Source organism: Ostrea edulis, chromosome 1 (genome assembly GCF_947568905.1).
Source record: "Ostrea edulis chromosome 1, xbOstEdul1.1, whole genome shotgun sequence".
Taxonomy (NCBI): Eukaryota; Metazoa; Mollusca; class Bivalvia; order Ostreida; family Ostreidae; genus Ostrea; species Ostrea edulis.
The window spans coordinates 82,322,686-82,458,477 of NC_079164.1; the positions used below are offsets into that span (position 1 = coordinate 82,322,686).

General features: G+C 35.1%; 4 protein-coding genes across 50 annotated transcripts; 2 read left to right on the forward strand and 2 right to left on the reverse strand.

The window, feature by feature from the left end:
* Nucleotides 1-1,207: 1,207 nt before the first annotated feature.
* Nucleotides 1,208-29,481, forward strand: LOC125678644 (CD109 antigen-like). Of its 2 annotated transcripts, none has more exons than XM_048917244.2 (37): nucleotides 1,208-1,264; nucleotides 1,432-1,458; nucleotides 6,540-6,676; nucleotides 6,852-7,038; nucleotides 8,648-8,810; nucleotides 8,982-9,052; nucleotides 9,153-9,207; nucleotides 9,359-9,432; nucleotides 9,623-9,662; nucleotides 9,895-9,979; nucleotides 10,187-10,343; nucleotides 10,577-10,822; nucleotides 11,126-11,308; nucleotides 12,571-12,744; nucleotides 13,327-13,518; nucleotides 14,168-14,317; nucleotides 14,838-14,972; nucleotides 15,225-15,279; nucleotides 15,732-15,860; nucleotides 18,548-18,662; nucleotides 19,026-19,143; nucleotides 19,396-19,515; nucleotides 21,678-21,794; nucleotides 22,051-22,182; nucleotides 22,427-22,598; nucleotides 22,735-22,923; nucleotides 24,186-24,264; nucleotides 24,616-24,793; nucleotides 25,025-25,129; nucleotides 25,284-25,455; nucleotides 25,647-25,915; nucleotides 26,049-26,210; nucleotides 26,435-26,497; nucleotides 26,702-26,841; nucleotides 26,995-27,172; nucleotides 27,691-27,796; nucleotides 27,945-29,481. In XM_048917244.2, the coding sequence occupies exons 3-37, from the start codon at nucleotides 6,570-6,572 to the stop codon at nucleotides 28,130-28,132; spliced, it is 4,806 nt and encodes a 1,601-aa protein (XP_048773201.1). In that variant the 5' UTR covers nucleotides 1,208-1,264; nucleotides 1,432-1,458; nucleotides 6,540-6,569; the 3' UTR covers nucleotides 28,133-29,481. The 2 variants fall into 2 exon arrangements, with proteins under 2 accessions (XP_048773201.1, XP_056018998.1); XM_056163023.1 differs by having other exon boundaries at nucleotides 1,214-1,264; nucleotides 1,432-1,453.
* Nucleotides 29,482-32,083: 2,602 nt separating this feature from the next.
* Nucleotides 32,084-41,001, forward strand: LOC125678621 (uncharacterized). Its single transcript, XM_048917201.2, has 3 exons — nucleotides 32,084-32,539; nucleotides 33,983-34,339; nucleotides 40,332-41,001. Exons 1-3 carry the CDS (start codon nucleotides 32,476-32,478, stop codon nucleotides 40,817-40,819), a joined length of 909 nt encoding a protein of 302 aa, XP_048773158.2. The 5' UTR covers nucleotides 32,084-32,475; the 3' UTR covers nucleotides 40,820-41,001.
* Nucleotides 41,002-44,724: 3,723 nt separating this feature from the next.
* LOC125678520 (myosin heavy chain, skeletal muscle-like) lies at nucleotides 44,725-120,019 on the reverse strand. Of its 46 annotated transcripts, none has more exons than XM_056163128.1 (57): nucleotides 119,483-119,760; nucleotides 114,266-114,415; nucleotides 95,777-95,860; nucleotides 91,818-91,949; nucleotides 88,938-89,011; nucleotides 88,498-88,609; nucleotides 87,980-88,099; nucleotides 87,546-87,692; nucleotides 86,654-86,737; nucleotides 86,433-86,450; nucleotides 84,474-84,557; nucleotides 83,906-84,064; nucleotides 83,318-83,380; nucleotides 82,671-82,754; nucleotides 81,836-81,919; nucleotides 77,576-77,650; nucleotides 75,868-75,891; nucleotides 75,108-75,254; nucleotides 73,648-73,890; nucleotides 73,256-73,402; nucleotides 72,218-72,376; nucleotides 72,042-72,125; nucleotides 71,720-71,782; nucleotides 71,429-71,596; nucleotides 71,071-71,154; nucleotides 70,458-70,637; nucleotides 70,286-70,369; nucleotides 69,753-69,920; nucleotides 69,289-69,372; nucleotides 69,095-69,199; nucleotides 68,946-69,008; nucleotides 67,008-67,019; nucleotides 66,091-66,333; nucleotides 65,440-65,901; nucleotides 65,110-65,193; nucleotides 64,653-64,820; nucleotides 63,999-64,241; nucleotides 59,972-60,055; nucleotides 59,711-59,794; nucleotides 57,603-57,938; nucleotides 57,037-57,204; nucleotides 55,452-55,619; nucleotides 54,675-54,758; nucleotides 54,330-54,497; nucleotides 54,133-54,216; nucleotides 53,830-53,997; nucleotides 53,485-53,657; nucleotides 53,239-53,271; nucleotides 52,909-52,950; nucleotides 52,548-52,641; nucleotides 52,316-52,386; nucleotides 52,077-52,179; nucleotides 51,753-51,941; nucleotides 51,046-51,090; nucleotides 49,823-49,912; nucleotides 46,083-46,109; nucleotides 45,569-45,709 (listed from the first exon to the last, which is right to left on the reverse strand). In XM_056163128.1, the coding sequence occupies exons 1-56, from the start codon at nucleotides 119,615-119,617 to the stop codon at nucleotides 46,089-46,091; spliced, it is 6,825 nt and encodes a 2,274-aa protein (XP_056019103.1). In that variant the 5' UTR covers nucleotides 119,618-119,760; the 3' UTR covers nucleotides 45,569-45,709; nucleotides 46,083-46,088. The 46 variants fall into 46 exon arrangements, with proteins under 46 accessions (XP_048773042.2, XP_048773034.2, XP_056019089.1 ...); XM_048917140.2 differs by lacking the exon at nucleotides 51,046-51,090 and adding an exon at nucleotides 51,466-51,516; XM_048917085.2 differs by lacking the exon at nucleotides 46,083-46,109 and having other exon boundaries at nucleotides 44,725-45,709.
* A 5,253-nt stretch (nucleotides 120,020-125,272) lies between these two features.
* LOC125678510 (endoplasmic reticulum resident protein 29-like) lies at nucleotides 125,273-130,760 on the reverse strand. The gene is made up of 4 exons (XM_048917019.2): nucleotides 130,518-130,760; nucleotides 128,186-128,324; nucleotides 126,788-126,952; nucleotides 125,273-126,010 (listed from the first exon to the last, which is right to left on the reverse strand). The coding sequence occupies exons 1-4, from the start codon at nucleotides 130,632-130,634 to the stop codon at nucleotides 125,682-125,684; spliced, it is 750 nt and encodes a 249-aa protein (XP_048772976.1). The 5' UTR covers nucleotides 130,635-130,760; the 3' UTR covers nucleotides 125,273-125,681.
* Between the last annotated feature and the right edge of the window lie 5,032 nt (nucleotides 130,761-135,792).

Here is a 135,792-nt window from a genome sequence, read left to right on the forward strand (position 1 = left end):
TAGCCATAAATTTCTCATTGAAACTGACAGGTTTTTAAGTATTGATAGGTCTGAACGAATATGTACTCTTTGTAACAAACAAGAATTAGGTGATGAATTCCATTATCTGTTTAATTGTACTTATTTTATTCCAGAAAGGTGTAGATTCTTGCTACACAAAACAAAAAACCAACAAAAAATGCTTCACTGTCCAAATACTTAGTTGTATCTTCGTTCCACACTTTTAGGAAATTTCCAGCTGGTTTGTCGTATTTACCCAAGTATCTTATATGATTCGATCATACCCCCCTTATACGTCTGAGTGTTGGAAGATTTACCCATCCACCCCCGCAGTCGCTCGGGGTATGATAAATTTGCAAATCATGGAATTTTCTTGTTGCTCTTTGAATGCCTTCGAGTTGCTCCGACAATGTGCTTAAATTTGAACGGGGTCCACACAGATTGAACTGGTACAATCTAAGTGAGTTCTTTCTAAGAATTTGTATGGTGGAAGAAAGGTATAGAGTCCAATTGTTTGGGTTCTTTAAACGTTCGACAAAAGATGCAGAACTTAGGGCTGGCCTTCTTTACCTTTTCACTAACATGCTTATTGAAACTCAAATGAGATCTACATCTTCTTCTGATACAATGTCAAGGTTGTTTTCTCTCTCTCTCTCTCTCTCTCTCTCTCTCTCTCTCTCTCTCTCTCTCTCTCCGATGAAACCTGTTTAGTGAGGACGTTCTCACAATGTCTAGAAGAGAATTTTGTCCTCACAACTTCTTTCAAATGGTTAAAAATTGTCCTCATTATATACTCTCTCTCTCTCTCTCTCTCTCTCTCTCTCTCTCTCTCCCGATGAAACCTGTTTAGTGAGGACGTTCTCACAATGTCTAGAAGAGAATTTTGTCCTCACAACTTCTTTCAAATGGTTAAAAATTGTCCTCATTATATAATCTCTCTCTCTCTCTCTCTCTCTCTCTCTCTCTCTCTCTCTCTCTCTCTTGTTTGTTGCTTTGTCACTTTGTAAATGTGTCTGTTTCGGACTAGATGTATCCTAAACTTTGCTTCTTTGCGAGCCAAAATTAGTTGAATAAAGTGCCCCCCCCCCCCCCCGCGAGAGAGAGAGAGAGAGAGAGAGAGAGAGAGAGAGAGAGAGAGAGAGTACTCTCCTTACAGTGGAAAAAGTAAGGGTACTTGGGGATTTTGTGTAAAGTCGGGCTTGGAAATTCGAAAATTGATATACGTAGGAAGTGACCGTGACCTAATAAACGAGTCATATCACAGGTATGTTGATATTTGCAATTAAGGTGTATAACCCAATTTTTTTTAATATGCGTTTTGCTATTTAGTAACAATGTTTTTAGTAAGTGTTTTGTTAGTGAATTTAATTTCTAAAATCATTTTCTTTAAATCTGCATAGTACTTACACACACCTTGTATTCAAATTTCAGAGCCGCCATTTTTTTCACCTGTGTAAGGTAAGCTTGAATTACTTGTCTTATATGTGTTGATTTTCTTGGTTTGTGATTACATGGAATTTAAAAAATATAGTTTACTTAGATTTTATAAATACTCTTTCATTTTCTGTGTTGACAATTTTTCCAAGCTGAATGGGACCTCGAGAATAGATCTATGAATCATTTTTTATTGTTTTCACTTCCGCTATTTTGTTTACACTTAGAAAAAAGAGATAAGTCTGAAATTTTTATATTTAATTCACTTGATTGACTCAGTCATAATATTTTGGCATCCGTAAAAGACCATCGTACGATTGTTGCATTTTATGCCCAGACTTCAAATGTAAATTTAATATGTACCTGTGTTATTGGCAAGTCAGTCTAAGTGAGTTTCCAGGTAAAATAAATCTAGTCTGGCAATAAATACTATAATGACACTGTCTATACAATGCTAATAACAGGAGTATATATATATAGAGAGAGAGAGATGGTGTTTCAAACATTTTCATACCAACACAGACACACACACACCAATATAATTTATGTCAGTTGAGTTTTTGAAACAATGTCTCTCTATTTGTGTATACACCTGTTGTTAGAATCTCTAATTATTAGTTTTTGGCTATTCTCTACCTTCATAAAAGACATATTCATTCTGACAGCCCCCAAAAGATCCAAGCCCCGCTTTTTTTCTGATCAGTTTCCCAAAGAAACTCTTTCCCAGGAAATTATCACAATGCTAATGTAATTCATTAGCATATCGATGCTAACAACAGGAGTATTATCTAGAGGTGCGCGGTATTACCGGTATACCGGTGTACCGGTATTTTTCTGGTACCGGTATGTACCGCGGTACACGAGGCGAAATACCGGTATATTCAAGTCTGATAACTCTTAACAAAAATAGAAAATTGAAACAAGAAAAAATAATTAAAGAAATTTGTGTACGCAGTGACTCACTTTATTTACATCGTTCCCTCGTTGTGATGCAATGAAAGGTAAGTCTAATAACTGTACACAATCGGTAAAACATACGAAGTATAAATTGCGATGATTTGATTATTAATGATATGAAAACAAATCAAAATTAAAGAAAAAAATAATAGAAAACATTTCATTAAGTTATTATTTTAATATATAAGGTAGATTATAAAAATTGTTTTTATGTTGTTTGGTTTATGCTGGTCGAATACCATTTCCGCCTCTTAGGCAAACCCCAAGTATAAAATAAAATGGCAGATGCAGACTTGTGCGTTCGAAACCACCGTTCGTCCGTTCGTCGCGCGAGTACAAATTCCTGTCGATTCTGAACGCCGAGTTAATGGGTTTGAGGTGCAAGAATGTAGGAATTGTGGTCGAAGAACAAGAACACGTTCGTGCGCACATGTTCTCGTTATTCTCTTTAGAGAAGTGGACAGGCGTATTCTACATGTAGAAGTTCTCGTCATTCGCGACTCTAAGAACTTCTAGACTTTGAGATCGTGTCAAATAAAATCCACAGGTTTCCCCCTATTAATTATTTTAATAGTCGTTCCAGTCAGTAGTCTAGTCACAGTCGATTCTAGTCATGATACAGAAACACTGCTATATTGTATGTACGGTATACTTTTATGTTTGGATTAAACTTTTGTTCTGTTAACTGGTTTAAGATTTAAATAAGATATTTTCCTTATCATTTATATTTGAATAAATTAAATGCAATTTACAATCAATAAACTAATAACAGCTCATTATATACAATAAATCACAACTAAAATCCACTAAAACTGAATCATACAATTAAAAGATTAAATCTGCGGTATACCGTGGTATGTACTGCGGTATTTTGCAAATACCACGGTACACTGCGGTACCTTTATTTTCTGCGGTACCCAACTCTAGTATTATCATAGAGAGGCTATGTTTACCCACCCAATATGATTTGTATAAGCTGCATGAGTTTTTGAAACATTGTTTCTGTATATATACTACTGTTTTGGCCATTCTCTAGTTTCATAAAATATTAATGAAATTTTCTGAATAGCCCACCAAAGAAACCTTTTCCCAGGAATACTTCCCTTTGTGGAGTTTATATACATGTACATCATTTATGAAACATTGTTTCTCTCTATATATATATTCCTGTTGTTGGCATGGCACTGCTAATCATTATTAGCATCGCTATGCTAACATCAGGAGTATATATACAGAGAGATGATATTTCAAACATTTGAATACTGACACCTGGCACCCTATATAATTCATACAAGTTGAGTTTTTGAAACATCGTCTCTCTCTGTATATACGCCTGTTATTTGCATTGCGATGCTAATTAGTTTTGCTTTTGAAGATCTCCAGAACTATGAATGTGATATTTTAATCATTGTCCTTAAATGTTTGAAGTGGGAATATATATCAAATTTATGAGGATCTAAGCTATTTTGCTATACTTACAATTGCATGGCATGTAAATTAAAAAATATAGATTAAACTTAATATGTTTTATTTCATAATGTATCATCAGATTAATAGTATAAGGAAATAATATTGTCAAGATGCTGATGGAAATCTTGATTTTTGGGGGGGGAGTATTTTATTTATTTTTGTTTCATACAAACAAACATTGAAGTCAGTATAAATAGCATTTTTTTAAACACACACACTTCACTCTCTCTCACTCTCTACATCTAAACACTTTCAAAGAGTGTACATACAGCACACACAAAAAGGACTGATTTAGTTAAGTGGTTACTTGCATTTTTTAAAACAAAGTCCATATACTATATGAGAAGAAAGAAATAATAGCCGAATTAATCAATAAATGAAATACTAGTAACAGCTAGCTACTCAATCAAAAATATTTTGAAACCAGGGATTGAAATTAACTTTTTTCATTACTAGCAAATTTTAGCTAGTGGATTATTTTCCAACTAGCAAAATTGAGCTTTCACTAGCATTTTCCAATCGATTGCTGTTTTACAGGAATTTAAGAAAACAAGCATGTCTCTGTATCAAAATATAGGGAAAATCTTCTTTAAAGTGCAATAATAAAAATAAGATCGAAAATTCTTTCATTTAAAATTTAATGAATTATCAGACAACATACATGGTGTACTCATTGTCCAGAGATCTACTACCTATTTACAATATCATGTGGTTTGAAATCTTGAAGACTGTTTGCGCCATTTCAAACTGTATCTTCAAAACTTTTGGAAGTTTCATCTAAAAAATTCTAGTTGAAAAAAACCCCCGCAAGCTCAAAGTGTTTGACTATAGAGTATAGAAGGACACTGCGTGAAACAGTGACACTAACACTGTCATGTGTTGTTTCATGTAGACACGGACAAAATCAACATGCTTGCTATTTAAATCAGACGTCACTGAGACGCCCGAAGTGTGCTTGAAGTAGGACTTACTGAGATGACCTTGGCCTTAGTTATTTATTCGATCCACGTTTTCTTTTTCAATACTTGTATATTTATTCTGTAAAGCGTTTTTTTGCACAAGACAAAATTATTGTAAATTTCAAAATACGGCCTTTAAACCGAGGAAATCTGGAAAAAGGATCGGTTTTGGGGTTTTTTTTCACTCGCAAAAAGTTACGACCACTTGTGATTTTTTACTCACAGTTTCAATATTTTACTCGCATTTAGTGAGTATTTCCCCTTAATTTTGTTGCCTGGAAACAATGACCACTGCTTTCACTGCTCTTCAAAACTATTCAATCTAAAATTTGATGGAAATCTAAATTGGCTTGACACCCCCCACCCCCTTATCCTCCTTAATGTTGAATACCCTCCGAAGCCCCTGGATGGTATGATATATGACAGAAATTTTAGAAGTTTTTCTCTTTCCCAACTCGGAAAAGGGACCCCAAAGTACTGGCAAGCTTGATCGACTTTGCTGTGTCAGAAAGCTCACAATCGCACGACCCACCAGGAACACCACATGGTCAACTCTCATCAAAGTTGAATGACACAATAAATCTGTAGGTTCTTGAAATATTCATGTTTCAATATAGGGAATAATAATGTCTGCAATTCTTAGACTAGGATTTCATGACAGTTTGCCCCTTCCCCCCAGGTCGTTGGCTGGTATTACCTATATCCTTAAAGTTCACATCAACTCACCAGTTCTAGCTTGTGAACTGAGGTACATGTATCACCTGTTTCTGGAAATTTTATTAAAGCTCTTGTAAATATAGAATATAAAAATCTGTCATGGTTTTAATTTCTTCCACTTGTCAATGAATGGCCTTGCAAGAAACTGGAAAGATTGGGTATACATAAAAAGGCCCAAAAATTTCTCTTTTTATAAATGGGTCTTGAATCAAGCTTCATCTGTGTTTTGATTAAGTTAAATATATGCCAAGTAAACTATCTCAACTTAAATTAAAGTTATTTCTTATTTGATAGCATTATTTCATCATGAATAAGAGTTTTTCCCACCTTTTTTTCTAAAAGAGCTTGATATTTCATCCAGATCATTGCTTTAAGCATAGGGAAAGATGTGCCCATCTGCCAAGCAAAATGAAATTAATATATATTGCTTATACGTTATTAATACCTACCTACCTATCCTCTTCGCTCCAGTCGGAGCATAAGGTCAAATTGCTTATTAATAGAAGATGAAAAATGTATTTGAATATGAATTTGCTCAATGCATGAGCTGTATGTTTTCTGAAAGGAAAACCCCCTGAATTTATGATTATTTTTTTATCATTGATTTTGGCATTTTTGGCAACTTCACATTCCTGTCATACAACACAAAGCAGGTTTGGATCAAATTAAAATCAAATTTGGATTTGCTTATATATTCCTTATTTGAATGCCATATTTTGGGACTCCTACTGAAATAATCTATTTTCTGGGCCAGATGACTGTAGAAACTTTGCCTAATTCTTCATAGGACTATCAAAATGTAAAGGCTTGTATAAAATGCGGTAAATATGGTGTTCCAGCAGAAAGTCAGCTATTGAGTTACATTTAATTGTTTGAATTCTGAAGTCAAGTTTTGTAGGAAAAAAATATGATATACAAAATGATTTTTTAGTTAAGATCTGTTTAATTAATTGATATATGTTTTTGCAGTCCATGATTATGATTGTTTGAGATTATCTGTAGATTTTAGGCCACACAGATGCAGTCCTAGAAATGTGGCTGTTAGCAATAACCATGGCTGTCCTGTGGACGTCTGTCAACACACAGGACAGGAAAACCATCATAGAGAACACCAGTGGGTACAAAATGGAGAGGGCACCGTACGTAAAATTATCATTCCTTACATGTTGCATCATTTTGATAAAAGATACAGAGAAATGAAATTTGCAATTTGAAATGAAATAAGTATTAGAAAACTAAAGTGAGGCTTTGATGCTTGATTTTGTTTGTCTAGTCGTGATTTTCAAATAATATTTAGAGTTTCCTATTTTACAGAATTTATATGGTCATGACACCAAATGTCGTAAGACCTAATGAAGTTATCCAGGTATTTGCAACAATATTAAGAATGAATGATTATCCCTACCTTGATGTGAAAGTATCAATAGTACAGGACAAGGTGGCTTATGCAGAAATTACAACAAAGTTTGAGAGGCCCGGCAGTCGGCTCATGCAGATGAAGGTTGGTACTGGTTTTAACCTGTAAAATGGATCTATCAAAATGTTATCATGTAGAATTAATTTATTTCATTAGATCAACTGGATAATGCGCTATAAATAACATTTTGACAGGCCATCATAATGTGTGGTTTTGCGAATCTATTGAAGAAAATTCATATGATAAATGTATATATGACATCCTGTTCATATGTGTAAACCCAAATAAGGCCACACCAATTTGTGAAATAGTTATTCGAATTTTCAAACAAAAAAAGTGAGGTGAGAGGGCGAAATTATTTTATTAATATTATTTTTCATTTTGGAGGTAAAAATTATGAAGCGAGCGAATACAAGAAATATAGATATTTTTAATTGAATTAAGTGTGATTTTAAAAAGCGAGCGCTTAAAAACAAAGATATAAAATCATCAGATATCATTTGTTTACCTTATGAACTTAATATTTTTCAACTTTGTTGATATAGTTTACAATAATTAAGAAGTATTTCAGGTTTCAAATACTTTATTTTCTTCATATCTAATGCATGTACTTTGCAACTTTAACTGATAAGGTCTTTTTGAACAATTTCATTTTAGTTTCATTTCTACACTTTTTCAATTCAGATCTATTGATATTGTTAGGGACATGTCCGCTTTTGAAATCTCCATTGCATTGCTTTTAGCATTTTCTTGAATTTTGATAGAACACACATAATCAAAAAGCATCAAACCTATTGTGAATTTTTCGTTAACTGTCTGTCCGGTTTAGAATAGTTCTCAGTACCTCTTGCTTGTCGTAATCTTGAGGCGAATAAATGGGACTGTGCTTCGGATGAGATCGCCAAGACTAAGACTCGTGACACAGCAGGTGTGACACGATAGAGATCCCTCTTTGCTCAAAGGCCGTAAGTGCCGAGCATGTGCCTAAATTTTACAGCCCTTCACCAGCAATGGTGACGTCTCTATATGAGTGAAATATTCTCAAGAGAGACTTTAAACTATATATAACAATCAATCAATCGTACGCTGACGATGTTCTCTAAATAGTGACATCGAATAGTGCTTCAAAAGTTTCATCGGCTTCCAGTTCGATTGCAGTATATAAGGAACAACTTCAAATCCAGTGTTATGAAGTATCGTACATATTAAGATAGACATAATGTATAACGTAGAACACTGTATTACACTGTTAGGAAATTTCTCAAGAGCCTGCGCTTCTGTCATTTGTCAGTCAAGTGCATCTAGGTCGTCTGTGTGCTTGTTGAAAAAAGTCAAAAATATTTTATGCAGATATTTTTGGACACGTGGGCGGATATTATTATTTAATAATATTATAATTTGGATTTATTACAATTAGAAGCAGCGAATCTGGCGAACTAGATTACAAATTGGCATGGCCTAATTCAAAACATGTTTCTACAAACTTAGTTGACCCCATTCTGGTATAAATATGTACAGGGCGCACAGTTCTGATTTTTATGTATATGAAAGTCCAAAATCAGAAGTATGGTGTCTGTTATTGTAGTCTAAGCAATAAAAATATGTACAAAAATGTTTTAAAACAGAGAAGTGTATGAGCACATGGGAAACACAAGATAATTATTGATTACATATGTATTTAATATTTCCATAGATGCCTTCAAACTCGCAGAAAGGTCACTATCGACTCCGAGTGGAGGGCAAAGTGGGGGATTCAGGCAATGTGTTCTTCAATGAAAGTGACATTGGGTTTGATTCCAAGCAAGCGTCTGTGTTTATACAACTTAGTAAACCAATCTACAGACAGGGACAGAACGGTAAGCACAGAAACAATGGAAGGCTTTACTCGCAGATTTATTACTGTTACTGAGATGCAGGAACCTCAGATTTAAAAAAAAAAATCATGCTTCATGCCAAGAATTATCTGTATCATGCATTTATTTAAGTCTCAAAATGAATGTTTCACTTGCTGTTTTTTTTTTTCCTAGTGTCATTCCGAGTTCTCCCCATTAAGCAGAACATGATGCCAAAGTATGGCAGTATGACTATATATGTCAAGGTTGGTTTTATGTTCATTCATAAAAAGGGGAATTTTTGAGATGTCATTTTGAGGAACCTGGTATATATACATAAACAATACTTTTACTCTATTCTGACAGGACCCCACAGGTTACCCAGTGAGAAGGTGGTTGGCCGTACAAACTAATGCTGGAGGTTTGTGTTTTGGTCGTCAATAAATTTTGTGTTTTACTGTAACATTTGGATAATTTCATAGCATAGATTTAAATTGTTAAACCTTTTACAAATCAGTATGATTTTGGCACATATATATCGTTTGTGTCCATGTTTTACTTTGTTCTTACAGGTATCGTCAGTCAGAGTTTCATGCTCTCGGATCAGCCAAATTATGGGAACTGGTCCATACAAGTTGATGGATATGTAAGTTCATAATTTCTAACAGCCATATCATTAGTATTTGGTATCCAAAGAATTTTATGGAAATGGAGGTATTGGAAATTTTTTGATATTGTGAAAATGAATATATGTACATGATACTGCTCTGAGACTGGAAGTTTTTACTTTGAAATCTGTTTCTACATGTGTAAATTGATATCTTATCTTTTAACAGGGCTTTACATATTACAAGTATTTTCAAGTAGAAGAATTTTGTAAGTGATTTTTGCAGTTGTATGTTACAGTGAATAAATTTCATTGAAGGATTTGGTTTAATTTTCCCAGTTCTTAAATTTTTTCCTGTAAGAAAAGAAAATGTATAATTCATTATAGAAATTATGAGTCATTTTTTTTTTTATAAAACATTAATTTTGCAGAAATGTTTAGAATAAAATCAGGATCCATTTTGTCTGGAGATACTGAGTTTTTAATGCTTCAATTTTACAGGGGATCCTAGATTTGATGTCAACGTAACTGTGAAATCGTACATGATGGAAAATGTCAAAACTGTGGGCGGAATCATTATGGCCAAGTAGGAAAGATTACTCTAGTCATTGCTGTAGCCTAAAATATAACAGCTCTGAATCATTGTATTATTTGATTATATAATTATTTACATTCGTCAAATTGATATTGTAAAAAAGTTTTAATTAGAGAAAATGCAATGTACCAGAGAATTTAATTGAGAAATGCAAGTGTCATCCATTGCTCACACTTGATTGAGATGTGTAATTTTCAGCATGACAACTGGTAAACCAATAGAAGGAAATGCATCAGTTCTACTGACTGTGACGGAACCGACCCCACAGCAGACCGATGTCTTCGGTAACAACAACAATGTATTTGTGAATAACTTTGTTCCCAGGACCTTTACCATACAGAAAGCATTTGGATATGTAAGTGGAATAGTGAGAGAGAAAACTGAACTAAGAAATAATTTAATAGTATTGGAAGGATTTTGAATGGGTCATTTTTTATTTTAAGAGATATCTTTATAACCAGATAATTCAAGAATTCTTTATGAATTATGAAATTGTATATGATTCATTTTATTATGGTATCTGTAATCTATGATAGATATTGATGGAGGTTTGTATTTAGTGTTTTTTATAAGTCATCAAAATTATAGGTGAATGGGCCGATCAACTTTGACTTTAATATGGATGAAATAAGGACAAGGTTGCGCAGTGAGTTTGGACTGTACAATGGATACGATGGTGTGGAACTGCGTTTCAATGCCACTGTGTATGACTGGTTCTTCAGAATGACGAGGTCGGGATATGCAAGCACAATATTATTTAAATCAGGGGTCAAGCTGCAGTGGGTGGGGGACCGAGTTCGTACATTTAAACCAGACAGTGTTCTGACCGTTCAGGTAGGTTTTTTATGTGTTGGTGTAATGATATGTAGGTTTGTAATATTTTTTTCGTGACTTGAAATTGTGAAGAAAAAATTGCATTATATGTATGTTATGCTGATAAACTACCTACATTTTAAAATGTTGAAAAATTATTGATCCAATTGAAATAAGAAGCTATTTTCTGATGATGGTTGAAGAAAAATACAATCTAATTAAAATTAGATGTTAGATCTGCTCGCGAACTCGCTGTGTGATTGAGAAAAATATAGAGATGAACCTGACTTTTTGAAAAATAATATAAATTTTGCCGTATTTCAGGTTGCTGTTATGAAATATGATGGCACCCCTGTTTCCAGCAGCAGCAAAGTGAGGCTGTCTTTGAGTCCCACGTACGTAACGTCAGGTTCTTTTCCTTACTCAGCCTCCGCCAAATCCCCCAGCGGAGGAATTGCTGAATTCCAGATCACAATGGATAATGCTCTAAAGAGTTTAACGATTCAAGTAAGTTACATTTCTAATGCATTTACGTGTATCAAAAGGAGCTAACTTGCAGTGTTGGAATACTAGATGTACTTATTTTCATGGGATCAAAATTTCATTGATTTCAGTTTTGACTTGTACGAAATTCTGCAAATTTGTACACCGGCATGAAACCTAACACTTTGCATTTAATAAGGAAAGGGGGGGGGGGGAATATGCATTCCTGGATGTTTGAATTCAGTGACATGATAAGCATTATCTGTAGATCCCAAGAGTTGATGTTTTAATTTCTTTACTGGTAAAGTAGTTCATTTATTGTGGAGTAATAATAGTTATTTTTACATTGGCTGCATAATGTTTTCTTGAAAATACAGAGTCTTTATCAGACCAGCCCTGTGTAAATTCAGGCCAACATTGGTTCTCTTTTCTCACTATGTATATATTGAAATCATTTTGAGTCAGACATTGCACTAGTCCTTGTGACTCGGGGGCCCCAGTAACTGATGACTGCTTGGCATTACTGGTACATGGCCAAATGACAAAGAAAACACAAATGGAATATTTTAGTAGGCGCATATAATGTGCATTCTCATAAAAGTACTAATGAATTCAAGGAATTAAGGAATTTTCGAATGATGCTTAATGGTGTAGGTATAATGGATTTGTTATTAGTATGACAATAGAGTTCACTTTGTTTGATATATCCTCAATATGCTATGTGAAGTAGAAGTTTTCCAATGAAAAGAGTGAACATAAAGTATGCTGGTACAAAATTCTGCTTATTTCTTGTGACTGCAGACTTTGCGTAAATTTGTATTGCATGGAAAAGGTTTTGTCTACAGTACTTTCATAATTTAATCTTTATTGCTCAAAGGTATTATATACTATATTGAAATAGTGTTTAAAATTTTTAGGAGCATGTAAAGGTCAATATGTCTATTTGAACATATATTTGAAGTATCTGAGTACTTTAAACGTGGAAATTTCTGCAAATAGTTGATTTGCTGGATGAGCCTTACATTATGGTGTTATTTCTATGATTTGATTGTGCAATACAAACTATAATTCAACTGGTACACTGGGGAAATTCTTCATGGCAAATTCAGTGTGAAAAACCACAGCAAGTTATTTTCACATTTTCAGTACTGCAAGTTAAAGATGAAATTGATATCAAAGACTTTAGATACATGATTACCCAGTGAAGATGGGGAATTGATGAAAAGGTGTACCAAATCAAAATGTTTCTAACAAAAGTGCATGTCTGAGTTTTCTCTGCTTTCCAGGCCACTTGGGAGGGAGATGCCACCACCCCTATGATCGATATGATGGCCTATCGATTTTACTCACCAAGCAATAGATACATCACATTGTCAACATCTACAAAGAACCCCAAAGTCAATACGTACATGCTATTCCACGTCAAAACGAGCTTGTATGTTCCCAGGATTTATTACCAGGTCAGTACTGATACATAAAATAAAACGTTACAATGTAATGCTGTACTTTTTAGACGTTCTGACACGTTCATGGCAACCGAACCAAGGAAACCAGCTTTGTAGTATATGTACTACTTGTTAGGCCAATTAAAATTAATTGATAGATTATCATCCCCACCTGCCTCTCAAAAAAGGGGCCCACCTGTATTTTTTTTTATTTTCACAAAAATTACGATTTCAAACAAACTTGCTTCCCAGTGACATGAGTGAATGATTAAAATCACAGAATGTTGGTTTTATATCTTCTACCAAGGATTCTTTGAATGTTAATTTGATTAGCACTTTGTGTGATGCTTTTGTCATTAATTTTTTTTTCTTGGGAAATAAAAATTAGAAAAGTGAAATCCTTCCACCCACCCCATATTTTTTGTGACCTTGGATGATAATTTACTAATTAAGTTGAATTGGCCCTAGATAAATAAAATATTCAATAGATTTATACTCTGATTATCTCCTCTTTGATCTGAAACTTTTCAACTCAAAATTTTATGAGGTGACATCTAATTATAAGATTCATGAAAATGTATGTATACACACATGTAGGTTGTTGGAGGAGGCAATATTCTGGTGGGAGAGGAGCTGGAAATGATCTCGCGTAGGAAGTCCTTTGCTATAGCTCTTTCTCGAGACATGGTGCCCACAGCTCGAGTGGTAGTGTACTATCTATCAGGACAGCCGGAGGAAATTGTCGTTGATTCGTTAACTTTCTTCGTAGATGGTACTGGTAACAACAAGGTGTGTTGGTTGTATTCATTTTAGATTTCATTGACCTTTTATTTAAAGTCTTTGACCACTCTACTTTTAGGATGATATTTCTATGCTGAAATTCTTATTGTCTGATGAATGTACATATAATTGAAAGGATTGGATCATGTCCAAATTAATGATATGGAAATCACATACACTGTACATCCAGAAAATATCAAGAGAATGGGGGAATACTATACAATTAATGACTTCTTATTGGGTGTATTCTTGATTGCACGTACATGTATATGGACCTCAGGTCGGGTATTGGTTGGCCAAAGTCAACCCAATGTCTGACAAGGTCCATTTTGTCACAGGTAGACTGAAATAAGAAGTCAATGACTGATGATTGCTACATGTATATTAGAATTTCATTTATTTTTTTAATTATTTTTTTTTTGGTCTCACTATTTGATTTATTTCATAATTACCACAGAAAAAATTGTTTTGACAATCAGAGAAAACTAAATTTTTGTTTACCATACAATGAAGCTATGAAAAATGATATGTCTGATTTTCTATAAACTATGAATTACAATAATTCAGGATTCGAAAAATTAGTGTAAACATGAAAATTTCAGTTTTTAGGATTTGGAAAGTATTGTTGAACTAAAGATGCAAAAACAAACTTTTCCAGGTTGGAGCAACTGTAAATCGTGGAAAAGACTTTACACGAGATACAGTGGAAATCTTAGCCACGGCTGACAAAGGTGCTTACATAGCGTTCGCAGCTATCCCTCTGGATCTGTACAAACGAGGACTCAATGATGGGCTTAACCACTGGACAGTAAGTTTGGGTTTTTTTGGAGGGGGGGGGGGGGTTTGCTTTGATGAATTTGTACATAAAGATAGGATTTTAATTCTTGAAAATTCCTGAAACAGTTTATTTGAGATTTGAGCCTCTTTAAAATGCAAAGCAATAATCGGTAATCAAGTATGCATGATTTTTATTTTTCAAATCATTCTACATAATATGCAAAACAAAACAAAAAACCACAATGTCGATCTTCATTGTATTTATAACAAAAAGAAGCAAACATTCTGTTGAGTTACAAGTAGGTACATATGTAGATTAAGACAAAAGATTGATTTGAGAAATATGTATACATGTGAGCATTAGCAATAATAAAATCCCATCCCTGTATTTTTAGTAGATAATTGATGATAATCCCGTCCCTGTATTTTTAGTAGATAATTGATGATAATTTCGCTAAATATGTATAACTCTTTATTAATTTATTTTTTTTATAAATACTTGACGAGCTAAAGTAAACATCTATAATTCTTGGTATGTTTACTTCTCGTAGATAATCGACGAGCTAAATACCTATGATTCTGGACGAAAGAGTTGGCAGCACCTGTGGAGAATGAGTGAAGTAGAATACCAGTACAAATTCTACACTGCCAGTGGCCATGGCATTGATGCCAACACAACATTCAGGGTAAAAATAGCCATTATCAATATTGAAAATATTTTGCTCAGCAAAGAACTTTCAATAAACATGATAAAGATTTATGTGTGATTAACCTTGTAAAAATTTGTTTTCATCATGAGTATTTTGAATTAATAAATTTTTATTAAAGATGTCATAATAAGATTCAGTTTATCTATTTTCTGATGAGTATTATTTTGAATGAAAGTAAGGCTGTGCTATGTAAGGAGTTGACTCTAATTGAGTGGGTTTCCTTTACAGGATGCAGGGCTGTTGGTCATGTCTGATCTTACAGTCAATCGAGTCCCTGTAACTAGTAAGCAGCAATCACTTCTTAACAATTTTTATTCCCCAAAGATCTTTTTGTCCATCTGTTAAACCTTGGTGATACCTTTATATAAGACTTTACTTTTGGTGAGACCGAAATTTTGAGCTTAAAAGATGAAATTCAAGGGCAGTCATCATGTTTGCCACAATTAAACTTGGTCAAGTCAGTGACAATGTTTAACAAAACCAACTTGGGTTTTTTTTTTCTGGCCTTATGTTTTATATTTAAAAGTTTGCTTTTTTGATAATTACTCAAAGTGTACTTAAATGAGCGCTACTTTATGATATAAAAATTTTTCACCTGTGTCTCTTTGCTTGAAATGCATTTATTTTTTCAAATGTTCTAATTACACAGTCAGAAATGAGAAAACAATACTCACCTACATTATTTTCTGTTTGGTTATCTTTAAACTTATCTTTTACTACTATATCTTAATTTAGGCACTGAATTAAAATGCCTGGAAGACCCTGAGTATTTACCTTGTTTCACCGGAACATCATGTTACCACATCAATGACACCTGTAACATGATTAAAACATGTACACAAGATTGGGCCGATGAACAAAACTGTAAGTTATATCAATACACTTTAATAGGTGTGTTAATCCTTCATAATCACTTTATTTTATAATTAGCTGTGTTAATCCTTCATAATCACTTTATTTTATAATTAGCTGTGTTAATCCTTCATAATCACTTTATTTTATAATTAGCTGTGTTAATCCTTCATAATCACTGTATTTTATAATTAGCTGTGTTAATCCTTCATAATCACTTTATTTTATAATTAGCTGTGTTAATCCTTCATAATCACTTTATTTTATAATTAGCTGTGTTAATCCTTCATAATCACTGTATTTTATAATTAGCTGTGTTAATCCTTCATAATCACTGTATTTTATAATTAGCTGTGTTAATCCTTCATAATCACTGTATTTTATAATTAGCTGTGTTAATCCTTCATAATCACTGTATTTTATAATTAGCTGTGTTAATCCTTCATAATCACTTTATTTTATAATTAGCTGTGTTAATCCTTCATAATCACTTTATTTTATAATTAGCTGTGTTAATCCTTCATAATCACTTTATTTTATAATTAGCTGTGTTAATCCTTCATAATCACTGTATTTTATAATTAGCTGTGTTAATCCTTCATAATCACTTTATTTTATAATTAGCTGTGTTAATCCTTCATAATCACTTTATTTTATAATTAGCTGTGTTAATCCTTCATAATCACTTTATTTTATAATTAGCTGTGTTAATCCTTCATAATCACTTTATTTTATAATTAGCTGTGTTCATCCTTCATAATCACTGTATTTTATAATTAGCTGTGTTAATCCTTCATAATCACTGTATTTTATAATTAGCTGTGTTAATCCTTCATAATCACTTAATTTTATAATTAGCTGTGTTAATCCTTCATAATCACTTTATTTTATAATTAGCTGTGTTAATCCTTCATAATCACTTTATTTTATAATTAGCTGTGTTAATCCTTCATAATCACTTTATTTTATAATTAGCTGTGTTAATCCTTCATAATCACTTTATTTTATAATTAGCTGTGTTAATCCTTCATAATCACTTTATTTTATAATTAGCTGTGTTAATCCTTCATAATCACTGTATTTTATAATTAGCTGTGTTAATCCTTCATAATCACTTTATTTTATAATTAGCTGTGTTAATCCTTCATAATCACTTTATTTTATAATTAGCTGTGTTAATCCTTCATAATCACTGTATTTTATAATTAGCTGTGTTAATCCTTCATAATCACTTTATTTTATAATTAGCTGTGTTAATCCTTCATAATCACTTTATTTTATAATTAGCTGTGTTAATCCTTCATAATCACTTTATTTTATAATTAGCTGTGTTAATCCTTCATAATCACTGTATTTTATAATTAGCTGTGTTAATCCTTCATAATCACTGTATTTTATAATTAGCTGTGTTCATCCTTCATAATCACTGTATTTTATAATTAGCTGTGTTCATCCTTCATAATCACTTTATTTTATAATTAGCTGTGTTCATCCTTCATAATCACTTTATTTTATAATTAGCTGTGTTCATCCTTCATAATCACTTTATTTTATAATTAGCTGTGTTCATCCTTCATAATCACTGTATTTTATAATTAGCTGTGTTCATCCTTCATAATCACTGTATTTTATAATTAGCTGTGTTCATCCTTCATAATCACTGTATTTTATAATTAGCTGTGTTAATCCTTCATAATCACTTTATTTTATAATTAGCTGTGTTAATCCTTCATAATCACTGTATTTTATAATTAGCTGTGTTAATCCTTCATAATCACTGTATTTTATAATTAGCTGTGTTAATCCTTCATAATCACTGTATTTTATAATTAGCTGTGTTAATCCTTCATAATCACTTTATTTTATAATTAGCTGTGTTAATCCTTCATAATCACTTTATTTTATAATTAGCTGTGTTAATCCTTCATAATCACTTAATTTTATAATTAGCTGTGTTAATCCTTCATAATCACTTAATTTTATAATTAGCTGTGTTAATCCTTCATAATCACTTTATTTTATAATTAGCTGTGTTAATCCTTCATAATCACTGTATTTTATAATTAGCTGTGTTAATCCTTCATAATCACTGTATTTTATAATTAGCTGTGTTAATCCTTCATAATCACTGTATTTTATAATTAGCTGTGTTAATCCTTCATAATCACTGTATTTTATAATTAGCTGTGTTAATCCTTCATAATCACTTTATTTTATAATTAGCTGTGTTAATCCTTCATAATCACTTTATTTTCTACTTAAGTGTGTTTATCCTTCATAATCACTTTATTTTATAATTAGCTGTGTTAATCCTTCATAATCACTTTATTTTATAATTAGCTGTGTTAATCCTTCATAATCACTTTATTTTATAATTAGCTGTGTTCATCCTTCATAATCACTTAATTTTCTACTTAAGTGAGTTTATCCTTCATAATCACTTAATTTTATACTTATGTGTGTTCCTCCTTCATAATCAATTAATTTCAGAAAGATAAAATAAAAAAGATATTTTATGTTCAAGACATTTTATTAAGCACTACAATATACTATTTTCAGAGATATTGAAATAAATTCACTTTCTAAATACCTGTAACAGCAAGAAATTCATATTAGCCAGTATGCACTGCATTGTGTGTTACATATGAGCCTTTGCGGACAGGCTTGACTCTGAATTCTTTTCTGTATGTACACTTTAGGTCCTATGGAGGATCCACGTCACAATAACTTGACCCTGAACATGATCAACAGAGTCAGTCGGGTGCTGAGGTTTTATGAAGACAGTTCTTGGGCATGGAAAGAAACTTTTACAAAGTAAGAGCTGCAACTTTCTTAGAGTCTTTATTTGTCCACAGATAATGATAAATGATACTTTATATCACACCAGATACCACAGCAATAAATGAAATATTCAAATTCAAATGATTAATAAATGTTAATGTAGAATCCTAAACTAATAATTGTGTAAACAAGTGTATTCAAATATCTTGTTTGGGATGTATTGCTGAATGATTCCTTTTAGTGACTGGTGTACCTGTATAAATATCTTGTTTGGGATGTATTGCTGAATGATTCCTTTTAGTGACTGTTGTACCTGTATAAATATCTTGTTTCGGATATATTACTGAGTGATTCCTTTTTGTGACTGGTGTACCTGTATAAATGTTTTAATAACAGGCCTGATGGTGAAGTGGACTTCAGAGTAACGGTACCCAAATATCCTCTTACGTGGGTCATTCACGGAGCATCCATGAGTCGGGACACAGGTCTCGGGATCCAACCAAAGCCTATACAGGTAATTCACTGTAATTGTCATAATGTAGTGCTCTCCTGTCTCAACCATTTTATGATACCCTAAAGTTAGACTTAATGATGATAAAATACAGTTTCATGCTTCATTCATATTTTTTCTCAGATTATTAGTGAAAGTTAGAACATGTGCAGGATATACATTAAGGGCACTTGTTTCAAGAAGTATTGTCTGAAAATTTGAGGATTTTTTTCCTTTTCTAATTTCTTACGCAAGTTTTTTCTCTTTCCTGTGTAGTATGATGCGACTCGGTACATGTACATCATCGTGGAGTGTCCAGAGCACATCATCCGAGGAGAACAAGTGGGCGTGAGAGTCACGGTGTTTAACTACTGGTTCGGGGATGAGTTCATAGAGGCAAGTTCTCTTTACAAAAACAAATTTCCACAAAACAATGGATTGGTAACAGAATTCTCACCATGACAATGTTTGCTTGATGATTTCCTCGTGGCACGTCGTGTTAAACAAATTTGAAATCTTTCATTTATAATGTCAAAGTTTCAAATTTTTTTAATCAGAAATATTGAAAAGACCATATCCATTAAATTAAAATCAGGTATTCATTATTTTTTTTAATCAATAAAGCATTTTTCATCATGATTTGACAGTGTATGATTGTATGTGGTTTGCATCACAGACAGATTTACCCATGGCAAAAGTTATCTATCCTGATGTTTTGTTTATATGATTTCTTATTGCATTATTGATAATAATGGAACATCACTATGATCATATATATCATCATTCATTGTATACATTCATCAGAAATATTGATGGAAACAAAGTACATGTGTCTGCATTGAGAATTTTAATTTTTAACTACATGTAGGTGATTCCGACATTGTAGATCTGTAAATTTCACAAAAACCTTAGCAAATGATTCACATCGTATAATTATATGTCATCTATTTTGAGGAGTAAGCATAGACAAAACTGTAGGTCATCAGGATCATTTGATAAACCAGAGCATGTCTATCTCAAAAGCACTATCAGTTTTTTAAACACATGATATATTCCAGGTTCACAGAAAGGTCATAAAGTTAATGAAAATTCTGAATTTCTTAATTTTTTGGCCAAACATTTCAAATTTGGAGCATATATTGCTTTAGAAAGTATAGACACAATCTTGCCTACCTCTCAAACTTGCATATTTGCACACCATTACATTTTTTCATCTGAAAGTTTGGTTTAAGATTAGTGCCAACTGACGTAAGAAAATGTGTTCTCCATGTTTTCCAAAGCAAAATGTTTGTGAAATTTAAAAAGAAATTATGACATTTTCTGCTGAAACCCTAAATTAGCTCAAATCCCTTAAATTCATGATTATGATTGTATATTTCTAAACTAATGCATTATCTTCAAAAAGGTTTTTACTACATTTCAGTTTTAAGTCTACCTGGTATATGTATTTTGAAATTTTTAAAGTGAAACAGGGCCATCATTCTGCCTTGCTCTTTAAACAAATGAAGATATTCTAAAACTAATAGACAAAATATAATGATTCTGTAAACAAACATTTTTACCAGTGGTATCCATGTACATATTCCTGCTAAGTCCACAGTAACATAGAATCCACGTAATTTCATACTAGCAGACACAAAGTATGGAAACTATTTTTATGTAAACCATATGTAACTCAGCGAAATCACATACCCACAGAAAAATTAAAAAATTTAATCCATGACATTAATACTCCATATCATTGAATACATCTGCAGTAAGTAACTTCTCTTGGACCCCATAAAAATTCAAAGCTTTTAAGAAAAACAAAATTTTATATTTGAATTTGCAAAAAAGATCATGTCCAGAACAGTTAAATTTCTCATAATTTGTCTCTAACATTTACAGTTATTTATAGTAAATAGCATCTTAAGTCTTGTCAAACATTCTGGTAAATTATAACATATGTACCATATGTGCATGGGTTTTTTTTACATGGAGGTTGTGAAACAAAAATACTCTTTCTTACTTACAGTTGTAACATTTGATGCCAACTTTAACTATAGTGGACAATAGTTTTAGAAAAATTTACAGTGAATTGAAAAATTTGAAAGTGTTCATTTTTGTCTCCAGTAGAACAGAATCGCAGCAAGAAAAAGTTTTTAAAACTGGGAATTAGTTGTAGCTTACAAAAGTAATAGTTATTGTAAATTTGTGTGCTATTTCAAACTCACTACCACAATCTCTCAGGTTTAGTTACCTGTAAGTGAATGTAAGGCACAGCTTTGGACAAACAAAATTATTCTGTCACCAAGTGTACTGGAAAGAAAATTTACAGCTTTTAAATGTTAAGTTTATTTTATGGAAGGAAAACTGCATGAAAAATAGCAGTGTCAACTTTATGTCATATAAATTCCAAATGTTGGTGTCAATCTAAGCAAATATCACCTTTAATACTTCTAGTCTTTTTACAGGGCTTGTACTCTCACAGAATGATGGACAAATTAAGTCTCACGAATTTAAAAGGATGAACAGTACTTTTGTAAGAGGACTGTAACTTTTATCATTGTTTATAACAGGTGTTGGTGACTATGGAGGGCTCACCTGACTATGACTCTGTCCTAGTTGGAGATGAGGGCTTTGTACAGTCATATGCGCCCAGAAGGCACAATGGGGACCACCAAACTATCGTTTTTGTAAGTTGACTGCATTTATAAACATTCCTTATTGCTAAAATTTGTAACATACAATATGCATGAATTGCATGAGATTTCTCTTATTCTTTATAAAAAAAATTCTAAATTTATTGAATTTTTATAGCCTTAATAGTATACATATGTACATGTATACTCTTTTTTTAATTTAAGAGTAGGAAAATGATGAAATTCCCCATTCTGATAGAAACTAGATCTTTTGTGATTTAATCATATCTGAATTTTCTAATTTGGTCAGCTGGAACCTGGGGAATCAAAGGATATCTTTATGCCAATTGTCCCCAATATGGTGCAGGGCAATTTAACCTTCACAGTTAGTGCATGGTGTTTCCTGGAGCGAGACATTGTCAGCAAGACCATTTACATTACGGTGAGCAGTGAATGTTGAAAGAAAAGTTTATCCTGTGTCAGGTTTATTCACAATCCTGATCATGTGTAGTGGTACATAACTTGCAGTCTTGAAGTGCATTTCTTGAATTAAATTCTGATTTTAATGAATTCCATTTTAGAAAATAATTCATCAATTTGCATTTCTATTTAAGTCATGAAATTATCCGTACAGACACTGTACGTGAAGACAACAGTAAAGTGATGATCTCCTTTTCTTTCTACAGTCTGACGGAGTAGAAAACTTTTATCATACTCCTTACCTGATAGACATGATTACATCAGGCTCCATGATTATCCCCGATCTGAAAGTGAACGTCTCGGATCAGTTCATTGTTCCCGAGCAGCGTTACCACCAATATGTTCCTGGGTCGCCCAAAGGGCAGGTCACTGTGTTTGGTAAGAATTTCATTCACCTGTAGTCGGTGTTAGTCTCAACTGTTGATAGAACGAGTCTTGTTTCATATTGTGTGAGCAGGCCAGGAGGACTGTGTGGTAGTGTGAATTTTAAAATGTGGTGAATTTTTTTTATTAGGCGACGTAGTGACCCCTGGTTTCTTTAGAGAATTCCCCACAGCAGAGGACATCTTGTACAGACCTTATGGATCTGCAGAAATGAACATGTTTAATTTTGCATACAATCTCCTGACCCTCAAATTCAAAAAGGCCAACCAACAGCTCAGCAATGATGTTCTTCAGACATCCCTCAAATACATGAATATAGGTAAGAATACCATATAGCAGGAGGTAAAGGTATTTCAGTAATTTTAGGTCATTTGAGTGACTCAGGTGACCTACTGCTATTGGTTGTAATATTTAGGTCATTTGAGTGACTCAGGTGACCTACTGTTATTGGTTGTCATGTGTTAACATTGAACATTTTTGTTCCCCACCGCAAAGCGGAAGGGGACATAGAAATACTGATGTCCGTCCATCACGCTTGACTTTATGGATGCAACTCATCAGAAACTGCTCAACAGTTTGTTAAAATTTTGTAAGATTGTTAGTCACTATATGCAGTTGATCATAGTGGCCATGGGAATGAGTCAATAACTGCCAGAAATTGGCCAATTTTTAACAATCTTCTTTCTACAACCTCACATCTTTAAGAAAAACCAAATGCATAGTGATGTAAAGCAAGATCTCCACTAAAATTGTAAATTTCATGATCCCCGTGGTAGAGGTTCTAACTCCATGGTGGGGTCAAACTTGGTAAATAGTGTTTATGTGTAAAACATCTCAATAGATAAATACTATTGATACTAAATTGAAACTAAATGGATATTTAAAAGGAGTAGGTAGCCCTTTACCAAATTGTAAATTTCATGATTCCAAGAGTAGAGATTTTGGTTTCAAGGTGGGACCAAAATTATAGTGATTATTGTCTTGATCATTTGAAAGACCTCTTTAATTTTGCTGATACTGTATAAAAACTGAATGCTAATTAGGTAAAGCAGAAAGGGATTATAACAGATTGTGAATTTCACAACTCCAGGGTTATGTTTCTAGTGTGGGTCCAAAATAGTTATATCGTGTTAATGTAACATATAATATTGTATAAAGTTTTTCATCAGTATGGGCACTTTTGCAAGCATTTGTGTTGTAAGAACATATCATGTTTTATACTGCTGCTGAATATTAGAATTTAGTTTAGATATGCAGAACATGAAAATTATTATAGATTTCATAGACCTTGGGGCTGTTGATACTTCTAACTAATACTCGGATGACCAACAAGGCCAGTGAACCTTATGTTACAGCTGTAAATTAATATCTACTATGTTACAGCTGTAAATTGATATCTACTATGTTAGTGTATAAGGGTCTACTTTGACAATTTAGAACCCATCACCATAGTAGGCCAAAATTAGCACTCTGCATCCCCCCAAAAACTGATTTGTATTAAGCAATTTGAATTTGACTGCTGGTTTCAACACATATGGAAGCTGTAATCATTGATTTTTTCCACACCTTCATCTTTTGCAGCTTTACAAAGACAGATGGGATACATGAATGAGGATGGTTCTTTCCGTATGTTCAGAGATGATCACAAACCTAGTGTGTGGTAAGTTTAATCTTTCCGTATGTTCAGAGATGATCACAAACCAAGTGTGTGGTAAGTTTAAAGAAAGATATTCTGCTGAACTTTATAGTTCATGTTGTAGTTTAGTGCCTACATGTAAATCCTTAGAATGTCTTGTTTCCAGACTTTAAAAATTTTGATAGAAAAAAATTTATGGTACACGTAAATCATTGGATTCATGAAGGGTGAGTCCTACTCTTTGGTAAAGAAGTAATCCGATTTCCTTCATGCTATCCATTAATTTTAATTTTTGTTTCCATGAGGGTAAAGTATTTCAATCGTGTTTACTCATTTATTGTGGGTCAGAGGGTTTTATTTTGCATTGTTTTGTAGGCTGACAGCTTTCGTGGCAAAGACGCTATTTCAAGCAAAGTTTGGTGAGTGGGAGAAGGAGTTCTTCATTCCCCTGGAGCTGATTAACAAAATGGTTCTCTGGTTGTGTAGCCAGCAGCATAATGTGACAGGGGAGTTCAATGAGCTGCCTGGAGTCCCCGTGTATGATCGGAACTTTGTGAGTATTCAACGGAATTATTTGTTCACATTTTCAATATTGAAATTCCTTACGACTTCTCAGAGACTTTACGTGTAAATGATATGTGTATTGTAGACTTTCAGTATGTAATTAGCTCAGCACAATGTTTCCCTCTGTAATCAGCTCAGTACAATGTTTCCCTCTGTAATCAGCTCAGTACAATGTTTCTCTCTGTTATCAACAGAATTGATATTTGTGTGTTCATTACAGGGATCTCTGAATGAGGCCATTGAGAATGGCACGTTACGAGCACATCCTGTGCCTTTGACAGCTTACGTCCTGATCGCCTTGTATAAGATAAAAGATACATCTATGGTACGTTAACAATCTGGTCTATTTTTGTTTATAAACATATAATGATAATTATACACAGCAAGTTAAGGTTTGCAGCGCAGTATATCTATGACCATCCTCCATCAGTTGCTATGAAAGTGCAGCGTAATTACGATTAACGAAATATTCTTGACAGGAATCCCAGAGCTGTATGGAGAAGGCCAAACAGAGAGCCTCCGAGTACCTGTCTCAACAGGTGTCCAAAATCACCGAAGTATTCCATTTATCAATCACTTCTTATGCTTTGTCTCTCGGTAGTACGAGAAGTCGTTCTGTGTTCGATCAGCTGTGGACCCATGTATATACAAGTATGTATGAATAAACTAAGTTATCTTATACAATTAGTATCATCAAAGATTAGCAGATTCATTATACTAAATAAAACAGTTTTCTTTTTGTACAGTGAAAGGTACATTTTCAGAGAAGGTAATTCATGGGAAACAGTCCATTGTACAATTGGAATAAGTTAGCCTGTAAACATTAATTATTTTTATTGCAGAACCTGAACATTACTTTTCTGACTCACCAATCAGAGAAAACCCCTCAAGGTATGTCAACACTGTCTTGTACCTGTTGCCAAGGCTACCCCTGATCAACGATGGCTATGCTGTTCAGTCTACAGGGTATGCCTTGCTAGCACACATCAATCACTACGGAGCCACCACAAACACAGACAGTACCAGTGGACTGATCAAAGAACAGAGAGATTCCATGATGAAATGGTTACAGACCATGAGGAACACTTTTGCTGCCTTTGCATCCACCCAGGTGATCATTGTTCTCCTGATACAGCTTAAAATCACATCATCTATTTATCGGCAGTACAGGCTTCATATCATTTCTTTACCAAATAAGAAATATTGGAAAGTATTAATTTTGATGTGCATGTCTCCTCTTTCAGGACACTCTGGTAGCTATGGATGCACTGTTCGAGTTCACCCTGGTTGACCCTAACAGGAATGTGTTCAGCATGGATCTGAAATTGGAATCGTCTGCTTCCCCCGACTGGAGGGATGAATTCATGATGACCAAAGAAAACTACACAGAAATGCAGGAAACCTGGGTAAATATCTAAAGGATAGGTTGTATGACGATATTTTAACCAGGCAGGTTTCCACTTCTAGAACTCCAAATGAATTTAATCATTCATCATCTTTAATGTTCCTTTGTCCTAGTCAATTTAACCACATTGAGGATGTCGATTCTATCATTAGCAAAATTCTGATATATTCCATGAAAATAATGTGTTGTTACAGATATTTTCTATTTACTATGTTTATATTACAGCTGCCCAAAGTGTTTGGTCAAGTTCGAGTTGCTGTGAAGGGAACAGGAAGAACTTTGATTCAGGTATTTCTGGGAATTAAAGTTAACTTGTGAATATTTAAACTATGATAAATGTTTACAATAAAAACAATGTGGAAAAAGGTTTTCTGCATAAAGATTGTTCTTTCTGAAGTAAACTTAACTTCTGTGCTTACGATGTGTATTATTTTTCTGTGATTACGATGTGTATTATTTTTCTGTGCTTACGATGTGTATTATTTTTGTTAGCTGACAACAACAGTCAATGTAGAATATGTCTGGCAAGTCCGAAATCCTGTCGACTCAATACAGTTCTTCCTCCTAGACAACTACAATATTGAGTTCAGTGGGAGGAATTTCTCCACAATCAGAATGACACCTTGCGTCAGGTGAGCAGGAGAATTTTCTTCATCAGTGCAGAGCATTTCGTTTCAAAGTGTACTTTTCCCATGTTATTGTTAATAATCATGTAAGGGTGAATGCATTTTCATCGTTCCTTTTTCCTTGTATTGAAACTATATGAATTTGTTTTGTATGACTAGCTGGGTGTATGAAGCTCGCAGCAAACAGTCTGGTTTGGCGGTTTTGGAAGTTGACATTCCCTCCGGATATGTGATTATGAATGATACCTTACGAGCCCTTGTTAATAACCCTACTTCACCAGCAAATCTCAAGAGAGCTGAATTCTATGCTAGAAAAGTGGTCTTTTATTTTGAATATGTAAGTAAAAGCATGCCATTTTTGTTGATATATGATTTTATCTGAAAGTGTATATGTGTAAATCAGTTTGTATTAGATTTTGAAATGGTCCACAGTTTTAATTTGAATGAAATCAAGAGCCTAATTGTAAACCTTAATTCATACACTTTAGAATTAATTAAAAGTTATGATAATTAATATATGCATGTAGTTTTCAATACATTCATTGAAGGGGTGGGGCCTCAGACTTCATTTGTTTCTGAAATGCTTCAAAATTCTAATTTTTTCAAGAGTTTTATTTCATTGTGTTCATGGAACAAACATGTCCATGAATTCAAATCCCCTCGAGAGAAAAAAAAAAGAAGAACTGTGTTATTACTATGATTTAAGAGAACAATCATTTACTTTCATGAAATCAAGACAATATTTCTCAAACCACAAATTTGTACCCACAAAAAGAAGTCCTTTGTACGTGATATGACTTACATATTGTATTTTTTAACTTGTTAAGACAATTGTTTTCTGAATATCTTTGGCAGCTTGATCAGCGACAGACTTGCGTGGACTTGGAGGCCCACAGATGGTACCCGGTCGCTAATATGACCATTCAGCACAAGATCAGGGTCTATGATTACTATGAACCAGGTAAAACTTAAATCAGAATCCATTTTGAAGGTTTGAAAAAGTGACTTATATTTATCTTACTACATTTATTGCAAATTGATTGAATCAATTATTGGTTGCCGTAACATCAGGCTTTGAACTCTAATAAGAATATTTCTTTTTGTCCTAGGCATGCACAACACGACACTGTATTCTACATACAGTTTGTTTAATCTCAACGTGTGCTATGTGTGTGGTTCATACCAATGTCCGTATTGTCCCTTCTTCAATGTCGGTGCAGTAATTAAAGCCAGCTTTACGTTAATTTCACTCATCATTGGATTTGTTCTACAAAGATACATGTTGCGGACTTCCTAGCAGTGAAACTTTTACTGTGTGTGACTTGACTCAAATCATTCCATTGTAATACGACAAATGATTTTGGATCATTCCTAATCCAATAATAGGCATATTTTCCTCATAGAATCAGGAGAAATAAGTTTCACATACCCAGTTCTATGTTTAATATGACAACATATCAGTTTTTGTTTTTATATAGAAATATTGCCATTTCCCCATTTATGTTTTACACATCTGTACAATTTATGAATTGGTCGGAGATATTTTCTCAAAGTTACATATCAAGAAAAGGTTGTGTGTGTAATTGTGATTTATATTGCATTAATATGGCAAGTGTTTAAAGCATTTGTGACTACTCGTGCAGAGAAAGCAGTTGTATAAACAAATTGCTATCTTGACATATATCAAAGTGCCATAGCATCTCCTAGAAACTAGCAGTCCTGATGTTACAAAATGACTTTTCTTAATTTGTCAATAGATAATTGTCCACAGAAAGAGATACGGCCATTTGATGAATTCCAGGTTAACACATGTTCTTGCTTGATAGTGTTTCTAAGCTAAAATATCATGGATCTCAATCCTATAAAAGAAAAGTTATCATATAAATGAAAAGTTATCATTCCAATTTTTGTTATCTTTAAAGGGAAGAGAACTAGCTTTTATCTTTACATTGCTTAATATTGATAATCAAGTTTAGAACACCACATTTTACATACATATCACATACATCATAGATTAGTGTTAATCGTGATAATTTATCAAATAGATAGTGTCTTTCTTCTTCCATATTGGTGATTATTCAGTGAAATATATTTTAACATGTGATTTGAAGACATCATTTTGTATTATTCTAGAATGGATGCTTTTTTTGTATATTTTTTATGGAAGTTACATGTCAATATTGTTAAGTGTGTTACAATTTTTGTACTCTGGAGTATGAAATGCAGGTGTTGTGAGAGAGGAAATGTGATTAAAATTTACATGTATTCCATGCTTTTATTACATATTATTGTGCAACAGTCTACCTGTAATGAATTGCAACTCTACAGGTAGCCCTTTCTGACTGTTGTACACATTTGGACATTAGTGAATGTGAACTTTTCCAGGTCCTAGACTATATGCAATCATTCTTTTCATGAATATTATTTTTATAGATTAAGTGTGGAATGAATGTCTATATCATATGTATAGTTCATTATTTTCTACAAAGGATGAACAGTCATTGTGAATATCATTAACAAATTCTGTATATATATATAGAACTCTCTGTAAATTACATTTTTGTAACTGTATACACATTTATTTGTACATAGATGTACACTAACTTTTTATATGCAGTATAAAATAAACTGTAATTCTATAATATATTTGGTATTTGTTTTGAGATACATGTCTAATGATAAGCTGATAATCTAAGTTTAAATTCCTCCCACTTTAGTTTGATATTTTATTTACGTGGTGATTACTATGCTGGATTGCACAATGAAGAGTTTCAATTTGTTTACTTTTATGAACAAGAGATTCTTGTATTTCACCAAAGGATGAACTAAATTATAAGGATTAAAAGTGGGGCATTTGTTATTATAAAATTGAAAACTAGGGAAGCACCTTGACTGAACCAATCCAGTAACGGTGCCCAACCCACCCCTTACCAGTATGATTCAGTGTTTCCCTTTCCATTGTTTTAGTGCGAATTCTTCTTCCTGTTCTTCTTCCAATTTCAACTGGCAAAAAGCATCCTTTGGTGAAGGGGATTCAAGTTTTTTTTTCAAATGAAGAGCAACACCTTTCTCCAAGGGGAGATAATAGCAAAAACACACAGAGAAATTTTAAACATCTCCAGAACCAGCTAGCCAATTTCAACTAAACTTTGCACAAAGCATCCCTAGGTGAAGGGGATTCAAGTTTGCTCAAATGAATCTTGTCCTTTGACCTTGGATACTGAGTTTGATCTACTTTTGAGAAAACATAACCTAACAAGTATACCAGGAACTATATTGGGCCAAGTAAAATTAATTAGTAGATTATCATTCCCGTGCGCCCCTCGAAAATCGCCCCACCCCGATTTTTTTTATTTTTCAAAATTACGATTTCCGGATATTTTTATGTCCGGTCCGGTATCGTAAATGTACTTGGTTTCACTTTGCCTTTTAGAAACCCAAATACACATGTAATTATGATTTATAAAGCCTTTTCTCAATGAGAGAAGGCATTTTTGAGGTCAAAAATACCATGGTGAAAAATAAAAAATAAAATCCTCCCACCCGCCCCATTTTTTTGTGAAGTTTGAATGATAATCTACTAATTAATTTTACTTGGCCTTAGGTAGAGCTTTCATATTTTGTATAGAGATTATTTACGGCAAGACATTGTAACAATGTTTGATCTTTTGACCCTGGAGTTTGACCTACTTTAAGACAAACTTGACCTATTTAATATCTACTGAACTATTTGATATTTTGAATATAAATTCTTAATGGCAAGACCTTGTTCTACTTTGGTGTTGACCTTGACCATGCCGGCTCAGGTGAACAATGTGGCCTATGGTATGTCTTTTGACATTGACCTTTGGTATGTTGTATACCCTGATAAGACAGTTTGTCATGTACCTTTTTTATGACCTTTGACCTTTTGTGTAAAGGTCAAATAGAACTTTTTTGGGCATTTTTTTGTGAGACCATAACTTTTTGTCTTTTTATATTGGATTTTGGTATGTGGGTGTACATGATAAGACAGTCGCATGCCATTTTTTATGACCATTGACCTTTTTTATGTAAAGGTCAAATAATCGAATTTTTTGTCCGGACCTTAATTTTTTTGTCTTGACATAAGCCATTGATATTTGAATTGTTGGCATACCATGATAAGACAGTGTGTGGCTGCCATTTTTGATGACCTTTTATGTAAACGTTAAATAATAGAATTTGGGGGAATTTTTTTGTCTGGACGACAACTTTTTTGTCTTTTGACAAGGGCCTTTGATATTTGGTATGTTGGATCGAACTCACAACCTCCCATTTACGAAGCGAACGCTCTACCACTGAGCTACCGCGACCGGTCTGGTATGTTGGTAAGTTCAATTTACTATCAAATATTCACAACACTGTTCCTTGGTTGAAGCGCTGCACATATACATATACGAAACTCATAATTTTCCACTTAAAAGATTATCCCTAAATATTTTTTTAAAAACTATGGAAAATGGAAGGGGAGACGTCAGTTCTAGTGTGCTAAAACATTTCTTCCTAGTTTCATATAGATTATATGTCCAAAAACACTAAAATGTAAGTCTCTTATCTTGTCAACTGGCTGCCCCCCCCCCCCCCCCCCAACATCCCAACCCCACCCACCCCATTAGGGCTTGGCTTGGACCCACTGGGAGGTTCAAGGCAGACTCCCAGCCTCTCACTGGAATATATTATTTGGTATGTGTTGCCTTAATGAAATGTTTATGATGTACGTGTCTGACAAAATTAAAAGGAGGAGGGGACCAGAAGATGGATGACTGGCAAACTTGTACAAGTATTTCGAAAACCTACTTGAATGGACAGTTTAGGTAACCTGAGGTATGTTTAAAGCCGAATATCAAAATTATCACTTCATCTGAAGACACGGGACAGACTTAGAGGCCATGTTATCGGTTCTGGCATCTCTCGTTGCCAAAACTCGTTTTGTATAGACACAACCCAATTATTCACAAGGTTTCACATGGACTCCAATCAGTTTGTACAATCATATGCATAAAATTTCCAATCACTTAACGATAAATGTACATGTATATCTCGAATGGGTGTAAATCACTCTTCCACATAATCAATTTCTAGGTTGGCTAAAAACTTAGCGAGAAAACGCCTGCAATTGTAGTCTCAGAATAATAATCTATTTTCATCTTGTTGAAGCATGCTAAAATGGAAATCTTCAGATATATTTTATTTTTACCCGATTAATGGTGCGGTTGATTGGAATGACTAAAGCACCTTGATGCAGACTGTATTTAGACGAGAACGCCCATCAGTCATGCGGGAGATTAGGGACTGTATGCGCAGTTTAGATGTATTTTTTGACTGAATAAAACAATATGTTGAGTGGCGGAACGTATGTAAGCAATTGCCAAACGGGATCTGAAGAACAAAACCTTAAGACAATACTTTTTACAACGACCCGATCTAAAGATACATTTCTTTTTAAAGGGCTGTTTTTGTTCCGAATACACGCACAGCCGTGGATCACGGTATAGGGGAACTTTTGAAATTGTTTTGGTCGATGTTTTTTTGGACTGATAGCTCGTCTATCGAAAAGGCCAGTTTAATTCCTCTGGACCTAGTCATGGCTGGATTTGTTTTCTTAGGATACATCTGGATATGAATTTCTGGTCCGTTTCAAACTTTGTGAAATGTGTTATATTGGTCGGAGTTTTCGTACCAGGTAATTTAAACTTGGACATAAGTTTTCTTGGGGAGAACTTGCGGCTCCTTTTAAAATGTAATTAAATGATACAAATCTATTGATGGAAAAGAAATCTGAACTAGATATCTCCCTTCGCATGATTTATCAAGACTCGAATAGCTGAGTTTTACACACCTTGAAATAGTGAAATTTGCTATTACGATATCAGAATACCTTTCGTATAAATAAAAATGGAACGATAAAACAAAATTGAAAACCGAAAGATAGTTTATTCTTTGGAAAAATCGATATTGAGTACTACTATATATTATTGTCAGAAATTCAAGATTGTCTATATCCGAATATTTGCGTATCTATTCGATCGTATTATATCAGAACACTTGCATAAAATAAGTTTTAGTCTCTCTCTCTCTCTCTCTCTCTCTCTCTCTCTCTGACGACTCTAGTGTATAGAGAGCAATGCATTAACTCTTGTCCACAACCTAAAAGAATGATCATTTCATTTTTAAACGTGCTAAAATAAAACCTGTGCTGCTATTTATCAAAAAAATAAAATTGTTGGGCAAGGGTTCTTCACTGCCAGGTTTATGTACACTGTGATTAGAATGTAAATCACCACCCTGATACTTTGGCAAGCTGGGGGATAAAAGAACATTTCAAGTGTCATTGACACGTATCTTATTTCATGCAAAACTAGTGTACTTTATCACTCATAGCCAACCATTGCGGAGCAGCAGTGATACTAATTTACTTATTCAAATAATTAATGTTGAGTCCCAAATCCATTTTGCGGTGTCTTGGAGATAAATTGTAGAATTTTTTTTAATCCCGTATTTTATCTAAGCATATTTCTTTCTTCCTAAGATGAAATTAACATATCAATGCAGGTTTCATCAATATCATTTCTATGTAAGAAACCATTCACATTGGTTTTCGCTTAGAAGTAAACCACCAACACTAGGAACACTTGATTTGCTACTGGGAAGTGAACATCTCGAATATTGAATTAAAATTATATAATCTTGTATTGATATTTAATTTTTATGAGTGATTATTTTAACAAAGTAGACTCTGTTCTAAAGGATGCCTGCACACACATAATAATGTTCCTGTGAATAATACACACCTTCTGCAAAAACTATTCCCACCCCAACCCCGTATAGTATGAACAAACATCGAATCACTACATAGAGTTTTACGATGTTCACCATTTCTCCGTTTGCTAGGTTAGTCGAAATTGGTCAAGGACTTCATGAGCAATGCAAACTACGCAACGGTAACGGTTGAAATAAAAGGACTTTCCCAGGCATATTGTGCATAGTTTAAACAAATTATATATAGTAACAGATTCTATAACTCACCAGATCTATGCCTATTAAAAAACACCCACATTTACGATATCGTATCTGTATAAATGATGCAGTAGTAAAAGTTAGCACTCTTTTCGTATCCTTTTTGTAGTTTGTAATGGCGGGGATACATGTTCTGCGAAATACCAGGGAGTCGTTATAACCAAGTACTGTGATATCGGAGGATGCTGTGTTCCCAGCACCGGAAACGAAAACACAGACCCGGACGAATTGTGTTGTATAACGACCCTCACTGTGATTTTGATTGCATCTTTCGTGGGGGGACCCATAATCATTTTACTCATAGTGTGTTCTGGAGTGTGCATCAAACGTCACTGCGAAAAGAAGAACGATGCCGACCGGGCTCGAACCATTGAGTCCGAGAGACAGGAGAGACGCCGAGAACGGCGGCGCCTACGGCAGCAACAGGACCAGGAGGAGGAAGCCATCCGTGTTAGGCGATACTTCAGTAAGACTGTCTATCCGTGTTAGGCGATACTTCAGTAAGACTGTCTATCCGTGTTAGGCGATACTTCAGTAAGACTGTCTATCCGTGTTAGGCGATACTTCAGTAAGACTGTCTATCTGTGTTAGGTGATACTTCAGTAAGACTGTCTATCCGTGTTAGGCGATACTTCAGTAAGACTGTCTATCTGTGTTAGGTGATACTTCAGTAAGACTGTCTATCCGTGTTAGGCGATACTTCAGTAAGACTGTCTATCTGTGTTAGGTGATACTTCAGTAAGACTGTCTATCCGTGTTAGGTGATACTTCAGTAAGACTGTCTATCCGTGTTAGGTGATACTTCAGTAAGACTGTCTATCCGTGTTAGGTGATACTTCAGTAAGACTGTCTATCCGTGTTAGGTGATACTTCAGTAAGACTGTCTATCTGTGTTAGGCGATACTTCAGTAAGACTGTCTATCCGTGTTAGGTGATACTTCAGTAAGACTGTCTATCCGTGTTAGGCGATACTTCAGTAAGACTGTCTATCCGTGTTAGGCGATACTTCAGTAAGACTGTCTATCCGTGTTAGGCGATACTTCAGTAAGACTGTCTATCCGTGTTAGGCGATACTTCAGTAAGACTGTCTATCCGTGTTAGGCGATACTTCAGTAAGACTGTCTATCTGTGTTAGGTGATACTTCAGTAAGACTGTCTATCCGTGTTAGGCGATACTTCAGTAAGACTGTCTATCCGTGTTAGGTGATACTTCAGTAAGACTGTCTATCCGTGTTAGGTGATACTTCAGTAAGACTGTCTATCCGTGTTAGGTGATACTTCAGTAAGACTGTCTATCCGTGTTAGGTGATACTTCAGTAAGACTGTCTATCCGTGTTAGGTGATACTTCAGTAAGACTGTTTATCCGTGTTAGGCGATACTTCAGTAAGACTGTCTTCTGTAGTAATGGCATGATTGGAGTTCTTAGGTTCTTGGCCGAGTTTTTCACTCATTTAGACACATCACCAGCCTTAGGTGACGTAACACAAATTTAGCCCTAGTTTGGCTCTCTGGGCTATATTTCAGTTTGACATCAATAGCGTCATACTGGACCCCAGTTTTATTATTTCATCCAAAAGACCAGCAACTTTAACTGATAGTTGCCACCATTGACAACGAATCGGGTCTGTCACGGCTTGGGGTTGGTCTTCTGACCACCCCCCCCCCCAACCACCACCACCACCCCAGTCGCGCACGACGCCTTGAGCAAATGTAATGCATTGAATCTGCATATCAGGGTAAACGGGTAAAAAATAAATCATTCATTTTCCAGAGATTGCAGCCTACAATACAGTTGCAATCATATTGGCAACACTTGCCTTTCAAAAATTTGAGAGAAATCGTTAACACTATGAGACTTATGAATAGTGATTTATCAATCTGTGAATTGTTTCCCTTGGTAGAGGGATCGAGTAACTTAAGCCTGGATTTACTATAGGTTATCATGTCATATATATCTTATCAGCTTTACAAGAAATATGAACCACAGGTGACACACACGTAGAGAAGTTTGGTGCTTCGGGGGCTCAGATCACAGCCAATTCATCGTGTCTTTCTTGTGCATGTTGTTCAGTCATTTATTTTGCCGATGAAACCTCTACCGTCACATTATCCTTAATATACACTCCATATCTGGATTAACAAAGTACAAAAAACCAGCAAAGAAATATCTGATAAACTGAATTTTCAAAAATGCCCACAAAATACACATTTACTGACTATAGTAAATGTTCACTTTATTGCAACTTTGTATTTGAATAGATGTAATCTGATCGATTAGATTTCTATCAACAGCTTAGAATAAACGCCCCGGTATTGTGAAACCGAATACTTGATAGGGGGAAAGACTCCAATTTTCAAGAAATAACCTTAAAAGAAGGTATTAATTAAAAATGTTAAACTATAACATATCACATACGAAATCTCTCTACCAATACTCAATCGAATATTGATCAAGGCTGCGAACGCACACAGAGGCAAAGTTCTCATAAATCACATTAATTATTTCTTGAAATAAATCGAGGCAATTACACACTAAACTTTTAACTGGTTTCTTATTTGTGCATCCACTTCAACGTATTGATTCATATTGCAAATCTTATTTGACTTAGAACTGTGAAGGGCGAGAATGATTTTTTTTTTTGCTGATATGTTTAATTAAGACCAAGTCTGTTGTTCGTGTCACCACACATTTATACCGGGGTCTTTAAAGGTTAACTAAAAATATGTACGCTCGTGATTGTTGTCTAAATTATCTTACCAACGGATCTACAATGGTAAATTTACCGACTGAATATGACTGACAATTAATGAAACAACCTTGTAATTACACGGGAAGTATCATCGTTTATATTAAAGATAAACAAGTAATTTTGAGTGGTTGGCCGTTGGGTGTACAATGCGTTCAAAACTCGAGACGTGTGCTGGTGTTTACTTAGGTTAGTGATGTATGCTGGTGTTTACTTAGATTAGTGACGTATGTTGGTGTTTACTTAGGTTAGTGACGTATGCTGATGTTTACTTAGGTTAGTGACGTATGCTGATGTTTACTTAGGTTAGTGACGTATGCTGGTGTTTACTTAGGTTAGTGACGTATGCTGATGTTTACTTAGATTAGTGACGTATGCTGATGTTTACTTAGGTTAGTGACGTATGCTGATGTTTACTTAGGTTAGTGATGTATGTTGGTGTTTACTTAGGTTAGTGACGTATGCTGATGTTTACTTAGGTTAGTGACGTATGCTGGTGTTTACTTAGGTTAGTGACGTATGCTGGTGTTTACTTAGGTTAGTGACGTATGCTGGTGTTTACTTAGGTTAGTGACGTATGCTGGTGTTTACTTAGGTTAGTGACGTATGCTGGTGTTTACTTAGGTTAGTGACGTATGCTGGTGTTTACTTAGGTTAGTGACGTATGCTGGTGCTTACTTAGGTTAGTGACATATGCTGGTGTTTACTTAGGTTAGTGACGTATGCTGGTGTTTACTTAGGTTAGAGACCCGAAGTCCTTATTGGAGAGTCTGGACTCTGAGACCTGAACTCTGAGATCCTAAATCTTAAAAAGTCCAGCTGGATTCCCGGCTCCATGACCAAAAACATGAAATTATGTTTATGGCAGGCATAAACATGATAACCAATTGAAACCTAGTCAAAAATAAAAATATGTATACATGTATACCCTTGCCTTGTTTAAATCACACGAATTCTTTCTTGTCATATTGAATCGTATATGAAATATTATCTCAAAATGACTTATGAATATCAAGATTTCATGAATTGGATCAATTTGAAAATTTTACTTATAGTCTATTCTCAGTGTAAGATCATGGAACCATATCTCATAATCAATATATCAGGTCTCTGATTCATCATCTTGGGGCCCCCAGAAACTATTTACGAGAGTTGTTCGATATGTAATGCGTATTGCACCACAGCACGATAACGTTTTGCATGATTTCGTGAATGGCGATACTCCTGAATAGCTCTATTCAATACCTATCCAACGGTATAAACACGAGCCTTCAGCTCCACATAGTTTTAAAGTTATATTCATTTCGAGCCAGTCGTTGACGACTATTGTAACAATGGTTGGGAAACGGGTTGAGAATATTGAAGAAATTAGAGCTTATATAAAAGTCTGCACAAAACTGTCATTCGGTAATGCAGATTTTTACTGAATTGGGGGAAGTTTATGGGTCTGATAACGTATCTTATGAGACAGTTCGTAGGTGGAGAAAGAAATTTCTGACTGGCACAGAGTCCGTCAAAGATGCAGCAAAATCTGGCCGACCTGTGACTGTAACAGGCAAGGCAAATGTCTCAAAAGTCAGGGAAATAATTGAAAATGATGGTAGATACACAATTCGTGATATTGCCAAAGCTGTTGGCATATCACTATCGCGGGTGCGTTTCATTTTGAAGCGTATTTAGAAAGTACGAAGGATTTCTGCCAGATGGATGCCGCATATATTGATAGATGACCAAAAAAACGGGTACGAGTACAAAATGTTTCCCAAATTCAATCAAAGACAATTTGCAAACATTGTTACTGGTGACGAAACATGGGTTCTCTGTTTCGAACCAGTAAGAAAAATTGGAAACAAAATATGGCTAACTAAACAAACAATTTCACAAAACTTTTGAATTGCCATCTTTTGACCTTGTGTCATGAAAAGTACAAGTCTTGGTGGTAATGAGCTACGTAAATGGAATTGATGAGTGTAGTAATTGATTTGATGCGCGTACAAATTAATAGAGTAGTTGATGCGCGCAATTAATCTATTTTTCGCATACATTCCATTATTGTTCGCAGCAATGAGGTGAAAATATTAGTTTAGAGCTATATATATAGGATTTGATGATCTCTTTACATACTGGAATTGTCCTGTTTATTGTAAGATCATTCACGTCAATGCAAAATAGTGAAAAACAGAATGCTAAAAATTAAGCCGTGAGTTGTTTTTTAATACAGGCCCCAGATTTCGTGGACTAAGTCTAGATCTCGGAGTCCAAGTCTAGGTTTCTGAGTGAAAAGGTGACCAATTTAATAAGTCCTGTAAAGAATACAAAATTAAGAGTTAGGCAAATACCCGGATGCCTATGAGGAGAAAGCATCCCCATTGACAGGTCACATCCGCCGTGAGCCCTGTATCATGATAAGGTAAACGGAGTAATCCCTAGTTAAAACTGATATGTAAAGAACGGTCTAACAACTGGTATAAACACGTCAGACTGCATTCGACCTAATGAAAGGTTGTATTTGTAAATTAGATCGTTAGCACTTCTGCGAAATGCTGACTTTAAACGAACTGTTGAAACCCCTATTACATCAACTTTTTTGTCAGTAAATTGCCTCGATTTAAAAACTGATCTTACGCAGAACATGCTCTAGTGTATCGAATCATTTGAGAGACATTTCGGAGTCGAAATTGACTTCGGAGTTCAAGTCTCAATCTCGGAGTCCGATGCTATGTCTTGGAGTCCATGTTGAGATATCGGAGACCAAGTCGTAATCTCGAAGTCCAAGGCTAGGTCCATTTTCCCCCTTCCGGATCGCCAGTTGTCCTTTTCATCCATGGATTTAACTGTCGTTAATTCATGAGATATAGAATTTTTTACACATTTTACAGAAAATTAACCACTGTCAAAGACATTCAGACTTACTATACATGGAGATTGGAATGTTGGGATTACAATAAAATCGTACTATACATAGAGATTGGAATGTTGGGATTACAATAAAATCTTACTACAGATAGAGATTGTAATGTTGGGGTTACAATTAAATCTTACTACACATAGAGATTGGAGGGATGGTATTACAATAAAATCTTACTACACTTAGAGATTGGAATGTTGGGATTACAATAAAATCTTACTATACATAGAGATTGGAATGTTGGGGTTACAATAAAATCTTACTACACATAGAGACTGGAATGTTGGGGTTACAATAAAATCTTACTATACAGAAAGATTGGAATGCTGGGATTACAATAAAATCTTACTACATTGAAACTTTTCTGAATCTTTATATTCAGTCTAATTTCTAGGTGTTTTTTTTGTTGTTGTTTTTTTTACATACTATGAATGGTATTCCTATTCATGTGAATTCTGACTTGGTTTTACAACATTAGCAATGTCTTTGATCAGAAATATGTCTCTGCTTTAATGTATTTGCCTCTGCAGGTCGTGAGTCTGACCCCCCCCCCCTCCCCCGCTTCGTGGTAGGGGTGACATCACTACATTGACATGGTGTATAATGTGATACACACAAAGCTGGTTCTTTGCGCTAGATACGGATGACTTGTCTTTTCTGGGACGTTTAACAAAAGTCAAACATTCGAAGATGTACCACCATGCAGGATTATTGAATTAGAATAGTTTTTAACATCGATTATTTCGTTTCGTATGACACCAGAACTTTTGATTAGTTAATAGAACACAGTTTATCATTGTAGATCCTAAACCGGAAGATGGCCCATTGGCCCCTCCAGCGTATGATGAATGTCCCCCGGGATCCGTTCCAGGTAATTTACCGATGTCGCCGCCACCAGCTTATGACGCTGTAGTACAAGGTAGTACGCTACCAAACCAAGGTCACGACCCAGGGGGACACAGTGAAAGAGTTAACGAACAGAGTAACGGACACATCGACATAACCATTCACGCTCCTACCATTGGCAGCAGACGACCAATGAGACGAGTGACGTCAAACAAACAAACAGTGAGCAATATAAGCCCTCCGCAAGACACTGTGCATAAAAACCAAGTGTCGCCCAGTAACAGTTTTAAAACTACTCCCCATCCAGACCGCGGTCACGGCGCTGTACCTAGTGAACACGAGAATTTCCAACAGAGCACCACGCATCCTAGAGCCTTTTCCAGACCTCTCCAGGTCGTTACTGATGCACCAGCTGATGAGCCTGCTGATTTATTATATATTTAAAATAGTTCCTATCGAAAAAAAGGCTGCCTTTGAATAATGATGACTGTACGCAGGGATACGAATTATTCAACACTTTTTATGAAACATATTTGTCTGTTAATTACAAAGCATTCAACATGTAATTGTTTTTGTTGCTAGTCTGTTATGTAGTCATTGGTAATTGAATTTTATTTGTGCCTCACTCCAAGTTGTTGGATTTGTTTTTTTCAAATGTGAACCTTAAAAACACATCGTTACAAAAGAAAAGTACATGCAAATTAGAATTTGACTTCTGGAAATTGTTTTCGGGAGGTGTTGGGGTATTGCATGTGTTAGGCAACCCCCAGAAGAGTCATGCTGTTATATATAGAATACGAGGGCGAGTCAACAAGTAACCAGCCTATCCCATTTCCGATCGACCGAGACGGTCACGAGTTGCATGCCTTGTTTCAATACATGTTTTATTCCTGGGTACAAAATTGCACGCGTATCGAGTCATTCTTTAATAAGATGCTTTTCATCTAAAGTGGAGTACCGTGTTATAATTCGGTACTTGTATTTAAAAGGTAAAACAGGCAAGGAAATACATGGGCGAGTTAGCTGATGTTTATGGGTCTTCTGCACCATCTTATGCTCATGTTAAATTCTGGGTTGGGGAATTCAAACGCGGTAGAACGTCTTTAGAAGATGAAACCAGGTCTGGATGCCCCCGACGAAGAAGTGGGTAAGAAAGTTCGGGGTCTGATATACTCTGATAGGCGAATTCAGGTGGAAGAAATAGCGCAAGCATTAGGCTTTCATATGGTAACGTTTTAACAATCTTACATGATCGGTTAGGTATGCGCAAGTTAACAGCCTGTTGGGTCCCCAAATCCCTTAGCGATGAGCAAATAGACACCAGAGCATCAATATGCAGCGCCTTGTTGAAGCGTTTTAAGTCAAAAGATTTTCTTTTGCGTCTAGTGACTGTAGATGAGACTTGAGTTCATTATTATGACCCAGAGAATAAAGCTCAGAGTCGTCAGTGGGTAGGGCCTGGGTCCCCGAGGCCAAAGAAGTTCAAAACGCAACCATCTGCTGACAAGGTGATGGCCACAGTATTTTGGGACACAAAAGGCGTTATTATGCTGGCAGTTGAGGAATGGGTCAATGGAAAGGACCCCGACTTTTTCAGTTCTGGGCTGATGGGACTTGAACATCGTTGATGTAAGTGCATCAGACAAGAGGGCAATTATATACATCGAAAAAGAAGAGGTAGATCTCAACCGGAAATAAGTTAGGCTGGTTACTTATTGACTCGCCCTCGTATCATAACGTCAGTACATATGAAACAATGACTTCGGTTGCTCCATTGTCTGTTTGTTGTATGAATCGCGTTTTGATGAATGCAGAAATTCTCCACGCATCTACAGGTACTCTTCATATTCAACTGTATCGGTACATGTAACTTTAGTTTGCATTTGATGTACATGGTTTACAACTTCTAGTATTGCCTATGGTAACCAGTTATTAAAAACAATTAATGAACCGAAATTTAAACTATTTGTACTGTTCGCCGATTTTACCTGGATCTCCTTGTATGGGTTCCTGTGCCGAAAGGTTAACAGGGGCAGATCCAGGAATTCGCGGTTAGGGGGCGCAACTTTAAGAGACAGGGGGTCTGGGGCAGTAGCTCCAGATCGAAGCTGGTGGGGGTCATGGGGCAAAGCCCCCAGAAGTTCCTGGATTTTATAGGGCTTGAAATATGCCACCTATGTAGTACCCATTTTCACTATTTTTTGTCATTTTTAATAAGGTGAAAATAAAATAACGGATTTTTTTTTTGGGGGGGGGAGTAAGTTATGTAATAAAATTAAAAGATTTGGTCATTTATTTCTCCGAAAGTGGAAGAAATTATTGCTTCTTTTAACGTTTACATTTTTCTAAACAAGAGACCCTAATTTACCATAATTTTTTTAATTTAAGGGGGGGGAGGGGGGTCGGCTGCGCCCCCTTTAAATCCGCCACTGGTTATATAAAAGAAAATTCCTTGGAATGTAGGCGCAGAATTATGACGAATTCAGACGAAAGAACTAATAGCGGACAACAAGTAAGTAGAGAATTTTGCGTATTTTCGCCCGAAATAACGACAGAATTAGAAGATGACAAATTCAAGCGAAAAGATGACAATGGCACAAACAAGTCACCATACCGAATAGACCTCAGCAAGTAGCCGTAACCATTGTAATAGAAAATTGCTAAGAAAGTGGCAGATTTTGGCGAGGGCCTGCTTTTTAAATAACACACATATTGTAAAATACCCCAAAATTATTTCACCTTTTCTTCACTTTTTATCCAATGACAGCACATTTTCGTCTGCTACAATATGAAACACTTTCATATCCAAAATACTGCTGATCTGCTCACTATGGGACGCAAAATCAACATATTGGATTTAATGCAAAAATAAGTTTTGTGCAACGAATTTGCTTCAGTTCGACATTCTTCAAACAAAATGTAGTGTTGTTAATCACATTTTCACTATCATGAAACTATATCAGATAAAACGTTTTATTCTACTAAATTAGTTTTCAATCACAACTCTAAAAATAACACTGGATAGACACTATATAGCATTTATTCTCTACATAAGTGTATGTTCATTGCATTTATTCTCCATGTTTGTTTGCCTGGTTACATCCATACATGAACACCCACCAAACACTGACGCTGTATTGCATGGGGGGGGGGGGGGGGGGGGGGATGCTTGTCAGGTGGTAAACTCCCCTCCTCAGTGTTAAAACATCCAAGAACCACTCTGGTATAGCAAAATGCTACGTTTTAGCCAAAATTGTGAACAGCAACATTCAATGAAACTACACCATGCATACATGTGATAATTTTTCAACCGAAAATCTGTAGAATGGCTTTAAGGTATTCAATGTATAATGACCATATTTCATATCTAATAAATGGATGGTGGAATTTTTGTAATCATGGTATCATATTGAAGGGTTCATCAAATAAAAATAATGCACCATAGGAATTTTCAAAATTTTGTTTACTGCTTTATTTATTTCACCTAGAATTTAACATTGAAGTATATGGGAAAAGCATGTTTAATTACAATATTTTAAAAAGAAATTATTTTTTCATACAAATTTCTTGGTAGAAAGTTACATACACTTTCTCTTAATGAAAATATGAAATAAAATTAATCATTGACCACACACATTTTCAGAAAATTAAATTTTTCTTATTTTTACAAAGGGCAGACAACTCTTCCAAAAAGTCCTAAGTGCAAAAAGATCAGCTTCTAATCATTTACCAGTCATGTGAATTTCATCTGCTTCACTTTCATCATTATTTCACAATAAACATTTATGTTGATCTAAATCCTTCAAAATTGTTCATTATCCTTTCATTATACATGGAATACCTTAAAATAGCGTGATTTTGAGTGAAAAATCTGTACACAAAATGTGGTACAAATCAATTCCAATATGGTTTTGATACACCTATAAATAATTTTAATCATACTGTATTATGCTGGGAGATATTTTTATGAGCATTATGCTGGGAGATATTTTTATGAATTCCATAAGTGGCAATAAAATGGAATTATCTCATGAATATAGCATCCAATGTTACCTATTTGAGTGAACATTTTCAATAAAGCATTAAAAATATCTTCAATAACACAGCATTCCTCCACCTCCTCCCATGTCAGAAATAGAGGAGAGCCACATCATTGTTAGGATTATTTAACTTGCTGAGTCATAATTAAATATCCTAACTTAGTTTCACTCATAATGACATGTACAGATAACATGTCGTATTGCATGGTAGTTCAAGCTTATTTCACTGTATTTCAATATGTAGCTGTAAGTCAATGAAAATATTACGACAACTCTAAATATTTGTCTAAACAGGTTTAAAATAGCAAGTTTTGAGTTCAAATTTCTTTATTCATAAAAAATATGTATGTATATAATAAATGAAAAGCGAGACAAATGTTTCTCAGGAGAAATAATTACTTCTGTTAAATAAATCGCTGTGCTACATCTCAAAATACTTAAAACAATACTTCACTTCCAAAAAATCCATCTACATATACATGTATTTTACAAAAATCTGGCAAAATATAAGTTACAGTTATACAGGTCTACAGTAAATACATCTCTCACATTTATAAATAAAAGCATTTCTAGCTACAATTGTAAAGTCATTTATCACAGGTTTTCATTTCATACAACAGAGTATAGTCTTACTGAAGAGTAACACAAAATGTTTGTGGAATGCTTCATTACCAGACACTTCTTTATCAGTAAACTATATACGTGATGCAATATAATACTGCACAAATGCTATGCTGCCATATGTAGAAAATTCATCATGGCAAATTTAATTTCATAAATTTGTTGCTATATCTTATTTTAGCATCACGGTAAAAAGCTAAAAAATGGACGGCAAAATGAGAAATGTTGATCATTAGTCATCAATATCTCATAAAATGTTGTAGAGAATAAAGAAAAATATCATACATGCAAAAAAATATATCTATAAATAAAACATTTGATGACTGGCAGCTATATCAATCAATTTAGCCTTGGATTTACGGTGATCCTGTAAACAGATAAATTTCGCCTTGGATTTACGGTGATCCTGTAAACACATTCTGCTTTCTCTACACACTCATTCATGATCAAACTCCTCTAACTGTTGGCTATAGAGATAAAACTGACAACCGCAGTCCTAAGAGACTAGTTCTAGAGGACGGTAAACTTTGAGTAAACACACACATTAAACATCGTTAAATTATCGAGGTTTTGGTGACTGGCTAATTGTTGATCGGGACTTGCCCAGTTGGGATGAGAGGTCACGAACTTTGTCTGCCCAGTATTCACTGCTTTGCTGCAACTGGATAGAAAGCTGAAATTTTAAGTAAAATAATTATTCATCTCAGAGATACAATGTTAGTTTTCAATATCATTTTGTCATTTTCTTAGTACATATGTAGCTTTAAACCTTTTACTATGCCTAAATAACTCTCCAATATTCAATCTTTGCACACAAAAAATGAAGAAAAAAAGACAAGCAGAACAGTCATTATTAATATTGTTATAAAACCTAGTTATCAATGTACAGCAATATCACAAAGAATTATTTCCCATTATGCTGTTGAATTAAGATTTGTTAAACACATTCTTAGGATTAGTTTAAGCGATGTGGTCCTCTCCTTGCTGAATACATGACTTCATTACAACAACAGTACTACATTAGAATCACACCATAAGATACATACACTAATCTAATGGCCGTCTGGGTATCTCTGTTGAAACATACAATTGTTTGAAAACATTTTCAGCTAGCATTACCAGTCAATTTTCAATAGGGACCTTATTCAAATATAGATTAATGTGTCAAAATGTTTGAATTATCATTCAGAACCCCTAAATTACAATCTATTTTTAGAAACAGTCACCCAAAAGTGATCTTCCACGTATCACCTAACAACCTGACCAACATTAAGCATGGTAACAAAAGTTCAAATTTCTTAAACAGGAGGCAAGAGGGTGAAATCGCTCACCCAAGTCACCAAATGTTCGCTCAAATGGAGATATCAATCTAACTATAAAAAAAAGTAAAATCTACTCTACATTAAGAGCCTTTCACTCTACTTTCAAAAGCTGAAGCCATTTCTTGAAAGTATTTCAAAGATTCCCATGCAAAACTTGGGACACCTGCTGTAAACCTCATCCTGACAAAATGACAGTATGATGCATGCCTGCTATCCCTGTCTATTTGACATTCCTACTATCCTAGTCCCCGAGGTCTGAACAATATTAATCCTACACTACAAGGCTATGTCTTCCCATACATAATGTTATTTTTGGTCCAAATATCATTTGCTACATGTATTTCTCAAGTATCTCCCCTTGGAACATGACATGGCAAGAATAGTTTATCACATCAGTACGAAATGATTTAATCATTAAAAATATGATGATATATGATAAGTTAATCTGTCAAAAGGACAGAAAATGTGCAAATTTGGACAAAAAAACATGATTTTCAAAAATTTATTTCAGTACATATGACTGGTGGGTTTGATATCGCGATCTGTAGTTTACCAGCCAAATGCTTAACCATTGAGCTACGACGATAGACAAACAATTCAATCGATACAATAATTTCACAAAACATTTTAAATAGCTATCTTGTGACGTACATGTAGTGTCATAAAAAGTATAACCTTTAGTGTTGGGAGCTACCTTAAGGTAGCTCCATCTTCACGTGATGTCATAGGCTTTTGCAAAATCTTTATTTCATCAAACTTAGCACATGGTAGAAATATATCTTTTGGAGGAATTTTATACACTGGATAAAATAATAAATCTGGTAAACAATTGATACTGAAAAAGATTATATATTTTCAATAAATAATCAATTTTAAAATGTTGTCAAGGGCAATAACTCCTATGCTGGTATTTTCTCTACTGTATGTCTATCATACGATGATTTCCCTCATATCCATAGCTTATTTATACATATCTATAAAGTAGCAGTTTTTTTAAACTGTTGACATTAGAAATTGGTCATTGTAACAAATTTTTACATATTTCTAATATTCTTTTTAATGAAATTGTGAATTTTCTGATGTTGACATATACTTCTAGTTTAATATGTATGACATCTTTAACAAGAGGCCCAAGGGCCTAGAATCGCTCTTCTGATAAATTGTACAACCCAACCATTTCTATTCTTAGCCTCTTAGTATTCTAAATCTTTAGTTAAATCCTAAGAATTCAAAAAAGTAGGTCAATGTGACCTACTTTTTGGTCTACACATTTTGAGAACCCAAGAAATATCAACTGACAAAGTTTGATGATTTTAAGCCAATTAGTATCTGAATATTGAAATATAGCTGTCAAATTCCAATCATAGGTCATGGTGACCTACTTTTTGGTCAGCGAACTCCGAACATGCAAGACCCATCAACTGACAAAGTTTGATGACTGTAGGTCAAATAGTATCTGAAATATATAAATATAGCCGTCAAATTCCAAAAGTAGGTCAAGGTGACCTATTTTTTTCGTCAAGACCCTTCAAACATGCAAGACCCAACAACTGACAAAGTTTGATGACTGTAGGTCAAATAGTATCTGAATTATATAAATATAGCCGTCCAATTCCAAAAGTAGGTCAAGGTGACCTACTTTTTGGTCAACACCCTTTGAACATGCAAGACGCATCAACTGACAAAGTTTGATGACTGTAGGTCAAATAGTATCTGAAATATATAAATATAGGTGTCCAATTCCAAAAGTAGGTCAAGTTGACCTACTTTTTGGTCGAAACCCTTCGAACATGCAAGACCCATCAACTGACAAAGTTTGATGACTGTAGGTCAAATAGTATCTGAAATATATAAATATAGCCGTCAAATTCCAAAAGTAGGTCAAGGTGACCTACTTTTGGTCGACACACTCCGTTGACACAAGATGCATCAACTGTCAAAGTTTGATGATTGTAGGGCAATTAGTGACTGAAATATATAAATATAACTGTCAAATGCCAAAAGTAGGTCACAGTGACCTACTTTTTGGTCGATACACTCCGAAGACTCAAGATGCATCAACTGACAAAGTTTGATGATTGTAGGTCAAATAGTGTCTGAAATATAGTAATTTAGCTGTCAAATACCAAAAGTAGGTCACGGTGACCTACTTTTTGGTCGACACAAACCGAAGACTGAAGACGCATCAACTGACAAAGTTTGATGATCCTAGGTTTTACAGTGCCCAAAATATGCATCTAAAATTGAAAATGTGAAATTTGAATATCTGCAAAATTCAAAAAGTAGGTCACTGTGACCTACTTTTTTTTATAAATATGTTTCAAGGCCTCAAGATGCATCAACTTACAAGATTTGATGATTCTAAACCTCTCGGTATTTGAAATAACAACTTAAAATATATCTATAAATGATAAGCCATAAAATTCAGAAAGTAGGTCACGGTGACCTATTTTTTAGTTGACGCATTTCAAGGTCCCATGATCCACCAACTGACAAGTTTTGATGATCATAGGCTTCAAAGTGTCCAAGATATGCATCAAAATTAATTTTAAAATAAATACCTGCAAAATTCAAAAAGTAGGTCACCGTGACCTACTTTTGAGACAACTTGACACAAGGTCCTAAGATGCATCAACTGTCAAAATTTGATGATCCTAGTCCTTACAATGACTAAAATATCTAAGATTTAAGGAATTTAAAATTTTTTTTAATTTAGGTCAACTTTGAAGTGACCTTGAGACCACGCCCTTTGCCCCAGGGTAATGCCTTGAACAATTTTTAATCTACAACATATCCTCATCCTTATGTGTAAGTTTGGTGATAATCTGCCCTGTGGTTCTTGAGAAGAAGATTTTTTAGCAACCACTACTTTTGTTTGTATTTTCCTGATTATCTCCCCTTGTTAAAGGGTCACATCCCTCTATTTAGTATGTATGAAAGCCCTTGGACCAATGATACCCTGTAACAAATTTGAAAAGAATTGGCCAAGGGGTTCTTGAGTTATAGCCCTTTTTCTAAAAAGTTTACGCACACCGCACAAATGGCCATAGCATTAGCTCTTTGAGCCTTTGGCTCAGAAGAGCTAAAAAGGTGGCAACATACACATTGTCTTTGGTTGGTGATTAAATCAAAGTATATTAAGTGGAAATTAATAGTTTTTACACTTTGAACCATTTACATGAGGATGGAGCTACCTTAAAGGCTACACTTTGATGTTTTGTCAAATTTGTGCACAGCCAGATTAAAATTGTCTTATGGTTTTCAAAAAGTTGAAAAACAGGCCATCAAATAATAAACAGATAAACTGCGACCAGAAACCTTCAGCTCAGTTGAACTCATATTACTAGGCAGTATGTTGTGCTAAATGAAAGCACTTCACTAAAATACGTCAAATATTCCATCTTTTTTCTGGATACAACATATTTTGTTGGTTTTGAGTACACTATCCTAATTTCCAGACTTACCTCCCCCACTCTCTGGATCCAGTAATTTTTGTCTAAAGCATGTGGATCAGATATCCCAGCATCCTCTAGCCCTTTACCAAAGGCTCTTTGCTACAATAAAAATAGTAACCCCTTCATATAAAATCATAAACAACTAACAGTGGATTTTAATTATGAATGTAATTCATGATGAATATGAAATTAAAAACTAATGTATATGTACATGAAAACAACATTTAAATATCTGTGTTTGCCATATGAAGGCTTAAGGGCATTATAATTTATCAGAATGTGCATTAAGCAACAGTGTTTTCCTATTCTATAAGAAAGATATAATTTTGTGCAAATCTCAATCTAATTGAAATTAGATATTTTGGATCTGCTTCCATTGGAAGTGAATCCAAAACATTAATTAGATTGGTGCAAATCTATAACGGAATTGATCTTCTATGTTAATATGTAATTAATGTCATCACAAAGATGCACATTCTTCTGCAATAAGGGCACAAAGAGCACTACTAATATCCTTCTGTGTTGAAAGGACAGAATAATATGTCTTCTTTTAGAAATTTTCACTCAAACTACATGTCACATGTTAAACATGCATGTGCTTGCTTTTTATAGAAGATCAACATTCTGCTTTAATACTGGCAGACAGCAATTTTAAAAGCTTACTTGCCATTGTAAAAACTGTCACTTCTTGCAGAAGTTAAATGTGTTATCTTTGTGCATGAATTATCTATAAACTACAGTAACATGATACAGTTTTAAATGAGATACTGTAAACCTACTATAATTCAATCAATGGGTTTTCTTGCTAATGTACTTATGCATATTAGTAGAAGCTGGCATTTTTCTATGCATCTGTTTCAGTATTTGGAGACTAAATAATTGAAATTGATTACCTGCTAGTAATTAAAACAATTAGACATACATGTATACAGTAGGTTTACGGTAATGACACATAACTTTCATGCACAAAATGATGAGTGAATTTCTGATTAATCTATGTATTCCAAGAGAGTATCTGGATTTGAAAACTAACAGCTTGTAACTCTTCAGTTGCAGAAAAAAGGACAACCAAAATGAATTCTTAGGAGACACAAATAGTATTCATTGACACCAGAGGAAAGGAACTGACATTTAGAAATACATCTTCATGTCCTTTTTTACTACAACTTATCTACTCTGCCAAAGCCAGGTATATAGGTAGGATATATGCTCAAGTCTGTCATATATGATACCTTGTCAATAATTCCGCCCCTCATTATTTTGTCTTTTTTATCATCCTGAAATCATTCACACAAAACATCTAACCCTAGCCTATAAACACTATTCAAGATCACACACTCAGCTGCTACAAGCTCTACCCATAATGCATAGCATCATGTTGGAAAGAGGCTGAAAATTTGTGAAAGGGGATTCAATAAAATAATTTAATGCTTCAACAATGAAACTATGATTTGCATTTATAGTAAAGCTTGCAGCAGAAATGACTTTAAAAAAACAACTGTTAATGATTTTGATGCTTCTAAATTAATCAATCATTCTTTTGTTGTCATAAAAAAGAAGTAGATAAAGCTTACTAAAACCTTTGTTACTTATGAAAACAAACAACAAGCAGTTGACAATGACATAGCAACGCAGATTCAACCGAGTCTTACAGGGCTAGTGGCTTGAGACTTGCGTTTTGATCTCTTACTAACAGGGCTCCGCTAATGACAGAATCACATTACATATCATATTATTCAAATGTCAGATATACAATTCTTTTAAAAATGCATCCAAAAAAAAAAACCCGAAGGAAGAAGAATTTTTACTTTAAAACATATATGCATCAGGTATCTCTTGATTAAGGGCAAATATCAAAAGCTCTGTGAATGGATGTTGAAGTTAACACAATAAATGATCAGTGATTGTTCTCGTAACTGACATAAGATTGAGTACTTACAGGTTTGTCGAAGTCTTTGAGTGGTGAGCTGTTCTCGATCAGGAGGTGACGTTTTGCCTCCAGCTGAGACTTGAGGCTGCTAATCGTCTGCTCCTTGCTCTCCACCTGTAATTCTAACGTCTGTCTGGAGGACATCTCCCGATCAAAGTCATTCCGCAGACGATGGTTCTCTTTCTGTAAATTACTTAGCTGGAAAGTGTAAAAAAACAATTACATTACGCAATGTAAAATAGGGTAGTCTGCTTTTGTTATAATGACATTGAAATCTAGAGGTAAATAAAACTTGACAATTTGACTTGTACAAACATCCTCCATTCTGCCTACCTGCTGATTGAGTTGCTGAATGTTGTCGATGTTCAGTTTCAGTCTAGAATGGAGGTCTTCTATAGTTGCTATTTTACTTTGAACTTCTTGATCCTGATCATGTCTGAATAAAAACAAAAATGAATTCAATGAGGGAAAATGGCATCACTTAAAATCTTTTCATGTAAAATCCTAATGTTTTTATACAAATCTATTCCTCACAGAACATTGGGTATGATTTTAAAATTTCCACGACTCACTCATGATCCTCTAGCCTAGCCCTCAGCTGGTTCAGAATAACTTGCTGGTGTGAAGAATGATTCTGTAATGCCTAAAATTAAAATTCCCAATTCATCAATTCTATCTCCATCCTCCCCCTTTCTTTCACAGATGCTCATGCATGTATATTGTGTATAATCTGTTTTACAACAAATAAGGTGATGAACTGCATTAAATGAAATTTGTTTCTGAACAGATCTGTTGATGACTGACCTTAAATCTGTCCGATTCGTCTCGTCTCTCCTCCAACTCTATTTTCATTTTGTTGCTCTGTTTCTGCAGTTGTGCGACTTGATCAAGCAGTTGCCTAAATAGATTGGCATGAACAAAGTATTACACATATTCTTCATTTCAGTACAGAATTTTAAAAGTTCTACATAGCTTACATCTAAGACTTGGAGACTTGCTACTGTATATAGGGATATGCCTGCTCCCGTTTCATATTCACCCATTTTAATGTCTGTTCATGTTTTATGTTCGCCAGTTTTCATGTTTAACCCCATTTTATGCTTGCCCTCATCTTTTGTTTACCCATTTGACCCCAACTCTAGAGTTCCCCATGTCAGATACTTACTCTTTTTCGGATGTCAAAGTCATTATAGCCTTGCTCTGCTCTCTGAAATACCACAAAAAACAAAACTATAGGAATCTGGATTCAGTTAGAAATTGAACAGCATTGGCTTGTCTCCATGACGTTTTGTTACTTTTTACCACAACTAGTGCATGCTGATTTCATGCTTATGACATTGTTTAAGTCATGCTCAGTGCCTCAATGGTAGAGAGAAAAATGCTTAAAATTAAACTAAATACTGGTACACATGTACTTTGAATACAGTATCTGTTAAGAGTGCTTTTTCTTGATACATAAAGTGTTCTTGGTCAAACGTCAAGTGCATTTATTTACCTAATCTTGTTGCCCAGTTTTTCATTTGCAAGCCTGTGAAGCAATTCAAACACATGCATTAAACAGGATTTTAATTTGCAGATTGTTATAGATCTATGACTTGTAAAAACATGCCATGCAATGTAAAATTTAACCTTAATGAAATATTATTTGAGATGTTCAATGAGAAAATTCTTTCAATGAGAAGTGAAAGCTGTAAAACTTAATATCAGAACTACATTGTGACACTAAAATCGTAAATCTTACTTTTGTTCCTGCACCCACGTGTTGACATTCTGAACCACTAGTTCGCTCTCTCGGTGGAGACGATCTCCATTTGACCTAGATTCCTCCAGAGCATTACGAAGGGACTGTATCTCCTCTCCCGAACAATGATAGTTATATTGGAGGAAATCATGATCACCCTTCCTTTTGTCAAGCTGGAAAATATGACATGAGAAAGATTGAACTGCAGTTATAATCATTTATCATTACAAGAACAACATGGAAATGGAATGGACAAATATACTTATGTTCATTTTATTTGTATACAAATCACTGACACAAACACAATCTCTCCAAAGAATAGAAAAGTGTCTGTTATAGATGTACCTCATCTATTGTGATCTTATACTTTTCCTGCAGGTTGCTAAGTTCTATTTTTAGGACCACTATTTCTTCTTCCCTTGCAGAGAGTTCCTGAAGACTCTGTCTGCCTTTGTCCTGGGTATTCATCAGCTCTTGTTGAAGATCTTGGTATTTCATCTCAAAGGCTCGGATCTGACAAAATACATTTGAGTATCACTTTTCTTTCTTTTCTTTTTTTTTTTTTTAAAGAAATTTGGTTTTGAAACCATACAGAATATTTATTTTACAGTCATGTCCTCCATAGCTGTTTTCCAAAAGAAATCTCACCTCATCCTCTGATATTTTCTTTATTTCCTGCAGCTTCTTGCAGTCTCCACTTAACATTCTCATTTTATCCTCCAATGCATGTAACTAAAACAAAGAAAAATAAATAAATTCTATAATAAAATTACTCATTAACCTTACTAAACCATTAATAGGAATTTTGAAATCAGCTGAACAATATTTTACAAGTTTGAACCTACTTCGTCATTCAACGACTGGTTTTGTTGTTGTCCTTTGGCAAGGTCAGTTTTGAGTGCTGCCACCTGGCGAGATTTTTCTCCAAGCTGATCCATGGATTCCTTATGGTGACCTTGAACAGTTGTTAACTGGACTTTCAGGTCATGGACCCGCTGCTCATTGTCCAGCAACTGAAAATGTCACGCGTTTATAAAATCAACTTTTTATGTCCAAATGCCAACATCTAATTCTTACTTAAACAGCATACTATTAAAAGATCCTTCTTTCTACCACTTACAGATACACGTCTTGTTACATATACATCTTACTAATGCCATAGATTATCAAAGCACTTGAAAATACTCTACCTCAGCATGTGTTTTCCTGAATTGTTCCTGAGCTTTTTCGAGGTCATTCTGCATTTGCATAAGAGTCTCTTCATATCTGGTAATCTATGAAATGAAATAAAGGACTGGATTTCATATTGTTCAAATGTTTTCCTCCAACAGTGGCTGGTTAAATTATAATTAGTAATGGTACATGCAGTCACAGATGTCCCAAAGATTCCCAAGAATGTCATACTATCAAATAGTGAACATTATACATGTATTAATGACACAAGGAACATGGGGCACATTGAATTCTGTATATAATTGCATGGAGAGGGTGAAGTCACAACCACACAGAATTCAGATATCAATCTTTTCTCAGACTCTACAGTGGGACCATAAGATGTTAGTGGCATAGAAGGTTTCTTTGCCACATGTAAACATCTGCAAGAATAGCTTATCAAATCTGACACCACCACAACAGCCATTTTAACAGTACTTCTTCAGGACCTCTATAGGATTAGATTTGCTGTGATCTTTGTGTTTTATTATGAAAATAAGATTATTTTCTCTCAATCAATTAGGATTCACTGTGGCCATTCACTATAAACAGAAATAACACATCTTCAAATCGACTAGAACACCTGTATCAAGTCTAACAAACTAGACATGAAGTTGTGAAACAAGAAAAGTTTGTCTGATGGAAAGACAAAACATACACAGAGATTTCCATCAGAAGAGCTGACTGGAGCTAATGGTTCAGTTAAGCTAACATAGTGAAATCTTGGTGAGCAAACAAAATGGATGTGTACTAACCTCTTGAGCATGGTGATGGCTCTGTTTTTGGGCAGTCTGTAGATTCATCTTGGCCACCCTGAGCTGTCCTTCCTTCTCCGCAAACTCCTCTTTCAAGTTTCTCTGTCTCTGTTGAAGAGACTCCAATTCTGCTCTGATGTTTGACAGCAGCTCATCCTTCTCCTTAATCTGATATAACAAAAATGATGTTCGATTATCAATCTCTATTGATATTCCACTGTAAAACTCATCCTCCTTAATCTGATATAACAAAAATGATGTTCGATTATCAATCTCTATTGATATTCCACTGTAAAACTCATCCTTCTCCTTAATCTGATATAACAATGATGTTCAATTATCAATCTCTATTGATATTCCACTGTAAAACTCATCCTTCTTATTATCAATCTCTATTGATATTCCACTGTAAAACTCATCCTTCTTACTCTGATATAACAAAAATGGTGTTCAATTATCAATCTCTATTGATATTCCACTGTAAAACTCATCCTTCTTAATCTGATATAACAAAAATGGTGTTCAATTATCAATCTCTATTGATATTCCACTGTAAAACTCATCCTTCTTACTCTGATATAACAAAAATGGTGTTCAATTATCAATCTCTATTGATATTCCACTGTAAAACTCATCCTTCTTACTCTGATATAACAAAAATGGTGTTCAATTATCAATCTCTATTGATATTCCACTGTAAAACTCATCCTTCTTAATCTGATATAACAAAAATGGTGTTCAATTATCAATCTCTATTGATATTCCACTGTAAAACTCATCCTTCTCCTTAATCTGATATAACAAAAATGGTGTTCAATTATCAATCTCTATTGATATTCCACTGTAAAACTCATCCTTCTTAATCTGATATAACAAAAATGGTGTTCAATTATCAATCTCTATTGATATTCCACTGTAAAACTCATCCCTCTCCTTAATCTGATATAACAATGATGTTCAATTATCAATCTCTATTGATATTCCACTGTAAAACTAAATTCCAAAAAGGAACATGATTCTAAGTCTTTAACAGACACGATTCTGTGACTTTAAGGACATGATTCTGTGACTGTACAGGACACGATTCTGTGACTGTACAGGACACGATTTTGGGGTTTTAAGGGACACGATTCTGTGACTTTAAGGGACACGATTCTGTGACTTTAAGGACACGATTCTGCGACTTCAAGGGACACAATTCTATGACTTTACAGATCACGATTCTGTGACTTTAAGGGACACAATTCTGGGGCTTTAAGGGACACAATTCTGGGACTTTAAGGGACACAATTCTGGGGTTTTAAGGGACACGATTCTGGGGCTTTAAAAGACATGATTCTGCGACTGTAAAGGACACGATTCTGTGGCTTTATGGGACACGATTCTGCGGTTCTAAGGGATACGATTCTGAAGCTTTAAGGGACAAGATTCTGGGGTTTTAAGGGACAAGATTCTGTGACTTTAAGGAATACAATTCTGGGGCTTTAAGGGACGCGATTTTGGGGGGTTTATCCCTATAAGTCAACATGAAGTGTCCCATACATGAGATATCAGTTATAATTGTTCCCCATTGTACGGGACTTACCGTGGTGGCCAGGTCTCCAACTTGTTTGTGGTAGTTATCTATGTCGTCCTGTAGATCACAGTTCGATTTCTTGGTTTTCTGCAGGTGCCGTCCTGTGTCAGCATGACGCTCTCTTTCCGCCTTTAGTTCCTGTTGTAGCTGTGTTAAAATGTTGTCCTGTTGCTCCACCTGCATTAAGATTGAAAGTTTCCATATTTTTGCTACATTCAATGTATTACATGAAAGCTTGAACAGTATCAACAATAATAGAAATACTGGGGAAACCATTCATTTATGAGTTGCATTATATGAATCTGTATTCATTGGTGGGATGCTTTTAACCCTAAACAAACAAGATGTGTTTGGAAAAATAATATTGAAAGTGGTAGCAAATTCTTACGTTCTTAAATTTAAGACAATACCAAATATTTTGAATTTCACACTGACCAAATGTAAACTCTGCAGGATGTCCAGTTCATAATTATGGCTCGGTCTAGTTACTGACAGACAGAAACAAACAGACCAAAATATTTGCTCTACAGGGCACAAAATGTCTCACCTGCTCTACAGGGCACAAAATATCTCACCTGCTCTGTCAGCATTTGTTCCTGTTCCCGTGCTCCCTTGAGCTCCACCTCTGTTTTATGGGCCTGCTGTTTGTAAGCTAGCCCCTCCTGGACAGCTGAGTGGTACTCCTCTTTAGCTGCCATCATGTCCTTCCTCAGCTTATCGATAATACCTTTCTGCTCCACTATCTCCTCCTCATAGCTAGTGTTCCTCTCCCTCAGTGTTTTGAGCTCAGCTTGCAGCTTCCTGCTGATCTGCTCATGCCTCACGACCTCTGTGACCCTCTGACTGAGTTGGTCTTGTGTGGTGTTTAAGCTCTGTTCCATCAACATCAACTTTTCTTCATGATGGGCAAGCTGTCAATTTTACACAAAGGATTTTAGAACATTTTGCTTACCAATCTACCAGGTATTCCATTCAGTGCATCTTTGTTAGATTTCTTTCTATCTTTATAAATCTACTAAGAAACTAATATCGTATGACATTAGTATAGGCCATGGTATAGGATATATAAATTTGAGCGGTTCCCAGGGCTCAACATTAACGCTTGTCCAGTACCAGTGGAAATTTTATTCGAACAAGTGAGTATTGATGGGCACTTGTCCGATTGAACAAGTGTTTTTTATGTAAAGAAATCTCCAAATAATAAAAAGAACGATTGGTGAAAAATTTATCGATAGTTCAAAGTTGGAAGCAATGCATGAAAAATGAACTTCGATCCCAATATCAATCGCCATGTAAACTAGCTGAGTCACACTCAATTGGGATCGGTGTTCACTTATTGCGTACTACATGTACTTTCAACTTTGTAAAGAGGCATCCATGGTTCTTACGAAGTCAATGATAGCATTTGACATTTGATAGAATTTGACAGGAAATTGAGATAAAATTTTGTTTTATGTGTTTGTTGTTTTTATCAAAAATCAATCAAACAGGTATAAAAATTTAAAAAAAAGTAATACAGTTTTTAAGTTGACAATATTAGATCTTTTTTAGAATTTTTTTCAGATAAGTGAAGTTGAAGTTTGGACAAGTAAACATCTTTGTCCCTTGTCCAAATGGACAAGTAGGAAAAAAAGTTAATGTAGAGCCCTGGTTCCTAGCAAAAGAAAACTGCTGTATCTTATGCAACATTGTTTTAAAAAAAATGTCATAATGAAAAAATGTGACATCATGATTATTACCTTTGATTGGCTGTGATATCTTAATGACAATCAATATTCCTCTAATAGTTTGATGGATTGTACTTTAGGTCATACTTAAAGCACTGAATTACTTAAGCCTCCCCCCCTTTTAAAGAATGGCTCATTTAATATTTAATATATGTATCATAAATTTAGGATTTTTCCTAAAAATTCTTCATCACAATTTGTATTTTATTGGATTTATATTGACCATTTGTTAGTACAAGTATTTTAGTAAATGTACTTGAATAATCTAATATGTCACAGTGAGCTATAGGCATATATAATCCCAGATTAGTTGAACTGTCAGAATACAATCAAATCAGGAATGATCATGCAGTTAAAATCTATCAGGTGAAGACTACAACATTCGCAATATATCATGCAGAGGCCAAAATTCCCAGGCCTCTAGGTTTTCTGAGAGAACCAAGAAGCTGTCATACAAATGAGCCAGTGTTTGCCGACCCCTCTATAGATTTAAATGCCTGTCAGATGGACAGATAGATTTATGTATACGCCTGTCACAGGATTCAGTTCATCACACCTGTCAATACAATCAATATCTTCTCTTTTTCATTTGTTTTTATGACCTAACTTCATTTTTCACACACTCTGAATACTTTTCCTGTTGTCTATGATGCATTCCAATACAGTTTTGCTTCCTTCTAAATGCTAAATCCCCCTTTCCCCCCTGGAATTTATGGCTTACACACTAATTGTTTCTCTGCCTGAAGCTCAGCTGACTTTTTAAGGCTGTTGACCGAAATTTGATTTGACTGCATAGACATTCTATGTACATGCATTTCAATATGTTCATTGGTTGCAGCAATATATCCCTAGCTTACATCTGAAATATTGCATGAAATGACATTTTGTGTGTCTTATCCTAAACCTATATCACCTGAATTTTAAAGATCTCAGTCTCTATGCAAATAATCCCTTACCTCTTGAGCACAGTCTTTGTATTGGGATCGAGCATCTGACAAATCAGATTTCAAATGCTCAGCCTCATTTTGAACTTCAGATAGCTGAAATAAAGTGAATTCTGATTATATGTACTTTAACCAACAAAAATTTTATTTGTTTTTAATATATCAAAACCTTTCAGTATATGCTTTGAAATATTCATTTCAGCTAAATGATAATTTTAACATTGTAAAAATGAATTTCAATATTCACTAATTTCATTAGGGAACACCCCCTACCTGATTGTCGGCTCTCTGCTTGGCACTCTGTAGATGGTTAACCTCCAACTTCAAATCTTTGATATTAGCTTCTAATTTTTCAATCTGAAACAAAGAATTTTCATATTCCCTTATAGTCATTTCCAGACCAAAGTTCCAGTTATTGCTTTCATTCAGACTAACTCCATATCTTTTCTCCAAAGTACTAGCCCCCAAATTTTCATGAGGCAATTTCTCTCTCCAACTTTCTCTTCCATAGTCCGACATATTGCACCGGTTAGTTTCCAATTTAACATTCATCACACACACAATAATCCAGATTTTTAAACATTTATTTGGAAAACATCAATCTTGAACAATGGGGTGTAAATCCGCCTTCATTTCGTCATCCCAGCAGAACACATTGGAAAAGAAAATGCACAATGCAAGGAAATTCGAGGTCTGACACATTTCCACTATAAGGTGATTTAATGGCCACACAAAAAACTAACATCAAAGACAAACAGTAGGTAAAATGTAGTACATGTATGACCATGGACTAGAACTGGTTTAGAACAGGCCTTGTGATCAGAGGATGAAATAGCTCCTGTAATTATAACGAACTAATACGCAATTCTCAGTCACTTTCAGCAATGTTTACTTTTACTGTTGAGTCGGAAAAAATTGGACTCCTCAATCACCACAGTCAATATTAACAACCAATTTTAAGAGTTTAAGTGGCATCTGATTTTTAGCTCTTTAAATCAAAGCTACCGGAGAACCGCTACACTATTGAACATCATGTTTTCTCTCATTCTTCAACCTTTATGAAATAATCCACGAAAAAAGGTAATTATCACATAGATAAAAGGTAGGGCTGTCTTCTCACATGCTTGTTTCGTAGTCCTCGGACTATGCTGGATTTAACACCAGCTCCCTAATTTGTCACACTGTCAAGCATTTAGAAAATTACAATCCTCAGTGTCCTTTATTTTCACTTTGAATGACCTCTCATCATTTTAAATTCTATGCTGTCGCAGAAAGAAAATAGATTTCCCATCTTTTCTATATACATGTAACTAATAATCCATATAATGTCTCGTTTCCATTCTGAATTCAATAGGTCTGTAACAGTTTCAGCAATCCAATTAACACATGTCTTTTACCCAGACCCACAATGACATGCTATTTTACATCCAATTCATAGTGCATTCACATTCTTCATTTCCTAAGAAAAAAATCCCAAATTCTGAAGTTTCTGCTACTTTTACCAAAGTAAAAAACTCAATTTAAATTGATTTTAAATGACAAGCAGATGTTTATGTTAATCCCCGACAATTTCAAGTAAATCCGATTTTGGCCACACCAAGAGCCCTTGTCATTTATACAACTGTGGAATTTGAAAAGGACTCCGTTGCTACTTCAGTAGGGCCTTACTTGTCTGTAGAGGGTATTATCTATCAATTCAGAGTGACAAAAACCTGCTACCCTATCTAATCATTGAGCAAGCATTCAGTCGGTATATTTTAGAATTCACCACCATGTCTCTTTGCATTTAACAGAGGAAATTGGGTGATAGGGTTTAAAAAGCCTGATGATATGTTTGCTTGGTTGCTTTTCTATAGATTCTCACTTTATCTGATCTAGTAAATTATGTTTACAACTCTAAAACAAAATCAGGGCTCAGGTATGAAATTTCATAACCAATTGTTCATTCAGCAAACTAAATTTATCTCTCAACTCATCTTGCAACTGCACTTAACATGTCTTATTCTGAAAGCAATGCTAAATGTCTATGATGAATCATTTAAAATTTTACACCCAATTTTCTCTACTTGTCCTTATATTGCCAAATTTTCAAGTTCATTTAACTTTTAAAAAAAAGTCTTTACAATTCCACCACAATGCATAAAAGGTCAAATATTTGCTTTAAATGACCCAATCGTGGTCATCATTTAAAATAACCTTTAGTCAATGTCAGCTTTTTTATCTTAATACTTTGTATCAATAATAAAAAAAAATAACAAAAAGTAACAGCCGATAGTCAGATTGAATCATTATTATGAGTATATGTGATTTGGAGATTTCATAAAATTATGTGTCTAAATAGATAATGAAATTCAATACACCACTGGCTGTATTTTAAATCAATTTTCTGATAAATGTAGAATTTTTACATTAAATGCAAAAACTGTGTGAAATCAGTTCTGTATATTCAATGGGCCTAGTGATTCATGATCAACTGCAGCAAAAAAATTCTTGTTTCCATTCAGTTAAATGCAAGGGTGTGAATTGTGCTGTCTGTTTCCCACTAAACCTTTCACTTCTCTGCGCTCTATTCTGTGTCTTGAATCGACATGTAGGGAGGGAAAACTGAAAACGTGTACCAACATGACCTTTCAAAGTGGAGAATTACAACTGAAAGAGTTATCTACCCCTTGTTGTCAAATATTTAATGTTTATAGTGTAATTTCATGTAAACTTTGCTTAAGCTCTAAACTTATTGAAATAAGAAACAAAATCACCTTCAGTTCATACTTTTCAAAGATTGACGACATTTAGTAAAAACTGTGTTCCTTACTACTCAAAATCTCATACAAATAAAATCCAATGTCTAACTTAATCCATCAGAAACAACACTCTCTCATATTCATTGATATCATACTGCCTGCCCCTTTCAATTTACTATATCATTGAGTATGGTAGTAAGGGGGGGGGGGGGAGGGGAGTGTTTACTGTAAAGGCACAGGAAGTTTCTCTCAAAAGATACAGGAACATGGAAGATTTAGTTTATTAACCATATATGGTCTGTTGTAGGTATAAATTGAAATTCAGAGGACCAGCTGATTATTTTCATATATCTGAAGTTCATAGTAAATAAATAAAGTAAAAAAAGTTGATCTCTTTTATCTATTTTAAAAAACTTTTTTTTTTATTCAATGCCAATCTAATAAACTTATGCAAACTTGAAATAAATCAGCTAGTTAGATTTTATTATTCTGTAAACATATTATAGAATAAAGTACACTGTAAAAAGTTTTTCATTTTAAATCACATGTATACGAGTCCAGGTAATTTATTGGTATAAGAATTCATGATACGGGTACTGCAGTACTTTCAGAATCGAGGTATTTTTACCACCATGTTGAAGATAAAATTGGGACAGCGATCAATGAACAAAAAAACTCTCTAGAATTTAAGGTAGCTCCATTCTCATGTGGCTTATCGATATCAATAGTTGAAAGTGGAAAAACTGTATTAATTTCCAATCAATATAGTTTAATAAATTAATAACCAAAGACAATGTGTATGTTGCCACCCTTTTAAAGATGTCAGACAATTAAAAACAGAAGTATATGTCAAAATCTGAAAATCACATATTTTCGTTAAACAAAATAACGAAAATAGATAAAAACTTGTTGAAATGACAAATTTTGAATGGCAAAAGTTTTTTAAAAAACTGATAATTCTCAAATATGTAAAATTAGGAGTGGATATTAGGGATATCATACAGAAGAGGACATTCCAGCATAGGAGGAGTCTCATATATACAGTGAAAAAGACTTAGATCAGAAGTGTGCTTGTCCAAGTACTCCTACAAACTGCCTCACTGGAGCTACAGTCATTATATCATTGTAGTTGTGAGGACAGGCAAATATCAGAGTGTACTCCTCAAATGTTCCCAGGGTGTTAGATGCATACAGAAAAACGTCACCCTAACACTAGTATATCCAGTGCTCTTCTCTCTTTTCCTGAGGGGATCCAGGTTAGAATAGGTCCTCAGTACCACTCACTTCTTAAAAAGACGATTAAATGGGGTGGTCCTTCAGATGAGAGCGCAAAAACTGAGGTCCTGTGTCACAGCAGGTGTTGCATGATAAAGATTCCTCCCTGCTCAAAGGCCGTAAGCGCCGAGCATAGGCCTAAATTATGCAGCCCTTTACCAGCAATGATGATGTCTCCATATGAGTGAAAAATTCTCCGGAGGGACATTAAACAACATTCAATCAATCAATCTCCCTTTCTCTCTCTCTCTGTGGAGAATACTCTTCCCTCTCACCAGACTCACCTCTTCCGCCTTGTTTCCAATGTCTGCCCTGCATGCCTTGATCTCTGCCTCATTTGACTTGACCTGCTCCTCTCTCCTGGATAGTTCCTGTTCCAATGCAGCCCCTCTGGCCTGCGATTGATGGAGACTAGCCTCTAGGGTTCCCAGCTGATCTTGGAGTCGACTGGTGTCTGACTTGTGTCGTTGATGGGAACCAGCCAAGTTCAGCTGAAGTTGCTGGATACTTTGTTCAAGGCGATCAATCTAGCAATACATACAGTATGTGCATCAACATCAGTTTGTGACAATTTAAAAACACAAACATTTGAACTTAAATACACTCCAAAATGTAGCCACATACATGTAATTTCTCATGAGAAATATTTCCCTAACACAATTATCAAACATTATCAACTATATATTAACCTCAAAATATTACAATTACAAAATGAAAGAATTGTGGTCCCCAATTTGGGCTATTTTATGTGGGCCATCTGTCAACTTGCTTATCAATTGAAAGGTATTGCAACAAGAAATATAAATGCCATGTTTAAGTATTCACATGATAGACTGATGGATGGATTGACTAGTAAGATTTCCTGTCGATGCATGGAGTTTTTGTCAAAGCAGGGGACAATAACATAAAGCATATCCCAAGTTCTCTGAATTATTCACCTCTTTCATAGCACTGTTCTTCTGCTCTCTGACCGATGCTAGTTCCACCTTCAGATCGTTGATTTGATCCTGGAAGTCTTCTAGCATACGATGCTTGTTCTGAAGCTCATTTCTGACTTCCTCTATTTCAATCTCCATGGAAGATATCTTATCTTCTCTTTCCAAATACTGTAAGAAATAAAAATGAATCACTTGTTTGTAAGAAATAGTGCACTCTGTGTAATGATATATAAACTTCAAAAGAATTATTATCTACATGTAACTGTAACACCTCTCTCTCTCTCTCTCTCTCTCTCTCTCTCTCTCTCTGTATAGGCATGTAACTCTTCAGTATGTTCAACAAATCCTGTGTTCTGAACACTACAGAATCCTGCATTAAGTAAACTAGTTCTCACCTCATCTGTGTGGCTGTGTTCTAAACACTATGAAATCCTGCATTAAGTAAACTAGTTCTCACCTCCTGGTCTGTGTGGCCGTGTTCTCCTTTGTAGGTATGTAACTCATTATCTAAAGCTCTTGCCCGCTGATCATTCGCTAAAGACTACAAAATATACCGAAAAGAAAGTTATGCTAACTGTAGTTCACATCATTGGCATGGCCCTGATCTTAAATGCACAAATTTCACACAGTTGCAAACACCTTAAGTAGAACACACCCGCATTTTTATAAAAAGCTCTTTACAGAAATTACAGCTGTAAACCAACTTCTACTGAATCCGTTTACAGTATGTCCATGGCCATCTAAACCATTGGAAAGTGATTGCTAAATGTAAACCCACAAGTCCTACCTCAGCTGTGAGGTCATTGATACGGTCCTTGAGGTTCTTGATATTCTCTTCACATTCTCTGACCCGGTTCTGAGACAGAGACAAATCCTCCTGGGATGCGTTCAGTTCCTGAGTCAGCTGATCCACTACATCTTCACACTTCTGTACCTCGTGTTTGGTGTCATTGTACATCCTGTCCATGTTCTCATAGTCATTCTTCAGACTCTCGATCCTCTGGTCCTTCTCCAGCTCCTTGTTCCTGCTCTCGGTCAAGCGTTCCTGCAGGGTCTTCAAAGTCTCCTCTAGCTGTGCCACTTCGTTAAGGCTCTGGTTGTATTTCTGTTTGTACGTGCTCAGACTGCTGTCCAGTTTATGGGCATCCTCACGAGTTGTGTCCACCTGGTCTTCCAGAATGATCACCTGCTGCTTCAGCTCGGAAATTTTGCTTTCCTGATCCGTAAGAGTTTCAGACTGCCTCAACATCTAGAAGATAAAGATATAAATATAAAATTCATTTAAAACTATGAAATTTTACATATCAGCAACAGATTCCACAATAATTTTCAGTCACTTTATTGGGGACAAATAAATCAAATCAGATCAGAGCACACAATATTTTAAGTTTTCACTTTTAAGATATCAATTATCATCTTTTTTTGTTTGCATTCTTACCTCCCTTGTGCTGCTGTCTTGCTGTTTACTCATTCTCTCAATCTCATCTGTCATACAAGCAATGGATGTTCTCTGTTCCATCACTGTGCTCTGACTCTCACTCAGGTCAGCTTTTGTTGTCTGCAATTCCTGTGACAGGACCTCTAAGTCCGACTGTAGACGATGGATTTCCTGTTCATGGTTGCTCCTGGAGATCTGCAGATCTGTTTTCAGTTGTTCAATGGTTCGTAAGTGATTTTTCACCTTGTAAAAAAAAATTCAATTTCATTAAGAGAGTAGATTTGAATTTATTTCAGTTGAATTTATTTTCATTATCAAAATTTCAATCTGATCTATAAAGAGAAATGAGGTGCCACATGTTTTGTGTTTTTAGTTCATTACTTTATGAACCATGTAAAATATTAGCATTGAGTTATGATAATTTAATGTTATCACAGAAGTACAATAACTATACTATTTAAACAGCTCTCTCTCTCTCTTGGCAGTTGTCCAGATGTTGACTTATTAGTTGTAATGCAGCTACAGAAAAAACTACTGTGATTTCACAACTTGGTTATCTACATCAACACAACATCAAAATTATCCCAACCTTTCCAGGAAAAGATCTCCTTATTTCTAGCCATGAAAGTTATATACTCTCCCATTTAATTCCATATTAAATTAGAGCTTAACCAAGGAAAGTATGTGACTTTTGAGCATAGTCTTCTAACGCTGGTAGCACTGAGTATATACATGTAACAGTTCATGTAAGTTTGTTACAATAGTGACTTTACACATACACATTATACATACTAATATTAAACAATACATGTATCAAAATAAATCACTGAAGTAAGCCTGTTTGTGTTAGATGTTCTGTTAGTCAGAATAATACATTTACCATTGTTATTTGTTAGTAGTTCACCGTAGAAACATACCTGCTGATCTCTCTAAATAAATTATATAACTGATGGTTATGTTGTGCCATTCTAAGTGAACAAGCTAGACAAATCAATGATTCAAATCAGACATTCACAGCTACCCTCTACACAAAATCTACATTGTCTATGGCATAAGTGCATGGACTAAAATCACTGGCCATAACCAAAGCATACACAAAATAATGCAGTTCATCTTCATTTGTACGTTCTATCCAGAATAGATTATCTGTCCCTGTCTACTCTTCCACCAATCATTTCTAATTTTGTGTTATTACAGGTCCTAGAGTAGCTGCAATAATGTAACCCTCTCATTTTTTTTGTTGGGAGGGCTGTTGTAGCAAGGATCTCCGTAATGGTGCAAATGCAAATGCGATTCACTCCCGCAACATTTTCGATCATTCTAATAATTTGCTGACCTTTTTTTACATAAATAAAATGATATTCTATGTTTCTTAGTCAATATATAAATTTACAACCTGCAACTTATGATTTGTGAGCCTCTATTCTACTGTTTTCAACAATTTAGATATATTCCAATTTCTAGATTCATATTTGTGTGCCATGTTTGATGTACTGAAGTTTCAACTTCTGATTGTCAAGTTATTTGCATATGCCATATAGGGTAGTATTTACATCAATGGACAAGTACGGAGGAGAAAGCTATTTCGTCGGTATTTAAAAGGTTTAGATTTAATATCAAGTTAAAAAACGAACAGCAGTGTAAATTCTTTCTGCAACCATATGATTTCCCTTTCTTTGTCGGAGTGGCTACATTTTCACGCAGATTGTCAATGTTTAGGTTTTTCAGTAGATCCAACTTTGAGATCTCGCAATAACAAGCATGGTGGAGCAGACAAAGAATTTTGCATGCTGTACTTGATGTTTAATGAAAAAAACCTTTATTAGACATGCCCAAGCACAAAGTTGGTGTAAACAACATTTGGGATTAATACATGGATTTTATTATCAGTTATTCATAAAATTATTTTGCACCATTACGGAGATCCTATGGAATTGTAGCCCTATCCTGAAAACGTCAGAATAAAAAAAATTGGATAGGGCTACATTATTGCAGCTAGTCCTAGAGTAGATTATCTGCCCTTGTTACTCTTCCACCAATCATTTCTACATGTAATTTTATGTTATTACAGGTCCTAGAGTAGATTATCCACCCTTGTTACCCTTCCACCAAAGTCCTTTCTAATTTTACATTAATACAGGCCCACCACAAACATAACAGTTGATTTTTTTTTAGTTTTACATCATAGCACATTCCCAATGATAACAATGCCTCGGCCAACACTGGGCTTTGACATAATATTCAGGATAAGGAATGTTCACCATAGTGCCCAAACCACATAATAAATTAAAGCCTTATAAGCCTGAACATAAAATAGGTCCATGTTTTAAATCAACACATGTAGTCATGCAGTGCCTGGGATCATAAATACACGGAAATAACTGAAAATATCACCATCTCATTTTAATCCTTTGTTCATGCACAAGTCTGTGAACGTTACCTTTTTAATGAAGGATTTCACATCATCAATCTCCATCCTTGTATTAAGCAATGTTTCCAAACAATTTCTCTTTTTTATCAAATTATCAAAAAGATTAACACATACTACTATATAACACCCACAATAGAAGTTTTTAAAAAAAAAAAAAAAAGTTAAATGAATTTATTCATTTCACAGAAATTCACCAATATCAAGGATGAAAAACTGATGTGTCACTTCGCTGAACAAAGAGAAAGAAAATTTTTAAACCTCTATTTTTTATATAATTTTCAGGAGTCATAAAAACTGATATATATTTTTTTCCAAATCATTCTAATTCAAGGTATTTTCTTAGTATACAAAAAGCAATTGAGATAGTACATCTAAATATACTGTGCATGTTGCTAAAACTCAGTGCAATCAAGTGTAAACATACCTCCTGTAGGGAGATTTCCTGATCATGTTGTAGTTTTTGAATCGTCTTCTCATCACCGGCAATCTTCAAAAATACAGTTCAAACTCAAATCTTCGAATGGTCTTCAAACTAAAATTCACGACTTTTCAATGAAAAATCTATTTGCCAACCTTATGGGAGTCCCCTTCAATCTGTGTATTAAGGTCACGGATTTCTTGCTGTAGCTGTTTGACCTTGTTATTCAACCTTATGACTTCATCCTCTCTGATATTGAGCTATAAAATAAACAATTACTCACAATAACATAGTATAATACCAGTAAATTGCAGGGAAAAGTAATGGTGAGAAAATCTTGATTCTTTACCTCTTCCAAACACCCTGTATATTTCTCCTGTGATGTATCGAGGTCGGTTTGCAGCTTTAGAATCACCTGGTCTCTGTTGGCCACCTGTTACATAAATAATAAAGCACATTGTTACAATTATTGTAAATACTGTCAATCTTGGTGACCTGGCAACAAGACATAATTTTCAATTTCTTTATCATTATGTATACAGTGTACATACTGAAAATTTATTTTTGCATAAAGGCAACCTTGTAATCTAATGTGAAAATAAATCCCCAAAACATTATCTATAAAGTACACAGCCATATCATCAAAAGTTCATATTTTTATGTTAGAAATAAGAAATTATGGTAAATTGTTAATTTGTCACTCAATCAGATCCTGACCTCTGTAAGTTCACAGAGTAATAATGCCCAGGCCAGTAAATAATGAAACAGGAAGTTCTCAGAAGAATCTTAATGTAACACTGTTTGTAGTCTGACCTCTTTTTGGCAGGTTCTGTGTTTTTCCTGAGAAATGGTGAGTTCCAGTTCGATCTGATGAAGCTGATCCTGGAGCTGGCCAATTTCTTGAGAGTTTGCCTGGGTGGCCTGGTTCATGTGAGAATTATCGTTCTTCAGACACTGGATGTCATCCTCAGCCTTCAGCAGCTGTAATCACACACATCAGTACTTAGCTGGGATAAAACTGTTTGCAAGAATTGTTAGAAATAATATACCAACACATTTATCCCTCAGATAGTGACAGTGATAAAAATTTATCTGAAATATCGAAATATAGAGGCACAAAAGGGGTCATTCTGTAGGGGATTTTTGTCAACATTCTTTTCTACTGCAACATAGAAAAAAATACAAACACTGACTAATCAAGAGTGAAGATACAACTTAAGGGGGTGGGGTTTGCTTTTGAATAAATTGGTAGGAAAATCCCAAGACATAGATACTATTGATAACAAATCTTCAACTTCTCACATAAATCTAGTTTCAGTAACCATTGATGTTTTGAGATAACAAACCTCGTTGTAGCAGGCACTGTACTGGGCTTGAGATTCCATCAGGTCCTCCTGAAGCTGTTTAATGGACTCATCTCTTCTTCTCACCTGTTTTAGAAATAGTATTCTTAACTAACCTCAACATGATGATTTTTTCCACATGTCCAAATAACTGAAAATTTAGCACAAGACTGACCTCTTCATCAGAATGTTTGCGGACGCTGTCCAGATCTACATGGCTCTTTGTGAGTGCTTCCTGTAACTTCCTGATAGTCTCCCCTTGCTTTTGTACTTCTCCCAGTTTTTCCTGGTGCTTGCCCTTCAACTTTCCAATCTCATTATTCAATTTTTGGATGGTGTCATCTCTAACCACCACCTGAAATTAATTTCACAACAAAATGTAAATAGAAATTCATGGCAAATAATCACTTCGCATTAGAAAATGATGTTCAATTCCCAATTGTCCATTGTGAGTGCACTATCTTTTCCCCCCCCCCGACTTTCACGAAGGTGGGGCGGGGGGATGCATTCATCTGTCATTCCATAGTGCTGGAATATTTCTTCAATTATCAGACCGATCCACTATCATGTTGACTACTATATACATACCTTACAATTATCTGACCGGTCCACTATCATGTTGAGTACTATATACATACCTTGCAATTATCTGACCGGTCCACTATCATGTTGAGTACTATATACATATCTTACAATTATCTGACCAGTCCACTATCATGTTGACTACTATATACATATCTTACAATTATCTGACCGGTCCACTATCATGTTGACCACTAAAGACATACCTTACTGACGGTGTCTTTCTGTTGTTTCTGCAAACCCTCAACATCCTTCTTCAGGTTGTGTATCAATTCATCTTTTGTGTGAGTCTACAAGAATATCAATATCATAACAGAATAACTACCACCAGACTTTTTTCCAGTTTCAGTAGAGCGCTTATAGAGTTATAGATTTTGCAGACAAACAGACAGACCAAAAACTACATGCCCCCGAATCTCTAATTACTAAGGCATAATAAAGGACAATTGTTAGGATTATGGGAGGTTTTTTCCCCTTTAATTGACGTATATGTAGCTTGGATTTTCTTTGTCCTAATCTTTAAAGCTCACTTCATGGCTGCTCACAATAAGCATGAGCACTTACCGAATGCTGAAGTTTCTCCACCTGAGATTGGACAGAGGTCAGTTCTATATTTAACTCCCTAACTTGGTCTTCTAATCGATTTATCTCATCCAGCTGATGTGCTCCTCGCTTTTTTGATTCCTCAAGATTATGCTCAAGGTTGGTAATAATTCCACGCTTGGTGTCCAGCTGCAGCAATATACAAATATTTATATTCATTTCAAGCATAAATAATCTGGAGAGAGAGAGAGAGAGAGAGAGAGAGAGAGAGAGAGAGAGAGAGAGAGAGAGAGAAATTATAGCTACACAAACCTCAGATTGACTGGTTCTAAGATGCATCTTCAGTTGATCAACTTCTCTCTCCATCTGATTTATCTAACAAGAGAGGTGTTTAAGTCAGTAGGTACCCAGTGAAACACAGAGTTATCCTGACATACATGAACACAGAGTTATCCTGACATACATATGTATATCTGATGAACACAAAGCTAGCCTTCCACTCATATCACATTAAATCTAGTAAGTAATATAACATCTTATTAAAAGTGTAATTTATGTTCTCTTTAACAATCCTAACCGTCTCAATGCAAGTCAGTGTAATTTTCTTATGCTTACAGTAAGTGTAGCGTCATACCTTTTCCTCAAAGCGACTGTTGGCTTCCTGCATGTTAACATGCTCCATTTTCAATCTCTTGATCACATCCTCTCTTCTTTTCACCTGTGAAATTTTAAGCAACAGTGTTATTGTAATGCGAAAGCTATACTTCCAAACTTACTTACTGTGTACAACTATCAAGAAATTTCCAGTACCTCTGAACTGAGAACATCTTGTTCACTCTGAGCATTGATGGCAAAAGCCTGAATTCGAGCTTCCAGGCGGCCATTTTCCTCCACAGCCTCTCTGTACTGCTGCTTGACCTGGGCTAGATCTGCTTCATACTGCTGTAGACTGATCTCCCGACGTGAAAGCTGGAAAACAAATACAAATATTGCTCCTCATATAACATCTTGTGAAATGAAAGTCTTACATGTTTTTCTTGGATTATACCATTTATATTGTGGGAACAAAGATGACCTATTAGAAAATTTGTCCACAAAACATGTTACATATTCATGTACAATAAGATCGTATATTGCTCATAAAATTTTATTAAGATTTTACAACATAGACACAAGTACAGGTAAAAGCAAATTCTAATAAATTTTTTCAAGTATTCTAAGTAAATTTTTTGGGGGGGGGGGGGACAGTTTAATTGTTCTACAACTGTTCCAAATATAGCATGGTGGGGGCCTTTCATAATCATTGATATAAATTAGAACAGCAATCATAATTAAGATTTTCATCGATTTATTTACTGTTCGACAGTTACATTTAATTTTGCTGTGGTTGTAAAAAAAAAATTTGTTTTATACTTTTATTAGAATACAGCTGTCTGAGTCTATTGTCTCAATCAATGCTGGTGCACTGGGCTGCTGGGATTATGCTGTTTAGACTATGGAATTATTTACAGACTCACAAATCTACTACTTAATTATTAAATTTTGGGATACTACCAATATATATTGGTAGCTTAGTTGGGCAAAGGAGTCTAATATACTTACTGTCTCATTACCATTTTACTACTACAGAATGGCACATATTGAATATATTTTCATATATGAATGCTACTTTACCTACAAATGTTAACAATGGCATAATGTTCATGAAAAAGTTTTTGATATTGAACAAGTTGATGTTAAAAAACACCATGTATTCCACTTCTACAATATATAGCCTTTCTCCTCCTAGTTTTTTCTAATACAAAGTTCAAGCAGCTCAAGAAATGAATTCAATGCATCAATACTTACAGTGTCTTCCACACCCCGCCTTTCATCCTGAACATTCCTAATTTCATTATCCAGATTTTTCAGTGAGGAGTCTTTACGAGACAACTGCTCCTGGAGATCAGCTATGTCCTTGTTCAATCTGGCAATCTGATCATCCCGATTTATCAGCTAAACAGAAAAATAGGGAATCACATAGCAGGATATCATACATTCATAAATTACAAAAAATAACTGCTGTAATAGCATGATGCCATGAATATGAATTCTATTTATTATACATGAGCATCTTCACTAGATTTTCTACAAAAACTCACTTTTACCTATGTGCACATTCATTATTCAGAGCTATGTAGTGTATGAAACAGTGAAAACACTGAATAAAACAAGAACCAGGACAGTAGTAAAAGCCTCACCTGATTTCCATTCTGAGCCAGTTTTTCATGTAACACTGAGATTTCAGCCTTGAACCTATGCATATCTTCCTCTCTCTCAGCGATGTCAGATTTCAGAATGGTTTCCTGTTGGCTGGAAGACAGGTCACGCTCTTGGATCACCGTCTGAAGACGGTCCACTTCACGTGCCTGGGCAGTGTACCTGCTGTTGGACTGCTGTAAATCTTGATCCAAAGAGTCCATCTTTCTTTGACACTCTTGTACCTAAAACAGAAAGTCTTTGTCATATACTATATAGCGGGTTTTTTCCGCGGGTGTAAAGTTTGGCATTTTCCTGGCTCAAAGGTATGGTAATAATTTTGACAAAATAAATTTTGGCGGACAAGGAAGAGTGGTCTCTTTTGCAAATACTGAAGTTGCAATTGGGTGCACATTTGGCGATTGATATTTTGGCAGAAAGCTACCTAACTGCTAAAATAAGCCAAATTTATCACCTCGCGGAAAAAACACGCTATACAGTATATCTAGCCCCTCTCTGTATTTCCTCCATGGCCTGTTATATAAAAACACACTAACAGCTTGATTTACAGTATCAGTGCTAAATAATTTGCCCTTCCACAGTCCATTATTTCCCCTAACATTGCTCTCTGACTTACCTCTCCCTGGCATATATTCCCCATAATTTTTCTATGACTTACACCTCTAGTATTTCATTCCCCTAAATTTTTCTATGACTTACCCCTCTAGTACTTCATTCCCCTAAATTTTTCTATAACTTGCCCCTTTTATACTTTTATTTCTCTCTGACTTACCCCTCCCTTACACTTTTATTTCTCCTCTGACTTATTTCTCTCTAAAAATTATTTCTCTGACTTACCCCTCCCTTATACTTATATTTCTCTGACTTACCTCTCCTTTATACTTTTATTTCTCTGATTTAACCCTCCCTTATACTTTTATTTCTCTGACTTACCCAACCCCATCACTTTTATTTCTCTGACTTAACCCTCCCTTATACTTTTATTTCTCTGACTTACCTCCCCCTTATACTTTTACCTCTCTGACTTACCCCTCCCTTACACTTTTATTTCTCTGACTTACCCCTTCCCTACACTTTTATTTCTCTGACTTACCCCTCCCTTACACTTTTATTTTTCCTCTGACTTATTTCTCTCTGACTTACCCTTCCCTACATTTTTATTTCTATGACTTACCCCTCCCTTACACTTTTATTTCTCTGACTTACCTCTCCCTAACACTTTTATTTCTCTCAGACTTACCCTTCCCTACACTTTTATTTCTATGACTTACCCCTCCCTTACACTTTTATTTTTCCTCTGACTTATTTCTCCCTGACTTACCCCTCCCCATCACTTTTATTTCTATGACTTACCCCTCCATTACACTTTTATTCCTATCATGAAGCCCCCCCCCCCCCCCCCCCTCGTACTTAATTCCCATGCCAGTGCACTCTGACTTACCCTTCCCTGATACTGTTTGATCTCATCCCTCAGCTGCTTAATGACTTCTCCCCTATGAGAGGCTGATGCTAATGCTTCCCTCAGTTTCTCCTCGATCTCACGATTTTCATTCCTCAGTTTTATGATGTTGTCATGCCTCTCTGCCACCTAAATCACAACACAAGTAACTTTGTCTGTATGAGGGAATCTTGATTTCATAATATGTTGGAGAGTTGTTAGTCAATTGTTAAGATATTATGTATATATATATATATATAGCAAAACAAAAGACAATCATCACATTCCATTCAGAATAAAATGATTAGTTCAAAATGAGTTTCAGAACAGACTCTTAGCTTCAAATAGAATATTAGTGAATATAATCAAAATCATTTCAAATTGGCAAACAATTTATGAAAAGAATTCTGTATTAAAGGGGAACAAAAGAATAAAAGAGTTCCATCTCTACCAGAAACTTAAGAATGTCTACAGTGTAGCATGTGCATTTCTAGATTTTTTTTTTTCTATCTTCAAACTAATTTGTAGAAGTGCTTTAGAGCTTAATTTCCAGCAATACATGAAATCTAATTTCCTTAAACTGGTTAACTATTACCAGTAACATTTTCAAGATGGAAATTGATATCTTCATCACTACATACCATTCATGTGTAAAAATACTAATTTGAAATAGCTATACAGGTCTATATGTACTTCAATAACACAGGCATGCAATACAGATGGAGTATAATATTTTAATGCATTAAAATGTGTGAAAACTTACACCAGGTCTACTGTAGTCAAACATCTTCAACCACAAACACAAAAGAATTAAAACTTAAAACACACTACTTCTACAACATAAACTTGTGCTGTGATGCATAACATGCATTTATTTCAAGTGTTTGAACCAGTTTCTTGGCATATTTACAATAAGATTATTAGATATGTCAGACAGCCATTAATTTTCATAGGGAATAATATTAAGAGTTCCGTTGCTTTCTTCATTTAAGTTATCATGGTCTTCTTTTTTTTGTAATTAGCCATTAGCAAGTATTGGTTGTGTAAATACAAATATCCTAGTGGATGATAGCTGTTGTATAAATACAGATATCAATTGCTACACCCCAGTAAATTAAGTTACAACACTGAGTTGTCTTTCTTTGCACTTGTTATTGCTACGCAAATACAGATATCCCAGTAGATTAGATATCCCAATGGTTGACAACTGTTACAGATATCAGTGGGTGATTGCTGTTGTATAAATAGAGGTATCCCACTGGATGATTGCTACATGTATGTAAATAGTAGGGCTGGGACGATTCAGGGTTAGCTCGATTCGGTTCGGTTTCGATTCAGAACAGCACGGTTCGGTTATTTTCGATTCGGTTCATGTTAGGTCCAATTTATCTAATGACACCACAAAAATTAACAATTTTAATGAGTAGCATATTTGATTTTATTTTATTCAAGTTATATAACTATATGTTGTCATTTGTAAACATCATATCTATTCATAATGGCATTTTATAACTTTGATAGAAAAAAGAAAACACTTGACAGTCTATTAAAATTTGTTATATTAATGTGCTGCATAAGTTTTGGATTATTAAACAAATCTATACTGAATCTAAAATGTATATGATATTGTTTTCATTGATATACAAATATTCAACAATTCTATCAATTGAGAGTCTTTGAAAATCTCTCCTTTATTGATTTACTTCTCTCATATTAACTGTCAAATCTGTGTCATTACCTACGATGTTGATTTCACTCCACCACTGACAGAAATGCTGTATGTCATGTAAAGATAAACTGCAATGATCTTACGGACCATATTCTGTTGGTATCTGAGTGGTGAAAATGCTAACTCTCAACACAGTAGTGATTTAAATCTCTGTTGCATAAAAAACCACATGTTCTGCACATCACTCGGACGCCATATTTGTTGTTTTGGTGTAAGTAAAATCTAAACCGAACCGAACCGAAATCCTGAATTTGTAATCGGTGCATCGAATCGAATGGTATAAATCGCGGTGCACCTAAATTTTCGGTGCACCGCACAGCCCTAGTAAATAGAGATATCCCACTGGATGAGTGCTATGTAAATAGAGATATCCCACTGGATGATTGCTATGTAAATAGAGATATCCCACTGGATGATTGCTATGTAAATAGAGATATCCCACTGGATGATTGCTATATAGAGATACCCCACTGGATGATTGCTATGTAAATAGATATCCCACTGGATGATTGCTATGTAAATAGAGATATCCCACTGGATGATTGCTGTTGTGTATTTGTATTCTATATGAGTGCATTGCTGTAAACAGCTACATATATGCTTAGTACAGTGAATTTCTTTATACGCTTTCAAATAATGGAACTGGTCAACTAAAACACAATGTGCACAGAGCGTGTACTAACAACAATTAATCATTACAGAGTCTCACGGGAATGGTGGTAAACTGCAGAAGGCAACCTACCTCTGATGTGAGACAGTCCCGAGTGTCCTTCGATGAGATCTGAAGTTTCTGAAGGCTGTTGGTGAGTTTCTGAATCTGAAAAAGCCAAAGCACAAAAGTCTTACCACAGCTATGGTCACCAGGTTTCCAAATGGCAGTTTGCTTTTTCAGGACCAAGGAGAGGATGTAAAGAAATAAAGATCAAAGACATTTATTTGGGATATTTCTCAGTTAATTTACTTTATTAAACATCAAAGACATTTATTTGGGATATTTTTCAGTTAATTTACTTTATTAAACATCTTTTTCTACATTTAACAATAAATTATTACATGTAATTTCATTGTAAGAAACTGTCAACATCTTGAATGGCAAAGGATAAAAATGTTAGCAGATTCAAGGGGGGTTAACCCTGGTGCTGAGGGTAGGATACAGATTCTTTTACTAATAGGAGGTAATAACAAAAATACATTTGTAGGTATCCATCTGTTTTTACATTGAGAGTATAAATAAACTTCACAGTTCTGAGGTTGGTGTTTTTTGTTTTTATTTCAAAAGCTTTGTGATAATCCAGCACAATTTTTCTTACAACACTTATTACTTACATACACTGACAACATGAGATATCTGATTACATACAACATTTAAGCACAGAACATGCATTGCATCCATGCTGTTGACATTTCAAATTTTAGATTATTACCTACAACCCACTATATAAATTGCAATTAGTCATTTCTAACTGTTTCTATAACCCTAATTTTGGTTGGCATACTATAAAACCTGGCCTGGCCCCATTGGCCTGGCCTGGCCTGAAAATTGGCCTGGCCCCAATTTTGGCCTCTAATTATGCTCCATCCCAAATTTTGGTCTGGCCTCAAAAGTTGGCCTGGTCTCAAATTTGGCCTCTAAAAATTTTTTTGGCCTCAACCAAAACAAATTTTTCTTCAAAATTTTGATGGATTTGATTGATTTATTATTGGTTTTAGTTTTTCAAAGACATAGCACATAAATGATGTGTTTCTGTTGTTTTGTAAATATGCACTTTGAAATAATCATGAACTACCACCAATCTGATTGATTTTATTGATTATCTATTGATCAGTGTATTGAATAAATCATTTTCTTTTCCATTCATATTTGTATGTACCAGTACACACCAAAACCGATTGCACAACCAATGAAACAATTGGCATATTGATTTTGTTTCAGAATTATGATTAATTTCATTGATTTATTATTGGTGTTAGTTTTTCAAAGTTGTAGAAATAAAATGATATATGTACATTAAAATAAACATGAAATACTACCAATCTGATTGATTTTATTGATTATCAATTGATTAGTTTATTGACAAAATCATTTGCTTAAGTATACTGATGAAATGATTGATTTATTGATACATTTTGTATTCAATAGAATCCAATTTGATATCAATTTACATATTATGAAAGTGTTACAATTGTGTTGTTATTATAATGAATTCGATTTTAAGAGCACCGCACATTCAGAACAAAGCATTTTCAATGTGCAGATACCACGCATTTAGTGTTACTTGTTTAATTTCCAATGAATGATAAATGACATTTTAAAAAAAAATCAAAATAAACACAGTGAAGTGTTTGCTAGCATAATGATATTAGCCAGTGATCTAAGGATTTTAGATTTGTATTTTAGTCTTCATTTATCTATACTTTACGTAGAATGAACAATGTTGATTAAAACGGATATGATGTATTATAAATATTTCTTTCTTGATTTCATAATTAAGTTTCAATATTCATTGCAAAAGTGACAAGTTCCCATGCTCTGAAGGCCTGCCCTGTCAGGATAAAGGGAATATCTATCACTATATTAAAGGATGGTGATGAAAACTTTTGCTGAAGTTGGAAATTCCATTGTACAGAAACAATGGAGCAGTCCAACATTTGCAAATAGAGTGTGTTTGATACAACAGAAATATTTTAATTAGTAACTCATCTTATGATTGTGCCTAAACTAAATAAGGTATACAAAATTGTCTGTCTGAATTTTCAAAATTGTGATTTTTTTTCTCTCCGGTTTTGTGATAAAGCAACAGTAAAACAGAACTAATTACAATCATTACATTAAATCTGTCCACCGGCCCTTTTCTTATTTTATATCAAAGCCTGCATTAGTTAACCAAAAATAAATAGTTTGTACCTTTATCTAATCACTCCAGCAGCTATATCTAAGCAAATATCAGATACATGTAATGCTCATAATATTGTCTTATAATGGAGAAAAAAAGTTTATGTATCTACAAATTCACAAAGTGCAGCTTTAATTTTGTTCTTAATGTTTTAAGACTGTCATCAAAATTATCTTTTCATTCTGATAATTAATGAAAATAAATGTTCTGTGCAGAGCTGTGTGACATTTCAAACCGTCTATCATAGATTAACCTCAACCTTGACTTCCTGTCAAGACCGGTGCTGTAGAACTCTGTGTTAAATTAATGTTGTAAATAATCTGATATCCCATTACAGTACTAGTGTTACATGTTTATTTCAAATAGTTTAAACAGATATGAACATCCTTAATTCGTCAAAAGTTGTAGTTTCAATCCGTATGATTTATGGTAGTATTTTTATTCCTAGATATCAAACTCATTGTTCTTATCAATGAGAGTGATTAAGGCGGTACACTACATTGTAGTGTGTGAAGTGTGATGATTCATCATTAAACTAGTGTGAATTTGTTTTTTAAATTCATTATCAATAAATGAAGTGGATCATTAGTAAAATCAGAGTTTTCAATGTGCATATTTACAAAACAACACAAACACAACAATTTTGAAAAATCAAAACCAATAATAAAACAATGAAATCAATCATAATTGTGAAAAAATCAATAAGCCAATCATGTCACTACTTCCGTATACTTTTTTGGTGTGTACTAGTACATATGTTAGGAAGGAAAAAAATTATTTAATCAATAAACTGATCAATAGATATTCAATAAAATCAATCAGATTGGTGGTAGTTCATGATTATTTCAAAGTGCACATTTACAAAACATCAGAAACATATCTTTTATGTGCTATGACTTTGGAAAACTAAAACCAATAATAAATCAATGAATTCAATAGAAATTTTTACAGTAAAAAAAAAAATTTTTTTTTTTTGGTTGAGGCCAAAAAATTTTTTAGAGGCCAAATTTGAGGCCAGGCCAACTTTTGAGGCCAGGCCAAAATTTGGGATGGAGCATAATTAGAGGCCAAAATTGGGGCCAGGCCAATTTTGAGGCCAGGCCAGGCCAATGGGGTCAGGCCAGGTTTTATAGTATGCCTTTTGAGTTATGATTTTGTATCACATTAAACTGTAGAACTGTTTCCCAGTCACAGTATAAACAGTTGCGTGGTTTTGAGTGTCTCCGTGACATTTAAGCATTCAAGTGATCAAGACATCATTTACCAAATGACAGGGTTTTTTTTTTTAATATGGATTGGGTAAGTAATGTCTCTGAGGATGATTGGCTGAAAGTTTTAGAGAAAAAAACCCCACAACAAATAACAAAATGCTGTTCGTAGTGTTAAAAAGTGAGATAAAAAAAAATACTGATTTATTGCATTTTTTTTTTTTTACTGAATTATAAGAATTATATAGTAGGTGAGGTAATGAAACACTTATTGCATGGCTTCTTAAGAAACAGTCAAACTGTTGTCCCTCGATAATGGAGAAGACCTGGGAGACTACTGCCTTGCAAGGCCCAAGGTCAATCAAGGTCAACAGTTTCCCAGCTCTTCTCCCCTACCTCAGGACAAAAGTTTTAAGTGTACATTAATGATTAAGTGTACATTAATGATTGGAGATCAAAGAATGCTGCTGATCATGCAATATCTGTATGCTGAATATCATGCATTATAAAATGATGTGGCTAAAATGTGTGAACGTGAAAACCAAATCATGACCCCATTAAAATCCTATGACAAAGCCTTAAAACAATGAATACACCTATTGAACTACCACCCTGTGAACCAGTCTATTAGCACTCTACTCAATTGTTACACTCATTACATAGCAGTCCAACACAAAACTGAAACTCAAACACCTGACTCTACAAAACAAAACCATTAATAGACAGTGATGAATATATGCACAAATATTGCCTTATGCTGATTAAATGGTTAAGAAAGTAGTTAATGCAATACACAGACAAATATATATACAATATTTGGCAAATAAAAAAAAGCTAGGATTAAAAAAAAGCTAAGCATGTGCACATCACTAGACTGTGGGGCATTTAGCCGCAATCTACCTGTGCCAAAGAGTCAGCATGTTGAGAACGCAAAGATTGCATTTCTCCTTCCATTCGTGACATCGTGGCTACTGTTGTATTTGCCTGCATGGATTCAATATATTTCAACAGATGAAGAAAGTTAGACGATTAATGTGAAGAATTTAAATGAGTGTTGGGTTATTTCTATGAAACATGGCGTTCCGATGACACAACCTTTTTGTTATGATCTACACAGTCTAGTCCTAAATAAGGTTATTTCTACAGATGATATAGAAATTTATTGAACTAATTTTATATAAACATTTACAGAGGCATTGCTGTATGCAGAAGGTGGAAATCACATAATATACATTTTTGTTAAACTTCAGATTACATTTGCAAAAATAATTCTTTCAGTTAAATTTCACACAAGCTTTTATTGGTACGGAAGAAGCTAGGGTGGGGAAAGATTAATTAACGCTTTACAGCAGATAATGGATAATGATAGAGAAAATCAGATATGGTCAGTACTGCAGGCATAAGAAATATTGATAAACTGCTCAATAAAACTCAATGATTACATAAATACACATCTTTTCAATCTTTCTGATGGGCTTTATGGCTGCTATCAGATCTGTTGCAGTGTACAGTAGGAGAATGCCATAAATCAAACCCAATTTTGTTTACTATGCTGTCAAGTTAAAAATTGCTCATTCTAAATGAATCCTCAATACTTATATAAAGTTCGTAAAATGCACTGTTCATTTCAGCATTCTTGAAAACAATTTTTTCTTTCTGTCAAAGCTTCTGCGTAAACAGCATCGTAAACTTTCTTCTGATATTGATCTGCAGTTAGTCTGGCTGTTCTACTTACATCCACTCGGGATTCATCGTATGCCTTCTTACAAGATGTCAGCTCCTCCTCAAATGCCTTGTTCTTGGCCTCCAGTCTATGAATCTGAAAATGCACACCAGACATTGAGGTACATATTCTATTCTTACTGCAATGTAATGCACTATGGGTTTCATAGATCTTTAAAACAAACTTTGAAATATGATGGGTACAATATCTGACAGGATATGTAAATGGTGATAATCATATATGCATATTACTTAAAGCTGTAGCTAATAAGGAAAAGCCACACCAGGAAAAACCACACCAGGAGATATTGTCATTTACAGTCTAACATGATTAAATATTAGTCGATGACATTTGAAAAATGTCATGCTTAACAAATATAGACTTGAAATCAGATCAATTCTAAAATTAATATAAAGACATTGAAAATAAATCTTTTGTCGACTTGGTCACAGATTTAGAAACAACAAAAAAATCTAGCCATGCCAAAAGCAGGGAATCTAAATGTTCCATTTTCAAAAGAAATGCAAAAATACAATGGAAGCTGACCTGTGAAAAAACCAAACACAGAGGGTAGAGTTAGTGGATATTATGGTGAAAGGTTACAACACAAAAGTGATTACATTAGTAGATAAACAAAAGCTCGGGACCACCAAAGTTACCTCATCCTCCAGATGTTTTTTCTGGTCCTTCACTTGATTGACATTACAAGTTTGTTGGTCCAGCTACACAGACAAACAAACCATTCAGACAGAGAAAACTGAATATTTTGTATGTGAATTGAAATATGAAGTTATGTTATGAAACACAAATTTTCCCGGTAGTAAAATCAAATTTTCATCCCTTTAATCCACCTCTGGAGATTTTTTAATCCCTTTTGCTATGAACTGTAGGCCACCACTCAAGAATGGGCAAACAGACAGAGACAGGTCAATTAACCTATTTGACCCAATTAACAATACTATTGGCAAAAAATCCTACACAATATATGCATTACTCACTATTCAAAAACAGAATGCTGTGCAATATTTGTGTAGCAAACTACTTTCAATTAATATATGCATACTATATAAACAAAATACATCTGCGATTTAATGCTAGATTCTTGATAAAAAAATTCCACAATATGCTTATTTAGTCAAATCAAGCCTTTCCTACACTCAAGCTTGAAACATGGATAAAACAATGCTGCCTGCTTTCTATCATTGCATTTCTAACACTATACAACTTTCTCCCTGAGATAATTATACCTCACTGACAGCAGCATCGCGCTTCTCCTGGAGCTGGAGAACATCTCGCCGTAGTTTCTGGATTGTATCATCCCTCCGTGCCAACTCCGACTTGAGAACTTCATGGTGATCTTTGGTGGATAGTTGGCTCTCCCGAATTCTCTCCTGCAGAATGCCCATCTATGGAAATGAATGAAAGAAGGATAACATAAATGTAGGTATCCCATCTTGACAGGTTTAGTCTACATCTGCTGCTCCCATTATACACCAGGCAGTACATTTTAAGACACTCTAAGGTCAATATTTACCTCACCTTTTTATTCAATATTATCTACAACTACCACATATGGAGATTATTTTGTCAACTTCTACATGTAGTTTGAGAAAAAGATGTAGGTCTGAACTTGATTTTGTGATTGAAGAGCTTTACTGTATTTCAGTTTCTTTTGTTCGTTGGAGATTTCAAATTTGCGGAGAGCAAATTATGAAAACAGCAAAAATTAACCTTCACGAAAATTAATGCCCTCATATTGATTTCAAAATGTTTAACCAAATCCTATCAAATGCATACTGCTGCATCACACAATACCTCCTCCAGGGCTTTCCTCCGCTGATCTTTGGACTCGTGGATTTCATTTTCTAAAGTTCGGATTCTTCTTTCATAGTGATTGACCTTAAATTATAACATAAACATGATAGTATAATAATTAAGCTCAAGTTTAAATGATACAAAATTTTACAATCACACAAAAACATACCCAAAACAGAGATTTATTACAAGGAGACCCATTGTTAGATGCCATTACAGCAGAGTTTCATATTCAGACACATGATTTTTTTCATGATGCATATTTTACAGTAGTGCATTAAAGCATTTGAATAATTCAAAACTGCTTCATTTCAATAATTAGGAAATCTAAATCATAGGCAGATCCATTCAAAATCACAATAGAATCCATGCCAAGTCAACACAGCACTGTTCAATTGACACTCCGAGTATTTCATTCGTTTTTATCCACTGTTCAAATTTGTGTATTCCATTGAATTCATTTTGTCCACAGTGACTGCTCATTTCTACAACTACAATCCAGAATCAATGTCCCGATCATTATCTATCAAGTTGTGACACTGACAATAAAATCGCTGTTCAAGGTTTCCTATGCATCTCCTTGTCATACATTTGAAATTTAAACTTTAAGAAAAAAGACAGTTAAATCAACATTCTTTTCTAGCCTGGATTTCAAACACACATACACCAGTCCTTATTAACAGCACGTAAAGCATTAGTAGATGATATTTAAAACTCCACAAATCAATATTGATCATGATTTACCTGTCCATATTATTCAATTAGGTACAATCGGGATAAAAACATCAGATAGGATAAAAATATCTGACAGGATAAACATTAAGGTTCTTTGTGTGTTTAACAGTTCTTTATTTCACACTATATAACTCTGATTAAGAGACATCTATCATAACAATTGAGGGTTGGAAATGTAGATAAACAAAATTCTTTTCAATTGTACAGCATATGCTACTTCCAAGTTTTATTCTGGTGAACTAGAAAGTCTTGCTGTTTGCAATGGCATCTCTGTGAACCAAAAACCATCCTCATTTGGTCTTCCATTAAAAACATTAAATGTGTGATGTTTCAGCTTTTGATAATATTTTCTTTTTTGCAGAAATATATGACATAATATTTTATTAGTGATCAATTCCATCTGCTTAATTAGCTGACTAGTTCAATATTGATAACCTCTGTGAGGTAAACATAATTAACTGCTATCAACTGGCCTGAATTGATTTAAATTTGTTGGCCTGAACAGATGAAACAAGTTTGGACAAGATTTTTTTAAATACATACACCTGAATACGCAAGTTTTAAATATCTTTGGGCTGAAGGGCTGAATTAAGAAAAGCAAGTCTTTTACTGCATGTAATTGAACTAGTACCTAAAATCTATTTACTATTTGTATCTATTGCATAAGACAAATTAAAAACATTTGCATGTCGTCAGACTTGCCATATTAAAGTGCAATAGATCTAATAGCAATCATGCAATGACTAAATGTGTTTCAGTGGACAGCATATTCACAAGTTTTCTTACAAAAAGCATTGCTCTGATCATGTATCACAACACATCAAAATCAGAACTGTGTCCTGATGTAACCATTCAAAACAAAAGCCGCCAACAGAGAGGCCTCTATCATGCTCTACTACAGATTTATATCTTTACGTTTTCATTATTCATGCTGTTGTACCCTTTTTGCTTAAAACTCCCCTAAATAAACGACAAATGTTGACATCCACACACTGCAAAATATTTCTTCTAGAAATTTCTGACATTTTACTACAGATACTAAAGGTTTGTATCAATGCTGTTGATTGATTTTCATTTCTTTTTTCCAATGTTTGCTATCTAATGTCAGCATGCCTCAGTGTGGTCCTGTCTGAGAAGTGTACTAAGTCCTCAGCAAAGTACTCAGTAACTGTACCAGCCAGTAATGAAGGAAAACAAAAGCGTGCTAAAGCAAAGTCAACTTACTCTTTCTTCCAGTCCCACCTATTTTCCAGGACAAATTTTTTTTTTTTAGTAATTTTGCAAAATAACTACCAAATAGAAAGGGTTTCAGCATTGGTGGCCATAAATTCACACCATGTACTTTTAATTATAAACTACGTGTATAATATTTGTTTTGCCTTGGTTAATGATAGTTTTATTGTTAGAAAGCAACATCTCTTATTGCAATATAAAATGATACATACATCATGTGAAACTTGCGAGTACTTTTCTTTAGACATGGAAAGTTCATTTTTCAACTGACGAATGGTGTCTTCTGCCTTTCCACTCTGAAAGAGAAAGAGAATTTTCCTAAAATCATATACAGAAAAAATACTTGGGAAAGTATCAAACTGCTGTCAGGTCATACAAAAGAACCTTTTTTTTAGGAGTACTCTTAGTGGAATATTGTGGTGCCCTGATGATCAATGTGACTGTAAGGAATCCCTAACCTTGTGCATCTCAACACAAGGACATGTACCACTAATTTCAGTCATAACTGATATATAATTATTCATAGATGTATGTAAGAGGCTGTCCATTGAAAATCAGACACTGCCTATAGTGTAAGTGGTTAAAGTATAGTCTGGGAAGATCTCACATTTTCATAGTAAACAAAAAGATAATTTGAATTTGATAAGTAAGGCAACTCCAATAGATATCAGAATAGTGAATGGTACCTGACATCTAGTCCCACAAATTTTATTTGTTTTCGAGATTTGCTTGATTACCATGTATTACAACAACAGTAAATGTCAATAATATATTGCTTGTAATGCAGAATAATTTCCATACATATTTTCCTACAAATTCAAATCGTGACAAGAGTTGTCTGCCTTTATCAATAGTTTATATAGAAATTTTGGTAGAGTTTAGAAGTCAATTACACATTCAAACATTATATGAATATAAAATTTTATATCATAGAAAAATTTGCTGATCCCAAAATTTTGATGGGTCATCCTCTGCCTAATTTTTCCTTGGACACTGAAAAGTCTCTTAGTATGTTAACAACATGCAACAGATCTTACATGACATCTCAAAATGTTGTAGTGTACATGGAAGAATGCATGATTTTAAAGAAGTATAATAAATTACCTCCCCTGACAGGTAGCGCTGTTTATCCTGCAACATTTTGATTGTTTGCTGTTGGGTGGTGAGCTCTGAGTCCCGTCGGGAGATCTCTTTGTGTAGATCATGATATTGGGATTGAAGGGAGTTAATTTTTCTTTCCCTATTTGAAACCTGAAGAGAGAATTTTTTTTTTTTTTACATTTTGCATGTTTAGATTAGATTCCATGGTTGGAAGATTTCTCATTCTTTATCACACTTCACTTCTGTGGTCATGTACATACCATGCAATCAACAAAAATTACACTTCAAAATCTTTTTTATTTTACAATATTGACAGAGAAACAAATAAATGATGAATCCTACATTCACTAAATAAACAAAGAAATACATTTTCTCTCAGTATTTTCACTGCTGAGTTTTGCCTATGTTAATACAAGCCCCTATCTGTGGAAACCAACCTCTAACTGAAGGTCCTCCACCCTCTGCTCGGCACGCCGAAGGTCGGTTTTTAGCTGCATTACTGCATAATCTTTATCTGACTGACTAGATGTGGAAGAATCCTGATCCTCTGGTCTTCTCTGTAAAGAAAGAGAATGCTACATTAAGTAGCTGTCACATGAACGAAAGCAACCAATCAGCTGTACATAAAGTAGCTGTCACATGAACGAAAGCAACCAATCAGCTGTACATAAAGTAGCTGTCACATGAACGAAAGCAACCAATCAGCTGTACATAAAGTAGCTGTCATATGAACGAAAGCAACCAACCAGCTGTCAAACTCATAGTTACACCTTTACAGCTGGCAATGTAAAATTCTGAAACTTATACATTTGTTAGCTATCAATCTGAACAGGGCAAGAAGTTAATCATACCAAATTTGGTACATGAAAAAAAGCCCCACTTACAAGTGCTTTTTAGACATATTAGTATATCTAACACCATTACTCTGAACGGTGTCTCAACCTGTTGGCTTTACCTTTGAACGGATTGAAGACAGCTCTCTACTTTGCTGTTCAAGTTGTTCATCTTTTCTGCGTATCTGTTCCTTAAAATTCCTGAGTTGTTCGTCTAATGCTTCATCTCCACCTCTGTTAATGTGCATCACATATTCTTTATTAATTCCCTAACAGAACACCAATATACCAAATGTTCTATAAATTTATTGTATAGTTATCTTATTTCAGTACTTCTTGAACTAGCCTTGCTCTGCTAATTCATGAGCTAGTTACTACTGCTAATGCATGACTTTTACTACAATGTACATCAAATCTAAAATACACTGCTATACAATTGTGATGCTATCGTTACGTTGGATCATGTGCTATATTTTCACTATGCTAATACAAGCTGTTTACAGTATTTTGTAATATGCTATAGTTTTTTCTTTGTTGTAAATTCTTTGGGGAAAAAACTTACAATCGCATTAGAGGTTCCTTCATGATACCGAAAACTTGTTCCTTCGAAAGTTCACGAAATCGAACATTGTCAATCTGAAACACAAGAATCTCCAAGTTACACTGAATTCAGTATGTTTTTCGAATGGCACACAATTGAATTTCCTAAACATAAGAAAAATCTTTACATTTTGCTTAGCCATCTCTTATATCCAACGAGTTCTGGTTTCACAGACAAAACATTTTCTCAACATGAAACACAACAGCTATTCTTTTTCTACCATGACGCTAAGAAAAATATTTCCAAAGCAAATTTTGGGGTCTAAATCAGCATCTGGAACAATATCAACAATGCTAATTAAATCATCTACTTTTGGGCCCTTGATACAATCTTGAGGGTTTTGATAGGTTACACAATACTATGTACCCGGTCTTGTGCCACCTTTAGCTTCTATGCTGATGGCATCTTGAAGGGTTTGAAAATCTGTACAATGGCAGGTCACATGACAATCTAATACCCAATAGAAATGAATGGATTAGAAGATCAGAACTGTACACGAGTGCCTATGTCCAAACAGCAGATATCATCTTGAAAAGTTGAGAGGTGACACACTTGGGCCATTCTGAGGACTGAAGATCTTACTGCATCCTTGGTGACAACAGAGTTAAAGTACTGGTAAAAAATGCCCCAATCTGGGTCTGATAAGGCACTGTTGGGTGATTGGGGGAGGGGAAAGATGACAGAAACACAATGAAAGAGCCCTAACAGTAGTATCTGATCATTATCTCAATATCCAAATTACCAAGCAATGATTAATCACTCTTCTGAGTCTGATCGTGTGTGTCATACCAGTTGGACAACAGTTCTAAATTGCATGTATAGTATACATCTTTAAATATCCTCACACGCTGCCTTGTTTCTTAATGAAACATGCACTGCCTAGAGGCTAAGACACTTGTAACAACATTCAAAGCAAACACCTAACAAAAACCATGATGAATTGCAAACCCCTTAATTTAATTTAGATCTAAAAATAAGATTGAAATATGGCATCAAGAAGGGCAAAAAAAGTCCACAATATCAAGTACAAAAAAAAGTGCAATTAAAATCAATTACTGCAAATAATGTGCAATTCATATCAATTATTGTAAAAAAAAAAAAAATCAATATATGCACCCAGGGGTGCATAAGCCGAGTTGCATGGGATACATTGTAAAGTCAGGAATGATGTGGCATATTTATAATTGTGAAGAACTAATTTCAGTTTTAAACTTTTCAAGTTACTGTCCAGAAACCATATTTGTCTGAAGTTTTCATTCTATTTTCGGTCACTGTGAATTTTTCTCAAAAATCAATATGGGTCTTCCTTACCTGGTACCCAACAATATATCAAAGTTTCATTTGATTAGATTGTAAACTTTTCGAGTTATCATCCGGAAACCAATTGTTAACGCCCAACCGCCCACCCGCATCACCAAACCAATAGCCGAGTTCAACTTCGTTGCAACTCGGCTAAAAATGTGCAATTCATATTAATTATTGCACAACCTATATCAATTATTGCACAAAAATGCACAACTGACATCAATTATTGAACCAAAAAATGCCAAATTTCAAATCAAATATTGCACACTATCTACCTGTCTGAACACAACTCTCTATTGAACACAATTGTATATTTAACACAATTCAGACACAGCTGTTTATTGAACAAACCTGTCTATTACACACAACTGTTCATTGAACACAAATGTATATTGTAACAAGATTTATTTCAAAAACTCTGGGCCCACAGGCCTTATCGGTCACCTGAGTACATGTATTAGTTCAAAGCATCACTACTCCCGAGGGTTATGAAATCTAGAAAATATTTCCTGTTCTGAATATCTAAGCTAAATTCTAATATTCAGCAACAGTATAAAACAAGATGTGTTCTCAAATCAAAAAATGCCCTCAAAAGTGCCTATACTGATGAAAGGCTTTACATAATATATGTAAAAGTTACACAAAATGACAAATTTGGACCTGTCCTAGAATAAATAATCTGGTGTTGTGAAAATCACAATTTTGGTACATCCTTTTCTGCCTTTTCTAAATATGCATTTAGTTTTTATACTGTATCAGTAAACTTAAAGAAGTCTTTCAAATGATAAAGACTATAATCACTATGATAATTTTCGCTCCACCCTTGAACCCTTATCCCCAAGGACCATGAAATTTACAATTTCAATAAAGGACTACCTACTCCTTCTAAATGTCTATTCAGTTTCAATTTAGTATTAATAGCATTAAAGAAGATATAATTCAAATGTTTTACACATATACACTATGTATAAAAAGTTTGGCCCCACCCTGAAGTCATAAATCATGAAATTTATAATTTTGGTAGGTCTTCCTGCTTTACTTCACTATGCATTTAGTTTTTCTTAGAGATATGCAGTTGTAGAGAAGAAGATTTTTAAAAAATGGTCAATTCTTGGCAGTTTTTGCCCTGCCCCTAAGGCCCCAGAGGAGCAAGAGTCCTGAAATTTACAATTTATGTCACCCTTGTTCTGAAGATGCTTCATACCAAATCTAAAAAGAATTGGAATGGTAGTTATCAAGAAGAAGTTAAAAATGTTCAATTGTTACTGTCTATGAACACAAATTTCTATTGAACAAAATAGCATGGACACAAATGTCTATTGAATTAAACTGCCTACAGAACACAACTTGAATACAACTATTGACTGCAGACAAATGTCTACAGAAGAGAACCATCTATTGGACACAATTTGTACATAAATGTTTACCGACAACAACTGTCTATCGAACACAAATGTCCATTGAACACAGCTGTCTATTGAACATGACTATGACTTGGACACAACCAGCACCTGAACAACCATCTGTATGCCTTACCTCCCATTTCCCAGTGTTTCTGGCAGATCTGATGGCCGACAGTAGCTGGTCCACATCATGGTTTAGATTGGAATGTTCATCCCGAATTCTTGCATTACTCTCTTCTTGGCGATGGATTCTCTGTTGTAAATCCTAGAAAAGCACAACAAACATAAAAGAAATTAGTAAACTACGACTACCTAGAATACGAAGGATTTGTATATATTACAGCAATTTATTTTTTCCAAACCAAAATCCTAGGAATAGTGTATTCATGTCTATATGGCCATGTCTGTACATGATTTATTACAAACCTGTCCATTCAATTTACAGTAATTCTGTGTGTGAACATTCCTAATACACATGATTCTAGTTCATATTAACTAGACATAATTGATCTTTTTTCAACATGGTAATGTATGAAGTTACATTGTGCAGAAACAGACATGCCTAAGATGACTTCACAAATACTGTACAATAAGTAGTTTCCATGTTTTGCAAGTGCCCATTTTAAAAAAAAGCAGATCTGAATTTCTATTCATGCAGTTTAGTAGCCATGTCATTTTGAATCCCCAGTTGTGAACAGTCTGTTGTGATCTTTGGTAAGAAGAGAAGGATGCCTGCTGTATGGAGGGCATTCTAGACAAGAATCGGAGTCTGTCTGTAAACACCAGCACTAGCTTCTTACACAAACAATTTCAGTCTGATTTTTTAAAAATGTAAATACTATATTGGAAGGTATATACAGTGTATTTGCAACAACCTTTCAGTTAAGAAAGAACATAATTCTTATTTTATACGAGTACAATCACAGTTCTGTAGACGGTATCAGCTTATTCACCATTGGTACCAATGTTTACCATTCAATTTGGTAATTTTCCTTGGTTGCCTATTTTGCAGGTCAACTAGATGGAATTTTCAGTATTTAGTACCTTCTTTCAAAATGTTGACTGGTCAATGCATCATGACACATTTATTTCATGTCATTTGTTCACAACTTATAATACCACTACAGATAAGCACTAAATATTAAACTTCCTTCATTAGGATGAAAGTAAATATACATATCTGATCCTAGGTAATATGATAGAAGGACTAACTTTTCTGAATTTGCATAGTATATTTTAAATAACTGGCTATATTTACACAAATTTCTTCTTATAATTAAGAATTTCAGCGGGGAACTACTCATTGCTATTGGTTAACCTTGGTTGCCAAAGATAGCTATTTTGACATTGGGTGCGTTCAGAGTAAACCCAATGGTACCATCACCGATTTGCCAATGATAAATATTTAAGTCATTGGTACCATTGGATCCTTGTGTACTCTGAACGAGTTTGGGTTACAAATGGTGAGAAATCCAACAATGGTACCATTGGTGTACTACTAGCTGATCAGTTAGTACGAAATGTCCGAGATATTCGCTCATATCACCTTTGTGAATAATTTGTACCAAGAAGACGCGTTTAGAAAAATGTTTTTAAGTCCTATTAATTACTCTCTCCAGCAGATTATTTTCTCCATCTTCGCTAGCCTAGAGTTTTCGGTCCATAAATGTGAAGCTGAGTGGACCAAAAACCCTTTGGCTAACGAAGATGTAGTTTCTCTTGTAAAACATCATGAGTATAGATCATCTGATGAAATGATTAGACTGGGAGATTACTATACCATATCACTTACACTTGATGTTTTTAAAACCCATTTCCGTCTATGCAGGGGTATGTTTGAAGCAATTTGTCGGAAATTGTCTTTAGTTGATGTCTGTGAAGATTTATAAGGGGGAAAGATGTGATACAAAATCGGTTTCTTTCAGTGGGTAAAGTGTGTACGTAATGCCCGCCACTTTTGATTACGTCATAAATAGAGTTACCAATGCTAACAGAGCTCTAGGTTGTCTGCAGAAATGTTTAACATTGGTATATTTTATTGGCAAACATTGGTACCATTGTTGTACCAATGGAAAAAAAATTTGCCAATGGGAACTCATATCAACCAACGGTAGTACATGTAATCCATTGGGTGCATTCAGAGTACTACCACTGGTTGACAAAAGTTACCATCGGCAGAATTTTTACCATTGGTATGACAATTGTACCAATGTCTGCCATCAAGAGTTATCAATGGAAAACATTTCTGCAGACAACCTAGAGCTCTGTTAGCATTGGTAATTTTATCAAAGACATAATCAAAAATGGCGGGCATTTTGTACAGGCTGAAAGCAAATGATTTTGTAGCACAGCTTTTCCCCTTAAATCTTCATAGACATCAAATGAAGACAATTTCAGACACATTGTTTCAAACATATCCCTGGAGAGATAGAAAAGGGTTTTAAAAACATCTGAGTGTATATGATGGCATAGTAATCGCTCACTCTAACCATTTCATCCAATGATCTGCTATGTTTTGTAGTGGTTTTCAGTCCACTATGGTCCTCATTTATGGACCAAAAACTCTTGTCTAGCGAAGATGGAGAAAATAATCTGCAGAAGAAAGTAATTAACAGTACTTAAAAACATATTTCTAAACGCATCTTCTTGCTGCAGAATTATACATATAGATATGAAGATATCTTTGTTTGACATTTCTAATGCTAACTGATCAGCTAGTGGTATACCAATGGTACCATTGTTGAATTTCTTACCATTTGTAACCCAAACTCGTTCTAAGTACACAGGGATCTAATGGTACCAAAACTAAAATTTTTACCATTGGCAAATTGGTGATGGTATCATTGGGTTTACTCTGAATGCACCCATTGGTTAGCAAATACTATTCACACTTTCAAAGATATTTAAAATGGCAAGCATTGGCACCATGGCAGCCAATGGTAAAATCGGCATTCTACCATACAGAAAATTGTGAACACACCCATACTGGCATAGTTCAAAAGTTATGACCAACGTTACAGCTGAGAACAGACAAATAGACAGATGAAAAACAATTCATCCCTACATCTTCAATATTGGGGACATAAGAGCGAACAGCCGGTATATAATAAAGACAGGTGTATAACAAGAGTAACGCCAACAGTACATAATACGTCTGTGAAGAGCTAATATAGGGTGTTTATCTTACATCATGATTTGTAGAACTTGGCTTCAGGTAGTATCAGCAATCATCAGGGTGTGACTTTCTTTGCATCGTAAAAACAGACAAACCATGTACTCTCTATGTAATATTTACACTTTGCATAAGGTATATGTGTGCCAAGTTTGATGGTCCAACAGTTCAGTTTGTATCCTGCTACTAGCTACGACCTTGACCTTTGACTTTGAGAAACAATAGGCATCCTCCACTTGGCATAAGGTGTATGTGTACAAAGTTTAACAGTCCTAGCCCCAACAATTCAGTCTCTATACTGCCTACAAGGTTTTCCAATTAAGTGATACTGCAGCCATGACCTTTGACCTTGAAAACAATAGGCATCCTCCACTCATCATGGTGATCAAATGTACCAAGTTGCAATATCCTGGAACTTTGGTTTGGTCTGCATCCTGCCTACAAGGTTTTCCTACTAAGCAATACTGCAACCGTGACCTTTGACCTTGAAAAACAATAGGTATATTCCTCTCATCATGGTGATCAAATGTACTAAGTTGCAATATCCAGGAGCTTATAGTTTGGTTTGTATCCTGCCCACAATGTTTCCCTTCTTAGTGATACTACAACCTTGACCTTTGACTTCTGACCTTGAAAAACAATAGGCATCTTCCTCTTATCATGGTGATCATATATACCAAGTTTTAATATCCTGGAACTTATGGTTCAGTATGTATCCTTCCTACAAGGTTTTCCTACTAAGTGATACTATGGTCATAGTATTTTGAACCCTTGGTTCAATACTTTATAGGAGGTTCATTTTATCGTAGTGATAGTTTGAACCCGGGTTCAAAATATTGCAGGGTTAAATATATTATATGACACTGGTTTTGGCTTGGTTCTTTTATCTAGAAGGTCAGAGCGGTTACAGTTTTGTTTACCTCCAATAAGTTTTCTGCTCGGGTTTTCTCAATGGTAAGAGCACGGAGCTCTCTCTCCAGTTCCCTAGTTTTAGTGATGTGATCCTGCAATAAAGTAAGAGTGTTTATGTATAACAAAAGAGCCATAAATGAAACATGATTATTCAACCTGTTACCAACATATCAAGTTCATAAAATATTAAAACTTTGTTGACGTTCATAATCAATACAACATACCATCTAACCAGAAAATCAGACTTCAGATAACTAAGAGAGCTTCAATTTTGTTAATAATTACCCAAATTAAGCATCATATTGACACCAAACATTAAAATGCTATAAATCACAGGCAAACAATATTGGCATAGTAAGATGCTTTGTAGGAACAGTGTTGAGATATATGTGTACACATAGTAACTTATTACATGAATGACTTGCATTGATAACTTTTTGTTTCACAATAATGTACTCTTCCTAACAAACAGAATGAATTGTTGAATATTCTATTCAAATGATGCTTCTACTTTCTCATTTACAGCTAATTATGGAGATGGATAAAAATTTCTAAAATCAAATGATTTGAAGACTACAGCCTTCTATGGTTAAATAACACCGCATGTCTAAACATGAAATAATCCACCAGTCAATAGGCAGAGAATTAGTAACTCAATGAACATTTGTACAGACACACTCCTTCACATGTAATCCTCTTTTAATAATGTTTTTTATCTTTAATTGAGACTTCAATATTAAAAAAAAAAAAATAATGTGTAAGATCTAACATATAAAGAGTCTATTGGCAGACACATCGTCTCTCCATGATTGCAAGTCGCCCTGCTTCAAAGACCGCTGTTTTACAATTTAAAAATCTTTGAACATGCTAAATACAAAATGATCTGGTTTACCATATTCTAAATATTTTGAACTAATTGAAATCCACAAACTAAAAAACCTAACCATAACAAGAAAACAAAGAAAGAGAAAATACAATAGACTATTATGCAGAAAAAAATCAACTCTATTCATAATTTCACACCAAGTGCAATTAAAGACCCCTAATTATACCTTCTTACATAACATACTTCAACAGAATTTTTTTTTTAATTCTGAACAATCATTGTTGAATAATAAAGTAATCTAAATTTAAGATCCATGGATATCATAATGAATGCTTTCAAAAGCATTTTATTTTGGATCTCAGAGATAATCTGGTTTCTCTTGGAGTTTAGTTTGCTTTCTGTTTGTGCAGATTGAAACTATAACTGACCAAAAAAAAAAAAATCCTGAATTGGTGACCACCTTTCATTCATAGATTTCTAAAAATACAGGAAATCTGTAGCAAGTCATATATGAGCTATATAAATCTACATTTCAAAGCTTACAAGATTGTGTACATATATATGTACATGTAAATGTTATAGCTTTAAGACGGCTGGGATCAAATTTGGGTGGTCAGTTGGTAGGTACCATGCCATTTTTTCCAGACTGAGCTACAGTCCTGAAATTTGCACACTGAGAAATCATGCAATATGAAGTACATGTACCTCAAATAATCCTTACAAGATGAAAACAGGACAGAACACAAAACCTTCAACAACACGACAGAAGAACAAGAACAAGAGTACCGCAAACGGTACATAATACGCCCGTGAAATGCTTACATAGGGTGTTTTTCTTGTGCTATAATTTGTATAACTTTGCTTCAGGTAGTACCAGCCATCATGAGGCTGTGACAAACTTTCATATCAACAAAGGGTCTTAGCTTAAAAATTGAGATTTCCCCAAAATGGACCAAGTTCAACAACCTGCAATTTTTTTCAAAAATGGAAGAAAATCAAAACCCTTCACCAGATGCACATCTTCAGTACCTATACAAACACTCCACAAAATAAGAAGGTCCTCACTTGAAAACTGTGGGAGGAGTTGGGCAGACAAATTATGTACCCTTCATAGAAGATTAATTTCTAAATAGACTAAGCTTCAACAACCTGTAAATTTCTCAAAAATTGTAGAAAATCAAAATCCATCCCACATGCACATTTTCAATACCCATACAAACACTCAACAAAATAAGAAGGTTCTCATTTGAAAACTGTGGAAGAATTATGTACCCTCCATATAATAATTATTTCCAAATAAGGGGGCAAAACTCCTGGAAAAAAGGTCGAAATGGATCAAAATTGCAGTATGATCCAGAGTGACCCACAAAGAAGCTACACAGCAAGTTTCAGCATGATATGTGGAAGGGAAATGAAATTATAAAGAGAAAACCGCGAATGGACGGACGGACTGACGTACAGACATCGCTGTACCATAATACGTCCCGTCTAAAGACGGGCATATAAAAAGTGTACAGTGCTACATACAATGAGAGTCACATGACTGCTCATCATCTTCATTCACTATATATGCTGAAGATTAGAAGAAAAGAAGTTAGACTGGGTAACAGGGTTTCACCTTGATAAACCACCTACAAACAAAGACCTAATAAAATCATTTAGCTAGTGACCCAAGAGTGATAAGACTGTTTGGAAAGGACTTCTAATCAAATAAACACCTCTGCATGAGAGAGTCCCATCACTTTATCAATATTGATTATAGTGTATACCTATATGCAGTTTTTATCCATCAATCAAAATTTTTGTAAAGTTGTTTTACAATTAAGTGACCAAGAAAACATTATATCAAAGTTGACAAAATACAAGATGCATGTGTTTTATTTGCTGAGTGTTGTAATGTATCTATGGATACCTAATAAGTCGACCAGAGTTTTTGTTAATTTTTGTAAACTTTGTAAGAAATTGATTAACACTGTGCAGTTTTGGAAGAAAATCAAACTCTATATGTGTAAAAGCCTTTTCTTCAGATAGCAATTAATGCTCTCAGTCCAAAATTAAATTTGTGTCAAAGAAATTGTGTAACAAATACTTGATTCCAACAAACTGGAAACCACATATATCAGATAATGAATACAAGAGGCCCAGTATCAAAACAAAATCAAATTCCTTTTACAAATGTTTAAATGTTTCTTTTATATCAAAGCACCAAGTCCCCAATCAAATACCTCATTCAATAATATCGGGCCTTTATCAAACAAAATGTATCCAAATAAGAGGCAACCGGGTGTGCTTAAAACTGAGAATCTATGTTGTAGATTTAGCTCAAATTTCATTAGCATTAATGCACCCAGTTACTCTACACAACAAAGTATACCAGGCTTCTAACAATTTAATACAATTACAAATTGTTCATTGAAATATTCTTCATTCTATACAAGATAAAAAAAAACTTCTAAATGGCAATCAGTTCTTTAAACTTACTTTTATAGGACTTTTTTTGGACATGGTTAATTTTCCTCAACAGAAATATGCAAGATCATGCAGAATTCATTATTTCACACACACACATCCATTTCTAGAGTTCCTTACAAGTTCAAAGATCCAGTTTCACAAAGACAACACTTTATAATCCAGATACTTATATCATAATTGATTAATCTATTTTCATAACCGTGAGAACTCCATTTGTTCCCATCCATTATCTATCATGGCCCTGTAATTTATGTGTTTGACCAGAAAGAGATTCGGAAACATGTCTGCGGTTTTAACCTTGGATAAGCTTGAGTCAACCTATCTTGGATCTTTCTACCCCGGCACACTTTATCAGGGTCTTCCAACTCATTCTGAGCCAAAAGACTGCTATTGACACTTTTTGTAGCATTACCAGATCTCAATGATACATTAATGAATATAAATGTAAACATTACTAGGGTCATGTACAGTGATAATTAGCAATTCAATTGCATAATTAAGTAACATTTAACTGTAGAGCGAGTCGGATGATTTGCAGACGTCTTATCAAAATGAATGAAAAAAAAGCAATTTCTTTTACATGCATAAAATAAGATATTCCCCCTTGATATTTCTATAACTTTGTGTTCAGCATGTACAGTATACTATAGAGTTGAACTACAGTGTTAGTATCTTATCTATTCTGCCATTTTGTAACCCACAAAACATGATATCTTCTAACATCATCATTGTGCATTACTAGATTCCATATACATGTATAAAGATGTGGAAATATAATCAGGGGATCCACTATTGACACATCTGCATTAGCGCTTGACACACACAAATTATACCGCTCCCCCAATTCCTCCACCCACCCATCCACCCAATAACAGACCATATGTATGTTTCAGTGATTAGATATCTGAACAAGTGAAATTTTTCTCATTTCAATAAATTAATCTAGATTAATGAAAATTTCTAAATGATTCATGTTTGCAAACCAAATCAAAGTTTGTGGTAAAACAAGGAGAGATCCTTACTGCTGCCTGCTGACCATGTTGAGTCTGGTCTACTGGTTCTCGCCAAGTCACCTTCTTGTTGGACACTGGGCTCCTGGAGCGTCCAGGATAGCTATATACCCCTCCCCTATCCATGCCTGGATGGATAGGATAGTATATCCACACTCCAACACAAAATAATCCTCACATTACACACTGAAACATTTCACACAATCCTCGGATGTAAACATGTCTATTCAAACTGATGACTACATGGAACGTCTCCAGTTTAATTTCAGAACTTCAGCAGAGCCATAAAACATGCATATTAATAACGCACGGTAAATCCTCTTTTCACTCACACGACAACAAAAGAACAATATTTGAACAGCTTAATGTCTGCAATAATCCCAAGGTTCACAGGGGTATATATTCAAAAAGCACCCTCACAAAAGACACCTAAGCAAAACTGTTCAGCAAGAAAAAAGATGACTTGAATAGGGAAATAGTTTCATGAAATAAATGAAATTAAATTGAAAGTTAGGTTTAAACTTCATAGAGACTGCATGGATGAATATGAATTGTTTGTAAAAATGTTATCTCTGTTTTCACTGGGGCGGGAAGTCTGTACGCGCATAGCCGGGCATGCTGCTACACGCCATTCTTACACTGCCCGCTGCCGAGGAGTGTGGCTTACCTTTAAATCAAGGAACAATGTGGGGAACAAACAATACCCATTAATGTAATGCCTTTTAAACTGGTCAGAAGACTATTTGGGTGACACAAGACTAATTACCTTCTTGGGTTTTTAAAATTCCTATCATCGTTCGTTTTATCACTGTATATTTTGTTCATTTAATCATTTACAATTAATAAATAAACATAAATAAAACCAGTAACACAATCCTTTTAGTAAATTATCTAGATTTTGTCTCATTCTAATCTATAACATTAATCATTATCATTAGATGAACATATAAAATCTTCAATTTTGGTGAACCCAAAACAAGCAATGTCAACCTTAAATCATAATTATAATTTGTTTTTGGTAAAAAAAAAAGTCTTCCCAGCTCCCTAAATTGAAAGTGCTCCAAATTACAGCCCCCTTCCCTTAATGTTCTGCATGGTATAGTGGAGAAAGCATGAGCAAGAACATAGACATTATAAACTGCACTTTGTGCATTGAGGAAAAAGATGGAGAAAAGATTCAACATCTATGTGACCAATGTCATTGTTGTATATGACTGTTATGCTGAAGTACCCATAGGAATGTGAAGATACCTTTGTATATATGAAAAAGCTATTAAACATTCCTCTTTGATCCACTGTAAATTGTAGGAAAATATTAGATCCCTTGTCAGAACAATGTGAACATCATTAATTAAAATGATAATGAAGTAGTGTACAAAACAAGGCTATCCAATAAGCAATATAGGAGAAGTGTTCACAAGCTATTTCACATCCTCCACCCCTTTTAGATCCACTATAACTTTTAGGAAAATAATTGGATCTTCATGTCCCAACAATATGCACATCTACAAAATGGCAATGAAGCATTGTACAAAGTTTCAAGTCTATCCGATAAGCCATACAGGAGGAGAAGTGTTCACAAGATTTGTGACAGACAAACAGACTAACAGAAAGTACTAAACAATGTTTACCCCTGGACTTAGAGATCTGTCGGTAACATCTCCGGCTTGGCTCCCTCTCAGGTGTGTGTGTGTGGGGGGGGGGGGGGGGGCAGGGTCGGGCTATTGCGGCAAATCCAGCAAACGCCTGAAGAGGTTTAGAGTGTGCTCTCTCAATGTGAACACCCTGAGAGGAAGAGTATGCGAGGTGGTGGAAGCACTCTCTCGCCAAGGAATTGATGTTGGTTGTGTGAAGGAAACCAGATACCGAGGTGGACAGTGTCGCACTATCAAGGGGAAGGATTCCAAGTACAAGCTCTTCTGGTCTGGAAATGACAATGGTATGGCTGGGGTGGGAGAGTTCTTGGCTGAGGAGTGGATCGAGAAGGTATTTGAAGTGCAGCGTGTCTGACAGGATCATCCTAGTGAAGCTTGTGGTCAGCCATTTGTCAGTCTATGCACCTCAAAGCGGTCTCAATGATGTGCAAAAAGATCAGTTTTACGACTAACTACGTGCAGTGACTGTCAAGATCCCGGCATCTGACTTCCTTATCCCATGCGGAGATTGGAATGGCCATGTTGGTAGTATTGGCACCGGATTCAGAGAAATGCATGGTGGTCTAGTGTATGGCAGACCAGATCCTGATACAGAGGGTGAGAGGATCTTGGAGTATGCACTGGCTTTTGATCTCTTTGTCGGCAACACTTGCTTCAAGAAACGTGAAAGTCACCTAGTGACATACAAGTCTGGAAGCGCAGCTACACAGATCGACTTCATCCTGTTTCGTAAGAATATGCGCAAACTTGTCACAGATGTAACGGTAATCCCTGGTGAGGAAGTTGCTCTACAGCATCAGCTCCTAGTTTGTGACATATTGATTGACATGCCAACCAAAGCCAGGCACAAGTTCACACCTTGTCTGAAAGTCTGGAAACTCAAGGATCATGCAACTTGCAGATACTTCCAGGAAGCATTTGAATCGCATGTATCGGCCTCAGCAAGCCGAAGCCACTACCGAGGAAATCTGGTCTAACCTCAAAACAGGTTTACTGAAGACAACTGAGAAGGTGTGTGGCATAACACGATCCCACCGATGGCGACGAGAAACTTGGTGGTGGACAAACCTTGTGGAACAGACCATCACAGCAAAAAGGTTAGCTTACAAGGCCTGGAAGTCCAGAAATGGCAGAAGGGCAGAGTATGATGCAGCCAAGTGTACATCTAGACGAGCAGTTCATCCTGCTCGCTATGAGGCAGAAAAGCAGATATACGAAAACGTAGATACCAGGTCTTCAGAGGTGTACCGCCTTCCAAACCAGATGTGAAGGGAGAATGTTGATGTTGTGGGTGACAAACCAGTAAAGAATGATGCAGGTGAGATGTCATTGAACCAAGAAGCAAAGGAGAAAGCTTGGCTAGAGCACTATGAAAGGCTCCTAAATGTTGAATTTGAATGGGACCCTGAACACTTAACCGATGAATCACCAGTGGAAGGGCCACCTGTCCCAATCTCAATTGATATGGTGAAAAAGGCCATCTCCAAGATGAAGTCAGGTAAAGCGGCAGGACCATCGGGAATAGTAGTGGAGATGATCAGAGCCGCAGGTGACACAGGTATATCCATGATCCGTGATCTTACATCCTCAATTGTCTGTGATGGCAAGGTCCCCACTGACTGGGAGCAGAGTTTCATTGTCTGCCTCTACAAGGGCAAGGGTGATGCTCTGGACAGGGGCAACTATCGGGGACTTGAACTGACAGAACAAGTCATGAAAGTCCTGGAGAGGATTGTGGACAGCCTTATTTGGCAGTTAGTGACAATCGATGACTCCCAATTTGGCTTCGTCCCTGGCAGAGGTATAACTGACGCAATATTTGTTGTTTGGCAGCTGCAGGAAAAATATCTCGCAGTAAACAAACGGGGCTATATGGCGTTCGTGGACCTCGAAAAGGCATTTGACCGTGTCCCTTGGAAGGTTATCTGGTGGGCACTGCGAAAACTTGGTGTGGAAGAGTGGATTGTGCGTCTAGTGCAGGGGATGTATGCCAATGCTCGTAGCTGTGTTCGCATTGGTGATGGCTACAGTGAGGAGTTTGCTGTGAGGGTCGGAGTTCATCAGGGGTCAGTACTCAGCCCTCTGCTTTTCATCATCGTACTCGAGGCTCTTTCACGCAAATTTCGCACCGGTGTTCCCTAGGAGGATCTGTATGCAGATGACCTGATTATCATTACTGACTCGTTGGATGAATGTGTCGAGAGTCTTCTGACTTGGAAAGAAGCTATGGAAAGGAAAGGACTGAGAGAGAATGCGGGCAAAACCAAGATCATGATCTGCGGTACGGGTCTTGACCTACTTCAGGACTCGGGCAGCTTCCCATGTGCTGTCTGTCATATAGGTGTAGGCAACAATAGTATTTTCTGCAATGGCTGCAAGCACTGGGTGCACAAGAAATGCAGTGGGCTCATGCGCCTGTCTGTGGACCCTGACTTCAGATGTTCAAGATGCAGGGGAACGGCTCGCCCTCTTGACGGCAGGCTGCAGAGTGATATCCAAGTTGGTCTAGACAAGTTGGAGGTTGTAGGCTCCTTCTGCTACCTCAGAGACATGCTTTCCGCAGCTGGTGGCTGTGACCTTGCAACCACTACGCTTGTGAAGACCGCTTGGAAGAAGTTCAGGGAGTTGCTACCAGTCCTGACATCACGCCACCTGTCGTATAAGACCCGTGGTCGAGTGTATAACACCTGCGTATGGAGCGCTATGCTCCATGCCAGTGAGACCTAAGCAATGACCAAGCCAAATCTTCATCGCCTACTACGCAATGACAGGGCCATGATAAGACAGATCTGTAACATCAAGCCTGAAGATATGGCCACTGTAGGTTCAACTGAATTGCTGGGGCGGCTTGGCATCGATGACCTCGACCTCATCTTAAGGGAAAGGAGACTCCGCTGGTATGGCCACGTTGTCAGATCCAGCAGTGCAGTCAAGTGCGCTCTAAACATACAAGTTCCTGGGAGACGTAGAGTTGGTCGGCCAATGCTATCATGGAGAGAGCTGACGGAGAAAGATTGTAGAAAATGGAAGCTCTCTACTGCCGACCCTCAAGACCGGAAAGAATGGAGATCTGAGGCGAGATCTGCCATGCGTGCAGCTAGCCAGATACCTGGAAGGGGCCCACTAGTGTGGACAATACCCGTAATCCTGCACGGAAATAAAAAGGAACCGACAACAACAACTGGAAGAGGGGAGACATAATTCCCACTGCAAGATAGTATACTTCACCTGTAGTTACAATACTTGCTCTAATAAGTAGTCTGGGTACTAAAGGATCTTATGGGTTGTTAATTCTAAGTATTACCATCACGTACAAAAGGAGTCAGATGATACATAATTTTCTCACATTATCACCAGTGTGAGATCGACTTTACCCATGTGAGACTTTTCTATCTCACACTACTGCAACATCATTTGATTTTGACGTCATATATTTTCTATGATTTACGTTACACGGTGAAGATTTACGTTACAAGGTGAAGTAAAAATATTTTGCATTGTTACTTACAGCGTAAACCATTTTCGGGTATGCTCTTTCTGCCTATCTAATTAATTTTTACATCGAAGTTCAAATGAGGATATCGATAATTTAGAATTTTCTCAAAGCTCCTAAATCTATGCACTAAACTGTAGGTAAAATGTGAGAAAAATAATCCTTCATTATTTACTCGTGTGGAATAGGGAAATTCCACCTCTGGAACAAGATTGGCTGTCTAGGACGAGACTTTGCCACATCCTAGACTGCGAATCTCATCCCCTCGGTGGAATATCCCTATCCCACACTCGTACTAATGAAGGATTCTATTAATCTTCATCCCTCAGCTCTTATTCTGCCAAAACTTATTTTTTCTATAAACTGACAAAATCAAGAAATGACTTCCATTTTCACACATACCTGTACCTCAGTCACATAGTAAAGTTCAAATCATGCTGGCTTGTACAATCGTTTCTCCACATTTGTTGTCAAACCAGAATATCAGTAAAATTGATGGATGCTCCCCTACGCACGTTTAACAAATGAACTGCTTCATATGATGAATGACTCACACAATGATCAGTATGTTTGTAAAACATATATGCCCTCGTGGTGCAAAATTGAAAAGGGTTATACACATGCATCATTTAATTGATAGTGGTGCCAAAACAATTCAAGATATTGAGCAGACAATATTTTCCTTGTCCAGAGTGGACTGACCCTTGACCTTTGACCATGTGAACTAAAAATCAATAGGGGTCATCTACTCCTTAGGATATATCAGTGTACCAATTTTGGTGTCAAATCAAGCAAATAATTCTTAAATATGGGAAACAATACATTACTGTGTCCAGTTTGACACTTGACCTTTGACCATGTGAACCAAAATTAATTGGGGTCATCTGTTCCTTAAAATGTACCAGTGTACCAAGTTTGATGTCAAGCAATGGGTTCTCAAGATATTGAGCAGAGAGTATTTTCCTATGTCTAGAGTGGATTTACCCTTGACCTTAAAATCAATAGGAGTCATCTACTTTTTAGGATGTACCAGTGTACCAAGTTTGATGTCTGTCAAGCAAAGGGTTTTCAAGATATTGCAAAGTTGTTGAAAACTGTCAGTCCTGTTGGCAAGGCAGGCAAAAAAAAGATAAATTACTGAACCTTGACCATGTGACCTCAAAATCAATAGGGGTCATCTACTCCTTACAATGTACCTGAGTACCAAGTTTGATGTCTGTCAAGGAAAGGGTTCTCAAGATAATGATCAGACAGTATCTTCCTATGTTCAGAGTGGATAGACCCTTGACATGACCTGAAGAAACTGCTGCGGTGGCCTAATGGTTAGAGCGTTCACCCCGCATGCGGAAGGCCAGGGTTCAAATCCCAGCTGCAACGTACCTAAGTCGTTAAAACAGGAAGTGACAGTTCCATCACCAAACGCTTGGCATCAGGTGTGAATGTCATGGGTCCTCGGAGATGACCTTAAAAATCAGAGATGTCCCATGTTACAGTAGGTGTGGCACGCTAAAGAACCATCACTGCTCAATGGCCGTAAACGCCAAGTAAAGGTCTAAATTTGAAGCCCTTCACCGGTCTTGGTGACATCTCCATATGAGTGAAAATTCTTGAGAGAGATATTAAACAAGATACAATCAATCAATCATGACCTGAAATCAATAGGGGTCCTCTTCTACTCATAACCAACCCAAATATGAAATATCATTACGATCAAGTGAATGGTTCTCAAGATATTGAGCGAACAATATGTGGTCTTCCAACAGACAGAACCACAGGTGCAAAGCATTATGCCCCTCTTCTTTGAAAGGGGACATAATAACTGTTGAAATATTGCTGAAATGAAGGGTGCTTTTTTTTTCATATATAAGGTATATGTTGAGTGACATGACTTTTAGAAAATGACCTTCAATGACCTTTGTCTAAAAGTCATTTGCCCGTTACTTATTTGAGTGATATATGTTCAACTGTTGAAATAAACTTTTTCCTTATATTAAGGTACATGTATATCTTCTGAGTGATCTTGACCTTTCCAAAATGGTGATGTTCCAAAAGTCCCTGTCCCAAGGAATATTTATGATCAATTTCTGATGAAAGTTTGGGAGATGGAATTTTTATATCAAAAACTGTTGAAATAAGGAAATTTCATATGTTCTGAGTGACCTTAACCTTTCCAAAATGACCTTGAGAGACCTTGGTCCAAAAGTCCTTGTCTCAAGGAACATTTGTGATCAATTGTATCAATTTCTGATAAAAGATTTAGGAGATAGGAGCTCGGACAGATACTGCAGCAATTATATGCTCCCCTGATTTTTTTCGTTCACCCGTTTTCAACAAAGAACCTTGTCCATTATTAACACATGCATGCAAAGTTGACTGTTTCTAAGTGCAAAGTTCCATCTTTTTAAATAGTACTAGTGAGTTTTAATGGAAATATAAAATTTAATCAATGAGTCAACCATTGACACACACAAACACACACATGATTTAAAGCTTCGAATTCTAATTTTATTTTGCATGTCAAGAATTTTCAAACAGTTGTGAAGTCAATATTTCTGCCCCCCCCCCCCCCCAACTTGCTGTTCAAAGTATGGGGGGGGGGGGGGATGAGTTCATACATGAGAAGAGGTTTATCTGTGTAATTTAAACCATCTTGAAATACAGAACGATGAAAATCTTGAAATCTTAGCCCTATGAAATTAAAGCCCTTTACAGTACCCTGTTTATAAATACTAGTATTTATCTAAAGCTTAGGACTGCAATGATAAATGCATAAATCAACAAGAGGCCCAAGGGCCTAGAATCACTCTTCTGATAAATTGTACAACCCCACCATTTCTATTCTTAGTCTCTTAGTATTCTAAATCTTTAGTTAAATCCTAAGAATTCAAAAAAAGTAGGTCAATGTGACCTACTTTTTGGTTTACACATTTTGAGAACCCAAGAAATATCAACTGAGAAAGTTTGATGATATTAAGCCAATTAGTATCTGAATATTGAAATATAGCTGTCAAATTCCAATCGTAGGTCATGGTGACCTACTTTTTGGTCAGCGAACTCCGAACATGCAAGACCCATCAACTGACAAAGTTTGATGACTGTAGGTCAAATAGTATCTGAAATATATAAATATAGCTGTCAAATTCCAAAAGTAGGTCAAGGTGACCTACTTTTTTGTCAACACCCTTCAAACATGCAAGACCCAACAACTGACAAAGTTTGATGACTGTAGGTCAAATAATATCTGAATTATATAAATATAGCCGTCCAATTCCAAAAGTAGGTCAAGGTGACCTACTTTTTGGTCGAAACCCTTCGAACATGCAAGACCCATCAACTGACAAAGTTTGATGACTGTAGGTCAAATAGTATCTGAAATATATAAATATAGCCGTCAAATTCCAAAAGTAGGTCAAGCTGACCTACTTTTTGGTCGACACACTCCGTAGACTCAAGATGCATCAACTGTCAAAGTTTGATGATTGTAGGTCAATTAGTGACTGAAATATATAAATATAACTGTCAAATGCCAAAAGTAGGTCACAGTGACCTACTTTTTGGTCGATACACTCCGAAGAATCAAGATGCATCAACTGACAAAGTTTGATGATTATAGGTCAAATAGTGTCTGAAATATAGTAATTTAGCTGTCAAATACCAAAAGTAGGTCACGGTGACCTACTTTTTGGTCGACACAAACCGAAGACTGAAGACACATCAACTGACAAAGTTTGATGATCCTAGGTTTTACAGTGCCCAAAATATGCATCTAAAATTGAAAATGTGAAATTTGAATATCTGCAAAATTCAAAAAGTAGGTCATTGTGACCTACTTTTTTATAAATATGTTTCAAGGCCTCAAGATGCATCAACTTACAAGATTTGATGACTCTAAACCTCTCGGTATTTGAAATAACAACTTAAAATATAACTATAAATGATAAGCCATAAAATTCAGAAAGTAGGTCACAGTGACCTATTTTTTAGTTGACGCATTTCAAGGTCCCATGATCCACCAACTGACAAGTTTTGGTGATCATAGGCTTCAAAGTGTCCAAGATATGCATCAAAATTAATTTTAAAATAAATACCTGCAAAATTCAAAAAGTAGGTCACCGTGACCTACTTTTGAGAGAACTTGACACAAGGTCCTAAGATGCATCAACTGTCAAAATTTGATGATCCTAGTCCTTATAATGACTAAAATATCAAAGATTTAAGGAAATATAAATTTAGGTCAACTTTGAAGTGACCTTGAGACCACGCCCTTTGCCCCAGGGTAATGCCTTGAACAATTTTTAATCTACAACATATCCTCATCCTTATGTGTAAGTTTGGTGATAATCTGCTTAGTGGTTCTTGAGAAGAAGATTTTTTAGCAACCACTACTTTTGTTTGTATTTTCCTGATTATCTCCCCTTGTTAAAGGGTCACATCCCTCTATTTAGTATGTATGAAAGCCCTTGGGCCAATGATACCCTGTAACAAATTTGAAAAAAATTGGCCAAGGGGTTCTTGAGTTATAGCCCTTTTTCTAAAAAGTTTACGCACACCGCACAAATGGCCATAGCATTAGCTCTTTGAGCCTTCGGCTCAGAAGAGCTAAAAATCGCTAAAACGCATCAAAGATGTATATGGCTGAGTTGCAGTTTGGAATGTGTTCATTGGAATGACCCTAATTTGTGAATGTGAAGGTGAACATTTCCAATAAAATTATGCATGCTTGCATTCATGAAGTAAAAACATGCACATATTTAATATAGTTTATAAATATGAAGCTTTGAATGGCCGCAATAGCTATTTAGTGTAATAATGACCTTGACCTTTGGATTTCAAAAGCAACATGAATATTGAATGTCATCAGGATTTGAAGTCTGATAAACATGCACCAGCAAGTACATGTATAAAAGTTAGTGGCAAGCTCAAATCTACAGTACATGAAAATAGTGAAAAAGAGACCTTGACCTTAAAATAAATAGGAACCTTCATCTTTTGGATGTGACCAAAATATGCAAGTCTGACAAAGACGCACCAAGTAGTATGAAAGTTAGAGACCGGACAAGCTCAAATCTATGGCATTTAGTGACAAAGAGACCTTGACCTTTGTCCTTTTGACCTCAAAATAAATAGGAACCTTTCTCTTTCGGATGTGATCATGTTATGTAAGTCTCACAAAGATGCACCAAAAAGTATGAAAGTTAGAGACCAGACAAGCTAATTGTGGATGCCGCCCGCCCGACTGGACACCCATTCTTCGCCAATTTAAAAGCAGAGATTTGCTACGCAACTCAGCTAATTAGATGTATCTGCATGACACAAATGCTACCGCCTGCAGTAAAGTCAAATGGAGGAAATTCATCGAAACATAGCATTGAATGTGGTATTCATATTGCACATTAGACAATTAAAAACTCATCAACAATCCTTTATAAGTTTTAACAGCCATGAAATAAATACAAGTCCATAAAAAATCAACGAACTGAAACAAAACTCAAACTCAGTCCGTAACTCATCAATATACATCTTTATACAAAAACTCAGTTCAATATCTCAAGGCGTTTAGGAAAAAGTCTGGAAAACTGGTTGTAACAGCAATTTGGGCACAACTACATAAAAACAACTCAACAAACCGGAACAAAACTCAAACTCGATCTGTAACTCATAAATATACATCTGCATTTAAAAAACCCAGGCCAATAGCTCTAGTTATTTAGAAAAAAAAGTTCAGAAAACTGGTTGTAACAGTAATTCTTATACGTTAAAGGGGCACAACTCCATCAAAAATCAAAGAACTGGAACAAAATTCAAACTCTATCTGTAACTCATCAATATACACCTGCATACAAAAAATTAATTTAATATCTCAAGGCGTTTAGAAAAAAAAGGTCTGGAAAACTGGGTGTCACAGAAGGACTGAAGGAAGGACAAGGGTAAAACTATATGTCCCGACCACTTCATGGTGGCGGCATATAAATAGGTCAAACTCAATCTGATTAAAATACAGATCTCTCAAATAGCGCTATTTGAGAGATCTGTATTTTAATCAGATTGGGTCAAACACCAAGGTGATGATCATGAGGTCAAACATTTTGGTACCAAAAGAAAGGTCTTGTCACAAAAAATACTCATTAGAAATATGAAAGTCCTAGCACTAAGCGTTCAAAAGATATGGCCAAGGTTAAAGTTTTTGTGGATAAACAGGCAAACAGACCAAAAACTATATGCCCACCAATCTCTAACTATGGGATTATTACGACGTGCAGTTTTTGGAATCAATTTAGCATGTAAACAGATATTTCCGAACAACATATACATAATGCATATTCTATGTTTGCATACTCAAAGTCATAAGCTGTGACACTGTCATTGAACCTTAAGAACCAAAGTCAAATGTGACAATGTCAAAGTTTGATGATCTTAGGCCTCATAGTGTGAAAGATATGACCTAGAAACAATTTGACTTTGGAATGCAATTCAAAAGTATGTCACCATAACCTACTTTTGGATCATGACACACCACCACCACCACCCCTAGCAAGATGCATTCACTGACTAAGTTTGATGGTCCCAGGCCTCACAGTGCTCAATATACATGATCCAGACATGATTTGAATATGTATAGCCATAAAGTTCCAAAATTATGCCACAGTGACCTATCTTTAGGTAGCAACCCCCCCCCCCCCCCCCCCCCCCCCCCCCCCCCCCCCCCAAAGAATGCATCAACTGATCAAATTTACTGGTCCTATATACTTCACAGTGTGCAAGATAGGATCGGAACACAATTTGAGTATAACCTTAAAATTCCACCAAGAAGCCAGTATCTATTTTTCAGATCACAACAAACCTCCCAAAATACATGACTAGGTTTGATTGTCCTGGGTAGGTTTGTGTGAAAAATATGTTATGCCCGGAGTATGGACATGAAAAAATAACAAACTGACGGACAGGAAAGCCCATAATATGGCCCATCAAAGACAGGTGTGTAATTACTTCTCATTGCAATTTGAAAAATTATCAATTTATCATTCCGAAAACTCTGTTCATCTCCTGTGTTTTTGATCCTCCAGATTGTTATACACTTCTTGAACAGCAGTAAGCTTGAAAGAGTTGCTCCCCTTTTATTTAGAGTCATTTTGATTTGAGTTCATCATAATTTCAGACATGACTTGATTTTATTTCTAGATAATTATAGTAAAACTTCTCCAAACTGGCCCCTCAGAAAACCAGTCTTTCCTAAATATCGGCCGATTTTAAAGTCCCAGCAGAAATCTTACCATTTGCTCACAAAACTGGCCACCCCTGAAAACCAGACACCCCCAATATTTTTTTAAAGGTATCAGGTAACAAACAGGTGTAAGACAAGAATTGGCCAGATGGGAGATCCAAAAGGGCTTGGTGTGAAAATTACCAGCTGAAGGTGTGAAAAATGCAAATGGCCTGAAGGATTTCTATTGTTTACCTGTAATGTGAAGGTGATATTATCACCTGGATGTAACCTGTCTAAATTCTGTACAAAATCTAATAAACAGGTATTGAACATGAAAGAATAGAATATCAAACACCATATTGTTGCACTAAGGTTTTTTTTATGGATATATAAATAACATTAACATAATAACTTTATGTTTAAGAGTTAATGATAATTATCAAAAGATATGTTAATTTTCTTGATTTATGTACACTGGAAATATTCAAATTACAATTATATATTTACAACTAAACATTTCACAAACATTTGAACAAATCTGTTGATTTCATAAACAATATAAACAGAGTTTAGGTAGAATGTTGACATAGAAACCTCATTTCTTTGTGTTTTCAGCTATCAGATCCGCCAGTATCTTTTAATTCAAGAATGAATCCTTCTAACAGGATTGTGGGATTCATTAATAAGGATGAACTTCATACCTCTGGTATTAGTTAGCTAATAATTAGATGTCTGCTAATAATTTTTCAAGATGACAATTTCATATCAACAGGATCAATGTACCTAAAATCTGTGTATCCTATCTACTCTATCAGTTGGAGGATGATTACCGCAGTGTCATTGTCAGATACCCACGGCTGATCTCGTCCTCTACCGGGTGATGAGTAGAAGACAAGGTCAGCTTTGGGTATCTGATGATGCTGCAATGTTACAGCTTGTACTTATCTTCAAACTTAATTAACTCATCATCAAAAGCTCTTTTTTTTAAATTGGTTTTACACAAAGATAAGAGTTTGTTTTGTTATTAAAACATGGTATGAAGAAAACATATCTAATGATAATTGAGATAAAGTATGATCACTATATTCTAAATTCTTGTTAACTGGCCATCCCTCTAATCCAGCCATTTCATTCAATCCACTAGCTGGCCAGTTTAGAGAAATTTCACTGTATATTTTGTCCAGCACAGTTACGTGACCTTAGATTCACACCACGTCTATGGATGATAATAATTTGATGGTGACCCCTTACAGTACTTAGGTGATTTTGTTTCTGTTTCAGACAATCCATTCAAAACTCAAATGTTCACAACTATATATATAAGCACATCTCCTGACGTTAGCAGAGTATCTCATCATTCCCTAGCCTAATTACTCTTCTCAAGATTCTCTTGATCTGAATTGTTTATAACTGTCACAAAATTAATATTGAAGTATACAAATAGAAAACCTAGATGGTTTCAGAGAAGATGTGTCTTCTGGAAGATACTGCTGACAAAAAATTCAGATTCACAGACAAAAGTGATCCTTTTAGATGCTACTTCTGCTCAACAATATGGACTAAAAAAAATCCATTAAAACTAATGATGTCTAGCCATTTGAGAGATTGATGCAGTTTAATTCCCTGAGTGATAGTTTGTGATATTAGAGTTTACCCCTGTGATATTAGAGATTTATACAATTTGGTTCGAGGGCGTCTTTATAAATCAATACTACATATCTTTTCTACCTTCTTATCTAAAATGTCTATGTAAATCTGATCATTTGCACACTTCATCAGACTGATGTGCTGAGGTCTGATGATAGGGATTATAATCCTAAGTCCTTTGCTGTCTTACCTTGCTGGATGTTGTAGATTTTTTCAGTTCTTTTTCCAATAAAGTGACTCGCTCTTTCGCCTCTTTCTCAAGCTCTTCCAAAGTGGAAACAAGAACATCATTCTGTTCGCTAAGGTCATTCACATAGGCCTGTAGAATGCGGACACGAGTCTACAAAACAGGTCTTTACATTTAATCCCGTGAATTTTTATTCAACAGACCCAATGCTCTTTCAAATGAAAGATGATGTCCTGATGCTCTGATAGAGAAACATGCTTTGTAAAACACATAAATTTCTTGACTTAATAGTGCAGCTTATAATAATCCAATCATTTACATATTGTAGATGCAGTTTCAAAAATTGTTACTCTCAAACACAGGGCTTTCAATAAGAACCAGCAGGTGAATATCACTAGTTAGATTCTAATAGATGTTGAGGATTCAAATTCAATACCCCACCCTTCATATCATTAGTTATCCAGATTCAATCAAGGGTGTACAGAGATTTACCCTGGATTGTATGCATTTCATTCATCCTAAAGCCACAGGCCAAAGGCTGTATGGAATGCAACCTGAGGTATATCCTCCTACTACTCCCTTGATTGAATTTTATTTTCTATGTAACCAAATGATGTTACAATGTATTATTTAGTGATTAAGATATAAGGAAATTCATGTCAGATACTTTATGTGTTTTACGAGAGCCTGGGTAACTAACATGACACAATATATTGAATCATTGATGAATATGTTTTAAGGAACAAATCAATGGTACTATTTTTTTCTTTGCATGCAAAGAAACAAAGCATTGTGACACCATGTTATTTACCCCTAGCTTCAGCTGGTGTACAGAAATTTACACCCACCTTGTTAACCAATCAAAATTAGCCTTACAAGCTACATACGAAATAAAGAGCTTTGCTCTTCAATCTGCCTTCTGCAGCTTTGGTCATTTAAAATTTCAGTTTCACAAATTCAGCTCTAATTTACTAAAGACTCTGCTAAGTAAATTAGTAAACAAGAAGTCAAATATAAATGTCATTTCATCATTTTCATAAAATACCCATGCATGCAATCTTTTATTTTCATGAGTGTTCCAATTCATACTATCAGGAGATAAACGGTGAATTTTTTTTCTCATAGTATCTTTCCCCGAAACTTAGGTATTAATGAAACCAGACATATAAAATGTTATACGTATTGTTCATGGAACTGTCAGTAATCTTATTTTTTTATTCCCAACATATCGGTACATGTATATCTTCAAACATCAACAAAATCTAAATGTTTATAAAAATGCTGAAGTGGAGTTTGAAAGTCATGGCATGCATATGCTTGTATCTAGCTGACATATCTTCATTAACATGAAAGACTTAAGAGACCAAATAGAACTTCTCTTAAGTAAATACATTGTATTCCATAAAACAGAAGTCAGACCTTTATATCAGCAGGGCAATCCAGTGTTGGCAGCCTGGAACTTACCTGTAATTTCTCTTATTCTCAAACAATTTCAATGCAATTCAAATGAAAAAATGGGTAAACTTTATGACAGACACATCCCTTACAATCATAAATGAAATATTACGGCCGCACAGTGATATTTTCAAGTTTCAGTTGCACTTTACAACTGTTTGTTACAATGCAAACACTGCGGCATACAGGAGTGTTGTAACAAAAGAGGCGTCAGTTATTCTAATTAATTCAATTTTAATTCAAGCTGGTATATACTTATGATACTCCAATTTTCAAACCATAGTTTATGGTGAAATATTTCTGCCATCACTTATCAGATAATGTTGACTTGTATGATAGATATGTTGATTTGTCAGTTAATTATGTCAACTTGTCAGAAGATTTCGACCACTTGCCAAGTAATAAGAAGTAAAACAAAAGCCCCATGGGCCACATCGCTCACCTTGGGTCTGCCTTTGTTCAGCTGTTTTGATTTTTAAAACATTTTTTTTTATCTATCTTTATTCCCATGAAAATTTTGACCCCATATTGAGGCCTCCACCTGGCCCCAAAGGATCACATCATAACTGCAAATGAATTCACATATCACAGAGATGCCTCAACACCAATATGACTAACATGATCTTTAATGCTGTTCTGGATAAGACCAAGGTCACACATCATATTCATATGATATTTTGTCATAAGAAATCTATATACAAAATATGAAAGCTCTATCTCAAATAGTTCAGGAGATATTGAATAGGTCAGATTTTTATTAAAAGAAGGTTGAACTTCCATGTCAAGGTCAAATAACAAAGTATAACAAGGCTTTGCCATAAAGAATATCTACACAAAATATGAAAGCTTTACCTTAAATAGTTCAGGAGATATTGATTACATCAGGTTTTTAAGAAACTGGGCCAAGGTCATATGATAAAATATAATTGTATCACAAAGTATTGTCTTCAAGAATCTATATACAAATTTTAAATATGAAAACCCTACCTTGAATAATTCTGAAGATATTTAACAGATTATGTTTTAATTTTAAAGTAGGTCCAATTCCAAGGTCACAAGGTCAAAGGTCATAGTGTGAAATGAAAGGTCTTGCCATGAGAAATCTATATACACAATACGGAAGATCTACCTTAAATAGTTCAGGAGATATTGAATAGGTCAGAGATTTAAAAAGTAGGTCCAACTCTGAAGTCAAGGTCACAAAATCAAACTTCACGAAATAGTAAGGTCTTGTCATACAGAATTTAAATACAAAATATGAAAGCCTTGCCTTAAATAGTTCAGGAGATATTCAATAGGTCAGGGTTTTATTAAAAAGCAGGCCAAACTCAATTAAAGGTCAAAAGATCAAACACCATTGTATATTAAGATCTTGCCATAAAGAATCTATATATACAAATAATGAAAGTTTCACCTAAAATAGTTCCGGATACATTTAAAAGGAGATGTTTTCATAAAAATAGGCCAAACCCCAAGCACAAGGTGAATGGCCATGATCTAATATGAAAGATCTTGCAATAAGAAATATTCATAGAAATATGAAATATCTACCTCAAATACTTCACAACATACTGAATAGGTCAAATTTTTTATTAAAAGTAGATCAAACTTTCAGTTCAAAGTCATAAAATCACAAACCATTGCATTACATGAAAGGTTTTTCCATAAAGTATGTAATACACAAAATATGAAAGCCCTAGCTTAGATACTTCTCAAGATATTTTCAAAGATTTTTCCTATAAATCAGCATATAACACTTTGATCCCCTATTGTGGCCCCACCATACCCTTAGGGACCATGATTTTCACACAATTGGATCTTCTCTATGTCAGGAAGCTTTCATGTAAATTTCCACTTTTCTTGTCCAGTGTTTTTTTTTTGAGAAGAATTTCCCAATATACTTGCATGCAAAACTTTGATCCCCTATTGTGGCCCCATCCTATCCCCGGGGCCATGATTTTAACAAATTTGAATTCACACTATATGTCAGGAAGCTTTGATGCAAATTTGAACTTTTTTTGGCCCAGTAGTTCTTGACAAGTCAACAAAATTATATGACAAGTGATGGCAGAAATATGCCACCATAATAGTTAAATCTAGCTATCAATAATTTGTGTACAATTAATGTATGGAGGTTTAATATGGTAGTCATCAAATTACATGATGGTGACAGATTAAAAATCCACCAAATTCATCTGCAATCATTCAGATATTCTAACGGTGCACAAAAGTTTAAATGCCTCCACTATTCAGATAATATATCCTCACACTTTATTTCTCTCAGTGTACGAGACAAAAATACTTAAGATTCACAGTTTGAATAAAAAGGACCTTATACAGTTGGCACACTAAGATTTGCTTCCCACTTCCTTTTCAAATATTACGATAAATCAGATTGTCAGACTTGCATGCACGGTTACTAGCTATTTGCTGCTGATAGCTCTGAACAAAATCAGAGTTTGAAGTATAGATTTATAGTAACTAATTGTCAATTCAATCTCATACTCCAATCACTTTATACTGAAAAAATTAATGTTGTTTCCCTATCAAATATGAATTTATGTACAATGTTGTGATTATGTGATACAATGATATATAGTTCTACATAATTTCCATGCAACACAGGACAATGAAGTACAAAATGTTTTTCATTTTTAAATAGTTTACCATGTTTACAAACATGCCATGTGTATTTTTCTTAAGAAGGGATTATTGGTTTACAAAATCTGTCTGTTTCAATAAATAGTGAATACATGCACTAATTCTTAATTTTGTTAGCTGTGATCATTCACAATTTTTCAAAAGAGAAGTAAGAAATTTTTAATTCATATTCATATATGCTGATAACTTAAAAGGATTCCAATACCTGGGATTGTCCAGTTCGTTTACTCTCATCTCCCATGAGATCAGAGTAAGTGAATCAGACACTTGGCTTGTGAAGATGAATACCTGGCTGTGAGTTGTCTTTCATGACTTGGACACAGCTTCACTGTTTTAATACGAATTGGACTCAAGTGCCCATGCAGTAAATCATTCATGTAAACTTTTTTACTAGCCTGCTGGGACTACTGAATCAATATGTCTTTATCTGCAGTAGATCTACCTTTTAGTGTACAGAATGACAAAGAATATAATAAAATTATTTCACTACAACACTAACTAATATAAAGACTTGTCAAATTAGTTATTTACAATTTATCATGTGAGTGAATCATATTGACATTTAACATTAAACAATGTATAATTACAGAAATTAATTCTTGGATGTGGTCAGAAAAATTCTGATACTAAATGGTTTTGAATCTTATTTAGATATTTTAACAATCGGCACAGAGTTGTGAATATCAGCACATGGATTAGCAATTGGAACTAGTCAATACCAAAAAAATACCAAAGGATCAACAAAATTACACCATTTCAGGCATTTGTGATCACAATATTATAAGGTTCAAGACGAAATCCATTTTCTTCTAGTATGTCCTCGCTTTAAAGTTCAAAAACTTGAAATCAATGAAACATGTAATAATAAGTGTCAGCACTTCCAGTATCTATGTATGATTAATTTATTTCATTTAGTGGTTTACTAGATAATTCCTTGAAAAATCTTTCTTATAAATCTTCCAGGAAATTTCACATAAATAATTCATGCATTGCATCTCCTGTGTAATTAATATATATAACTTAACTATATGTACATGTGTATTTGTATTTTCATTGACTGTACAAACTCAGAATACCTGTTAATCTTAACACTATTTTCCGTACCTTTAATGTATCTTCACCCGATACCTCGGCTTCATCTAACCGTTTGAGACGTCCCTCGTATAATCCCTTAAACTCGCCAAGAAGAGAGTGCATCTGTCCGCTTCGGGCCCCTTCGATCGGAAAAGATTCTGCCATTTTTGAAACAAAAAGAGAAATCTCGACAACTTTACATTACAACATCATAGCTGAATATTCTGTCAGTTTCCCAGCTCTCACCAACGGAAATCGTTATCATTCTACCGCACGCGTATTGAAGCTGCCGCATGATTGGACAAAGGGAAAGTCACATGAAATAGTCATCCAACCGTATTGCCTGTACTTTCTTTGTTATTGTTTGGGTCATGAGCACATGTTTCATTGAAAATTACACCAATTAAATATTAAATTCCAAAGAATAATTATTGATTATACGAAAACTATGATAAAGAGATCATGAAACTTATGTTTTAAAACTATACTCCCTCGTACATATCAGGAAAACCGTGAATAACATTGCGGGAAACATGACTAAACTTGCCGAGAAAGTGAAAGCATTTTTTAGATGGGCGGATCGAATTATATCGTGTAAGCAACAAGAGGCCCATGCGCCACGTCACTCACATGATTCACCTTGGTCCTGCTGTTGTTCAGTTACTGTGACTTTGAAAGAGTTTTTGCAATCTTTATTCCAATGATTTTTTTTTACCACTTTAAGAAACGTTAACTTGTGCTAGATACCCTTGAATAGGCCACAAGTTAAAAAAAATATCAGTCTAGCTACTGTTTACAGTCCAGACGATATATTGTCATCTTCACCAGTCGAGGGTTATTGATTCGTTACCTCAAAATAGGGGTCAATCACCTTGATTTGTGAAGATGACGATATTGCATAAGTGAATGTTTCTTAAATCAGTCAAAATCCAAGATCAAGGTATAATCTTTGGTACGTACCTGATAGAAAGGCATTGTCATATATATATATATATATATATATATATATATATATATATTATATCACTCACCATTGAAAAGTAATATGAGCAGGTAAATATTTAGATTAAAGTTTTAAAATTTTGGTCAAAATTTCAAGGTCACAAGGTCAAACATGGCATCAAATGAAGTTTCTTAACATAATTAGGAATCTTTATATTAAATATAAAAATCCCTACTTTAAATAGTTCAGGAGATATGATCAAAGGTAGATTTTCTTAAAAGTAGGTCAAAGATCAAGGTCACAAGGTTAAAAATTTTGGTACCAAAAGAAAAGTCTAAACTCTTGTCACAAGCAATACTCATATGAAATACATGTATGAGAGCTCTATCACTCACCATGCATTCAAAATGTTCAAGTTTCAGACAGACAGGACAAAACAAAATCTCCCCTCCTCAAAATCATAGGGGTCATCTTCTCCTGAAGATGTACCAGTGTACCAAGTTTGATGTCTGTCAAACAAAGGGTTCTCAAGATAATGAGTGGACAGTATGTTCCTATGTCCAGTTTGACCCTTGACCATGTGACTTCAAAATCAATAGTGGTTATCTTCTCCTGGAGATGTACCAGTGTACTAAGTTTGATGTCTGTCAAGCAAAGGGTTCTCAAGATATTGAGCTGACAGTATATTCCTATGTCCAGTTTGACCTTTGACCATGTACCTCAAAATCAATGGGGTCATTTACTCCTTGGGATGTACCAGTGTACCAAGTTTGATGTCTGTCAAGCAAAGAGTTCTCAAGATATGTAGCGGACAATGTCTTCCTATGCCCAGAGTAGCTTGACCTTTTACCTTTTGACCTGATAAACAATAGGTGTCCTCTTCTACTCATAACCAACCCACATATGAAATATCATTATGATCAAGTGAATGGTTCTCAAGATATTGAGCGGACAACATGTGGTCTACCGACACACCTACCGACTGACCGACCAATAGGTGCAAAGTAATATGCCCCTCTTCTTTGAAAAATTTGAATCTGTACTATCTGAAAATGCTGGTTTATTAATATGATTAATTCTTGGGAAAAATATTTTTCAAACATTTATCCTATATATCCCCTTTTATAGGAACTGATTCAAGATTTTCCCTAAAATTTTGTTTTCACTCCTAAAGATCAAAATCTACTGTCTGATGTGTTGCAAAGGTTTCACTAAAAAAATAAGGTTATACATTATGACAGAAGTTCATTGTAGAGAGTTTGGTATTTGTTGTGTAAACACAAATTAAGGTATGTTAAAAGTTGAATTTGTGTTTGTGCAAAATTAAAATGCTTTGAATTTCATTGCATTGTTTGTAAACATAAGAAATATCCTAGTCTTGTTTACATAACACAGAGTTAAGGCTAAAGTATTGCTCTTATCCTTGCATTAAGAAGGTCCAAATTTTGTTTGTCGACTTTAAATGATTTCAATGTTTAGCATAAAAACTGAAAATGATTTTTTACAAAAAACGTGGACCAGTCCCTTTAAAACTTTGATACTCTAATGTGGTCCCATCCTACCCCCGGGACACAGGTGCTTGTGGACATGACTTCTGGTAAACAACAAACCCCAACCCCCTCTTTTTACTTTTGAATGTTCAATTCCTTGGGTGTATTTTTGATAAAATATGTAACTTCAGAGTCTTTTTCAATTGAATACATAAAAGTCACATAGAAACCGTTTTTAAAATGTTATATAACCGATTATAATCTATTATGATCAGTGATATGACATTTTCAAAAATGGTTTCTCTGTGACATTTGTTTATAAATTACTTCCAAAGATATTTAACAGGTTATATTTTTTTAAAAGTAGGTCAAATACAAGGTAAAATGTCATAGAATAAAATGAAAAGTCTTGCCATAAGAAATTGATATTCAAAATATGAAAGATCTTACAAAGATGCATTGCTGTATCTGGTATATGTTATATGATCCAGTAAATGTTCTACCAAGCCCCTATCTTTGCTCCTCACGAAAATATTGACTGTGAAGGAGAAAGTTCAAACGTACTGTGCCACTACATGTGCCAGAGGTGGTGTAAATCAAGTGTGGATTTTGGAAGGTCCTAGAGAGCTTTTGGTGAGTAATCAGAGTTTGGATCATGGGGCTTTTCTTGGATCATCAGCGTCGGAGCGTATGGCTTTTCAACACTTTGCACGACCATTCCTCACGATAGGATGGAGATTGCACTTTTTGACGTCGTGGATGATTGCTTCTTCGACAGAACGGAGGTGTCCGTGTCTGATGACCAGTCATCAAAAAGGGTTGCTTTGTTGGATGCCACTTTGGTTCCACGTGCAGGTGAAATTGAAGATATGCTGGGGTTCTTCATTGGTGGTGTCTTCGTAGTCCTTGGTGATCAGGTCTTCCAACAGTCTGTTGGAATTCCCATGGGCATGAATTGTGCTCCTTTGTTAGCTGACTTGGTTAGGGGTTCTTATGAAGCAGAATTTGTTCGGGGACTTCTACATGAGAAGAGAGGATCTCTTGCTGTGGCCCTGTGAACTTGAAATAAAAAACACCAGAGTTGTTTACTTCTGTTTCATACTTGAATATTTTCTTGAAAATAGATATTAACAGCAAACTAACAACTCAACTTTATGATAAATGGAATGATTTCAGCTTCTCCATCATCAGCTTCCCATATTTATGTAGCAGTATTCCATTATCATCGTCATATGGTGTTTATATTTCTCAACTGATTCGATATGCAAGTGGTTGTTCTGAGTATGATTAGTTTTTAAATCGAAGCAGGCTACTGACAAACAAGTTGATGGTGCAGGGATTCAACAGTCTTGTTTAAAGTCAGCATTTCGCAAATTCTATGGTCGTTATAACGATCTAGTTTGCTAATACAAACCTATCATTGGGTCAAATGCAGTCTGACGTGTTTCATATTGATTGTTGGGCTTGACACCCTGATTTTGAGTACGGATAACTCTGTTTACTTGATCAAGATATAGGGCTCACAGCGGGTGTGACCAGTCAATAGGGGATGCTTACTCCTCCTAGGTACCTGATCCCACCTCTGGTATATCCAGGGGTCTGTGTATGCCAAACTCTCTATTTGCATGTGATTGATCACTGTTCGTTATTTTCTCCTTTCATCAACATTTTAATAGTTCAGGAGATATTGAATATATCAGATTTTTGAAAAGTAAGTCCAACTCAAAGATCACATTATAAAACTTCGTGGAATGAGGTCTTACCATAAAGAATTAAATAGTTCAGGAGATATTGAATAGGTCAGGGGTTGTTTTAAAAGTAGATCAAACTCCAAGGTCAAACGATCAAACACCATTGTCACATGATCTTGCCATAATAATATAGTTGGGCAAACACAGGACCCTGGATATACCAGAGGTCGGATCAGGTGCCGAAGAATGTGATCAGAAAAGCTCTCTTTAGCCTTCAGCTCAGGTGAGTTAGTGATTAATTATGACACTGCTGTACTTGGGAAGATTTTTTAAGATTTATCCCATATATATCACCATGTAAAACTTTGATCCCGTTATGGCCCCATCCTACCCCCAGCACCATGATTTGAACAAACATGAATCTACACTATATATCAGGAAGCATTCATATAAATTTCAACATTCCTCATCTAGTGGTTTTTCAACATTTTTAAATGACCCTACACCACTTTTGCCTTTTCTTGAACATCTCCCCTTTGGAGGGAGCATGGCCCTTCTTTTAAAAACTTGGAATCTCTTTAACCCAAGGATAATTTGTGCCAAGTTTGATTGAAATTGGTCTAGTGGTTCTTGAGAAGATTTTAAAAGGATGGCCACAAAATTTTTACTAATTCTTGATTATCTCCACTTTAAAACGGGCATGACACTTCATTTGAACAAATTTGAATCTTGTGTACCCAAGCATGCTTTGTGGCAAGTTTGGCTAAAATTAGCCTTGTGGTTCTAGAAAAGCAGTCAAAAATGTTAAAGTTTACACTCTTCAGACATCAAACAACCAATAATGAAGTGAAATTCATGGCTCACTTTGTTTTGCTCTTCATTGTTGGCTGTTTGATGTATGAAGAGTTAAGAAAAAAATGTTTTTAAAATCATAATTCATATAGTTTGAAAAACATTTTATTCTGGACTCCTGGACATCACACAACCAATCGGAATACAAAGTATATTCAATGAAGAGCAGGACATCTTCAGTTAATCCTTAGTTGGTGAATCTACACAAGTTTGAATGATAGAGTGCTAATACTCGAGTGGTTATACACAATCAAAAAACTGTTGTCCATAGATGCCAACACTAGGGGTATGGTAACAATAGCTCTCCGAACATTCTGTCCTAGCGAGCTAATAAATAATTCTTAGATGAAGAATCGTAAATAAAGTAAAATTTCCCAATTGTTCAGGCGCATTTGTCCATTCTCTGTATATAAATATCGTAGACATAATTTGCTGTATTTCTTTCCATATTTCCTACTCAACCAAAAATATTGATAGCCGACAGTGTTCATCTTACTGTCTCCTAATTACACGGTTTATCATGGACAAAAGGAAACAACTGATACTGCAGCTGCAATATCAATCGCTACATAATTTGTATGCAACCAGATACGGTAAATGTTCAGCAATACACATTTATTGTATCTCTGTTACCACACAAACAAACACACTGCTTGTCTAGCTGCAGTTGCAGTATTCTTTATCATTCATGAAAAACCTTTTTAAAATGGTCTGCTGCAGGAGCAAAACAGGAAATTGTAATGATGAGCTTGAGTTGTTTCCCTTTGATTATAAGATTGTGCACATATGTCAGATAATAAATACTTTCAGCTATCAATGTTCAGTTACAAAATAAAGACCAGTATTAACACAAACAAATAAAAAGTGTATTCAAACTATTCAATAGCACATTTGATATTCAAATATAATAATTCTGCATTGGAATGTACATTGTGTCTTAGGAGATCTTCAATACCCATACAAAGTATGACTCACATTTAATCAAAATATCCCAATTTCACATAATTTATTCAGTGTTTCCACCAGAAAATGACTTTGGTCATAATTAGATAAGCAAACCAATACAAAATGAAATATATAGCACCATAATATCCAACAACACCAAATAAAATGCAAATTATTCTTTACATGATTAGATTTTCATTTAAAAAAGTAGAAAAGAAAGATTTTGTGATTGTTGTAAACATGATCTGGAGTAAATGAATGTCTGAGTGAATGACTTTGTGATTTATTACTTTATTTTTTACATAATTTCAAAGTTCATCTCTAAGTCTCATTTGGAATGACGTTAAAATATTGAGTCTGTCATTCAGCTGTTCTTTCTTTTTGTCACTAACTTTACCATCTTTTAATTTTTCAACCCTTTTAATTTCAGTATCTACAAAATCTGGTGTTTCTACTAGTTTCTTCAGAGTTTTGACATAGACTTCTGCCGATTTCTTATCCTTTTCTGTTGTATATGTGTTGGTTAGTTCTTCTGCCTTGGCCAAGATATCAGATTTTTTATCTTTTGGAGCTTTGTGAAACTCTGCAACCAATTTGTCAAAATCTTCAAGACAACTTGGTAGTCCTAGCCACAAACCTGAAAAGAAAATATCTTCATTTAATAATGGAGTACTGATTTATACATTCGGTTTTTTTTTAGATCTGGTTTTTAGTGCAGTCTGTCCATGTGTGAATATGCGCATTCTACAAACTTCATGACCTATTTCATAGCATCGTTGAAATTGTTGGAAAATGTGTTTTCTGGCGTATTTTTTTTTTTTTTTTTTTTTTTTTTTTACATTTTCTTTAGATTCAAAATAATAGAGAACACATATTATGCATACTTATATTACGTACATGGCTTATTTTACGAGTTTAGAGTTTGTCTTTCTTGGACTTGTTCCCTTTACCATCGTCCAAATATGGAAATCATTACCAAATATGGAGACAAGTCAAGGTCAGGTAATTATCAGCTGTTACGTTTAAATAACTTAAAGGTCAATAATATTTATATTTTATGTACTTGAAAGTATTAATAAAAAAAATATAGAAAAATTAAAATAATAAAATATCTTTCTTTGTTAAATGGGAGATGAATGTTGCAAACACTGTGTGTTATACAGCCTGAAATGCCATATACATGTACTGTACATCCAACACTTCTGAAGTTAGTAGTTTCTTGTTTCACTTCACTGCTCTCGAGTTATTTATATATTTAACCAAATTATAATATGATAAATCTTAAGTAATTTTCTTTTTTTTTCTGGGCAACTAGTATTTGAATTTGGGCAAGTCAAAATTTGGGTTCACTTGCCCCTTTGGCCATGTGGATATAAAAGTTATCTAACCCTAATAAAGTTCTAAGTAATTTTACCTGATTCTCTTATTAAAAACTTTACAATATCATCAGAACTTTTGGTATTCCCTTGGTATGTCACAGGTTCATCTTTGCCTTCAACAAAAAGTTTGTAGACTGGGAAGTCATCCTTCTTCACTCCATATTTTTCAGCAATGTCTGCATTTTCCTTCTCACCATAATCTGTAAAAGTAGAAGTGAAATTCTTCAAAAAAGATTTTTGTTTTGGTCTAAAGGATGTCAGTCTAATCACAGTTATCCCCCTTTGACACTTTGAACCTGCCACTTTGATGTCTTTCTCACCACTATCTTGCCATATGTCTGACTTGTGAACATAGTGTATTATCATTTAATATTTCAACTTATGGATGCCTGATACACTTTTAGATAATTGTTACAACATACACCTGGTTAACTAGGAACCCATCCTACTTTATAGTAACAAGTGCTTCTTAACTCACTTCACAGCCACCTCGCACTTGATTCACAACCAAAGCAGTTTACTTGACCACATTAGAAGTGGGTTAAGTTAACTCTGCAGGGACATCTTGTTAGTTTCTCCACTACTATCCGAGTTAAAACTCAGTAAACTTTGCAATATAAACCAGCCCTTAATCTTTTAATGGTGTACAGTTTGATAACTCTCTTCTGAGGATTACTTGTTCGTATCATTAATTCTGACCTTCATATTCTCAGAACATTTCTATTAGCTTTATTTCATGTACTTTATTTCCTAAGGGTCAGAATTATAGCATAGTGGTAATCTAAAAGCATGGGACATTTAGTATAACACAAAGGTTAATCTAGCTGCAATAATGTAGCCCTCTCTGATTTTTTTTTTTTTTTTAAATCGGCTCCTGGATCCTCTCCTACTACACGAGTGTAGCAACATTAAAAAAAAGAGGAGTGGATCCAGGAGCAGATTTTAATCAGATTGACTTTGTACTATTCAGACACTTTCAAATTCAAGTCAGAAAATAACATGCAATGCCTAATGATTTATATACAATAACCTTAAATAAAATGCCAAAATACACACTTACAAAGTTAGCTCATCAAATCACTTTTGTAGGATCAAAAGTTGCATGTCAAAAGCAAAGCGCAAGTCGATAGTTAACTCATTCATTTATCATTTTGTAAATGTTAACTCGTACATAACTTCAGTCATAATTATTATGGTATGAATCATTTCATCAATGACCTTAGAAATCAATAGGGTTCTTCCTCATTCAATGCCAAAGAAGTATGCAAACTGTGATCATTGTCAGTTTTATGTTTCTCTTTGAATTTTGTCCACAAGCTTACACACAAATGGACTCGCACTCATTAGCGATGTCATAGCCCCTTCGTAACTAACTATGCAAGGAGATGATAAATTGTCACTAAAATCTAATACTCTTTATTTCTTGCCATTACCTGCCACTTGGACTTCTGCACAGAGTAAATCGATCTGGGACAATGTGGACTCCACAACAGACTTATAAGTGTCTTGCTTGTCTCCATAGGGGTAAGTCTCGTCAATCTTTACTAACACAGCTTTGTATTTCTTCACAACCTGTAAGCAAACATTTGTACATATATATCAGATCGACCATGAATTTAAAAAATACACATGAATTTCACGATATGTAGAAACTGCCTATTCAGTACATATGCACATGAAGTGGAATATGGTAATGCAAGGTAAGGGGATTACAGGCCAAAAAAAAATAAAAAAAAATAAGGTGCAGCATTAGGATTCATGATATGCTTGTCTGCAACTATATGTATCTGATGCATATCTATGTTTAAATACTTGAAATTACAAGCTTTGATGTTAGAATCGCACCCCCCCCCCCTTAGATGCATCACAGTGTACAAGATGTGATTCAGACACAATTTGAATGTACATGTACATAAATCAAAATGTCTAATAAAATATGGTTTGTCAAAAAAAGTCTTTTGTTATATTTAAGCGATTACTGACCATGGAAAATTAATCGCTAATCCTTCTTGGTTTGTCAAAATAGAAGCCCGCAATTGATAGTTTGTAAAGATGACTTTGATTGGCTGTGGGGGAAACTTTTGACAAATCAAAATTACTGTATATATAATTCACTGATGATAATTATAGTTAATTAAAAATGGATGAAGTTGGAGAGGGACAGCAAACCCTACGTAATGTTGGAACATTGCACTCAACAGCACAGCACACAAAAGAAACCTTACTGGAATAAGTTACTTCTTTAAAAGTAATGGTATATAATTTCTGGATGATAGATACACGTACTGTTTTCTTTCAATTTGCAGTTTTTTAATAACTTTGAACCACATCACCAGTTTCACATGAATTACAATTTTTACAAATAAATATTAGAAAAGTTTAATTGAATGCCAAAAGAAAAGTTTAATCCTTGTCAGAAAAATGTATCACTTAGTTTCCTCTAGAATCTTTTCAATTGAAACTTTAAGCATTTCAAGAGATTTATAAGACACTGTCTAAACAAGAGCCCCACGTGCCACATCGCTCACCTGAGTCACCTTACCCATATCTAAAGATTTTCTATATATATATTCGCATGCAAAACTCTGGTCCTTATTTTGGCTCCAACCTACCCCCGAGGACCATGATTTTTACAAAATTGAATCTGCACCATGTCAGAAAGCTTTCATGCTAATGTAAACTTCTCTGACCAAGTGGTTCTTGAGAAGATTTTTTACTTATATATTAGATGTAAAACTTTGAGCCCCTATTGTGGCCCCCATCCTACCTCCTACTCTTTGGGGCCATGATTTTAACAAACCTGAATCTACACTATGTCAGGAGGCTTTCATGTAAATTTTAGCTCCTCTGGCCCAGTGAGTGGTTCTTAAAAGGAAGATTTTTAAATGACCCCATCCTATTTTTGCATTTTTGTGATTATCCCCCCTTTCAAAGGGGCATGGCCCTTCATTTGAACAAACTTGAAAGCCCTTCACCCAAGGATGCTTTTTTGCCAAGTTTGGTTGAAATGGGCCCAGTAGTTCTGGAGAAGAAATCGAAAATGTGAAAAGTTTACAGACAGATGGACGATGGACAACAGGCCTGAAGTTTATAAACTTTTTTGAGTCTGTTCTCATACTCATACTCAAACTCCATGCTCTAAATCAAACTCATACTGAAATGGAGTACATGCTCAAGATTTTTCAAGTATGCTTCGGAGCTTGCTCAGCATTGTGCTCAAAACAAACATGGCTGAGTTTGAGTACGGTAAAGTTTTATAACATGCAGGCCTGGTGCTCAGAAATGCTCACTTGAGCTTTCAGCTCAGGTGAGCTAAAGATGCTGCAAAGAAAAGGGAAAAAAATTTGGTAATTTTTGTAATGCTCCGCCATCTCCACCCAAAAAAAAAAATTCCTACCTACCAACCCAGCTGTTTCAGGTGTGGGTCGGCAACGCCAAACCAACAATTGCCTTACATGTGGGTTGGACCAGGTATGGTCGGGCTAGGCTAATAGGTCATATCTGCGACGTTTTACGGGTTACTCGATACATTCAAGAGTTAATATCCTGAATTAACTCGGGTTGAAGGCCAATAGTATGGCGGAGTAATATAATATTCTTAAACGTTCCATTAAAATAGGAAAACAGATATAAAGAAGCAATTAGAAGATAAAATAGCTACATTTGGAGTGAATAAGCCGACAGCACTTTATACATAACACCCAAATGTTCACATGTCGACCAGCCCTGTGCGTGCACATGCACATGGTCTGACCAGCTGATTACCTTGTCAAATACACCCTTGTTTAACAGAATGGATCCTTGGACAGTCTCCGAGGAAACATCGTTAACTTTGAGAAGAAGTAAACAGGCTAGACATAGGTAAGCCCCGATCTGCAGCATTTTCGCTACTTTCCAGCTTTTTTAACCACGAACTCACTGCTTAATGCTTCTGTCCACGTATGGTTCGATAAACATGAATGAAGACGCCAGGTGGCTCTCTTGTGTATTTACAAATTAATTCAGGGTCTACTAAAATCAGTAATGAGCTGTGAAATAGGTTTGTGTGTGTTTTTTGTTGGTTTTTGGGTTGTTTTTTTCTTCTTCCTAATTATTATGATTATATACTAAGCCTTGCGTAAGAGGAATAAATTCATTTCTAAAGGTGTATTTATCAATTTATTTTACTACTTACCATTCATCTATTCTATTCATTACCAGACGACTGACCTTTCCCTTGCTTGTATGTACACAGAAATTAACGAATTTACAACAATATAACTTCGGTGTACGTGTATTAGGTGATGAGATATTTTTTCTCTCATTTTCCCCCTTTTATTATTATTGTTTTTTTTTTATATATATAATACATTTTTATTTTCATTTCTGACTTGCTCTTCAGAACCACTGTGCCAATTTCAACCAAACTTGGCAAAAGGTATCATTGGGTCAGTGGCGGATCTAGACCATACTGTGGGAGGGGGGTTAGACCCAAAGGGCCGGAGGGGAAGGGCATGGGAGGGGGTTAACCCCCTCCGATATGGGGAACCGGGGGGCCTCCCTCGGAAAAATTTTTTAACTTGAAAAGATTGATTTAAAATGGTGCATTTTAGATAATGCGTTTTCGACTGAAATTCTTGTTCCTTCTTCCTTTCATTTATAGTCACCACATGCTTTATAGATTCGGGTATGGTAAAAAAAAAAAAACAACAAAAAAACAAAACAAGAGGTCCACAGACCTTATCGGTCACCTGAATACTAGTGAAAAGGTATTACCACTTCCATGGGCTATGAAATCTAGAAAAAAAATTCCTGTTCTGAATATCTAAGCTAAATTCTAATGTTCAGCAACAGTATAAAACAAGATGGGTTCTTAAAACTTCACTGCCCTCAAAAGTGCATACAGTGATGAACGGCTTTAAATAATAGGTGTATTAACATTGAAATATCAAAATATATGACTAATTTGGACTCATCTTAAAGTCATAACCCTGAGTTGTGAAAATTACCATTTTTTGTACATCCGTTTCTGCTATTCCTAATATAAGTATAAGTATGCATTTAGATTTTATATATTATCAGCAAACGTACACATAAATACCATATACTAAGTTTGGCCCCACCCTGGGGTCAAAACCCTTACTATGGGAAAAATCAAATTTACAATTTTTGTAAAAGACTACCTGCTTTATCCATTTAGTTTCAATTTAGTATCAAAAGCACTAAAGAAAATGTTATTTAAGTGTTTTACACTTAAACACTATATTATGAGTTTGGCCCCGCCCTGGGGTCAGAACCCCCACCCTGGGGATCATGAAATTTGCAATTTTGGTAGAGGCCTTCCTGCTCTATATCACTATGCATTTAGTTTTTCTTACATGTGTGTGGTTTTTGAGAAGATTTTTGAAAATTTGTCAATTTTTGGCAGTTTTTGCCCCCACCCCTAGGGCCCCAGGGGTGCTGGAGTCCTGAAATTTACAATTTATGTCCCCCTTGTTACAATGATGCTTCATACCAAATATGAAAAGAATTGGACTGGTAGTTATTAAGAAGAAGTTAAAAATGTTCAGTTGTTAACGCACGACGGATGACGGACGACGACGGACGAATTGCAATAGAGTCAGGTGACCTAAAAAAAAACAACCACACACTAAATCTGCCACTGTTGGGTGAAGGGCTTTCAAGTTTGTTCAAATGAAGGGCCATGCCACCTTGAAAAATGCCAAAATAGGGTAGGGCCATTTAAAACTCTTCTTCTCAAGAATCATTGGACCAGAAGACCACTTTCCCATCTGTGACTGGTCTGGAGAAGTCATTTTACATGAAAGATTCCTGATAGTGCAAATTAAAGTTTGTTAACACCATGGCCCCCGTAGGTAGGATGGGGCCACTATATAGGGGATAAAAGTTTTATGATACAAATATTTTTAATATATAGTGAAAATCTTTAAAAATCGTCTTCTCAAGAACCATTGGACCAGAGAAGTTTACATTTTACACGAAAGCTTCCTGACAGATTCAAGTTAGATAACATCGTGGCCCCCAGGGGTAGGATGAGGCACAATAGGGGATCAAAGCTTTATATACAAATATATAGCCTATGGAAACTCTTTAAAAATCTTTTTCTCAAAACAAAAACACTAGGCCAGAAAAGTTTACATTCACATGAAAGCTTCCTGATATAGTGCAGATTCAAATTTACAAAAATCATGGCCTCCGGGGTAGACTGGGGCCACAGTAGGGATAAAAGTTTTACAATTTCTATGTTGTCTTGACGTTATTTACCTATAATAAAGCATATATCTTCTGGAAGGTTAGGTTGTGAACTTTCTGAAAAGGACATTCAACAAGTTATGTCTGTTGCTATGGCAACAAAAACTGAGTAATACTGTAGAAAATCATCTTGATAGCTATATTTTGAGCTTCTTTTACTAAAGATGTAAAATAAATGGTGATAATAAAATCAGAACAATGTTATCAAATATGGAAAACGTTGTGGGGACTGTATTATATTTACATTTCATTTGGATGTAACTTTTATAAGGTATCATTGTAAATTATAACATTTTCCAGAATTCCCCGTGCTTGCATGCAGTGATACAAAACTTCCTAGAATTCCCCGTGCTTGCATGCAGTGATACAAAACTTCCTAGAATTCCCCGTGCTTGCATGCAGTGATACAAAACTTCCCATAATTCCCCATGCTTGCATGCAGTGATACAAAACTTCCCATAATTCCCCATGCTTGCATGCAGTGATACAAAACTTGCTTGATGCATGAGCCTACAACTGTGACAGTAATTTACTTCCACTCTAAAGGGAATCTGGATCCACGCCTTCGTTAATTTTCAATCGCTCTTCAGTTTTGCCGAAGTGCAGAATGATATACTGTATAGCTGTATGGATTTAGATTAATTGATGCAATCAAAGTTTTTGTTCTTGAAAAATTTGAGTTTCAGGTATTTCCTTGTTTATCATTTTAATGCAACGTGTCATTAACAAAAGCACGTTCAGGAATATTGATTATGAATATTCATGAATATCTGTTGGGTTCGGCTAAAACGAGTTAAGAACCTACTTTGCACTTTTAGAATACTACGTCGAAAAAACAGTATAAAATATTTTAAAGGCTATTTGACCATGAATATGATTTATTTCAAAAATAATTTTATACATTCACGAAAGTGGGGGAGGGAAAGGGAGGGGGCAGAGGAGTAAAGAATAACCATGTTTGTAACACCCCTCACCACAAAATTTTCGAATGATATCATTTATCTTATTCACTTAATTGAGGCCCGTTTTGTTATCATTCAAGTGACTTTTCTTGAAGTTTATGCCCCTTTTATTTTGTTTCGCCATACATTTACAGGGTATTACTGGCATAATTATATATGATTATAGTAATAGTATCCTTTATTCATACAGGGTTGCACACTATATTAGGCACACACAATAAGTTTATATGGTGGTTCTGTCAATGATAGGTAGGTGTTAAGGTTGAAAACATTCAAACCCTGTACAGAACATTTGTAACCAATGTAAAATAGTGAGTGTGTGTATGAATGAGAAGACACTGACCAATCAAATGACAGACATGTGACTAGTAGCATTTCCCCCCGCTGCACGATTTCTACCAGAGCACTCTCAGCCTAGCCCTTCATAAGACAAGACGACAGCATTACATTTCTCCAGGGTGTCCCGGTAAAAAACTATGTTTGAATTACAGCAAATATAATTATATACGTCTGCCCTGTCTGTGTACGTTTTATATGTGGTATGGTTGAAATTTTACAGTTTTTTTCAACATATAATTAATAATGTATAAAGTTGGAACCTGAGTTGTTTGATGCTCACACTGGCTACATATCGAAATAAGAAAATATGTAAGTAAAACTCCAGATTTGGCTCCCAAAATGGCTGAATATTTTGCCCAATACTTGACTTGACTCCCCCCACTCCCCGGAAATCCTGGATCCGCCAATGTTTTGATAGTGTTAGTTCGGTCACCCAATGTAAGTACATGTATTATGTTTGAATGATACTAAATAAGAAGCACTATTCTATACTTTGCCCATTTCGACAGCTTTGACATATTGATGATGCTTTTATATAGATAAGCACAACTGCTAGATTAGAAGTAGTTTTAATTTGAGTAGTTTGGTATCGACAAATCCAACTATGCTATTGATTTAAGATACCCCCTCCACAAGAGAAAAGCCCCCCCCCCCCCCCTTGTTGATGTATATATATATACATACATACACACACACACACATATATATATATATATAATTTTATATATATAAAAGCACAAAAACCCAACAACACCCTACTTTCTTAAAGTGTCGGATCTGAGAAGATACAAGGCCAGTAAAGAAATTTATAAAAGCACTGAAAAGGCCACGACACTGTTGGTTATTTAAAACTCAACAACCCGCGTCTTTATCAAGAGACATATATTACATAAACAAATAACACACAAAAACGACAAGTATCGATAAACTACATTGGTGAGAAGAGTGATACACTATTGTACTGAGTGATAAAAATGGTGGTGGTTAGGTAGCAGGGGACAGTTTCGCACTATAGGCCCGGTCAACTTTTTCAAAAAATGGAATTACCCCGTATTTGAAGTGATATTACATGTGTAAAAATGTGTACAATAATTTTAGGATGCATGTCAAATGTAGCTGAGTGCTTAGTAAAAATGTTGATATACAACATGTAGGTGTCACCATGATTCCTAGCATATAGATGGGTGCAAATACGAAACTAAGACACGTGGTCAGTTGCTGAAGAAATTCCGGTGAAAACATGCAGGGTCTAGCAAAAGGTCTGTAGCTGTGAGGGAAGGTGGATGGCCCCATATGAGAGGTAGATTTTTGAGAAGGGCAGATAGGGTTCTTGATTGTGCACAGTGTCTAAATCCCCATGTTTGGTACTGTGATGGTGTGGGGGTGGTGCGGATTAGCCCAAATGAGGGAAAATCAAAGCAAAAAAGGGGAACCTGCTCAGAGCATGTTTTGTGCACCAGCACCAGTATTTATAGATTACATGTAAG

What these genes read in the sequence shown, in the direction of transcription:
- LOC125678520 (XM_056163035.1), bottom strand. Translation starts at nt 119,617, where the DNA reads ATGGCAGAATCTTTTCCGATCGAAGGGGCCCGAAGCGGACAGATGCAC. An exon ending in TGGCTCAGAATGGAAATCAG is followed by an intron (nt 73,403 to 73,647) that starts GTGAGGCTTTTA and finishes TTTTCTGTTTAG; the next exon opens with CTGATAAATCGGGATGATCA. An exon ending in ACAAAGACTGTGCTCAAGAG is followed by an intron (nt 57,939 to 59,710) that starts GTAAGGGATTAT and finishes TAAAATTGACAG; the next exon opens with CTTGCCCATCATGAAGAAAA.
- LOC125678510 (XM_048917019.2), bottom strand. Translation starts at nt 130,634, where the DNA reads ATGCTGCAGATCGGGGCTTACCTATGTCTAGCCTGTTTACTTCTTCTC. An exon ending in TGCAGAAGTCCAAGTGGCAG is followed by an intron (nt 126,953 to 128,185) that starts GTAATGGCAAGA and finishes CTACTTTTACAG; the next exon opens with ATTATGGTGAGAAGGAAAAT. An exon ending in GTTTTTAATAAGAGAATCAG is followed by an intron (nt 126,011 to 126,787) that starts GTAAAATTACTT and finishes TTTTCTTTTCAG; the next exon opens with GTTTGTGGCTAGGACTACCA.
- LOC125678621 (XM_048917201.2), top strand. Translation starts at nt 32,476, where the DNA reads ATGAATTTCTGGTCCGTTTCAAACTTTGTGAAATGTGTTATATTGGTC. An exon ending in GGTCGGAGTTTTCGTACCAG is followed by an intron (nt 32,540 to 33,982) that starts GTAATTTAAACT and finishes TCCTTTTTGTAG; the next exon opens with TTTGTAATGGCGGGGATACA. An exon ending in CCGTGTTAGGCGATACTTCA is followed by an intron (nt 34,340 to 40,331) that starts GTAAGACTGTCT and finishes TTATCATTGTAG; the next exon opens with ATCCTAAACCGGAAGATGGC.
- LOC125678644 (XM_048917244.2), top strand. Translation starts at nt 6,570, where the DNA reads ATGTGGCTGTTAGCAATAACCATGGCTGTCCTGTGGACGTCTGTCAAC. An exon ending in GGCGGAATCATTATGGCCAA is followed by an intron (nt 9,980 to 10,186) that starts GTAGGAAAGATT and finishes TGTAATTTTCAG; the next exon opens with CATGACAACTGGTAAACCAA. An exon ending in TGGTCTTTTATTTTGAATAT is followed by an intron (nt 27,173 to 27,690) that starts GTAAGTAAAAGC and finishes TATCTTTGGCAG; the next exon opens with CTTGATCAGCGACAGACTTG.